This window comes from Lepisma saccharinum, chromosome 3, assembly GCF_977018435.1.
Source record: "Lepisma saccharinum chromosome 3, izLepSacc3.1, whole genome shotgun sequence".
NCBI lineage: Eukaryota > Metazoa > Arthropoda > Insecta > Zygentoma > Lepismatidae > Lepisma > Lepisma saccharinum.
The window spans coordinates 14,295,531-14,439,709 of record NC_139231.1 but is presented as its reverse complement, the minus strand read 5'-3'; the positions used below and the strand labels follow the sequence as shown (position 1 = coordinate 14,439,709).

The 144,179-nt window shown below is 38.5% G+C and overlaps 1 protein-coding gene across 1 annotated transcript; it reads right to left on the bottom strand.

Annotated features, from left to right (window-relative positions):
* Nucleotides 1-49,397: 49,397 nt before the first annotated feature.
* On the bottom strand, nt 49,398-138,162 carry LOC145984921 (propionyl-CoA carboxylase alpha chain, mitochondrial-like). Its single transcript, XM_083118319.1, has 15 exons — nt 138,017-138,162; nt 126,745-126,966; nt 125,959-126,126; nt 113,575-113,686; nt 109,861-109,996; nt 103,744-103,846; nt 96,073-96,167; nt 91,536-91,756; nt 87,824-87,972; nt 77,861-78,005; nt 71,534-71,850; nt 66,178-66,314; nt 63,103-63,184; nt 60,018-60,123; nt 49,398-55,052 (listed from the first exon to the last, which is right to left on the bottom strand). The coding sequence occupies exons 1-15, from the start codon at nt 138,083-138,085 to the stop codon at nt 54,937-54,939; spliced, it is 2,178 nt and encodes a 725-aa protein (XP_082974445.1). The 5' UTR covers nt 138,086-138,162; the 3' UTR covers nt 49,398-54,936.
* Between the last annotated feature and the right edge of the window lie 6,017 nt (nt 138,163-144,179).

Below are 144,179 nucleotides of genomic sequence, written 5' to 3'. Positions count from 1 at the left end.
GTTTCAGTCGCCTACTTGCGAAAGAGTTATGTGTTGTCTCGTTTGGAGTGTTGGTTATCGCGTCGGACTAGCATGCGGGCAACCCGAGTTCGAGCCCAGCGTAAGGAAGGTTTTTTTTTCTTTTTATCTAATTTCATCCAACCTTATTTATAAAACTGAGGTTTTTCTGCAAAACCTTTTGAATTGCATGCCACTTCGTATGTTGGTAATCTGAAAGCAGCAAAGATGAAAATTTGATGTTCCGAAGCGACGATGTTTTTGTGTATGTGTTGAAAAAACGCAGTTATTTATTAGCGAAAAACATGCAGCCACGTGATCATTGAGAACGCTTCCTAGTTGTCAGTGCTTTTTTAATTTAAAAAAAGGAAAGAGTACGAAAAAATAAAGATATATGACTCTGGAACCAGATTTGCTTCGTAACGTGAGTTCATAATGTGGCTCTTGTGTTTTACAGAGCTATTTCCTCAGAAACCTGTGAAGGAGAAAAGTGAGCTAATATTACTTTAACTTGGTATTCCATAAGTTATTATTAGGGCTGAGCCAAAACCGGTACCGGTTTTCACCGATACAGATTATTGAAAATTGTAACAATTAAAACTTTTTAAAATACTGATTAATATTTGTGAATGAGTATTAAACCTTAATTGTAATTGAAATAGAATACTCACACACTAATAGTAGTAATGCACCCCTTTTGAAGTCGATAAATCAATTGATTGGAAAAGATCGATCAAAGATCAATTGATGATGTAGTTGTGTGGGCAAGCAAGGGTTATTGTTGTTTGCGATGACGTCATAAAATGGGCGTGGCTTAATTTTGCGAGGAGCGTTTTGATTGGTTGGAAAAGTATTCGGGTTTTTCCCGCGGCGTCTGAAAACAGATGGCGTTGATGATTCTGAAATTCTGGGAATTTGGGTTGGGGAGATTCTTGGAATTTCCGGTGTCTGAAAACAGATGGCGTTGATGAGGCTTTTAAGTGGTGCGGTGAATGTTAAGTGCCTTTTCTTGGAAAATGGGGTTTGTCGAGTGTTGTTTCGAGGAAATGTTGTGAGAATTAATGGATGTGGTTTGGGTAATGGGTTTGGAATGGTAATTGCTTGTGACTGTTTGTGACGTCACAAAATGGAAGTCACGTGACCAGATTATATTATTAAAGTAGTATTAATTTAAAGATTATTTTTATTATTATGAATTGTTTTAATTTCTGTGACGCCATTTTGTTTTTGTTATGTTATTGTGGTGTGTGACGTGATATATAAATTGGAGTACGTGTTTCCGGTGTTTGAAAACAGATGGCGTTGATGAGTCTGAAATTCTCGGATTGGTTGGTGGGGAGGAGGAAAAGTATTCGGGGTTTTCCCGGTGACGGTTGGTCGGAGTTTCCGGCGTCTGAAAACAGATGGCGTTGATGAGCCAGAAATTCTAGGAATGTGACGGATTCTCGAAAGTTCCGGCGTCTGAAAACAGATGGCGCTGAGGAGGCTTTTAAGACGTGCGGTGAATATTTCGGAATTGGAGTACGTGTTTCCGGTGTCTGAGGAAAGATGGCGTTGATGAGTTTGAAAGTCTGGGAGAGATGGCGTTGATGAGTCATTCTAAGGGAGGAGGTAACTGTTTTGCTCAGAATAGGGATCTTTCCTGCTTGGCTGAGAGATATGGAATTCTTGGAACGGTTGAGTGATATCTGTGGCGTGTTTGTCGGGCTGAAGATATGGGTTTCCCGCTGTTAATGGGTCTGTGACGGTTGAAGAAGAGAAGGGAAACGTTTGGGCCTAATCTTCTAGGAATTGTGCCTGTTTGAAATATTTTTAACGGAAAACGTGATGTTGGAAAATAAAAGGTACAAATAGAAGGGATAAAAGATAATAGGATCTGGTAACGTTTCTTGTGTGGTGAAATGTTTGTTCGTTTGTTGTAGGTAAGAAATGTGGTGTCTGTTGAAAATAAGGAGGATAAAAGAGGAATAGGTGAAGATGGGGTTCGATAAAAGAGGAAAATAATATATTCAAAAACATGAATTATTTGGAGGAATCTCGAATGGGTTATGTAACACGCAGGATAAAAAGAATTGGTGGAATATTTACCATGACGATTATATAAATTGTGGGATAAAAGATAAGATGAATAAATGGGGGTGCGACAAGAAAAGAATATATGAGGGGTGTTCACAAATGGGGAAATTGCTGTCAATAGTATATAGTAGTGGAAGTAATTATTAAGGGACATACTACATTTTCGGAAAGGAGTTAAAGTTCAGGGGTATACCAAAAATATTGGAAAAGGGTAAGGGTGTTATTGGTTGGATTTAAAATAATGTGTGGCGGCGGAGAGTTTTGAAAATGTTATGTGATATTGAGAGGTGTATGGATATTAAACACCGCCAAGTTTTGAATTTGATGTTTTCAAAATTCTTCTAAATATAATCCAGCTGATATTCCCGTATTTCCATATATGTTTCTTACAAATGGAGAGTAATTACTTGTGCACACACGATTTCGTAAGAATTATGCAATTCAGTTAAGGATACAGCTATTTGATATATAAAAGGTGTCCTAATAGGGTTATAATAAATGTTTAAAGAGTCCCTGTTATATCCATACAATGCTACGAAAATTTCCATAATATGTTCCAAACAGGAAACATCTTTTGTACATTCCAATAACACCCAGAAAATGTTAAAAAAGAACAAGTTTTATTCATATCTAAATCGTGTCCAGATAAGATTCAAATGTAGTCTAAAATGTACTTTCTGTATCCACGCAATATCCAAAGTACGTACAAAATGTCTAACGAAAGTATATTGTCTAGATAACGTCCACTTGGTGTACAAAACATTCCAAATATGATCTCGAATTGCCCATAACACATCCAATTCTGGATATCCCCCTGGGTCCTGTCCCAATTACCCTATCTGTGCATAAACTGAAATTAAGCAGCAATCGAGCAAAAAACAGACCCCGGTCTCAATCACCCTAAATATGCATGAAGTGAAGGTGGACACATTGGTCAAGATATTCAGCTTCATTATTGAAAGGAAAAGAAATGCGTCAGTATTCGGTGATTTTGTAGAAAACATACAGAGAGCACAATATGTACCTTCGCATTTGTCGTTAAGAATGTGGTTCGCCTACCCACTTTTTGTCATTTGTGGCCCCGCACTATGCTAAAACTCACCTGCGAGGGAAAAGTAAACTGGCCTTGCCCCCCAGTTTTGTCACTTTGCTCCCCTAGTTTGGATGCTCCCTCCCCCCAGTTGTGACACTTTGCCCTCCTAGTTTTGGAACCCAATCGTCGCCACTGCGAAAAACCTAAACTAAAGGACCCGTATGTTAACAAAGAAACTGTACTATGAGTTGAAGTAATAAAACAATTTGTACATACAAGTAAATGTTAGTATTGTATCGAAATAAATGGATGTAATATACGTACAAAATTCTCTCCCTCCATCAATACAACACTGTACCAGTAAAGACGTTACTGAAGAATGAAAACTCTGCAGTGATGGTCACAACACATACATACCAGTTCTGTGTAAGGTTTAGTCATTAACAGAACAGATGCAACTTCTTTGCTGATTATGCATTCCAGAGATAACCAACCACAACTTCCTTTTTGAGTCTGCGGGCAAGAGATAATTTTAATTGCGGTGTAGGGTTTAGACATTATCGGAACGGATGCAACTTTTTTGCTGGCCATGTGCTGTTGAAGCGTCGCCAGAGAAGGAAAACTTTGTAATGGTTAGAACACACATGTTCGATGCAGGCTAAGTAGCAGCGGTTATCGTTATCATTTAACGATTTCCGTCTGGAATGCGAATTCGATAGAGGTCTATTCATGGAAGCACGACTTCCTTGTTACATCCTGCCACAGATTCACTGGTGTTAAAAATTAAACACTCACAACCGAAAAATGGAGAACGTGTCTGTCAAAACAATTTAGCTAACCGGGGGCTTTTAGTACAGGGCCTACAGTTTAAAAAACGTGGTACCGAACACGCCCAAATCTGTAATTAGTTTTAGGATAGACAGGACCGGGCTCCCTTATCTGCAATTAGTTTTACTCGGGGACAAACAGAGTCGGAACAGGGGTTCTTTGAAACTTGAGTACAGGGCCTACAGTTTTAGAAAGAGGTTCCAAACGCACAGACTCCGAATGTATAATTACTTTTGAGGCAAAGAGGATTGGAGCCGGGGCCCTTATCTGCAGTAAGTTTTACTGAGGGCCAAACAGGGTCGAAAATGGAGGTGCTTTGAAACATGAGTACAGGGCCTACAGTCTTAAAAGTGGGGTATGTGTAGATTCCGAATGTACAATTACTTTTCTCTGGGGCAGCCAGGACCGTAACTGAGGGCCCATTGAAACTTGAGGTCTGGGGAAAATAGGGTCCGTAACTAAGGGTCCTTTTAAAAACTTGAGGTCCAGGGTAAACAGGGCCGTAACTAAGGGACCCTTCGAAACTTGAGGTCCAGGGCAAACAGGGCTGTAACTGAGGGCCCTCTTATTTCACGTTATTTAAAAAATGTCAACTTTTTTTTAAAAAATTCAACTTTTCTCAAAAAGTTTTTTAACTTTTGTCCAAAAAAATCAACTTTTTTTAAAAAAAATCAGAAAAAATTAACTTTTAAAAAAATTCAACTTTTTTCAAAAAATCTGGAGGCTTTGCCGATTCCGGTCACGACGAACCGCGTTTTATTGTACGGTGATGTATAAGAGGAGACGGCTGCAACGGAGGAACGGAGAAGTCTATGGAACAAGGGGCATGGACGACAAGTGGAGAAACAGATTGCATGCTACGTAAATTGCTGTGAAGAGAATGATTTAGCCGAAGATCTACTGGAAAAACTGGAAGAAACGTGCAAGGACATGGAGATGCACTTGTAAAAATATTTACTTATATAACCGGAAAAAAAGAAATACACCTGTGTTCTGATTTTATAGAAAATGTACGTCTGTCGCTCAGAATATGTTTCGAACTGATGGAGGTATTTAAGAGTGTGAGAAATTAAAAAACAGAAAATAAAAAAGCGGGGGGAGAAAAATGGAGGGGCGAATGATGGAAATTCGGAAGAAAAGGTAAATAAACGAATAAACAACACTAACATCGCTAACAAACGAACACCATTTATTTGTTTATTTTTCTTTGATATACAGTGAGAGCCATGAGTATTACTCTTCAAATTGTCTATGACGATTTTAAGCAATAATGTTGATGTAGAAGCTGTTTTGAATTTATGAAGCTCTTATTTGGTCAAATAAAATACTGCATAATACTAATGGATCCCACTGTACAAGGTGTTCGGATGTTGGTAGTATGAACATAATACTTATGGATGCCACTGTACATGGTGTTCGGATGTTGGTAGTATGATTTGTAAATAGAGTAAAAATATATATATCCAAACCCTGTATCGAATATTGAGTCCGAGTAATGAACAGTGTATACATACAAATTAATGTTATTCTGTAGAACTATACTTACAAAATTCTCTCCGTCCATCGTTGTACTATAACAGCTGTACCGTTAAAGATGTTGAGGAAGAATGGAAATTTTGCAGTGATGGTCAAAACATATTTAAATATATCACTTCTGTGTAGGATAACGGAACGGATGCAACTTGCTTGTAGCATTCCTGAGATAACCACAACGTCCTCTTCGAGGCTGCATGAAAGAGATACCTTGATTCACACAACTTCCGTGTTACACTGTGCCCAGAATATCCAGCACGAATACAGCCTTCTAAATGAATATAATGCTAAACTGCACTTATTTCATTGTAAAAACATAAGGGAAACGGGAAGTGTTTATAAACATACGAGGGTATAATAGAAAAGGTGGTACCTTCTCGGGGTCCGATCGATTGATCAAGTGACGGATTGAACCGATATTGCAAATCCGTTTTATGCACTACGGCTAATCGAAACATAAATATATGAGGGCGTGGTAGAAAATGTGGTATTTTCTTGAAGGTCCGATCGAATGACAGGTTGAACCGATGTTTCAAATTTGTGTTATCCACAGAGACTAATCGGAACAGAAATATAGGAGGACATTGTAAAAAGGTGGTATTTTTTGAGGGGGCGACCGAATAACGGATTGAACCGTTGTTTCAAATCCGTTTTACACACTGAGGGTAAATGTAACAGAAATATACGAGGACATGGTAGAAAATGTGATACTTGTAATGAAGGGGTCCCGGGTTCGATACCCGGTGGAAGCACAAGTGGTTCGGATCCCACTTTAAACTGTAGGTCCAGTCCCAATTAGCGTTACTGTGCATAAAGTGGGCTTAAACACCAAATCAACCAGCCAACAGTCCCAATTAGCCTTACTGTGCATAAAGTGGACTTAAAACACCAAGTCAATCAATCTTTACCACTATTCCTTTACCTTCGCGATAATATAAAAGTGGTAAAACATAGATCACATGACATCACAGACTATACCTTATCTAAAAAAATTCATATACGTCCTTTTGCAATTTCTTTCCCAGTATGGCGTGCCAATACTCCATTTGTTATTTTGACCGTAGACCACCGTCCATATACTCTATGGAAAGGTCTTGACGTACAGATTCCGAATTTACAATTACCTTTCACTCTAGTTGAATTAGGGCCGGCTGGACAGCCCTTTAATATTTTCCGGACAGGTTTTTCAACTTTTCAAATTTACCTACAACAACGAGCTGACAATAAACATCATCCACGATTACTATGTAATATTATACAATTAATTGTCATCTCAGCTCGTTATGACAATGGGGGCCGCCATCTTGGTTTATGTTATTTTGACCGTAGACCACCGTCCATATACTCTATGGAAAGGTCTTGACGTACAGATCCCGAATCTACAATTGCCTTTCACTCTAGTTCAATTAGGGCCGGCTGGACAGCCCTTTAAAGTATTCCGGACAGGTTTTTCAACTTTTCAAATTTACCTACAACAACGAGCTGACAATAAACATCAAACACGATTATTATGTAATATTATACAATTAATTGTCATCTCAGCTCGTTATGGCAATGGGGGCCGCCATCTTGGCCGCCATCTTGGTTTTTGTTATTTTGACCGTAGACCACCGTCCATATACTCTATGGAAAGGTCTTGACGTACAGACTCAGAATCTACAATTGCCTTTCACTCTAGTTAAATTAGGGCCGGCTGGACAGCCCTTTAAAATTTTCCGGACAGGTGTTTCAACTTTTCAAATTTACCTATCTTATGCCTCTCAAAACACTGCTTCGATAAAAGTTGGAAACAACCGCCTACGCACCTAAAACATTCGCTTTCTCTTATCGCCTCGAACGCGTTTTGAGAGGCATAACATATAAGCTATTAGCGCTGTTGCATGTCACCATCGGGTATCGAAGAAGGGACCACCTTGATCATAACGTGACGAAAGTAACATTACCTATACTTATGTTCTTTACCACCATTCGCCTCCCCGATTGCGTAGTGGCAACAGCTTCGTCGTCTTGTAATAAAAGGGTCCCGGTTTCGATACCCGGTGGAAGCACATAGTGGTTCGGATCCCACTTTAAACTGTAAGTCCAGCCCCAATTAGCCTTACTGTGCATAAAGTGGACTTAAAACACCAAGTCAATCAACCTTTACCACTATTCCTTTACCTTCGCGATAATATAAAAGTGGTAAAACATAGATCACATGACATCACAGACTATACCTTATCTAAAAAAAAATTCATATGCGTCCTTTTGCAATTTCTTTCCCAGTATGGCGTGCCAATACTCCATTTGTTATTTTGACCGTAGACCACCGTCCATATACTCTATGGAAAGGTCTTGACGTACAGATTCCGAATCTACAATTGCCTTTCACTCTAGTTCAATTAGGGTCGGCTGGACAGCCCTTTAATATTTTCCGGACAGGTTTTTCAACTTTTCAAATTTACCTACAACAACGAGCTGACAATAAACATCACCCACGATTACTATGTAATGTTATACAATTAATTGTCAACTCAGCTCGTTATGACAATGGGGGCCGCCATCTTGGCCGCCATCTTGGTTTTTGTTACTTTGACCGTAGACCACCGTCCATATACTCTATGGAAAAGTCTTGACGTACAGATTCCGAATCTACAATTGCCTTTCACTCTAGTTCAATTAGGGTCGGCTGGACAGCCCTTTAAAGTTTTCCGGACAGGTTTTTCAACTTTTCAAATTTACCTACAACAACGAGCTGACAATAAACATCACCCACGATTACTATGTAATATTATACAATGAATTGTCATCTCAGCTCGTTATGGCAATGGGGGCCGCCATCTTGGTTTTTGTTATTTTGACCGTAGACCACCGTCCATATACTCTATGGAAAGGTCTTGACGTACAGATTCAGAATCTACAATTGCCTTTCACTCTAGTTCAATTAGGGCCGGCTGGACAGCCCTTTAATATTTTCCGGACAGGTTTTTCAACTTTTCAAATTTACCTATCTTATGCCTCTCAAAACACTACTTCGATAAAAATTGGAAACAACCGCCTACGCGCCTAAAACATTCGCTTTCTCTTATCGCCTCGAACGCGTTTCGAGAGGCATAAGATACAAGCTATTAGCACTGTTGGGTGTCACCATCGGGTATCGAAGAAGGGACCACCTTGATCATAACGTAACGAAAGTAACATTACCTATACTTATGTTCTTTACCACTATTCGCCCGCCCGATTGCGTAGTGGTAACAGCTTCGTCGTCTTGTAATAAAAGGGTCCCGGTTTCGATACCCGGTGGAAGCACTTAGTGGTTCGGATCCCACTTTAAACTGTAAGTCCAGTCCCAATTAGCCTCACTGTGCATAAAGTGGACTTAAAACATCAAGTCAATCAATCTTTACCACTATTCCTTTACCTTCGCGATAATATAAAAGTGGTAAAACATAGATCACATGGCATCACATACTATACCTTATCTAAAAAATTCATATGCGTCCTTTTGCAATTTCTTTCCCAGTATGGCGTGCCAATACTCCATATTTCACCAAATATCACTTAAGTGATAACAAATCCGTCTTGACACATTTTTCAATTACCAATCATCCGATTTGTAACAATATATCACACGACGTGTAGAAACTGTTCAATTTCCAAAAACATAATTCGCCCTCGAACATTTTCGGATAATAATTCATGCTCAATATTATAAAAAGTTTGTTCTCTGATCAAATTCAACACACGCCCATTTCTTACGTCCATTCATTCCCAACTGTTTTCCCTATTCACTATTAAGTCCTCCAGATTGTTCCAACGGTTTTTTTTATCAAGGTTCGAAAAATACATATAAGGGGAATATAAGATGTCCGTAGGCGAATGTCATCGAGTATCGAACCACGGATCCCTTTAATATTTTCAAACTTGTAGTCAAAAGTCAGTTTACTGTTCAGTTTTCTGCTAATCAAAGGTTTTGTGTTGTGTTTAATTGCTTTATCGCAGATCTGTGTGAATCGAATGGAAAATAAAACGCAAAAGTGCAGTAAAAAATATAATCTCTTTCATTCTCAACATTTTCCCACTACCACCATTGGCACGTACCTTCACATTTTAATCTGATAGCACATTCCTTACACAATATAAACATTTAAAAGTTGGAAACAACCGCCTACGCGCCTTTAAAATTCGTCTCTTATGCCTCGAACGCGTTCGAGGCAATAAGAGAAAGCTATCAGATTAAAATGTGAAGGTACGTGCCAATGGTGGTAGTGGGAAAATGTTGAGAATGAAAGAGATTATATTTTTTACTGCACTTTTGCGTTTTATTTTCCATTCGATTCACACAGATCTGCGATAAAGCAATTAAACACAACACAAAACCTTTGATTAGCAGAAAACTGAACAGTAAACTGACTTTTGACTACAAGTTTGAAAATATTAAAGGGATCCGTGGTTCGATACTCGATGACATTCGCCTACGGACATCTTATATTCCCCTTATATGTATTTTTCGAACCTTGATAAAAAAAACCGTTGGAACAATCTGGAGGACTTAATAGTGAATAGGGAAAACAGTTGGGAATGAATGGACGTAAGAAATGGGCGTGTGTTGAATTTGATCAGAGAACAAACTTTTTATAATATTGAGCATGAATTATTATCCGAAAATGTTCGAGGGCGAATTATGTTTTTGGAAATTGAACAGTTTCTACACGTCGTGTGATATATTGTTACAAATCGGATGATTGGTAATTGAAAAATGTGTCAAGACGGATTTGTTATCACTTAAGTGATATTTGGTGAAATATGGAGTATTGGCACGCCATACTGGGAAAGAAATTGCAAAAGGACGCATATGAATTTTTTAGATAAGGTATAGTATGTGATGCCATGTGATCTATGTTTTACCACTTCTATATTATCGCGAAGGTAAAGGAATAGTGGTAAAGATTGATTGACTTGGTGTTTTAAGTCCACTTTATGCACAGTGAGGCTAATTGGGACTGGACTTACAGTTTAAAGTGGGATCCGAACCACTAAGTGCTTCCACCGGGTATCGAAACCGGGACCCTTTTATTACAAGACGACGAAGCTGTTACCACTACGCAATCGGGCGGGCGAATAGTGGTAAAGAACATAAGTATAGGTAATGTTACTTTCGTTACGTTATGATCAAGGTGGTCCCTTCTTCGATACCCGATGGTGACACCCAACAGTGCTAATAGCTTGTATCTTATGCCTCTCGAAACGCGTTCGAGGCGATAAGAGAAAGCGAATGTTTTAGGCGCGTAGGCGGTTGTTTCCAATTTTTATCGAAGTAGTGTTTTGAGAGGCATAAGATAGGTAAATTTGAAAAGTTGAAAAACCTGTCCGGAAAATATTAAAGGGCTGTCCAGCCGGCCCTAATTGAACTAGAGTGAAAGGCAATTGTAGATTCTGAATCTGTACGTCAAGACCTTTCCATAGAGTATATGGACGGTGGTCTACGGTCAAAATAACAAAAACCAAGATGGCGGCCCCCATTGCCATAACGAGCTGAGATGACAATTCATTGTATAATATTACATAGTAATCGTGGGTGATGTTTATTGTCAGCTCGTTGTTGTAGGTAAATTTGAAAAGTTGAAAAACCTGTCCGGAAAACTTTAAAGGGCTGTCCAGCCGACCCTAATTGAACTAGAGTGAAAGGCAATTGTAGATTCGGAATCTGTACGTCAAGACTTTTCCATAGAGTATATGGACGGTGGTCTACGGTCAAAGTAACAAAAACCAAGATGGCGGCCAAGATGGCGGCCCCCAATGTCATAACGAGCTGAGATGACAATTAATTGTATAACATTACATAGTAATCGTGGGTGATGTTTATTGTCAGCTCGTTGTTGTAGGTAAATTTGAAAAGTTGAAAAACCTGTCCGGAAAACTTTAAAGGGCTGTCCAGCCGACCCTAATTGAACTAGAGTGAAAGGCAATTGTAGATTCGGAATCTGTACGTCAAGACCTTTCCATAGAGTATACGGACGGTGGTCTACGGTCAAAATAACAAATGGAGTATTGGCACGCCATACTGGGAAAGAAATTGCAAAAGGACGCATATGAATTTTTTTTAGATAAGGTATAGTCTGTGATGTCATGTGATCTATGTTTTACCACTTTTATATTATCGCGAAGGTAAAGGAATAGTGGTAAAGGTTGATTGACTTGGTGTTTTAAGTCCACTTTATGCACAGTAAGGCTAATTGGGGCTGGACTTACAGTTTAAAGTGGGATCCGAACCACTATGTGCTTCCACCGGGTATCGAAACCGGGACCCTTTTATTACAAGACGACGAAGCTGTTGCCACTACGCAATCGGGGAGGCGAATGGTGGTAAAGAACATAAGTATAGGTAATGTTACTTTCGTCACGTTATGATCAAGGTGGTCCCTTCTTCGATACCCGATGGTGACATGCAACAGCGCTAATAGCTTATATGTTATGCCTCTCAAAACGCGTTCGAGGCGATAAGAGAAAGCGAATGTTTTAGGTGCGTAGGCGGTTGTTTCCAACTTTTATCGAAGCAGTGTTTTGAGAGGCATAAGATAGGTAAATTTGAAAAGTTGAAACACCTGTCCGGAAAATTTTAAAGGGCTGTCCAGCCGGCCCTAATTTAACTAGAGTGAAAGGCAATTGTAGATTCGGGATCTGTACGTCAAGACCTTTCCATAGAGTATATGGACGGTGGTCTACGGTCAAAATAACATAAACCAAGATGGCGGCCCCCATTGTCATAACGAGCTGAGATGACAATTAATTGTATAATATTACATAGTAATCGTGGATGATGTTTATTGTCAGCTCGTTGTTGTAGGTAAATTTGAAAAGTTGAAAAACCTGTCCGGAAAATATTAAAGGGCTGTCCAGCCGACCCTAATTCAACTAGAGTGAAAGGTAATTGTAAATTCGGAATCTGTACGTCAAGACCTTTCCATAGAGTATATGGACGGTGGTCTACGGTCAAAATAACAAATGGAGTATTGGCACGCCATACTGGGAAAGAAATTGCAAAAGGACGTATATGAATTTTTTTAGATAAGGTATAGTCTGTGATGTCATGTGATCTATGTTTTACCACTTTTATATTATCGCGAAGGTAAAGGAATAGTGGTAAAGATTGATTGACTTGGTGTTTTAAGTCCACTTTATGCACAGTAAGGCTAATTGGGACTGTTGGCTGGTTGATTTGGTGTTTAAGCCCACTTTATGCACAGTAACGCTAATTGGGACTGGACCTACAGTTTAAAGTGGGATCCGAACCACTTGTGCTTCCACCGGGTATCGAACCCGGGACCCCTTCATTACAAGTATCACATTTTCTACCATGTCCTCGTATATTTCTGTTACATTTACCCTCAGTGTGTAAAACGGATTTGAAACAACGGTTCAATCCGTTATTCGGTCGCCCCCTCAAAAAATACCACCTTTTTACAATGTCCTCCTATATTTCTGTTCCGATTAGTCTCTGTGGATAACACAAATTTGAAACATCGGTTCAACCTGTCATTCGATCGGACCTTCAAGAAAATACCACATTTTCTACCACGCCCTCATATATTTATGTTTCGATTAGCCGTAGTGCATAAAACGGATTTGCAATATCGGTTCAATCCGTCACTTGATCAATCGATCGGACCCCGAGAAGGTACCACCTTTTCTATTATACCCTCGTATGTTTATAAACACTTCCCGTTTCCCTTATGTTTTTACAATGAAATAAGTGCAGTTTAGCATTATATTCATTTAGAAGGCTGTATTCGTGCTGGATATTCTGGGCACAGTGTAACACGGAAGTTGTGTGAATCAAGGTATCTCTTTCATGCAGCCTCGAAGAGGACGTTGTGGTTATCTCAGGAATGCTACAAGCAAGTTGCATCCGTTCCGTTATCCTACACAGAAGTGATATATTTAAATATGTTTTGACCATCACTGCAAAATTTCCATTCTTCCTCAACATCTTTAACGGTACAGCTGTTATAGTACAACGATGGACGGAGAGAATTTTGTAAGTATAGTTCTACAGAATAACATTAATTTGTATGTATACACTGTTCATTACTCGGACTCAATATTCGATACAGGGTTTGGATATATATATTTTTACTCTATTTACAAATCATACTACCAACATCCGAACACCATGTACAGTGGCATCCATAAGTATTATGTTCATACTACCAACATCCGAACACCTTGTACAGTGGGATCCATTAGTATTATGCAGTATTTTATTTGACCAAATAAGAGCTTCATAAATTCAAAACAGCTTCTACATCAACATTATTGCTTAAAATCGTCATAGACAATTTGAAGAGTAATACTCATGGCTCTCACTGTATATCAAAGAAAAATAAACAAATAAATGGTGTTCGTTTGTTAGCGATGTTAGTGTTGTTTATTCGTTTATTTACCTTTTCTTCCGAATTTCCATCATTCGCCCCTCCATTTTTCTCCCCCCGCTTTTTTATTTTCTGTTTTTTAATTTCTCACACTCTTAAATACCTCCATCAGTTCGAAACATATTCTGAGCGACAGACGTACATTTTCTATAAAATCAGAACACAGGTGTATTTCTTTTTTTCCGGTTATATAAGTAAATATTTTTACAAGTGCATCTCCATGTCCTTGCACGTTTCTTCCAGTTTTTCCAGTAGATCTTCGGCTAAATCATTCTCTTCACAGCAATTTACGTAGCATGCAATCTGTTTCTCCACTTGTCGTCCATGCCCCTTGTTCCATAGACTTCTCCGTTCCTCCGTTGCAGCCGTCTCCTCTTATACATCACCGTACAATAAAACGCGGTTCGTCGTGACCGGAATCGGCAAAGCCTCCAGATTTTTTGAAAAAAGTTGAATTTTTTTAAAAGTTAATTTTTTCTGATTTTTTTTAAAAAAAGTTGATTTTTTTGGACAAAAGTTAAAAAACTTTTTGAGAAAAGTTGAATTTTTTAAAAAAAAGTTGACATTTTTTAAATAACGTGAAATAAGAGGGCCCTCAGTTACAGCCCTGTTTGCCCTGGACCTCAAGTTTCGAAGGGTCCCTTAGTTACGGCCCTGTTTACCCTGGACCTCAAGTTTTTAAAAGGACCCTTAGTTACGGACCCTATTTTCCCCAGACCTCAAGTTTCAATGGGCCCTCAGTTACGGTCCTGGCTGCCCCAGAGAAAAGTAATTGTACATTCGGAATCTACACATACCCCACTTTTAAGACTGTAGGCCCTGTACTCATGTTTCAAAGCACCTCCATTTTCGACCCTGTTTGGCCCTCAGTAAAACTTACTGCAGATAAGGGCCCCGGCTCCAATCCTCTTTGCCTCAAAAGTAATTATACATTCGGAGTCTGTGCGTTTGGAACCTCTTTCTAAAACTGTAGGCCCTGTACTCAAGTTTCAAAGAACCCCTGTTCCGACTCTGTTTGTCCCCGAGTAAAACTAATTGCAGATAAGGGAGCCCGGTCCTGTCTATCCTAAAACTAATTACAGATTTGGGCGTGTTCGGTACCACGTTTTTTAAACTGTAGGCCCTGTACTAAAAGCCCCCGGTTAGCTAAATTGTTTTGACAGACACGTTCTCCATTTTTCGGTTGTGAGTGTTTAATTTTTAACACCAGTGAATCTGTGGCAGGATGTAACAAGGAAGTCGTGCTTCCATGAATAGACCTCTATCGAATTCGCATTCCAGACGGAAATCGTTAAATGATAACGATAACCGCTGCTACTTAGCCTGCATCGAACATGTGTGTTCTAACCATTACAAAGTTTTCCTTCTCTGGCGACGCTTCAACAGCACATGGCCAGCAAAAAAGTTGCATCCGTTCCGATAATGTCTAAACCCTACACCGCAATTAAAATTATCTCTTGCCCGCAGACTCAAAAAGGAAGTTGTGGTTGGTTATCTCTGGAATGCATAATCAGCAAAGAAGTTGCATCTGTTCTGTTAATGACTAAACCTTACACAGAACTGGTATGTATGTGTTGTGACCATCACTGCAGAGTTTTCATTCTTCAGTAACGTCTTTACTGGTACAGTGTTGTATTGATGGAGGGAGAGAATTTTGTACGTATATTACATCCATTTATTTCGATACAATACTAACATTTACTTGTATGTACAAATTGTTTTATTACTTCAACTCATAGTACAGTTTCTTTGTTAACATACGGGTCCTTTAGTTTAGGTTTTTCGCAGTGGCGACGATTGGGTTCCAAAACTAGGAGGGCAAAGTGTCACAACTGGGGGGAGGGAGCATCCAAACTAGGGGAGCAAAGTGACAAAACTGGGGGGCAAGGCCAGTTTACTTTTCCCTCGCAGGTGAGTTTTAGCATAGTGCGGGGCCACAAATGACAAAAAGTGGGTAGGCGAACCACATTCTTAACGACAAATGCGAAGGTACATATTGTGCTCTCTGTATGTTTTCTACAAAATCACCGAATACTGACGCATTTCTTTTCCTTTCAATAATGAAGCTGAATATCTTGACCAATGTGTCCACCTTCACTTCATGCATATTTAGGGTGATTGAGACCGGGGTCTGTTTTTTGCTCGATTGCTGCTTAATTTCAGTTTATGCACAGATAGGGTAATTGGGACAGGACCCAGGGGGATATCCAGAATTGGATGTGTTATGGGCAATTCGAGATCATATTTGGAATGTTTTGTACACCAAGTGGACGTTATCTAGACAATATACTTTCGTTAGACATTTTGTACGTACTTTGGATATTGCGTGGATACAGAAAGTACATTTTAGACTACATTTGAATCTTATCTGGACACGATTTAGATATGAATAAAACTTGTTCTTTTTTAACATTTTCTGGGTGTTATTGGAATGTACAAAAGATGTTTCCTGTTTGGAACATATTATGGAAATTTTCGTAGCATTGTATGGATATAACAGGGACTCTTTAAACATTTATTATAACCCTATTAGGACACCTTTTATATATCAAATAGCTGTATCCTTAACTGAATTGCATAATTCTTACGAAATCGTGTGTGCACAAGTAATTACTCTCCATTTGTAAGAAACATATATGGAAATACGGGAATATCAGCTGGATTATATTTAGAAGAATTTTGAAAACATCAAATTCAAAACTTGGCGGTGTTTAATATCCATACACCTCTCAATATCACATAACATTTTCAAAACTCTCCGCCGCCACACATTATTTTAAATCCAACCAATAACACCCTTACCCTTTTCCAATATTTTTGGTATACCCCTGAACTTTAACTCCTTTCCGAAAATGTAGTATGTCCCTTAATAATTACTTCCACTACTATATACTATTGACAGCAATTTCCCCATTTGTGAACACCCCTCATATATTCTTTTCTTGTCGCACCCCCATTTATTCATCTTATCTTTTATCCCACAATTTATATAATCGTCATGGTAAATATTCCACCAATTCTTTTTATCCTGCGTGTTACATAACCCATTCGAGATTCCTCCAAATAATTCATGTTTTTGAATATATTATTTTCCTCTTTTATCGAACCCCATCTTCACCTATTCCTCTTTTATCCTCCTTATTTTCAACAGACACCACATTTCTTACCTACAACAAACGAACAAACATTTCACCACACAAGAAACGTTACCAGATCCTATTATCTTTTATCCCTTCTATTTGTACCTTTTATTTTCCAACATCACGTTTTCCGTTAAAAATATTTCAAACAGGCACAATTCCTAGAAGATTAGGCCCAAACGTTTCCCTTCTCTTCTTCAACCGTCACAGACCCATTAACAGCGGGAAACCCATATCTTCAGCCCGACAAACACGCCACAGATATCACTCAACCGTTCCAAGAATTCCATATCTCTCAGCCAAGCAGGAAAGATCCCTATTCTGAGCAAAACAGTTACCTCCTCCCTTAGAATGACTCATCAACGCCATCTCTCCCAGACTTTCAAACTCATCAACGCCATCTTTCCTCAGACACCGGAAACACGTACTCCAATTCCGAAATATTCACCGCACGCCTTAAAAGCCTCCTCAGCGCCATCTGTTTTCAGACGCCGGAACTTTCGAGAATCCGTCACATTCCTAGAATTTCTGGCTCATCAACGCCATCTGTTTTCAGACGCCGGAAACTCCGACCAACCGTCACCGGGAAAACCCCGAATACTTTTCCTCCTCCCCACCAACCAATCCGAGAATTTCAGACCTGGACTTTTATAATCCCTCCAGGGAAAAAGAATCTGCGTACGCCAGTGATTATGAGTATCAGTACTAGAGTTTTGCTTTAAAATATTCAACAATTACATGAAAATGTAAAAAAAAATTTGTTATGTTATCACAAAATACAGTCTTTTCATATAATATTGGAACAAAATCAATGAAAACTTCGAATTTTGGATTACTTCCAGGCTACAAAGACTATTTCGCGTGGCATTTTTGCGTTCCACACGAGCATCGGCTGTAGACCTAGTTATTACGTATCGTGTAAAAATAGGCATTGGCCTAGAAACAGGGGGCACAAAATTTAGGAGCGTGTAGTCCTCAGGCTGCTGGCTTGTGTGCATAGGAGCAACACCTGTTCATAATTAGCATCTGTGGTGTTTACGTTGATCGCCGTCAAAATATCCTTCACTTGCAATATTTCTCTTCCAACCTGTTTAGGCGAAACGGGATATCCTATTTCGCCTAAAATGGCCGATATCTCTCTGATCTGATAAGACACGTGCTCATGAGCCATTAGGTGAAACGGGATTAGGCGAACTGATTTGCGATTTTTAGGAGAGGGTACAGTACAAACCCCGTAAAACCATCAATCACACACATTGTACCTCCTGAAAGTTTTCGGCAAAATGCAACAAAAGATCCATTGCTCTGCACAACTCCCAACTTTTATGCAAATTCTTTTACTGTTACCTCAGCAGACATTTGGAACACTTGCTACCTGATATTCATGTCTGTTCGTGAATTGTGACGTTCAAAAAACTGTTAAAATTACATCTATTAAATAATAAAAATTAAAAATTTTACTTCTCAAACTAAGTTGTCGGTGCAGAGAATGAGAGAAAATAGTGAAACACCATTTGCTTGTATGTACGCGCGTGTATGTACGTTTGTGTGTGTGAAAGAGTGAGCATGTGTCTTTGTGTGCCCTTTTGAGCTGTATTTTTTTCTCTTTTTGGTTTCACTCTTCTATATTATTCGTAAGCAGATGTAAGATAATATCGAAGCAAATGGTTAAGTGGAAGAAAATGCATTATTGCGTTTACGTCGCCATATACAAGGCCGAAAAAATAATTTAAATAATTAATAAATAAATTAGGGGAAAGCTGAATTTTGGCTGACGTTTATATCCTATTAGGGGGAGCATATTCACGAAAGTTTCCAAATATTCCCTCTTGCTTCCATCCCTGCACTCCCCTCCCCCCCCCCCCCGAGTCAAATTCCCACGTTCTCAGGCATTCGCTTAAACCTTCTGAACGAATTGGAGTATCCTAGCAATTATTATTTCCAACACTTCAATGAACGCGACGGTATATAGATCTATAATTTAAAGTTATTATGCTCCTTCAACACTCGTCCAATAATTAACATAAATTACTGAGACTGAAATGAAATTTTACGAGTATATGTGTAATATAAATTTTTGGGGGCATTTTCCAGAGGGAGCTGCGGCCTTCTCTTTTCCCCCCTTCCGGACGTCTATGATAACTGCACAAATAAACCAATAGAAAGGTTGAAGAACTCGCATGGATAAAAAGTGCCAAACATTTCTCTGATTAGTGAAAAGTTTCGCGTTGGAGAGCAAGCGTTTTCATTCTCCAAAATCAATACACGAAATTCAAGAAAGATTTTTTTTTATAAACTATCTATCTAACTTATTAATCCATTTAAACATCTGCATCGTGGAGAGATTTTAATTTAATACTCCCACGCATTTTTACAGAATTGAAATAGATTTACAACCTATGTGAAACTGTACCTCATCCGTCACCTTAAACTAATAAAGATAAATGAGAAAATACTGAAATTTCCATCTACACCTAGTCCGTAAGAGATAACGTTTTCCTCTTCCCATCAAAATAAATTCAAGGAGGAAGAGGTAATTCCAGAGAGAAAACAGTTACTTAATTAATGAAATATCGTACAAAGAAGCCGAAGTTATTTCCCTGTAAAATTACAAAAATAACTATCGGTATCAACTGCTCGTGATCCCGTGCACGGTGTTTGCAATTGCAAACACCTACTGTTATTCTTCCAAATGTATGTTGCTTACCTTTGATGTGTTCCTTAAACTGTTTGTAACGAAACGTTTTTTCCTCTTGGTTGAATAGTTATTGGCTTTTAAGAATGTGAAGTGATGCAATGGTTACTTCTGACTCGGCCACCATTACATCTACACTTGTAACGTAGAGCTCGCTTCTGATTGGCTATGCTAGTTCACTTTCAAGAGAGCCAATTGAAAAGCGAATCAGACACAGCTGAGCATTACGTAACTGAAGCTGACTACCTGATTGGCTCACGTGCGTCGTTACGTCAGGTGTTTTGGCGGGAAGAGTAAAGATTATGTCCCACAGACTATAACATTTGTTTAGAAGATAATGTATCTATTTTTAAGTAAATAACAGGTTTGGGTTTATAATATTAAGAAGTAAGAACACTTCCATCATTTGCTGGTGAATTCTTTCGTGGACGTAGCACGAGAGTGCCTCTGTGCTTTGTATCCCATTTCATCTTTTACACCATTAAATGAACACGGCAGTTTCCCAGAGGAAATTCGTTTGGTCCATTGCTATTAGTAATCCGTAGTGGCTGACATGGCAAATTAAAATATCATTTTTATTTTCCAACTTTTAGTTTCAGACTGCAATGACTGGAAGATAATTCAATTTACTTATATCCGGTTTAGTTTATAAAACCTGATGTGTGGGTTGCAGATTTAAAGTTGTTTGTGTTATTCTTGAAAGAGCTTACGATGAGAATAAATTTATGCAAATTAGGGACCGATATATGCTTTCCTGTGAAGATTAGATGGTTATCTCATTTTTCATATATTTTGTTAATCATAACTGTCCTTTACTCTCCAGGGACCTGTAGTCCTTTTAACATTATAATTCACACAATGGTGTATTAACGACCTTCCACCTCTTCCAGGGTACGGATGTTTTTTTCTTAATTGCCGCCCACAAGGTTCATCGTTAGTTTAGAAGTCGTATCCTAAGGGTGATCGCTTCAGATTAGACGTTTCTTTGTTGGAGTGGTGCGTAATTTTACACTTCACAATGTGTAACCCCCCTTTTAGGGAATTAAAGCAATACTACTTTCCAGATTGATTCATTTTGTTTTTAGGGTCAGTCAGGGGAAAACAGGTCACTCTGTATGACTATAAAACTACGTGCTCACCTTAAACATAATCCCCGTAGGCGTTGCGGCATTTCTCCCACCGTTCGGGCATTAGGTCAATGGCAGCCCTGTAAAAGGTGGACTGTTGCTGCAACAACCAGTCATTCACTGCATCCTTTACCTCAGCGTCGGAGTTGAACCAGCGTCCATGCAGTGCCCGTTTCAACTCACCAAGGATGGCGTAATCGCACGGGGACATGTGCTGGAGTGTTTACCACTAAACTCTGTGTAACAGGTCCCGGACAACAGTAGTGTAATCATGTTCCTTCTGCTCCATACTTGGTACGAGGCCTATTATTTTTATTAATTTTAGCACAATAGAAAACCTATTTTGATGATGTTTTTGTCGATTTTATACTATTGCAAATCTGTGTTTTTTCACCTCATACTTGGTACGAGTGGTACGAGGCCTATTATTTTTATTAATTTAACCACAATGGAAAACCTATTTTGATGATGTTTTTGTTGATTTTATACTATTGTAAATCTGTGTTTTTTCATCCCGTACTTCGTACGAATGTCATAATTTCTTACGAGTTAAAGTACACCTACACCCATCTACACCCACCCACACTCACCCACACCCACCTACACCTATTTACTTCCGGTCTACTTCCGATTTACTTCCGGTCTACGATGCATCGTTTACCGAAACGTTGAAACATTTATAAGAGGAACGATGGAACGTACTGTCATCCTCATCTTCACGATTAGTCAAAACGTAGCATTCATTCGTTGTTCATATTTTCCGTTCTTAAATTCTAATAATTATGTATTTTATCTAACAATGGATTAAATTAAATACCAAACATTATTGAGAAGCAATTCTCAAAACATTATACTAAAATATTAACATTATAATAAGTGTCCTTGCATAGCCATTTCAGTCTTCAAACTGCTTCCAACGGCTTCTGCTTGCTTTTCAATAAAATCTAAGTTATGTGCTGTTCAATTTACGATGCTAGCATGTCTCACTACTACACAAAAAATCCTACAGGAGTTTATTTTTCCTGGAGGTCTAAGACTCACCAAAACCCATATAATACTAACTATCCTCATCGTTGCGATGTAAAAAGAAACATGAGTGTCTGCGTTGTAAGTAGAAGAGCCAGAAAATCGCATGTCACAGCTTTTGATGTTATCTGTAAAAAGTATAACAAGAGCAAGGATCATGTCGAAAATAAACTTGTAGAAGGCGAGGCTTGCATCATGAGGTCTCGAGGATGGCAGTTTCTAATTAGCTCCGTATTAACCAACTAATTCTCTTGCCTTCTTAAACCCAAAGGTTTAGCAACAAAAGCCTTCCATCTCTCACTTTTGTATTTAATTCTGTGCAAATCACATGCCTGGAAGCATGCGTGTATCACCCTCACTGTTTATTCAGCTTTTGACCGTAACTATTAATCATCCATTTTTATTGCATGTTTCCCATGTCAACACAAAATATATATTTTTCACTTGGATTAATTTTAACTATGAGGATGAGAATTTAAGAAAGGGTAGAGAGAGAGAGAGAGAGAGAGAGAGAGAGAAAGAGAGAGAGAGAGAGAGAGAGAGAATACCATAACAAATAGCTTCTAAAATCTTAAGATAAATCCCACCATATTCTACATATTCAACGAATTCATTTGATTACAATGCAACAACGTTTTATTATTACATCATATGTTTCAATATTTTCATAGTCATCCAAACATTTGACAAAACATTTTTTTTAGTTACGAAGATAGGAAGAGAAAAAAAAGTGGTTGAATAATTTCGAGAAGAATTTCTTAATAGGGGACAGTGTTTTAATTTTTTTTATTTCTTTCTTTCGTGTAACCACTATGTTATCGATGGGAACAAGGCAAGATCAACATTACCACTATGTTATTGTGTTGAAGGGGATTTTTCCATTATCAATTGTGTCCACACACAAAACTTAGTACCTGTCTGCATCCATACCTAGATCAAAAGATTCGAACCATGTCTCAGCCCCTTGTAAGTCATTTAATTATTTACGCTTGTGCTTGTATTTGCTCTCTTCGGGTTTAAGAAGTCTAGAGAGTTAGTTAGTTGTTTCCCACTGCACTATTTGAATTTTGATTAATCACATGTTAGTTATAAACGCATCGTTGATATTCTGTCTGATCATATATGTGTGTGGGTTGAGTCTTCGTATCTGACCGAAACATTTCTTTTCTTCTTTTTCTTGTTATCTACTTTCTATATAGAATATTAGAAACAACACATTTCCATTAATGGTATTTCATGTTATGCAAAATATTTAAGTTTATACACCATCGGGGGTGGGATTGCAACAACGTTACCACTACGTCATCTGACAAAGGTCAGGATCGGTATTGTTATATTTTATTGCTCAGGTCATTTCTTTTTTTAATATGTACAGCTATAGGTAAACATAGTAACTTAAGCCCTCAGAGCCGTAAACCAACAAAAGTACACCTCTGTTAACTGCCTTGTATGGGGGTAGGGGGGGGGGACAATTGTAGCTGTTGGTGCGATACACTTTGAAGTTTTGTTTTCTAAGTGCCACACATCAATTTCATCATAATTATCATTATTCATCCTCATCGTTGCCATTAGTCAAAATTGCCTCTTCTTTTTTACAAATTTTCGTACTGATATCCGTACACCCTGGGCCTTAGCAGATTAACAGAAACCGTTGCAACCTTATTTGTGATTGTTCTCCTCAATTTTTCAAAGTACCTCACTTTCATATTCAAATACACACAAGTGAAGGGGGTTCATATCACATTAGTGATTTTTAAAGTGTATTCTTGGGGCCATGCACACACTTTCTAACATTGTTGTCTGATATTAAAATAAGCGAAAACATACTGCTATGCTTAATAAAAAGAAACATTCATTCATTGCCAGATTGTACACCTGTATAGGTCGAGGTTCATAAGCCTCATCCATCTCATTCTAGGGACTGCATATTTTGTATACAGTTTATAGTGGCATCACAACACAGGTTATAACTCATTATTAAGCCTGTTAAAAAATCGTCAGTAAATATGAGAATTCTTGCTGTGAAATTTTTATGCTGTTTAACCTAACAGGATTCGAATCCCTGACGGAGCCAAGTACTGAGCTTTTGCATTCCATATTAGCAAAACCTTTATATTTATAACCTCAATTTACTAATCGGGAAATTCTCCTTAGTCAACCAATCAGCACATTCACATAACCTCCTATAGAGAAAGGGGGTGGGGGCATAACATTCCTGAGCTAGTATTATTGATGTGACATTCTTAACAGGTTAATGCCCACACATAGCTGTAAGTGCATCAATCTTTACACTTAGGAATGTTTGGAATGCAAAGAATTCTTGTAACAAAACAAGTAATTAGGAAATTCCCCTTAGCCAACCATTCAGCTCAAATCACATGACCCTCTCTCTCTCTTTTGTATAAAGAAAAGGGAAGGGCATAACATTCCCAAGACAGTATTATCGATGCAACATTCTTAACAGGTCAATGCCTTAATGTTTACACACATACATAAGCGCATCAATCTCTACACACATACACTCACACACACACAGGAATGTTTAGAATGGAAAGAATTCTCAGGAAATTCCCCTTAGCCAAGCAAGTTACATGACCCTCTCTCTTTTTTTTAAAGAAAAAAGAAGGTCGTGACATTCCCAAGCTAGTATTATTGACGTGACATTCTTAACAAGTCAACGTCACGTCTACACACACGCACGCACACTCGGGGAATGTTTAGAATGCAAAACTATTGATTTTGTCTGAGTAAAAACAACTAGGTTACACGAGAATTCTTGCCACGAGAATTCTTGCCAACATTTCTGTGTTGCAGAAATTTCTTCGGAAAAATAATTGCAATTAAGAAATTATTAGCCCCGTCTAGTTCGCTACACTTTTAGACATATTGTAGAGTGCAGGTGCATCCCAGGGCCAGGAAAGTGCAGTAGAACTGTGTTTTTTGAACTTCTGCAACTATAAAATAATTTTTATACAATAAAATTGGAATTTAAGCTCTTGCGTAAAACAAATTTTCAGTTTTTTACACTTGGAAAATCAGCTAAAATCATGATTTTCAGTTAAATTACACTAACAGAGCTCACAATGAAATTGTTAGATTTGGGGGGGGGGTTGCTCGTACCCCCTCTCTGACTACTAAGCAGCACTGCAACAACACGTCCGCACTCTTCAAACACTCTCACGATACTAACTGATCTGTAATGCTTTCGCATTTAAATAACCTAAGCGCGGACCGCGTTGAAAACATCAGAAAAAGTGAGCCAATCAGAAAACAATACGTCATCGCATTAAGTCAAATTCCAACCAATCAGAAAACACCACGTCATCGCATTACGTCATAATCCAACCAAGTAGACCAGAAGAAAATTTGTGTGGGTGGGCGTGGGTGTATACTAAAAAAAAACTGGAAAAACTCACAGGTGTCTGTCAAGTGGACCGGAAGTAAACCGGATGTAGACCGGAAGTAAATAGGTGTAGGTGGGTGTGGGTGTGGGTGAGTGTAGATGGGTGTAGGTGTACTTTAACTCGTAAGAAATTATGACATTCGTACGAAGTACGAGATGAAATAACACAGATTTACAATAGTATAAAATCAACAAAAACATCATCAAAGTAGGTTTTCCATTGTGGTTAAATTAATAAAAATAATAGGCCTTGTACCACTCGTACCAAGTATGAGGTGAAAAAACACAGATTTGCAATAGTATAATATCGATAAAAACATCATCAAAATAGATTTTCTATTGTGCTAAAATTAATTAAAATAATAGGCCTCGTACCAAATATGGAGCAGAAGGAACATGATTACACTACTGACAACAATGACCGTATGCGGATGTGCATTATCATATAACAACACTACCCCGGACAACAGCGAACTTGGTCTCTTCGATTTGATGGCCTCACGTAGACGCGTCAATTTTTTTGTATACCGCACAGCAGTAACGGTAGCACCTTTCTCACAAAATTCGATAATCAGGGGCCCCTTGTGGTCGAAGAACAATGTGAGGAGCACGTGACCGCGGGAACTCTGCATATCCTTCGATTCCTTCAGGGGTGGTGAGTGAGGGTGCTTCCACTGCTGAATTTTCCGCTTGATTTTCGGTTCATACAGATGGCACACGGATTCATCTCTCGTGACAATTCGACAGAGGAAATCACTGCGTTTCTGGTTGTATGGGAGGAGAATCTCTAGTGCTATTCTCATGCGAAACAGATGTTGTTCTGCTGTGCGTACGCCTTCCAATACTGGAGGCGTTGTTTCATGATGTTTAACACTGTGCCGTGACTTGCCCCTGTGGTCTGTGCAACGTGCTTCACTGTACACCGTCGATCGTGTTGAATTATGTCATTCACATGTTGGACAGATGGTCCAGGTCGTGGATCGTCATGCAGTGACGTTCTATCTTCGCGAAACCTCTGACTCCATGGATAATGGATAATAAACCTTTTCGAGCAAGGCCTCATCTCCAGGAAGCTATCAACTCGCGGCAAGCCACGGCACCTAGCGACCTGTTGAGTGAGATGGGTCAAGGCAAAATGGATAATAAATCTTTTCCTGCTCCCACAAAAATAGGCGATAATTAGGCTGGAGAGTTCAATGATCTAACCGATCTTTAACTACGCACTGGTAATGATCAGGCTGAAGAGTTGATACGAACTAACCGATCACTTATAATATAATCCTCCGACTCCACTCCTTCATCCGCGAGAGAGATAAACAATGTTCCCCATACACTGCTGCCATTCGTCGGTGAATGTCTCACGTATTAGCGCCTTCTGCCACCAGCATATGCACGACTGCTCGCTGCTCTTCCTTACTGGGCTCCATTATAAGCCGGATGGCAAGTCCCTGCATGTCTGCAGTTCACACGGCTCACACTCGCACTGCTTCACACAAGCCTGTGACGTGACTGCCATCTACCCGGCGACAACGCTAGTAGTTTCGTGGGGCCGCGCGGCTTCTACACGTCGAGATATACGAGGTGGCTTGTTTTCCATTGACTGACCCTTATATTTACATGGAGTAGGTCCACTTTTCGTGGAATGTCCCTTAATGGATGGATGATATGTTTTTAAATACCGAGGCGTGCATTCGTAATACAGGGTGATTCTAAAGGTATAGTACAAACGAAAACCACAGATACCTCCCATGAAATAGAGACGAAAGTTCCACTTCCACTTTGCCGAGAGATGCCTCCGTGAGGAGCTAGACAACGCCGAAAACGTGTGAAAATGAACTTCACACCTCTGTACAGCCAGTACCAGTGAAGATAGAAAGGCGGAACAAACGAAGTCAAAAGGAACACCAAAGTCGCCCATCCGAAAAACACTAGGCGGCAGCTGCTCAACGCATGGGGTTCCACAAAGGAAATAGGAGTGTCCCGCAAGACAAGTGAAGGGAAAGGGTAGCGATCGACAACGGTAGGGACAAAAGAAGCAAAGAAGCATGAAGTAACAATTGCACAGCGGGAAACAAACACATCCAGCGCGTGGGGAGCCCCGAACACAGTGGGGAGACACCGCAGCAAGAACAAAGCACGGTTCAACAAAAAGAGAAAGAGGACCGGACGGGGAATGGTACCTGTCAAGGAGACAACAAATGCGGGACGAGGGATTCCCCGTAGCAGCACCGAGGGGATGTCACACAGAGGTCGTGCGCCAGCAGGACAAACACAGCAACTACGGGCACAGGAGGTTTATTGCCACGCAAAGGTGCACTTACAGATAGGAATAGTACGTAGTCGTACCCCGGACTGACGTTGTTACAAAAGTTGCTCAAATTGACGACCACCACATTCAATGCAGGCATTGCAGCGTCGCAGGAAATTCTGGTGAACCCTATCAAAAATCCCTGGCATGGTACACACCTCGGCCGATGCTGCAAGTATCCGCGCTACCAATGTTTCCTTGTCAGGCACCGGGGTCTCGTAGACGAGTGTTTTCACATGGCCCCACAAGAAGAAATCCATTGGTGTTAGGTCAGGCGAACGGGCGGGCCAGGGGACGGGGCCCTCTCTGCCGATCCAGCGGTGTGGGTAGGTATGGTGCAAAAGGGTTCGCACTGTGCCATCAAAATGTGCAGGCGCTCCATCCAATTGAAACCACATACGATGTCGCACGTTGAGGGGTACATCTTCTAGCAGCTCTTGAAGGACTGATGCAAGAAAGTTGCGATAGAGGCGGCCATTTAAACGTGGTGGCAGCAGGTATGGACCGATAATCTGTTCATCGATGATACCTGCCCAGATATTCACTGCAAACTGGGTCTGATGGTGCACCTCGACTGCTGCATGTGGATTTTCATAATCCCACACATGACTGTTTCGGCAATTGAAGATGCCCTCACGGGTGAATGTTGCCTCGTCCGTGAAAAGCACATGGCGCAAAAAACGGGGATCGTCGGTACAAAACTGCAACAGTCGTTGACAGAATTCCACACGTCGTGGGTAATCCCCAGCCTGCAACGCGTGGACTCGCTGTGGATGATAGGGATACAGCAGATCATCATGAAGGACACGCCACACTGTCGACTGTGATACTCCCACTGCACGTGCAATGCTACGGGTGCTAGTGGACGGTGTGTCGTCCACGCGAGCAACTACGTCCTCCTCGACCGCCGCGGTGCGCACATGTCTTGGGTGACCGACATGATGGCCTGCACGTAACACACCCGATTCACCAAGGGTACGGTGCACGTTCGAAAACAACCTGCTGTCGGGTTGTCGCCTCTCCGGATACAGTCCGCGATAAGGGCGTGCAGCTGCTCGGACATTGCCATCTGCAAGGCCGTAGACAAAATGCATGTCCCTCAGTTCTACAAATGTGTAGCGTTCCATGGTACGGTGAGGATAGTGCCAATTATGGAATACTGTACTGCAGTGCACAGGTGGCACACACACACACACTGGTCACAACGGCTTCGAAACAACGTACTCAATTGTCGTACGTCAAGCACACCACCACCGCACCGGCTCTTTCACTGACACGCTCCCTGACGCTGCACTTCCAATCAGCCCACACGTCCGCACGGCGCTGTGGTACAATCAGCTGACGTTCCTGAGCCACCCGTGCCTGTGCTCTTCACTACCTGACCACTGCCGTCAGGTGGGGCCATGTACTCTGGGGCCTTGTCATCGTGGAACACATGTAGCGTCCTTCATTCTTGCCCCATTCACCCACAACACGTACTTCGTCCTTCTTGCTCGAGCCGACGGGGAGCACTACGTACGATCGTGTGGTGTTTGTGTACAGCAATGTGGGGTATCCCAGCAGTTGAACAGACGTGCATACCCCCACGTAGCTTCATTACACGATTGTCCCACGCAGTTTATCTGTCCAGCCTTGCTCGGCCCGGTCTCACACCCACGCAGCAGTGTGCGGCTGCGGTGGTGTGAGGCCACGCTTGGTTTCGGAGCGGAAGGCTGCGGCCGAGGAGGGGCTCGAGTTGTTCGGCTGGGGTTGCGCTCGGAAGCAAGCAGCCGCGTCAGGTCTGGGAACGGTGGACCTGGTGATCGGGATGGAAACATTCCGACCTCGTCCATTAGTGTCGTCCACCGTACGGAGTGGTGGGGTCCGTACGACACTCCAGCAGCCTTTCGCCCGCTCCCACCCAGCGATGTGCGTCCGGCTTCATTTCTAAGAGGCTGATTGGGCCCCATCACGACGTTTGTTTCAACGTCAGTACGGGGTACGTGGTCCTATCTGTACGTGCACCTTTCATTAGCAATAACCTCCTGTGCCCGTAGTTGCTGTGTTTGTCCTGCTGGCGCACGACCTCTGTGTGACATCCCCTCGGTGCTGCTACGGGGAATCCCTCGTCCCGCATTTGTTGTCTCCTTGACAGGTACCATTCCCCGTCCGGTCCTCTTTCTCTTTTGTTGCACCGTGCTTTGTTCTTGCTGCCATGTCTCCCAACTGTGTTTGGGGACTCCCCTTGCGCTGCACCGCCAGCGCCGCCATTTCTGCCCCGAACCATATACGCGTCTGTTGCCTGTCGAGTGTCATGGACCACTTTGCTTGCATTCTCGGTGTGTTTCTTCGTCCTACGTCGTTCTCCCGTGGTTCTGCAACCCCGCACTACTTTTCTCGACTGCACTGCTTCAGTCATGGTGTTTGTTTCCCGCTGCGCAATTGTTACTTCATGCTTCAAAGCTTCTTTTCTCCGTACCGTTGTCGATCGCTACCCTTTCCCTTCACTTGTCTTGCGGGACACTCCTATTTCCTTTGTGGAACCCCATGCGCATGCGTTGCGCAGCTGCCGCCTAGTGTTTTTCGGATGGGCAACTTTGGTGTTCCTTTTGACTTCGTTTGTTCCGCCTTTCTATCTTCACTGGTACTGGCTGTACAGAGGTGTGAAGTTCATTTTCACACGTTTTCGGCGTTGTCTAGCTCCTCACGGAGGCATCTCTCTGCAAAGTGGAAGGGGAACTTTCGTCTCTATTTCATGGGAGGTATCTGTGGTTTTCGTTTGTACTATACCTTTAGAATCACCCTGTATATTCACAGGAGTAGTTTGTTAGCGCAACGGATTCGTAGTAAATCACTGGTGTGTCGTTGGTTCGATTTTCACCACGGCAAAACGGAAGTGTATTCACCTGAAGATGAAAGAGCGTGTTGTTAGAATTGCATGCAAATAAGGAATGATGCCACTAACAGCCAGAGAAGTACTTAATTGCCAACTCTTCACCCCTGAAATTGCATTTTTACAAACAAACGAGGCTATGGTTCGTGGACCCACAGTCAATATAATTCTCTATGGCGCTCATGTTTTGTCTTGTCCATCTCTGTGCTCAGATAAATTAGGGGATATGGGGGTAGGTTCCCACATATGATCTCAGCCATTTTCGAGGTGATGTGATCAGCACCACGCTCACAGTTCTACCTGAATGCAGACAATTACATTTGTTTTCTTTTTAGTAAGGGGTCTTTAGTAGAAGCCGGGTAGCTCAGTCGTTGGGACGTCTGACTACATTGCGAGAGACCCGGGTTTCCCACCTGTTCAAATGGCTCCGGTGTCCACCCAGCGTCGTAAAGTGAGTACCTGGAGGAAACTCTGGGGAATAAAGGCGGCCACGGGCGTGGTGCTGATCAGATCATTCACACACATCATTCAGGATATCCGATTGATTGATTTAGTTTATTTTACTTCTTGGTTAATTTGCGAAGATGGGGATGAGTGATGAAATGATGAAATTGATGAATGGACATTCACAAACAACCAAGCCCGAGCGGGATTCGAACCCGGGATCCTTGGCGTCGTAGCACGATGTGCTAACAACTCGGCTTCAGGGTCCGGCTTCAGGATATCCGAATTATCAGGATATTGGAATCAGGATTATCCGGATTATCTGTTGCGTCCGAAACGGATATCGGATAATTTGAAATCCGTTACAGAGATCTTGTGGCCATTCCTAGTTCAAAGAAAGGAAATCTAAACCGTTTGAAAAGTTTACATCTGGCACAGAATTAAATCAGCACTAAAAAGACAGTAAACAGCTCTAATTTATTTATGACTTCGACGTCAACACACTGAAATAAAGTTTTAGATACACTACTGCCGGACCCTGTGGCTGAGTGGTTAGCACATCGCGCTGCGACGCCAGGGGTCCCGGGTTGGAATCCCGCTCGGGCATGGTTGTTTGTGAATGTCCATTCATCAATTTCATCATATATCCCCCTCTTCGCAAATTAGCCAAGAGGCACAAAACGCGAAGTAAAATAAAATAAATAAATCAATCAATAGATACAGTACTGAACCACCATTTTATACTGGAAGTATACTGAAACTGTGACAGCAGGACAGTAAGACCAACAAAGCAAACATAACAAGACGACACAGTTAAAAATTGCTGGTAGCGATTGTTGGAACCCCGTATTTTAACAATCAAAATGTCAACATTTGGTAGTAGATTATTGTAAAAGTGGGGAAGCCTGTTCAAAAGATAAAGTCGGGGAAAGGAGAGCCTTTTGGGAATGTGGAAGTGTTTTTCATTGCGGGTTGTCGGGGAGCGAGCCCCGTTCCGATTTGTATCCAAAAACTTTCGGTGGTTGGGTAGGTGAATTTGCAAAAGACACTCACCTTATGTAAACTACATATTTAATGACACAAACATATGTTTACATACATTACACATTCCCTGTCACACAGATGACAAGAGATAAAACTGTAGACACAAAACGATGTCTTCCAGCCATACTTGCTGCGCACTCGAATACAAGTGTTGCCAACACCTACTTGGCAAATATAAAGAAAAATGTCTTGGCCGCCATGTTGGATCCAAGTACATAGTGGGGGCCAACATACCGCCCACCTTGAAATATATAATTTCAAAAAATAAAAAAAAAAATGGTACACTGGAGACAAAAAATATGAAAAACAATTTTACACATATTGTACACTATAACTGTTTGAAATTATTGAATGCAAATGTTCAATTTTTTAATTTTCACAATCATTATTAAATGGCAGAAGACATAGTTTTACAATTGGTCTTTTGTAACTGCCGGTATTGGTTTTCACTGTAGCAGTCCTTACGAGTCCATCAGTACCTGGATGAACCTCACATATTCTTCCAAGTTTCCATTGTTGTGGAGGAAGCTGATCATCTCTGATGAGAACCAAATCACCAACTTGAAGATTTTTCTGTTGTGTTCTCCACTTCGAACATTGTTGCAGCTGGGTGAGATAGTCTCGAGACCAACGTTTCCAGAAATGTTGCATCAAATTTTGTGTAAGTTGCCACCGTGAAAGTCTGTTAAGTTTATATGTGGTAAGATCTCTTTCTGGAGCTGACACCAATGCATCTCCTATCAGAAAGTGTCCTGGAGTAAGAGCTTGCATATCATTTGGGTCACTGGAAATGGCTGTGAGTGGTCTCGAATTTAAACACGCTTCAATCTGTGCTAACACAGTGCACAATTCTTCAAATGTGAGCAATGTATTTCCCACAATTCTTTTAAGATGGAATTTCACTGATTTTATTCCACTTTCCCATAATCCTCCTGCATGAGGATTTAGAGGTGTGTTGAAATGCCATTGTATTCCCAAACTGCTCAGATTATTAGCTATTTCTTCATTGTGCTTGCAATTGTTCACAGTTTTTAAGATGTCCTTTAGCTCTTTGTTTGCACCAACAAAAGTAGTACCACAGTCACTGTACATGTCACGTGGCTTTCCTCGTCGAGACACAAATCTTCTAAGAGCAGCTAAAAAAGCTGCAGTGGTTGCACTACTCACTACTTCAAGATGAATAGCCTTAGAGGAAAAGCAAATAAACAATGCGATGTAGCCTTTGTAACTTCGACGAGAACGACCACTCATTTCCTTAAGAATTACTGGTCCAGCGTAATCCACTCCACATTGTAAGAATGGCCTATTAACTGTTACTCTTGGTGATGGCAAGTTTCCCATTAGTTCTTTTGATATGGTGGGATTATATCTATGGCACGTCACATATTTTTTCACTAATTGACGCACTCTGTCACGACCATGAATTATCCAAAATTTCTGGCGTAGCGTTGCAAGAACCAGTTGTGGCCCTGCATGCAAAAGAATAATGTGCTCATATGCAATAATTAAGTCTGTTAATTTATGCTTCTTGGGCAGCAAAATAGGATGTTTGGCACTGTATGGAATGTTACTGTGTTTCAATCTGCTGCCCACCCTGAAAACACCTAGTTCATCAAAAAATGGATTTAAACTATGCAAGGTACTCCCTGAAGATATGGGTAAACCATTGTTAAGAGCATTAATTTCACTGGCAAATTCACTCTGTTGCACAATTTTCACTAACACCAGAAGTGTGTCCCACAACTCTTAATGCTCAATGGACCATGCAGTTTGTAAGTTTTGTTGCGGGCATTGAAAATGAACCGTTTACACTAGGCCACTACACGTTGCAGTTTATTTATAGAAGAATACCTCTCAAATAAGGAGTTGTCTTGTGTTGACACAAGGCTTACAACAGACTGCTTCTGTAACTGCTTCTGTTCTACACTCACTTCACTACATTCTTGTATGTCACACTTGTTTTCAAGCAATTGTAGCTCATGTAAAAATGGAGGCCCTTGCCACCATAAATAATGTGTCACTAAGCTGGAAGGGGGAATCCCACGACTAGCACAGTCAGCAGGATTGTCTTTACTGCTGACATGACACCACTTTATATCACCTTCCTCTTGTATTTTAGACACCCGATTCGCCACAAACGTTTTCCAACGACTAGGACATGAAGCTATCCAAGCTAAAACTATTTTGGAGTCCGAATAGGAGGTAACAGTTGTGAAGTTGACTGGCAATGCTTTTTGCACATAAGTAATGAGGCGAACCAACAATAATGCAGCACAAAGTTCCAGTCGTGGAAGTGTTATCTTTTTTCAGAGGAGCCACTCTTGTTTTTGAGGCAACAAGTTTAACCTGGACTTGTTCATCAGCACACACACACACCTAAGGTAAACAACCGCTGCATAGGATGCTTCAGATGCATCACAAAACCCAACTAAATGAAGCTCGATATAGTCTTTTGGAATGATGCAACGTTCAATTCTAATAGTTTGCAAATTTGGTAAATCACTGCAGTAACTAACCCACTTATCAACTACATTAGTTGGAAGTTCATCATCCCAGTCAAGTTCTAATTTCCACAGTTCTTGTATCAATAATTTGGCTTTCACTGTGGTAGGTGATAGCCAGCCCAAAGGATCAAACAACTTAGATATCTCTCAGAGGAGAAGTCGCTTGGTCAACACAGAATGCACAATTGGACTCACTACTTGAAAGGAGAAATGATCCAAGGAAGGACACCACTGAATCTCCAATGTTTTCTTACAGTCACTGTCATTAAATTGAAACGGCACGTTTCTTTCAAGCAATTCGCTTGGAATACTGTCCAACACCTTAGGATCATTTGAGGACCATTTGCGAAGTTCAAAACCACCTTTAAGCAGGAGTTGGGTTAGTTGATGGTACAGTTCTATAGCACCCTCCGTAGAATCACTCCCATTAAAGAAATCATCTATGTACACATGATTAAGTAACACATTTGAAGCAAGGGGGAAATTTGCACCTTCATCTTCACGTAATTGTTGCAGACACCTCGTAGCTAAGTACGGTGCACAAGCAGTACCATAAGTGACAGTCAATAATCTGAAGTTTTGAAATGGTTCACTAGAATCCTCTCTCCACACAATTCTCTGAAAGTCTGTATCCTTTCGATTAATTTTCACTTGTCTATACATTTTTGAGATGTCAGAAGTTAGGGCTACTTGATGTATTCTGAATTGTAATATCACACTAATGATATCACTTTGTAACTTAGGGCCAATCATTAAAGTGTCATTAAGAGAAACACCTGTAGACGTTTTACAACTGCCATCAAAAACTACACGAATAGGTGAAGTCGTACTGTCTTTAAATACAGGATGATGAGGAAAATAAAAGCTTTCACTAGGCACCTTATGTGTTTCTTCAAGGGGATAAGTTCCATATGCGCAAGTTCTCTATACTCAGTCATGAAAGCATTATACTGTTTACGAAGTTCAGGGGAGTGAGAAAGTCTGCGTTCTTGACTTTTAAGTCTCTTAACTGCTGTTTCTCTTGAAAACCCTAACACCATATCATCGTTCTTAAATGGTAAGCTAACTACATATCGACCATTCTCTCGTTGGTGAGTAGCTATGAAATGTGCTTCACACTTTTTCTCTTCTGACGTTAAATGATTAAGGGTTGGCAATGCTTCAAGTTCCCAGAAATTACGTACGTTAGTATTCATATCACATGACACATGGAAAGATGAGACTGAGTTGGTATTTGCATTATCAACACTACCATCAATTTGCCCTGATAACACCCAACCGAAGACTGTTTCTAATGCTGATGGAGTACCAGGAGGTCCCACGCAGCGTCCACTTCCTAACAATAAAGGGAAAATGTCACATCCCAGTAAAATATCCACAGGAGCACTCACGTTAAATGTAGGATCAGCCAAGGGTAGGCCCTGTATGTTGGACCAAGTGCACGCCCCTGGTACTTGCACCCTTGGCAAATTACCTGTAATTTTCTTCACTACCACAGCCCTGACACTGTACAGTTGTGTCTTGCACTTTGATAGAAACTGAACATTGGCTATAGCATTGGCTGTGTAAACACCCCTTTCAGTTATGCCAGAAACATTTATGTTTGTGCGTTGCTTAGGTAACTGCAACCTTTGTAAACACGTCTCAGACACAAAGGACACTTCCGATGCCGAGTCTAGAAGCACACGACAAGGCTGAAAGTAACCCTGTTTGTTTTTAACATTAACAATAGCAGTACATAACAATACTAGTGGTACACCAGAGGTTTTAACTAACTTGTTTTCTGCAACATGAGACGACACTTGTGGGGGAGAGGAACTGGTCGACTGCCCATTCTTGTTAGCCTTGTCAAAATGAATTAAAGTATGGTGATATTTTCCACAGAGGCGACACCCGTTTGATGTACATACTCTTAATTTGTGCTGTTGAAAACAATTAAGGCAAAGCGCCTTCTCTTTCACAAAACTGTGCCTTTGTTGCACGGACATCTGAAGAAACTCTTCACACTTGTGTAGCTTGTGTTGCTTGGTGCGGCATTTCGGGCAGAAGGAAACAGCTGATGTTACAAAGGAAGAGGTTGAAGGCTTATTATGACTCACCACCTTCCGCCGATTGTTGTTTTCACTTGCCATTGACGACAATGCACGCGCACGCTGATCTAGGAACTGGGTCAACTCGGAAAAACTAGGCACTTCTTGCGACGTAAGAGAGAGTTCCCATTGTTTTCTTGACTCAGAATCGAGCTTTTTTGTTGTATGATAAACAAGAATCGCGTCCCAAGATTCAACAGGTACACCGAGCACCTTTAAAACATGAATGCACTCATTTGTAGTGTCGATAAGACGATGTAAACTTGTGTGCGAGTTCTCATTCACCAGTCACTGGACAGTGTTGCTAACTAATTTGCTCTTGTTATAATAGCGGTTGTTGAGCAACTCCCACGCATGTTGATAGTTTTCATCTGTCACTGCTAACGATTGTATAAGCAAGGCAGCCTCGCCATTGAGAGAAGCTTTCAAATACTGAAGTTTTTGTGCACCACTTAAGTTGGCGTTTTTGTCGACACTTGCACTAAACAAATCAAAAACTTAGCCAGTCCTCTAGCGATCCACTGAAGGAAGGAATTTCCAATCTTGGTAGTTTAACTTCACCTATATGTTGGTGGCACGTGATGATGATGATGCCGCTAACTGTACTGACCGAAGCTTGTAGACAATCTGATCAAGTCTGTCTTCTTCCACACCTAATTCACCTTCATACCTTTCGAAGTCACTAGCGTCCCTTGCAGCAAGATCAATTAATAATTGATTGCAGTCACTTGATAGTTGCGTCGCTTTATCATCACACAAAGACATTGTGGCATTGTCTAAAGTCCCGGAATTGACACGATTCTCGAGACGCGTAATCTCACGTTTTAGCACTGTCTTTGCTGCGAGAATTTGCTCCATTTTGACGCGTTCACGAACCGCGAACCGACCGAAAATTGGCAAAGCGGATTGCAGTACAAGCTGGTAACGAAATATGCTTGTTTAGGCCAGCACCACGCCTAGATGACGTCAGTTTCTTTGTTCGCGTCTCGCGGGCGAGGAACTAACGAACGGAAAATACGAAAAGTGTGATAAGACGTTCTGTGTAGAGACTGTCTTTGTCACACAAATGCACACTCTCTGTCACAGTTCACAATTATGCATGTAGAAAAACACAAAGTCACTAGAATCACTTTCACAGAATGTCACAAATCCGGCTATGGAGGACCATGTCGGGGAGTGAGCCAAGACCACCTTGAGAGAAGGTAATGAGCGAGCCCTGTTCCGATTTGTATCCAAAAACTTTCGGTGGTTGGGTAGGTGTGAGTTTGAAAAGGACACTCACCTTACGTAAAATACAGGTTTAATAACGCACACACATGTTAGATACATAACCCATTCCATGTCGAGCAGATGACAAAGGATAATTCTGCATACACAAAACGGCGTCATGCAACCATGATTGTTGTGCACTCGAAGACAAGTGTTGCCAACACCTACTTGGCAAATATCAGAAAAATGTCTTGGGCACCTTGTTGGATCCAAGTACATGGTGGGGGCCAACAATCAGTGTGTGTGCAAACGTATTTAATTATTGTATAATGTCAAGTGAATTAAAGGACCTGTATGATATCCAAATTTGTTGCTGTATCCGTTGTTCCAGCTCTATGGTAAGGTCTTCAATATGGCGTCAGCCCCAGAGGTGTTAGTTTCTTTTCATGGTAGGCTACTACCTGGAAGGATTCTACAGACAATAATGAACACTAATTTTGGTTTATTTGGCTACAACAAATTACCTTTTGGTTTGCAGTGTAGTCCTTTGATATTTCAACATGTAATGGATCAGATATTGACAGGAATTCCATTTGCTAAATGTTACTTAGATGACATAATTACCTGTGGTAAAGGACTAGAACAGTGTTATAAAAACGTGAGGAATATACTAGATCATCTACAAAAGTATAATGTGAAGGTAAATGCTAAGAAATGTCAATTTTTTGCTACGGAAGTTGAGTATTTAGGATTTTGCATTTCTGGTGAACGAACCATCCACGAAGAACTTAGATGCAATATTAAAATGTGCTGTATCTTGTAATGTCAGTCAACTAAAGTCATTCTTGGGAGGTATTTCATTTTACCATAGGCATATACCCAATTTGTCAATGCGTATACCTCATTTGCATGAATTGCTGAAGAAAGAACATAAGTGGGAATGGACTGATATACATCAACAGGAATATGAGTTAGTAAAGAAAATGGTGCAGAAAGCAGATGTCCTTTTGATCAGAATTTGAAAGTTGTACTAATTACAGATGCAAGTCCTGTAGGAATAGGTTGTCACTTGTGTAATGTGTACAAAGGTAATTTACGTACAGTGGCTTGTTCATCAGCAAAGGGAAGCTTTAGCTCCTATACATGGCGGGAAGAAATTTCACAAATATTTGTATGGAAGAACTTTTACTGTACATAGTATACTTCCTATGAAGTATATTTTCGGGGAGAAAGCTAAAATTCCTTCTACGGGTAACTGTAGACTTCAAAGATGGGCTTTGCTTTTATCAGCCTATGATTTTAAAATTGAGTACACTAAAGATGTGAAAGTAGCAGATCTGTTATCAAGATTACCCTTAAAGGAAGTACCTGAAGATGATGTTCCTAGCGATGAGTATGTATTTCACTTAGAATGTGAACCAGTCTTGTTACAAAGTATTAAGGAAGGAACACCCAAAGACTTGTTGTTGCAGAAGATAAAGTTGTATGTTACTGAAGGATGATTGCCAGCAAAGCTAAATAAAGAACAACAAGCTTCACCATTTGCACATTTTTTCTGCAGAAGACACGAAATAGTGATTGTAAAAGAATGTTTGATATGGGGCAACAGGTTAATTATTCCACGATCGTTGCATGATACAGTCTTGAAAAAACTGCACGCAAATCATCTAAGTTTGTGGAAATTACAACAATTACCAAGATCTATGTATTGGTGGCCGCAAATTGATATTGACTTAGAAAGAGAAGTTATTAACTGTCCACAGTGTCAAGCACTTCAGAACAATGCTCTGCATGTATGTATCTTGGGAGCAAACAGACAAGCCATTTCAAAGAGCTCATTTGGATATCTTTTATTTCGCTGGTCGCACATGTTTATTGTTAGTTGGTTCACGCACACGATGGATAGAGGTTTGGGAAGTTAAGTCCACGTCTAGTGAAGAAATGATAAATTGTCTCAAAGAATGTTTTGAAAGATATGAATATCCTAGTGCAATCGCATGTGATAATGGACCTCCGTTTTCAGGAAGGAAGCTTAAAGAATTGTGCACTAAGTTGGGAATACGAATTATTCATTCACCACCATATTATCCACTTAGCAATGGTTTAGCCGAGAAGTGGGTACAAAACGTTAAAAGCACTCGGAAGAAGAGGTGGTTGGATGATTGCCATCTGGGAAGAAGTTTCAATTTCAGAGAAGCGGTGGAAGGTGTGTTACGAGTTGCCAGGTTTACACCTTGCCATGCTACGGGGAAAAGTCCGGCAGAATTGTAGTCATATCAACCTCGTAATATCTATAATTGGTCCTGATCGCAAATAATGGAAAAGGAAGTGGTGAGAAGCGAGACCAATAAGAACGAAGAATTACCATGTCTCGGAAGTACAGTGTGGACAAGAAATTATACATCCAGATTTCCAAAATACGTACGAGCCACAGTTACGGATCATTTAGGAAGATGCTTGTTATTGGTCAATGCCGGTGGAATAACGAGAAGGGTACACCTGGATCAAGTAAAGTTCAAATCTAACATGTCGGATACGGACAGTGGAGAAGATAACTTTTGGATCTTCAATGGTTCTGTAAAGAGAGACCGCAGACGTCACGAGAGGAAGCTGTTACTGCCTCAGCCGTGAACAGTCCACGATGATCTTCTAGAAGGAGGAAACCACCTGACAGGCTGCAGCTGTCATTTGGAAGAAGGGGAAAATTGCAGTAGCTAGATTGTGAAACATCTACGATATTATTATATCTTTGAATATAGATGTTCATTGTATTTTGGATTGTCAAGCATGGAGTAAGCCATTATATAATATTCTGAGTTATGGATTAAATTATTATTTTGTATAAAACGAACCCACATGAGTTGTTATATTACCGTGATTGGTAATGCAGCATCAGGGAGCAGAAAATTCACTTCTCGTTTCTTTAGATCAGATCACAACGAAGGTGCGGTTGTGTGAATCACTCAACTTAGAGCAGCAGTCTCAGCTTGAGAATTTTATAATAAGCTATCATAGGGTGTGTTTCGAAAGTCTTAACAAAACGAACGCATTCAATGAAAATAACTGGGCTCGTGAATCTGGTGAAACCAGTTATTTTACAGACTTATGGGACACACTAGGCGAAAGCGCAGGCTCAGCGTATTGTTTAGAGAAAGCTTGCACATGGTATCCAGTGGAAGGAATGTCATTACGGCAAAAATAAACTACTGTGGACACTCTTACTCATTTTCATCACATTCTAAGAACGGTCAAGGCATACTCATCTTGTGCATGTTGCTTTATATCGCTATCAGTTAAAATTATAATACATTTCCGAACTAGTGCAGTTTGAATCCAACAGCATGCGCAACGTCTGAAAGCAGCAGACGATTCTCACCGAACAAACCAGCCTCCTGCCCGTGCGTTTGGTGAATCTCGTTCTTACACGAAATGCACGGAATGCGGCTTTTGGGACAGCATAATGAAACTCACAAAATGCACGGAAGCACTTATGGGACAGCCAGTTACCATAACTCGTTTAACGCGTTCAACTTGTGCGACTTTCGGAACGAGCCAATAGTTTGTTTTCTGATCGACCCCTATCTGCATTCCTTATCAAATTGAACTAGACACAAAGGAACCAATTCAAGCACCTATATATACACAGTACCTTTCGCCAAAAGAGCAGCTTTAAAAAAGGAATTAGAGAAATCGAAAGCCTGGGGAATAATTAAGATGTCTTCGCCTTATTTGAACCCAGTACATATCGTCCCAAAATCTAATGGTGAGTGGATTTTCGTCGCCTAAACCAACATGTAATTTCACCGCTTACCCACAGTGAACAGATAAACGAGCTACTTCAGCATTTTAAGGGTGCAAGATATTTCTCTTCAATTGATCTCTCCTGTGGATATTTTCAAATACCCCTTACGCCCGACTCATATAAGTACACGGCCTTTTCGTATCGAGTACGACAGCATATGTTTTGTCACTTGCCACTTGGTATAAAATCAGCTGTTTCTGTTTTTGTTCAGAGAATGAATAAGGTGTTTGGACCAGAGACTTATTCATTCCTTATGATATATGTGGATGACATTTTAATATTTAGCCCAACAATAGACAACATTTTGAATATCTTGATTATGTTCTACAGACATTGCAGGAGACGAACGTGTCCATAAAATTTGCCAAGTGCAAATTTTTCCAAACGGAAATTAAATTTCTGGGTCACTTGGTGTCAGGTTCCAAAATTAAAGTCGATCATGAGAAGGACTCAGCCATTCTTCAGTTTCCTATTCCTCAAAACAAGAAGTCACTTCGCAAATTTTTGGGAATCGTTTTAAACAAATATTTTCAGATATCGCTAGTCCATTATATATCACCTTTTACACAAGAATGTGCCTTTTAACTGGATACCTCAGTGCCAAGAAGCTTTCTTGTTACTAAAGAACGCTCCAATTTCAGCACCAGCATTGAGCCAACCCGACTTTGAGTTGAGGTTCTGTGTTTCTGTTGATGCAAGCCAGAAAGGATTGAGTTGCGTACTTTGACAAGTTGTTAATGATGAAATTTGTGTAATACAAAACGGCAGTAGTGCTCTTAGGGGAGCAGAGATTACATATAGCACACACAAACTGGAATATTTAGCTATATTATTTGCTCTCGATAAATTTGCTATAAATCTTAAAGGAACTCATTTCAACTTATATTCGGATCATAAATCGTTGTCTTGGCTTAAAACAGCACAATCACTTAATTCTCGACTCACGACATGGGCTCTCAAACTGCAGTGTTTTGATTTTACGTTAGATCGTGTCCAAGGAGTTTCGACTAGAATCACTGATACGTTGAGCAGATTTCCACCTTGTGAGAGTTATTCTGCACTTGGTGATAGATTACACATCAATCAAGTAATCGTAGAAGATTCACAAGACGGTACTTCTTCTGTTTGGTTAAAAGCTCAACGAGCAGATGAGAATTGAAATAATAGAATTTCTCGCCTGGGAGATAGTACAATTGATAATGGCTTTTCAATGCATTTTCTGCTGTTCAATTTGTATATTGGACCATTCCTTGTCACGGAAATTAAGGACAATAATGCAATTCTTTACACAATGAACCAGCAATATTATGACAAGGTGAACTTTTAAAATCTTCGAGTGTTTAACTGTTCACAAGGAAGGAGGAATCAACCCTTGTCTGAGAATTAAATCAACTTTTCTGTTTATTATTTTGTACAATTGAACGTTGTATTATGTTCTATTATGTTATTACCTGTTAGGCACTAATCTGTTTGTTGTGTGTTGTCGAATGTCAGATAATATTATGCATTTGTAACTTTCTTTTACTTATGTTCATAAACAACTCAATCATTTGTAAATGAAAACTTCTCCTCAGTGTATCATAGTTTTCATTTTCCCGGAGGAGGGGAATGTTGTGACGGTTCTGTGGATCCACACAATATGATTATATGTTTATTGAAATTATTATGTTTATATTATACAAGTCGCTTTCTATTAACAGTTAAAAAAATGTATAACTACTACTTTGTACAACGTTAATTATGTTTTATGTTATTTATTGAGCTAAACGTTGTATAAATGATGTAATATTTGGAATTCTGATGTTGCTATAGCAACGAGAATCAATTGTCAGCAGGTGGCAATGAATGTAACAAAATGGAAATACAGGTAATAGTGAACTGCATATTGCTCAGTTATTTTACTAATACCCACAGAAGTTCTTCACCTTCGTGTTATATTTCAAAACATTTATGAACTAATTCTAATTGTGAAAAATTATTAACCTGTGATCATCACAGAGTTTAATGAACTAACCGATCTCTTAACTACTCACAGCTAATGGTTACGGTGGAAAGCTCGTGTGAACTAAGAAAAGAAGAGCCAGTCTACTTACAAATTATATGCAGGCAATTACATTACTCGCAAAATTATTATTTAGAAACTAAATAATAAATAAACTGGTCAATAAATTTTAGGTAACATATATATTAGGGTCAGTCAGTGGAAAAAAGGCCACCTTGTATAACTATGAAACTATATGTTCACCTTAAAAGTAATCCCTATAGATGTTGAGGCATTTGTCACACTATTCTGGCAGTAGGTCAATGACAGCCCTGTAGAAGGTGCATGGTTACTGCAACAACCAATCACTCACTGTATCTTTCACCTCAGAGTCCGAGATGAAACAGCGATCATGCAGTGCTCGTTTCAGCTCAACAAAGATGGCATAATCACATGGTGGCATGTTCGGGATATAATGTGGGTGCTGGAGTATTTCCCACCGAAATGTGTGTAACAGGTCTCGGACAACATTGGCCATATGTGGACCTGCATTATCGTGTAACACCACCACACCAAACGACAGCAAACCTGGTTTCTTCGATTTGATGGTCTGATGCAGGCACATCAAAGTTTCTGTTCACCGCATGCCAGTAACGGTTGCACCTTTCTCACAAAATTCGATAAGTGATTGTGGTCGAAGAACAATGTGAGGAGCACCTGACCGAGGGAACTTTGCATAGCATTTGATTTCTTTGGTGGTGGTGAGTGGGGGTGCTTCCACTGCTGACTTTGCTGCTTGGTTTCCGGTTCATACAGATGGCACATGGACAATTCGACAGAGGAAATCACTTCCTTCCTGGTCATATCGAAGGAGCATCTCTAGTGCCATTCCCATGTAAAAAAGCTTTTGTTCTGTGGTCAGATTGTGGGGTACTCATTGTGTGGATACCTTCCGATACTGGAGGCTGTGTATCATGATGTTAAACACCGTGCTGTGACTTGCCACTCTGGTCTGGTCTGTGCAACATGCTACACTGTACACCATTGATCCTGTTGAATGAGGTCATCATTTGCGACAGTAACAGATGGTCCAGGTCATGGATCATCCTGCAGTGATGTTCTTCCTTCGCGAAACCTCAGACTCCACTCCTTCACTCACGATAGAGATAAACAATGATCCCCACACACTGCCATAATTTGATGGTGAATGTCTCGCGTACTAGCACCTTCCGCCACCAGGAAATGCACAACTGCTCGCTGGTCTTCCTTACTGGCTTCCATAATATGCCGGAAGGCAACTCCCTGCACGTCTGCACTTCACAAGGCTCACTCTCTCACTGCTTCTCACAAGCCTGAGCTGCAACTGCCATCTACCAGGTGACAACGGAATCCAGTTCCAGTGGCAGGAGTTTCGTGGAGCCGTGGAATCTACATGTCGAGATATAAGAGGTGGTCTGTTCTCCACCGACTGACTGTTGTGTATATAAAACTAATTATTTAAATGAAAAAATAATTTTGGTAGTTAAGGGTGATAAACGTCTAGGGGTTAAGGTCCAGTGAAGGTGGAGGCCAAGTAATTGGACCATCCCACCCAATCCAACTATCAGAAAAGGTTTCATTAAGAAACTCACAAACCCAAACTTCCAAAGTGTGACCATGCTCCATGCTTTTGAGTACAATTGAAACTTTACAACTTGCTCTTACATGTACAAAGGCAGAATGGGTATTCTGATTTCGCTTAGGTATTATGGAGGGTCCAAGTTGCAAAGATAAATTTGGAAATCCTATATTTTCAGATTCATTATTTTCTTTCCTTTACCATGATTGTCATTCTGTGACGACGAGGATGAATGGTGAACCGATTATCAAGAGAAGAAACACACATACTTTTCCGGAATTCAAACCCATTCTTTTCATGTGAGCACAAAGTTGATTCTCCAGCACAAGGCCGTACAGTGTAAGTGGTTTTGTGTCCCCCTCTAACTGTTAACAAAAGAGGCCCCCACAGATGGTAGAGACGTTGATTGCGTTGTGGGGCTTTCCACCAACATCTACCTGCACAGCCTCTACCACGTTGGTACTTCTCCTATTCACAGATGATAGCGCTCCTAAATGAGGATGAAGCACTACGAGAAACAAAATGGAAGAAGTCCTCCACGGTGGGTATAAAATTGAAATAACAGTTCTTTATGGGGAGTAAGGGGATGACCCTCTGTAATGTCAACCCCTCTCTTCCACTGCTAGAGGCTAACCAGGCTTAGGTGCCTGCTCTGGCTGCCAGCATAATTTTCTGTGAGGTATGTTTTCTGTGTTTGTGATCGTCTTTTCATCAATTTCAACTTACCACCACCATTGGTGAAGATTGGTGTTTGGTGTGGAATTTCCCGGAGGCGTATAATTGGACCCATCTTCTTTGACACAACGATCACAACAGCAGCATACCTAGACTTTCTGAACCAACTGGATGATGAGGAATTATGCATTGGTTATTTCCAGCAGGATGGAGCAACACCGCACACCTTGTACGCAAGCATGGCTGAAATCTGGTCTTCTTTCGGCGACCGTGTAATTTCCAGGGGACTTCGGCCACCATGCTCGCCTGATTTTTTTTTTGTGGGGACATTTGAAGTCGCAGGTTTACGCCAACAAACCACGAACCATAGAGGCCTTGAAAGCAAACATCAGTGTGGCCATCCCAGCAGTGACACCTCACGTACTGAGATGGACTTTCCACAACATGGAACGCCGCGTCCAATGCTGCCTGGATGCCAATGGTGGCCATTTACAACACTTGTTATGATGTCACCCGACTTCGCATGAACGGAAGTAAGTCCACTTCAAATTTTGTTGAAATATCTTTATTAGTGTCCGAGTTATGAACGAAATAGAGGGTCCCCCCCCCCCCCCGAGTGAAACACCTGTTACAATAAACACACACACAGTCAAGTCTGGATGTAGTGAACTTGGCTGTAGTGAATATTCAGCTGTAATGAGCCTAATTCACAGTCCCAAACCAAATACATTACATTTCGGTTTAGTGAACCCACAACTTAGGTTTAAGTGAATCAAAGAAATGAAATATGAAATGTCCATAAATAATTATCATTGTTAACATCATAAATAAAGTAGGCTATTGTACTTCAAAGTTTACTTAAAGTAACGCGTTTCCTGCTTGGTTTTTATTGCTAGCACGCAAAGCGAGTGAAGTGGAAATGGGGGGAAGAGGTGAGTGTGTATTGTGGTTGTTACCATGATGATGATGAAACATATTGTATGTCTGATACTTTCCTGTCTTTCACAGTATGATTCGTTACTGGATTCTGTGTGAATGTAAGTACTTCTTCCTCAGTTCTTGTATTAGGGGAAGCATGTCAGTTTTGGTGTCCCACACCGTGGCCATGTAGTCAAAGGCATCATGCTTTTCGCTCACACTATGAGATGCACGCAGCTTCGAGTCTCCTGGGCGAAACTAACAAAACTTCTCTCCTGAGATTTCGGCCTGTGTATGGGACCGGTGGCCACCCACCATCATGAGGAAATTGGGGAGCTAAGAATGAATAGCGTAACCTGGTCATGAAAACCTACAATGACTGGGGGTTATTATATTTACATTATTATATACTCTATGTGATCAAAAGTATCCACACACACTGCGAAATGTGTATTTATCATAGGGGGCGACACAGTACTGACATCTACCGCGTAGTCAGCAGACACCGTGAGGCAGCAGTATGGGACAGTCTGAGAAACTCGCAGACTTTCAAAGTGATCAGGTGTGACCACTTGTCACTTGTGTTAAGACGTCTGTGTGCAAGATTTCCATCCCCTTAAACATCCCTAGGTCCGTTCACTGTCTCCCATGTTATAATGAAGTGGAAATGTGTAGGGACGTGTACAACCCAAAAACGTGCAGGTCGACCTCCAATGACAGTCGAGTGTTGAAGAGGGTTGTACAGTGTAATCGTCAATCATCTATCGCCACCATCACACAGAAATTCCAAACTGCAACAGGATCTACTACTCCAAGCACCATGATTGTTTGGCACGAGGTGCAGCAACCTGGTTTCCATGGCTGAGCAGTTGCCATAAGCCAAACATCACACAGGCAAATGCCACCTTGCATTGTGCAAGGAGCATCGTGATTGGACCATATAACAGTGGAAAACTGTTGTGTGGAGTGATGAATCATGTTACACAATGTGGTGATCTGATGGTAGGGCATGGGTGTGGTGAATGGCTGGTGAATGACATCTACCAGCCTGTATAGTGGCGACAGTGAAATTCGGGGATGGCGTGGTTAGTGTGGCCATGTTTCTCCTGGAGGGGGTCTGGCCCCCTTGTTGCTTTACATGGCAATGTCATGGCACAAGTTTACATTGACATTTTAACTGCTTTCATGCTGCCTACGGTCAAAGACCAGTTCAGGGATGACCATTGTATCTTTCAACACGACCAAGCACCCTCCATACTGCACGGCTTGTGGGGGGAGGGGTTTGACATCACCACCCCACTAATGGACAGGCCTGCCCAGTGTCCTGATTTGAATCCCATAGAGCATCTTTGGGATGTTTTGGAACGCTGACTTCCTGCTAGACCACACCGACCCACATCATACCTCTTCTCATTTCTGCTCTCCGCGAGAAATGGGCTACCATTCCCCAGGAAACCTTCCGCCACCCGAATGAAAGTATGCCTGTGGGAGCGAAGGCTGTCATCAAGGCTAAGGGTGGACCAACACTGTATTGACTGCCAGTGTTCCTGATGGATGGTGGCCCAAACTTGTACTTCATTTTCCGGTAGGTGTCAGGATAATTCTGATCACATAAGAGTATAAACTGTATACTTGAAAAAATATAAATTTGATAATTGCAAAATTATCTTGGAAGGGGTGTTATGCGAGAATCAATTGTACGTTACACATGTTCTTCTTAACTTCCACTTTAAAAGCACATATAACAATTACTGTAACAATTACCAAAATAGCAAATCCAAAATTCTTGACTTTTTCCTTGACCTCTTTTCTGTATTTCTTAACCTTTGTTTCTACGACCCCTACTTAGGTAAAGTTGGAAATTATTTATTTAATGAAAACCCCCTACCAGAACTTCATATGAAAACTGAAACTGTATTTAACAAGAGAATTGCACTTGCTTTGTCTATTAATACAACCTGGACTACATTTGGCAGACTAGCGAGGCTCTGGCATTTGGACTCGCAGCCAGTATAATCTTATGCGTAGCTTGTGTTGTACAGTCACAGACAGTTCTGGGTTGCAATGATCTCATTGAAAGTCAATAGAGTTGTTAGAACCCAGATGAGTGTACATTCCTTGATGTTTAATCTCTAGCACAACACACGCATCTAAATATTCATCATGTGCCCAGATCTGATGGATAATATTATATCTATTAGTTTTCATTAAAAAAAGGGGGGGTATGCTCAACAATGGAAATGACTAAGGTTGTTAAGGATCGAAAGTTTTTGGATGGGATGATAAGTGTAAAAATCCAGATGTTTAGTATGGAATTCAGCCATTTCCAAACACTGTGAAAATCTCCAATTTTAAACATTATTTCTCCCTGATGTGATTGCTATTCAGGAGTGAAAACTGGCTTTTCCAATAATTTTCAACAAGTATAGCGGAGAAAACTTCAAGAATTAAGCACTTTTAAAACATTTCCAACAGATTTCCCAACTGTTTAGGATCCTGAAAATCAGAAAGTAATTTCCAAAAGTCGGGATTGGGGTGAGACTTTCTTTCCTTCTGAACCTGGCACCACCATTTCGGAATACCACATGTCCCTAGAAATTACAAACGAACAAGGAAAATAACAAAGTAATTTTTCTTGAAAAGAAGAAAAAGCATGATGCCCTGGTAACATTTATTTGTAACATCATAAAATGTAGTAAAAACAGGATACATACAAAACTAATACAGTGTTCGACTGGTTAGCATGTTAAGCAACATTCAGGTTCACTTATGCACAATCATGTATTCATAAAAATATATTCACTTGTATAAAATAAAACACTTCATTGTAACTCTCTGAATCATAAAAAAAGTATGATTTTTGTATAAAAATATTCTCATCTGAATATAATACATTACAATGTAACAAGCATGTAGAAAATTAAAAATACAATATTTCATATTGGAGTTAAACAATATTGTCTACAAATATCATAGTGCAAGTGTAATTTTCCTATGCCTGTCATTTCAACAGAAAGAACTGTTTGGAAAGTGGCATGGAAAATAGACTAGCAAAATAGTACATCATTTCTGTAACATAAATTACATACATTTCTGATTGTATTTTCATACTGTTGGCTAAATACTTTCTGCCTTGTCCTGGAGCTTACTTTGTAGTCCAAGGAAAATTACCACAAAGATAATTTATTTCAACAAACTCATTATTCATTCATTACATTAAGCATTTGATCTAAACTTCAAGATAGGTAGTCAATATGTGTTAATTATTCAATGATAATTCTAGAAGTAAAGATGGCCAGCACCTTTATTTCATATGTAACCAAACAGATGGGTTGACATGCAAAGCTAAACAAGTGCACAAGTTCATAAGCAATTAATTTAATTTCTTTGAGATTATTTACAGTTTGTTAAGAAGTCTGTAGAAATGGCACAAAATCAGATGTGTAGTTTTCAAAATAGTAATTAGTTCATAGATGTCATTAACATTGATGTTTAATACACTATGTTTATACATTATTGGTTGATTTCGTAAGAATACATTTTCACAATTAATGAACAGAAATACCACTATTTGAAAGAGGAATATTTGAAGCTTCACAGAAGACCTTAAATGCATTTGATGTGCACCTACTGTGTGGCAGGGCAGATGTCCAGGCGGTACTCCCATTCTCATCAAACCTTCTCAAGCATGTTTTGTGCGATATCTCGGGTGGCAGTTTCCCCAGTCACCAGACCTCACAGGGTGTGATTTCTTCCCGTGGGGTTTCATTAAGATAATGTTTGTGTTTCTCAATGTCCATAGACACTACCAGAATTGCGAAGGTGCATTGACACTGTCTATTCATTATTGGTGAAAATATAGTCTTACAAAATCGAGTAATAATCATTGAACACACTGTATAATGCAACAGCTGGTTTGGAAGTACCGTAATTTATACATTTTCATTACATAAAATAAAATGCTGTGTCTGTTTCAGAATCATAAGTGGGCACCTTCACTCCCTTCTTTAGGAGGGCATCAGAAAACAATGACCTTATTTATTGAAATATAACATCAGGAGAAAGTGCCACAGTTTGCTGTACAGTCGTGGAAAGTCGGGGGAAGTATTTTTTTTCCATGATTGTACAGAAGCAGGGTTTTATCCAGATTTTTCATCTGGGAGGGGAGGGGAGGGGGTGTAAGTTCATATTTAAGGGAGTGTAAGGGTAAATTTAGATTCAGAGAGACCATAAATTGGAACTGTGAAAAATTTTAAGTGAGTATGGAATTCTCTCAACAATGCTGCATGCCAGGGATTTAATTGAACTGATTTCCTTTAAATAATTTCAATTTCAAACAAAGGCTTGATAGATTCACATTCAACAGATTTGACATCGTGAAACATCCAGTCATTTATCTACTTTCTATTCCCAGTTCCATATTCATGTTTTAAGTGTTGACCAGCATTGCGAGCACTTGAACTATTTCAGAACAAACTTACTTCAATAAAAAACATTTTTTAAAAAATGTAAATGGGAACTTATATTTAGCTTGTACAGTTATGAAGGCATAAAACATGTTAAAAAGGACTAGGAATAGGGATCTCATTTATATATTTCATGATCTCATATATTTCGTTGTCTAATAGGGCATAGACATGCAAATGAGATCTGTGGGATTATGACACCTATCATCATCTTAGGGTAGCCTAGGTGAACCTGCTGCATTTGTGGAACAACACTCTTGTATGCAACATGGACTGCAGAGAGAGAGCAGCTATAGTGGAGCATTGTAAGAGGGGCAGAACGGAGACAGCGAGCAGGGAAGAAGCTTTGAGGTGTAATGTATAGGTGGGAAGCTTCTGTTGCATGGAGTGGTTGTTGATCTGCACAAGTGCGAGTTGGCCAATCCTATCTACGAGTGTCTGGTCTCCCCACCAACTTTCCTCCTCATAGTCAATTTCATTCATGAGCTTGTAGTCAATGTCAGAATTGAAGAAAACAAAACATCAGGTTTAACATTAAAATCCATGCAGTTAGGAAAGTTATTATAATCATAGATATGTTGGTGCAATGATGTCATAATCAGATACTTGAGCAGACACACATTTGAGCAAGTATAACATGATTAAAATCAGGAACAGCACTTTCAAACTAAAAGCACACATCACAGAAATCAAATGCCATTCTAGAGACAAAGCTATATTAGTAGTTTTTTTTAACATTAATAAGAAACAAATGATACAAAAAAAAACATGAAATAAATCCCTACATTTTTTTCCTTACAGTAAAACCACTTTAGACTGAGCAAAAATGTGTTACAGCATGAAATGTGACTAGGTGTATTTTGCATTTTTGTACAGAATTAATAACAAATGACAATAAACCTTCCATAAGCAGAATAAGCAATTGTATTAACTTTTTATTACCACTCTATTTCCTTCCAGAAAGTGCTTTGGTCCACTTGTTAATTTGTACAAGACTTTGTGCTATAGTTATTTTCTCTTCCATATTTTTAACTACAAAGGCTGTCGCAGAGAAGGTGAGACAGAATTTTTCCTGGCTTGCAACACTGCCTATGGTTTCGGCACTAGTCGTGTCATGTAGGATGACTTATTCTGTTTCCGTAGCACGTTGTCACATGTTGCGAAACCACGTTAGTGAGCAGCTGTGTTGATTTACGTGGAACGTGTTTCGTTTACCCCTCCAGGTTTTTGTGTATAACATTGCTTTTCGCGATGAGTATTCATGATGAACAGCGACATGCCATAAAATGTTGTTGGCGTTTAGGGAAAAGTGCTGCAGAAACACAGGCATATGCCGATCAAGACAGACTGAGACTCTGCGCCAGCCCGTAGGAAAAAAGAGGTTGCATTTGAAGAACTCCTTCATATTGCACCCCGATAACACATGCCCGCATAACGCACGAGCTTTTCAGGATTACGCGACGAAGAGAAAAATAGAAATTTTCCCGCATCCAGCATACAGCCTGGACCTTGCACCCTGCGACTTTTGGCTATTTCCACTTTTAAAGGCTGCTTTACGTGGTCGTCATTTCATGATGAACAAAGAAGTGATCACCACACCACAAGTTTTCTTCAGTTCGCTACCTGACGACAAATTTTCAAAGACATTCACAAAGTGGCAGGAGCGTATGGACACTTGCTTAGCTGTCAATGGTGCCTATTTTGAAAAAGATGTACGTCTACTCGATATGGCTGATTCTGAATAAAAATTTTGTTTGTAATTTTTTTGCTTCATTTTAATGATTCTTGGAGGGGTCCATGTACATGTTTGTCTTTTAACTGCTACGCAGTCACGACTTTTTGACCTATTGTGCTCATTTTGGTCTCAATCAGCAGCTAATGAACCAAATTTTCACCCTAGTACATTTGCTAGCCAATGGAGGTTGATGTTTTCCTATACAGGAATTACTCTCACCTTCTCTGCGACAGCCTTTGTACTTTTCTGCAACCCCTTGCTGTTGACACACAACCATCTGGTTGATATGTGTGTGAGAAACAAGCATTCTAAGCATCAACTAACCATTTGAAATACCCACAAGAGGAAAACAACTAAAAATTTATTCAAGAAGAGTTGAATCTACAAGTTTAAAAAAGTAATTCCATTTCTTGTACGTCAAAATTGAAAACTAATATTAGATGCTATAACAACTGTAAAAATATACTTTCTGCAACCAACATACAGTACAAAGCATGAAAGCAACAATCTACATTAGAGCTGAGAATCTAATATTAACATTTTGTTTCCAACCCTGTTAATATTCCTGAAAAATCCATTTCTGTTACACAATCAATGCAATAAATATTTCAGCAATGACTGACAATTTTTGAACAAGTCACTTCTACATTTTGATTCCCTTCAGGGAAGGGGATCTGTCTGATTCTTCAGGTTGATCTATAGAAGTTTTGGAGTTCTATTATCATCACTATTTGAGTTGGGTAAAAGTCAATACAGATAATGATGTACTAGACACAACTAAATCCAATATATTGGATGTCAATATTAGAGCAGGTACCAATATGAGGAAAAACTTGTGCCAGCAAGTACTTCTGCACAGTTCAAATGTAATGGAACTACTCTGTAATCATTAATTTTACTTGAAAGTGAATATTTTTGGCCAAATTGCACCCATTTTAATACTCTTTCTCACAAGCATGGATGAAACATTAATCAGTATTGTCCAATACAGGCATATCGCTCATGAAGTACCTATTAATAAGACTGTAATTTAGTGCAAAATTATGCCATTTTGTTCTTTTTTTTATTAATATAGAGATGTAATTCACATAGCCTTCTTTTGTAAAGTAAATGTCTAAATATGCAGTTTCATTTTCTAAGACAAAAACCTATTGCAGTCACATGGTTATACATACATTAAATAAATTAATGAGGCATTCATGCTTCTCAGAGAACACTTGCAATTTTACACCAGATAGTTTACATGCATCGATTAAATTTTCATATCAGTCGATCCTTACTCAACATATGCGAAAAACTCTGATATACTGATATTGTATAGTTGCATTTTAAAATTTATAACTAGTTAGAAAAGTTTTCCATTTACAATCTTCTGTTATTGGTGGAGATATTGTCAGGTATCTGTAATATGATTGCCATCATTATGGGTACGGGTGTAGAATATTAAAACTTATTCCGGATTACAGGTATCCTAACTCATAAAACTGAAATTTTAATATTTTATGATTTTGAGGAAGTCTTTTTCAATCTTCATTGGATTTTGTAAAGTATTTCTAGTTACAACATCTAGAGGACACAAGAAAATAAATGTTAACATTGTGAAGACTTGTACTGAATCATAACACTCTACTCAACAACTAGTGTCGTATGTAATAACTGAGCATGGGAACACTCACCAAATGTGACTGTATTTGTGATTGGTTTTCAGTTACATAACAAAAAAAATATAGCCCTATGGAACTGTAGCAATATTTTCAATAAGAACCCCAACAATACCCAGAGAAACAGACCCTGGAATCAATAATTCAGATGGTTTCTTATATTAATTAAACCCTCCGAAATATATAAACCCACAACTGATAGAATTCTACTAACATAATTCCTGCAAGCATACTTCTGACAACAAGTAACATAAAGCAGAGTGAAATTTACATGTTTTCCTTGCATTTTCAGGAATTCCCATACAGTATTCGTTGCAGTAGCCACCTTCAGCAAAATAACTTATTCAAATTCAATCAGGACATCCTCTTCATTAACAGTGTTCCCAACTTTAAAATTTACAGTTTTCACTTTACCTGTCGCTGCTGCTGCAAGTGAATTCTGCATTTTCATGGCCTCTGTAAAAGAAAAATGATCTTAATAAATATGAAAATCAGATGTATTAGAGGTCTCACTTTCACTACTGAAATTTACAATTTGCTGCATCTTGCATGCATATTTTTTTTGGAAAATAAATGGAATGATTAATACAAAATCTAGTTAAGACTAGGGATGAACAATATCGGAAATTTGATATCATGGTACGTATATCATCAAGAAAATATCGTCACAGATGATACGATGCGATATTTTTTCCATATTGCGATATCAGCAATATATCATCTCCACGACACGATATATATAACTAAAATATTGTAATGATATTTCGGCAACATGATATATATATATACTTGATATAACCTGGATAATATTTTTTTCAATATCACAATCAACAGAGTTACAAGGTAAAGCAGCCTAAGGCTGAATCTCGCTCTGTAGCAAATAAAAAGACTTTTCAATTCAATATATCACCCATCACTAGTTAAGACAGCTGAAGAGTTAACAAATACGTCACTTCCATCAGACAATATGAAATATTTCATATTCTGTGCTGAAGATGTGGCCAGATTGAAATACCAAAAGTACACATTTCTACTCCAGTAATGGTCCCATACCTCTACTTCCCCCTAGCTTTCACCACATCATGTGGTTTCATAAGGTAGGCTGGACAAGACTTGAACTTAAAACATGTTGCAAGGTGAAGCCCACCTGACATGGATGAGTGCACAACAGGACAATATCTTTCTTGTTTTTAAATTTACCTACCTGTGGTGCAAGTTATGCACCATCTCGAAACTGTATGTGTGTGTGTGTAGTGTATGTATAAATTTAAGCATAACATACAGGCTCAACCAGGACTCAGATCTAGGTCTCTGGCATACTGTGTCAGTCAGGCCTGGTTTCATCTGATTTTTCATCCATCTCTGCTGTTTTATCTGTGTGCAATTGTTTCTCACTGATATCACAATGAGTTGTATTGCTTTTGAAACGTGGTGTTTCGTTAGTGGTCTTCATGACGTAACGGACAACAATAAACTCAGCTGCATATTGTCTGACCTTGAAGAAACTGCAGCATGCAATCCAGAATAAATGTCACAACCTACCTACCGGGGTTTTTGCTGCTTCATGACAATGCACGGCCTCACAGCACTCTTCAAATGCAAGATCAAATCACATTGTTTGGCTCAGAACAATTGGCTCATCCTCCTTACCGCCAGAAACTTGCACAGATTAACTATCACCTCTTCTGGAATCTAAAGAAGTTCCTCGGTGGCAAGAGTTTCAGCAGCGACGAAGAAGTGAAAATGGGAGTTGGGAAACAGTTTGCCTCGCAGTGGACTTCTTTGAGAAAGGTCTACAAAACCTTATTGTACGTTATGACAAACGTTTAAATAACCACGAAAACTATGTGGAAAAATATATCAAGGTATGTATAATCTGATAGAAAATAAATTTTCACTAAAAATTCGGCAGTGCAGTTTTTTTTGCCAAATGGACCTTACTTAAAAAATATCCCTTGTATTATCACTCATCCCCATCTTTACGGTTAGCCAGAAGTGACAGAAATGTGAAGTAAAATAAACCAAATCAATAACAACTATGCAACTCACAATTTGTTTCATATAACTTGGTAATGCATTTGCCATGCCAAAATTATATATTCGGCATCATTTGAAGGCCCACGATAACTGTCATGATGTCAAGAAAGATTCTGTAACTTGCGATATAGCCAGTAAAAGGCTATACAGGCAATCAAGGCATGAAAAAATATGGCAAAGCTATATCTGCGGTATAATTAAATACAAGATTATAGGGATGTCAAATTCATTATCCATGTGTAATACAGTGAAATCGCAATTATACGTTTTGCGATAGTACGTTTTTCTCGTTACTACGTTTTCTCTAGTGGTCCCTACCAATTCCCCTAAGGATGCATGCTATTATATTTCAGTTATACGATTTTCAGATATACGATATTTCCAGTTATACATTCAACGAGTTCAGTCCCTAAAAGAAAAAGACTTCAGTTATAAGTTTTAAACTCTACTTGCTGGAAACAATGATGCTCTTGGAGTTCCAGATTTCTGTGATGATAACACCTGCTACCCATTCCCATACAGGTTTTCTTATCAGCTGCAAAACATGGGACGCATCGGAGGGCATGGAATGTAAATGCACCCTTGCACAAGACTGGCCTGTGCTCAATAATAATGCTTTTGTTCTTTGCATTGCGGTGGCCAAGTCGTATCTGCCTAAAGCAGATCGGAAACTGATATCTTTCAAGCTGTCAGACAAGTCACTGGTTTCACACTTCCCGTCTGTCGTAAACATTACAAACAAGCTAAAGAAAGGGAGGGGGAGTTCCGCTGTGTCTTATTACCATCATATTTAAAGACAATACGGTTGTTGATTTGATTTGATTTGATTTAGTTTATTTTACTTCGCGTTTTGTGCCTCTTGGCTAATTTGCGAAGATGAGGATGAGTGATGAAATGATGAAATTGATGAATGGACATTCACAAACAACCAAGCCCGACCGGGATTCGAACCCGGGACCCTTGGTGTCGCAGCACGATGTGCTAACCACGCGGCCACAGGGTCGGGCAATACGGTTGTTGAAGACAGAGAAGTTGCAGAACTTTTATTTTTGTGTAAAACAAAATCGCAGATAAAGGAATTCTTGAACACTGTGAGTTATTTTTACCGTGTGATTGGTTCTGAAGAAAAGCAGCGACTATACAAAACACTGTGTGCATTTTCTTTCTGCAAGCGCCATTTGAAAAAAGCACTTTGTTTCCCTTTTGTTAGTATGGGATAAATTGAAGATAAAAGGCTATAACTGCTTAACCATTGCATCTTTTTGAAAAATTAAAATTGTAAATGTAAGAATGAACAAAAAGCAACATTTTAAGAAACATCCAAGAATTAAGGGTCCAGGGGGGAAGGGGGTGCAAAAGCCCAAAGTTAGAATTTTTCCGTTAATTCTCGAAATATCTGAAAGCCGTAATTTCAATTTTTTTAAAAAGTTGTGGTACGAGCATTACATATCCTCATAGAGCAGTCTTTTGTCATTCTTCCCTCAAACTTGGGTCCATCCAGTGTCCATAGGGCCGACAGTAGAAGCAAAATTCCTTAATTACTCGAAATTTCTGAACGCCATAATTTAAGTAGTTGGTTTTTTGGTTTTTTTAACGAGCATTACCTATCCTCATAGAGCGATCTTTTGTCATTCTTCCCTCAAAATTTGGTTGACCCTAATTATTGGGAGGTACAATGTATAAATTTTACCTCCGCTAAAAGCCCAGTCTTGAAGAAAGAAAACAAAACCAATTTACTTCCCTCTATGACAATTAGATCTCGAGTTACGATGTTTTTGTACTTGCGGCAAGTTTGGAAAGTACATGCTTGAAAAGGTACCGGCTTCAACGGGAATACAGGCACGAGAAGCTCCGTCCGCTAAAGCTTTTAAGTCCACTTTAAGCACAGAAGGCTGATCAGAACTGGGCCTACAGTTTAAAGTTGGATCCGAACCACTATTTGTCTCCATTTGAACACCTTGATTACAAGGCAACAACGTTACCACGATGCCATTGGGGAGGTAAAGAAAAAGTGTATACGTAAACCACCTCTTGAAAATCCTGGGCACTTCACTGGCTCTAGTGTTCAAAAGGAATAATCTTGTGTTATCCGCAAGATAAGAGTTAGGGTTTTGTTTAACAGAAGGCAGCACAAGAACGAAACGATGTATCCTTTATGTTGGATGAGTCATTGCCGTCAAAAGCAATATCGGCAAGGGACTGCTTTGCAAGAGCTAGACGTAACACTGGCGCCGATAGCAGCCTCCCTCCAGACAGATTGGCACCAACGTGCAAATGGCGGAATAGAAGGTCCTGCACGTTTTACCTTTTAAAGATAAAGCACTTGTTGAAGACGAGAAAAGCTGGACTACAGCATTATTTTTTTGAGGGGGAGGGGGTCAGCAGCATGCTAATTCCCGAACCAAGATGCAATCGAAAGGGGGAATGATTGTTGTATTGTAAGGGACATACGAGCAATATTTCCTCTGCAGATAGCTACATTAAAAGAAGGCTTCTTCATGAAATTATTTCATAGCCTGCACAGCAGTTGTAGATTAATTATCTCTTGTGAGAGGAGATTAGAAACTTTCATTTACTCGTTCCTAAACCAATATTGGATAACTGGGATTGGCAAATTCTCCTTACTTCTTTCCCGGCAAACAAAAAAGGAAAGTTTTCCATGCACTAGGAAGGATTACGTAAAAGCGTGAATACTGATTGAGCCATGTTTTCAGTTGTCCACATACGTTGTTGTGGAGGAAGAGAGAACAAAGACACCTTGGTCACATTTTTAAAATATGTTAAAACCCTAGAGAAAGCAGCATTTAATGACTATCATTTTCGCAATTGAGAGTTTGTTCCCCGATCGTAAGGCAGGAGTTCAAGGTCACATGGTATATGAATGAGACTGCTGCAAAAGCAATAGAGAGAGAGGAGGGAGAGGTCGCCTGGCATACGGAGCAAGCTTCTGGCATATTTTGTCATTGGTAGGGTTTGGAAAACGTATGAAGTGGGAAAAGAGAGTTACAGTAAACATAAGATCGAGATAAACGTCCTAATGTTCAACATGTTTTCTGCAGAGAATTGGCTGAATGGATTAAGCGGGTAAACCTTGCTTGCACCCCTTCCACCCCCAGGCACCTTCACTGTCTATTTCTCGTGATTTTGTGAATTTACAATAACGATTTAGAACAGATCAGTGCAATACAGCAAACATTGGTGCATATATAGTACTCCTTTTCTATCTTTGTGTACTTAATTTTATCATTTTAATTATTTTTCTTTCAATAATATGTTTTTCTCAGTTATAAGTTGTTTTTTTCCTTCTGTCCCACATACAACGTATAACTGAAATTTCACCTTACTAAATTAACAAACATGGACATATCACAAGTTTTAACTCACCTATAATGCACACTTCTTGCCCTTCAATGACTGTGTCACCAACTTCACAAGATATGGATTTGACAAGCCCTGGCATGGGGGAAATTACCACTTTGCTTGTGTTAACCTGGAATCACACAATAGTAGCAATATAAATATACTGACACAATTATCCACATTTACAGATTATTACAAAAAATATAACCTCCAATATAATGCTCTTAATGAAAAAAGAATGCACTAGCAACCAGTTTTGTACAAACACCCAACAGGCACCCAGGACTAATGCCACGAAGTCTTACAATGTATTTATGAGTCATCTAATATAAAGTGGTGCAGAATAACAATAAATGTAACTCACAATTTGTTTCTTCGCACCTCACAACAAACAATGAATGGTTAACTACTTTGTCTTCTGTCTTCCTCACAATGTAATGCTCATTGGGGTTTAGTTCTAATGCTATGAGCCCTCAAAAAAAAAAAAAAATTCTTTCCTATGTATACGCAACAACACTGTGGATATTCGCAGTTGCCACTGACATATACAGTGCTCTTCGCGGTCAAAAGTTGCCTGTGGAGCAGCCGGCCTTCATGCCCACAGCTTTATGATGACCTTGGAATACCCTCATTCTCTCTCGAAACGTCAGTGCTTCAATATCCAAATAGCTGGTGTTTGTGAAGTGTCAATAAGTGTTTTGTTTTAGTTTATGTATTACCAGTTTCTTTCTGCAGTCTAATAATGCCACGCTTTGTGTACAATTTAAAACAATGAATTTTTATGTACGACTCTTACATCATTACGAATTCTTGTAGGGAAGTTACAACGCAGCAGCAGAATTCCCAGATGTTCCTGTTCCACACACAGACAGTGTTCGAAAATGTGTGAACACATATAGGGGAACATGGTCTGCTCTTGATAAGAACCGAAGGGTGGAACAGCGTGTGCTTACTGAGGAGAAAGTACACGATGTTGGAGCTCGATTGGAACATACTCCTCACAAATCCCTCTGGTACCTTGCACAAGAAACAGACATTTCCATGACATCTGTGTGGCAAGCTACCAAGCTTTTCAACACCAGGAGAGTATTTGAAGCAATTTGAGAAGAGGAACTGATGTGCTAGTGAACATTTCCTAAAAAGATGATGTAAATTTGTGGAAGCAGGAGGACAACATTTCCAACACCTCTTGTAAATCTTGTAACAAGGTACGTGCTCATTTGAATTGAAACTGTCAATCTAATTGTACGAGCTTATTTCATTACATGCGCAACAAAACACTGTATTTTTCCTCATGGAGAAGTGCAATATCATTCCTACAACATGGATTGGCATGCTACTAATTTATCAAAGTACTGCCACCCTCTGGACCAGGTGTGAGCAACTTGCTTGCACCTTGTGCACACCTACAATCACTCCATGCAGTGCAAGCTTTCTGCCTGCACACTAAACAAGGCCAGTAAGCAGTGGAGTCATTTGCATTGAGAGGTAAGAATATTGTAGGGAAACGCACACTCTTTTACAGGGAACCACTTTACCATTTCATCTGCCATGATTACAATACCATACTGCATGTTACTCACAAATCAGATGACGAGAGGTTTCCCACTGCACGAACACGAGCCTCCTGCCTTGTTCACTCCCTCCTTTCCGCCCCTCTTGCAATGCTACAACACTGGTGATAACTCTGTAATTCACACGTGCGTTCGAGAGCAATCTTTCACAAATAAGGCAGAGTGAACAGGTCTTCTCTGGAGAGAACCTACCAAAGTATTTTTTAATGCAACATACACGTGAATTGTTGGTAAATGTATAATCTCAGGGAAAAGGATAAGATCAGTGATTTCATCCTGACATCGCATCTGTTGTATAGTTTTGTTTGCATGGTGTACTATTGCTTACAGTATACAAGGGTCGTTCAAGGTTGATAGAAATTTTTATTTCTAGGGGAAAAAATGGAAAGTCCTACAAGCAGCAAACTAGTCCAGTTTTTGAAAGTATTCCCTCCAAATATCCAAGCACTGCTGGCATCATTGTATCAGTTTGTTAATCACTGAAAGCTAAGTCCGGAGTGAAAGGACTCGGAGCAAAACCTCCCAGTGCATTTCGGCGAGAAATGAGAAAATATCCGAATGGCATTATGTACGACAACTGTCATCAATGTGCAGTAATAGCAGGCATTAATTCTGACTCCTTGTCAAAAGAATCCACATGAGTAATACCTTGCATGTCCTAATAGGATGAACATGTCCACGCAGTTCATTCGTCAGCTATTATCGTTCCTTGCCAAATTGTTTACATCATTCATACACTCTTGCCCATCACACTATTTGTTTTCCATTCTGTGCTTCAAAATTTCAGCTGAAATAATTTTCTCCTTCACAATGAATTTAATTATAAACCAATGTTCCACACTTACAGACCCATTACTTGCCACCATTTTTTCTGACACTGCTGCACATTTGCCAACTACGTTGGGGTGAATGCATGATACTCAAAAAGGATGAAGATACATCCTCCAGCTATTCACCACTTTATGCTCAAATATCTCGGTCGACATTGAAAGAGCCTTGTATTATTCAACAGAAAATATAAATATTTGAGGAATGAATGAATCTGTAAAGCACCGTTGCATTCCTATTGATACAGAATAGAAAATAGTTTCTTTATGACTTCGTATGTAGCAAATAGACTTCAATGAGCAATATGTTAAGAAAAATTCTTCACTTATACTGACATCTATGTGCTGTGCAAGGTTATAATCTAATCCCATATTATGACATTATGGACTTAGATGATAATGAAATTCTCCTAAACTCGATAGTGCAACAACTCTGTGAGGGCCGAGCCAAGCCAAGTAACTTTTCATCATGTAACACGTGATAAGCACATCGTGTCCCATTGGAGCTGTTCTCTGGCTTTCGAGACTCGAATCTTCAACTACTGTACATTTTTCAAATAACTTCCCCAGCTCTCCTCATGAATTACTAGTTCTTAATAGCTAATAACTGAACTAAAACAACAGTTCACTTTATTGAAGGAAAATGAACATAAGCATACATTTCCACCACAGTCTAATATAAAAGTAGCAATTAATCATTGAAATTACCTTTTCAATGACTGGCATGTAGCGAAGTAATTCCGCAGCCTTTGAAGTTGTAACACCAACATTAAATGTTGTTCCCAGATACCTGGAAAATAATGAGAAATTTGCATTACTTTTACCATCAGCAATCCCAATGTTCCTGGATAATTATAGTAACCAATACACATGTGACAAAAGCCATTTACTCTTGTGTAATTTCCACCATTCTTACACACAGGGTGGGGCAGAAACAATAAGACAATTTACTGTAACGGTTTTCAAACCGAAGTGACAAGCAACTTGATTTCAAAATGCACACACACACACTGAAATACGTAGTCACTTTCCCCTTCCGTTTGTAAAAAAATATTCTCCGAGTATGCACAACCAACGTACCAAGCTAACGCGACACATGCTATTCCACGAAGTAGTCCTACTCTATGTAAATAACTAGGGATGGGATTGATTAATCGGTACTCTATCGGTATCGGCCGATATAAGCATATCGGTGTATCGGTAAAATTACCGATTATTTTATCGATCCGATATATCGATAAATATCTTATAATTTAGTGCAAAATTCTGCCATTTTGTTGTAATTTTTATGTATAATTTCCATGCTCTTCTTTCTAAAAAGTAAATGTCTAAATATTTAGCTTCTTTTGCACTGCAGTCACCTCAAAACACACATTTATTAAGGAGATCAATGAACATTTCAGGTTCTTCAATAACCATTTCTAATTTTATATCGGATCGGTAGAATATCGGTTATCGGTATCGGTAAATTTTATATCGGTACTTTATCGGTATCGGCTAAAAATTTCATATCGGCCCATCCCTATAAATAACAAAATGAATTAATCTGAAAATTATTAGTATTTTTAATTGCGTTAAGGTTTGAATGTTTGTGAATGCATATATTTTGCATATTTATCCAACAAAAATTATTAGCATCTGTAGCCTATATGCTTCACAGACAAATGAAGTCAAATTTTGCCACATTACTAAAGCATCACACACGTAACACATTTTCGTTAATGCTTTTCATGCATTTAGGGCTATGTCATCATACTCAAGTTTTTTAAAAATTTATTAGCAAACACCACAAAGTACTTCATCATTCTACGAAATCAGTTCATTATGAATATTCTGATCCAATCTCATGTTTAGAACCTCAAATTTTGTGTGTGCAATGTTACACACGTAATGCTGGAATGCCCTTATTAAGAAAAGAGCCCAGTCTGAGCGAGAAGTGAAGCTTGTCATTGGAGTTTGCTACAAGTCAACTTTATGCACAGATACGCTAATCGGGACTGGACCTACAGTTTTTAAGAGGTACTATATGCCTTTAGTAGGTATCAAATCCGAGACCCTTGACAAGACCCTAAAAGTGACATGTCATTGATCATTCTTACAGACTCTCTTAAATGATATACGTGGAGTTCCAACAAATTCTTCCATGGCGACTACGGCATGTTCTACAAGTTACTCCTGATGGCATTCAGGTGCAATTTCTCACAGTGTTATACCAGCCTGACAAAACTATCAAACCTTTGCACCCTGCCCTACATCATGCAGATATGTGTGTAGTATATTGAACCATATAATGGTAAATGTTCCTAACATTCTGTATCATTAGCACACACTGCTATGATGCCAGGGGTCATGGGTTCAAATCCCAGCCTGGGGATGGGCACTCTTTGTGTCATCATCTTCATGATTAGCCAAAAGTGGCAGAAAAGTGAATAAATATACCAAATCAACCAATCCCAATATTCTATATGTAGAACACCATCATTTTAGAACATACTAGAACAATAATGCATAACATTTTCCTTACATCTGCATTTTACTCCATGCCACATGTACAGTGCAACCTCGATTTTACGTTTTTTAGGGGACAGAGCTGTAAAAACTTAAAATGCAGGAAAATTTATAACTGAGGAAAATTTTATAATGTTTTGCTGTGTTGGGACCATCAAGATTAAATGTATAATGCAGGAAAATGTAAAATCCAGGTTCCACTGTACATATTTCAAAATAATCCAAACATTACAACCAACACAATGCTCACCTTTCAGATTCTCTACCACTAAAAACATGATTCAACAAATATTCTCCCCCCAATTTGCAGCCAGGTAAAAGTCAACAAGCAACAGTTAAAAATAATGTCAATGTTTCTGCTCCACCCTGTATATGCTGATTTATGAAAAAACACATTTTCATTGAAGCAAAACATTCTCGAAGCTAATTATACACTCACCGACATCACTCTAGCAAAAGAAGCACAACACCGAGATCTAGGTATCCTCATAGATTCTGAACTAACTTTCGATAATCACATATCAACCATCACAAAAAAGGCATGCGTATGCTAGGCTTACTTTACAGATTCACCGAAATCCATAACCCGAAACACTTTCCATTTACTTCAAAACATTTGTGTCCCCCATTCTAGAATACTGTTCATCCATCTGGAACATGGCTGCCCCTTCTCATACCTTCAAGATCGACAATATTCTCAGCTTTTTCCTCTCCATCGTTCGATATAGAGTGCCGGCCCTGAGACACCTACCTAAGAGAGATCTGCTTGTAAACTTAAACATAAATACTCCAGAATTACGTAGATATGTTGCAGATATGAAATTACTACATAAGATCATTAATGGAAACCTAAGATGCAGCATCCCACTCCACGAACTCTCCCTCAGTGTGCCCAGACACAAAACACGGAGCAAGGAAACTTTCGACACTGCAACTCCAAGACTCTCACTCATTCAACGTTCACTATTTCATAGGCTACCAAATCAGATCAATGTCATCTCAAACCAAACCGATATATTCATTTCATATCCATCTTTTATCACCAACATAGAAAAAATTGTATACAAGTAATGCTTTTGTGAAACACATCTGTTTACCTTGGAACTGTCTTAACTTGTTTATGTTTATATTTATATTTTGTTTATTTTATTTTATCTTGTTTTGTGTGTTCATTTTAACACTAGTGTACTGTTTTACTGTTGTTTCTTTCCGGTTTAAAATGGCTTCTGCTGTACTGGAAATTTCAATAAATAAATAAATCTAGTGAGTACTTACGTGAGACACATATTTCCACTCGCATCTTTCTTCAAAAGTTGCATGGTGCAATTCTTTCCAGACACATCAGTGTCGATGACTGCGGAGGACAAACTGAAAGTATCAGCTACTTCCAGAGATTCATTTCCTACCTTTACCTATTAAAAAGTAAAAACTGTTATTAGTATGACACAATATGAATAACACCATGTAACAAAAAAAAAAAAAAAAAATGTTTAAGTGAATTTTTTTTTGTTTATGATAAATTAGGTAAAAACTAATATGTATGTGGTATTGCTATCTTCATGTCATTATTTTTCTTGTAATGGTGGTCAATTATATGAAATGTATTGGTTAACATGAATTCATGGTAAGATAAAACTGTGCAACCTAGTATTCTAAAATCTGTTTTGGAGGGTCGCAGTGTGTAAGGATGGCATCTTCCCGTCGTTGTAAGCATGATACAGACAGTTTTTGCTATGTGTGTGGCATCTTCCTTAGTTCAAAGGCACTAAAGCATAGGATAAAGGAGGGCAACAACTTCTGCTCAGCATTCAAATCTTATTTCGGTATGTCTGTGGAAGACCAAGACAAAAAATGGGCACCACATGTTGTGTGTGGGTGCTGTAGATCCACTCTCGAAGCCTGGTATAGAGGACAAAACAGGAAAATGAAATTTGGCGTACCTAGAATTTGGCGAGAATCTACGGATCACCTATCCAACTGCTATTTCTGTGTCGTAGACTTGTTCCATCACAAGAGAGGTAAGAAAACCTGTGTTTTTGAATATCCTAACCTGCCATCATCTCTCCGTCCCATTTCACACAGTGAGGAGTTTCCTGTTCCTCCTCCTTCCCCAGTACGGGATGAACGTGTAGATACCAGTATTGAATCGGATACCGACATCTACCACGAAGAAGGCCTCTCAGGGGATGCAAATGGTACACCTCACTTCCCCACACAAACTGAGTTAAATGACTTAATCGGTGATCTAGGATTAACAAAATCCAATGCAGAAATTTTAAGATCGCGATTAAAGCAGTGGAACCTATTGGATAAAACCTGCAAGATATCCCTCCAGAGGAAGCGTCATGAAACTTTCTCACAATACTTCACTCTTACAGAAACAATATGCTATTGCCAGTGTGTGGATGGCCTTTTCAAAGAAATAGGGTTTGAATATAACTCAAGGGACTGGCGGCTCTTCATTGACAGCTCCTGCAGGAGTCATAAAGCTGTTCTCCTTCACAATGGAAATGAGTGATGATCAATTCCAATCGTTCTTCCGACTCATCTAAAGGAAGATTACTCCAGTGTTCAACATCTTCGGCAGGTGGTAAGCTATGCTGAACACCAGTGGGAGGTAATCGGTGACTTTAAAATGATTGCATTTTTGATGGGCTCACAAGGGGGAAACACAAAGTATCCTTGTTTTCTCTGCCTTTGGGATAGCAGGGATACAGGTAGACATTTTGAGACTGTTGAGTGGCCATTAAGGACGGAGTTAGAGATTGGACAGAAAAACATGAAGTGGAAACGAAACCCTTTTCAAGCAGGAAAAGATCCTAATGCCTCCCCTGCATATTAAGCTTGGTCTCATCAAGCAATTTGTGAAAAGATTATTCCATACAAATGTGGAAGCTTCCAAGTACCTCCAGACTGTTTTCCCCAAACTATCCGAGGCTAAGATAAAGGGTGGAATTTTTGTGGGCCCTCAAGTGAAGAAACTTCTTAATGCTGACAACTTCATCAGCTTTGACCTGTTGAAAGAAATGCCTGGAATAGTTTCAGGGACATAGTGAATGGTTTCCTGGGTAATCACAGGGTGGAAAATTACAGAGATTTAGTACAGGGTCTTCTGAATAACTACAAAGCAATGGGATGCAGAATGTCTCTAAAGGTGCATGTACTCCACTCACATCTAGATGTCTACAAATCCCGTATGGGTGCATACTCAGAGGAACAGCACGAAAGGTTCAATCAAGACTTACAATTGTTTGAACGAAGGTACCAGGGACAGTATAATGAGTGGATGCTAGGCAATTACATCTGGGGACTGATCAGAGAAGCTGATGGACATCTCAATAGGAAAAGTAGGAAAACAACACATTTTTAGAGACCTTATATCTTTACATGGAATGTACAGGTCTTCATGTACTGTAGCCCTTTTTTTATATTTCTTCACTCCATTTTGACATGTGTTCAAACTTGTTTATCAGTGTAAACCAGCTCTCATTGTCCCAAATACATGCATTTACTAAAAAATCAGAAAATCTTTGTCATTTCATTAAAAACAATTTCCCACATGTAAAATTGTGTTTTTCTAGTGTTTTGATGTAAACTGCATCGGAAACACGAAAAAATTTCACTTAAACAAATTTTTGTTACATAGTGTAATGCAACACAATTTCAACTTTGATATTCATGAACGTGTGACCTCGTTCTGGCTGTATCCTGTTACACAATACAGTTTCCACATTATACAGTAGGATGCATAAACATTACCAGATAAATTTTCCATTGCTGTGTTCACTCACTTTGTTTTTAGCAAAACAAGGTTGAAAAATGATAACAAAATGCCAACTTGCCAGCACAATTTCTTTCCACAAACTAAAATAATGCACAATTTTCCTGGTAGCACTTATGCACCTCTCTGTACATTTTTCCTCTGCTGAGAAGTGAAATAGGTAATATTGAAATAATATTAAGAGAGGGCTGTGCAATGGAAACTCACTGAACTGCACTTGCATATATTTTTATGGAATGATGAAAACGGAAAAACTGTGTCGAGTGGCTACAAAGTGGACGTATACCATTTTCTTTTACCCTATGATGGTTATGGTTGAATGCTTGATATGGACACATACTTTATGGGTTAAGAATCCAGAACATCGGTATGAACATTGTCATTATTGTAGCACAGTCAAATTTTGAGTTCTGGTAGATATTTTTGCTGAGATTAATACAGGATCATGTATGTGAAGACCTTCCACATTGCCATATTTCTGCAGAAACCACTACTAAACTTGGGCATTGGACAAGCACCCTATCTGGCACTCTCTACTCCAGAAGAGGCAAGAGGAAATGCAGTTCCATCACAAAACTTCTTTCTTCCAGCTGAGCCAAGGTGGTCTAGTCAGTAAGGCATCTGACTGCCACGGGGAGACCCGGTGGGTGATCTAAGGTCAGATTCTTTCGGTCCTTGTCCCTGCATAAAGCAACTCTGGAGCTCACACAGAATCAAATTAATGGGTATCTGGGGGCAACCATGGGGGGGAGGGGTAAAGGTGGCCGGAGCATGGTGCTGATCACATCACCTCCACAATGGCTGATAGTGAGAGAATGTTAGAAGAAATGAAGGCACATCCCCTAAATGTGCCTTCATGGCACGGTGCAATATTCACGGGGAACTTTACCTTTCCCAGGTGAATAGGCACACAGCGCAATGCATGGGCATAGAAGATGACACTGGTCATTCCACAATCTCTCTCTCGGGGGGGGGGGGGGAGCAAATGCCAACATGATGAAGGCAGTGGACTCTCGACAATCACGCCACTAGAATAGAACAACATGAAAATATGAAACTTTTCCCACACAATGTAATGCATGAAAAAAATATTTTAAACGGTTTCAATTAAAATTTCTCTGAAAAAATGAACTTGTGTTACCCATTGTGCTGATTTCGCACAAATGTTTACGAACAATAGACAATACTGGATGTTTGAAAGAAAAAAAATGTTCCAATCCCAGCTCAGAAGTTACTTCCCAATTTTCTAGATCCCGAAAAGTCCGGATATATGTATCGAAATGCTTACTTTGTGAAGTAACTTCAAATATGGAGGGAAGCACAACAAAAGACAACTCTATGAGGAAATGTAATGCTTGTGCCGCAACTTTGAAAAAAAATGGAAATTACGGCGTTCAAAAATTTTACATAATTATGAAAAATTTTGAATTTGGGCCTTTGCCCGTTTCCCCCACCCCGTGCAACTTCTTTTGCACTGCAAACACCTGGTAACAAACATTTATTACGAAGGTCAATGAACTATTCAGGTTCTTCAAGGAACATTTGGAATTTTATATCGGATTGGTGTTGGTGGTTATCAGTTATCGGTAAATTTTATATTGGTGCTTTATCGGTATGGGCCAAAATTTCATATCGACCCATCCATATTTTTTTTTTAATACTATTTGCAAATTAACAATGAGGTACCACATACAGTTATTAATGGTATCTGTTTGCGGATACGGGGAGAGGTGTAACTCGTTCTAATAAGCTCTGTATATTTTTCACCCAGTTTATCTGTTACCAATTTTGCCACTTGTATGGTAGCTTCTTCATCAGGCATGTACTGTCTTGCTGTGAGTGAAAGAAAAAGGGACTACACCACCCACAACAAGACAGTACATGCCTGAAGAAATGACCACACAGATGGCAAAATTGATCGCGAACAAAAATTGTGCGGAAAAATGAACAGTAAGCTTATTAGATTAGACTGAGTTACTAATGGATATCTTTAGACCCAACTAACATGGAATATTTTCCTTTATCTTTACACATTTCAAGTTTTGGTTAATTCAGGTACCCATGGCTGCAAGTGGGAAAACTTATGTTTTATGTCCACTTTATGCACAGAACGGTTAATCAGGACTTGACCTACAGTTTGAAGTGGGATCCAACCCACTACGTGCCTCCTCCAGGTATTGAACATGGGATCCTTTGAGGTATATGTGGAAATATAAATCCAGGAAAACAATGAAAATGACCAAAAGCAGCAGAAAAGCAATGTAAAATAAGAGTGAAAAATTAAATCTGTGTGAAAATATAACACCCAGGAATATAAATTGAGTGTTTCTCTGTGTATGAATAAAAAAAAATCCGAGTATTTCCCATTTTTGTCCCACATTGTGGTCGTGCAGTCTAAGGCGTCATGCTTTAAGATCCAACTATGGAACGCATGCAGGTTCGAGCCTCTGGGTGGGGAAGTATAATGACTTTTTCTCCTGAGATTTTGGCCTGTGTATGCGATCACCCACTATTGTGAGAAAATTGGGGAGCTACGAATAATTAAGATTACCATAAATTTGACAATGCAAATACTTGTTTCATTACTGTGCATCTTATTATTTTTCATCGCTGATATCCTGATATAAAGTGGATTCACTCTGCAGACAGGGTTATCAAAGAAATGAAAGAAATCTGATATTAAATAATTAAAAAATGAACAAGTTACTAAAGGAATTAAGGAAAAAGAAAAATAAATTACACTTTGTCCACTCACGGAGAAAAATGATCAAATATAGGATGTTCAAGGGGTCTTAATGACATATCATGTTAAATGCTACACTATTTCCTATCTAACAATTCACTACTAACCGTGTAGCCACAAGATGATTTTGCAACAGAGCACGGGACAACTTCGTCAAAAGCTGACACACAAAGATTCCATTCTGTGGTAGGTTTCAGATTTTGCTTTGTATCACTTGTGTTCAAGAAGATTCCAGATCTCACATCCTCCTTCGCAAATATCACACTTGCAATCGACATAAGTTGGTGCTTCTCTAGTTGACTTAACTGTTTCCCTTTGAAGCCCTCAGGATATGTTTTTGGCAAATATGAGGTGCTTATGTTTCCACTTAGGAAGTTCTCTTCAGTCATAATGTCTCGTAATAATGGAATGTTGTGTTGTACACCTGTTGTCAACGAAAAGAGAAAAGTATATAGAAAAAGAGCATTAAAAGATGAGAATGCATAATTTAAAGAAAAGCACAAAAATTAATGGTTTCAACAGTTAACTCAACAGCACAAAATTGTCCTTCCTTGCAAAGTCTATCTTCAGTACAAAATTCAAATTAATCACTAGTTGTGTAGCTAAAAAAAATACACAAAATCATGACTATAATTTAGGCTTTGTTGTGCAAGCTAGAGTTTTCCACGGTGGTCTAGTTGGTAGGGTGTCTAACTGCCATGCGGGAGATCTGGGTTCGATTTCCAGGTTGAGAGATCTAAGTTTGGAATTTTCTCAGCTTGTCCCTGCATAAAGTGGCTCTGGAGCTCACCCAGCCAGCTAGAAATATCTCCTTCAAATTTACTCACACTGAAGTTGAGTAGAGCTTTCAGACCAAAGCAACAAGGGACAGGTGACAAGCAAACATTCACCATGCATGCATGAACAACAGACCATTGCAACAGGATGCACAAAGTTGAGAAAACGGTCCAGTCCAAGTTACATGCAAGCAACATATTCAACTTGTCATGCTGATTCCATTTGGAAAGTTCCATTTATTTCTGATAGTTGTAGGACACATACCTCTTGTCGCTTTGGTCTTAGGAAGATAAGAATTCAAAATAGCAATAATATTCTTTTAAAATGATAAGATATTAAATGTACATAATTTAAAGTACATGGGCAATTTCATAAATAATGCACAGTGTGGCAACACTGCAGAGTGGATGATGCAACCAAAGTAAGACTGGTGTCATTTTACATTGAAGGCATGACGCAGCCAGCCGTGTGTTTGTGAGCTCTCTACTTTGCATAGCGTCACTGTGAGACGGAGTGGAAATGGAGGCTGCAGGTGTCTTGGGTACCATTACATTTGACGATCAGAGGTCGTACATTAAAATTGAAACTCTACGTGGCAAAAACCCGACAAAAATCCACAGTGTGTTACTGGAAGTGTGCAGCGAGTCAACACTGAACCGTAGTACACTGTCTTGTTGGTCAAATTGTTTTCGTAGTGGTCGTGTGAGTATACAGGATGATGCAAAAACCAGAAAGGCCGAAAACAACAATTGATGAACGATGTGTGGAACTAGTGGCAGCAGCTCTAGAAGAAGATCATCGTGCAACTTGTGAAGAACTTTCCGACACCACATGGATCCCACAAACGTCTGTATACAGCATTTTGATCAATGATTTAGAGAAGAGAAAAATTTTGGCACGCTGGGTCCCCCACTTCTTGACAGCTGCACAGAAGAAGACACGCCTGAACAATGCAACCACGCTGAAACAAAGATTCAATGTTGAAGGAGAGGCATTCTTGCATCGGATTGTTGCTATTGATGAAAAGTGGATCAGGGACTTTGAACCGGAAAATGCAGTCAAACGAGTGGAGAGCTCCATCTTTCCCATGACCCAAATAAATTCAGCGTGCACAATCAAAATTCAAACAAATGAAGATTTTTGGTTATGATCGTCAGGGAGTAATTCTCCCAGACAAGAGTTCGATGTGGCACACGTGTCACAGCAGCGTATTACCGTGATTTCTTGCAAAATCTGCAAATAAAAATTCACAAAACATGCCCTCAGCTACTCGAGGCTGATCCACTCATTCTTCAAGACAACGCTCGGCCGCATATCGGGCATGTTGTCAATGAAAAACTAGGCGATTACGGTTGGGATGTGATAACCCATGCTCCGTATAGTCCAAACATGAGTTTCCCTGACTTCGACCTCTTCCCCAGGTTGAAACTACCTTTGCATGGATGTCGTTTTTCATCTCTGGAAGAGCTTTCTACTGCTGTTACCCGAGCCATTTGACAGATGAACAAAATGGTGTATTGGATGGCATACAGAAGCTTCCTTGACTTTCGGATTCGGTCACTGCCAAGAAGGGAGACTACATTGAAGGACTGCGAAAAGACATCGCCGCCACAGCAACATACAGGTGAGTAATAAATTAGTGTGCATTATTTATGAAATGATCCATGTATATTGGGAAATTTTCCAATTACTTATTTATTTGAGAAAATTTTAGATACAGGGCAAGTGTAACTTTTTATCTTGAAATCACCAACAGCAAAAAAAATAATAATAAAAAAAACACAACACAAAAAGATTAACAAAAATAAATGAAAAATGGCACTATTTGATATTATTTGCCAGCATTACTTCTAATGAAAGACCAAAAGGCATACTCTGAGGAAAATATACCAACACTTGATGGGAGGTCATTGTATTGGGTGGGAAGTCTGTACAAGATATCTTTTTCGAATTTCCAGTGTAATTTTTGTGTAAAATAGGTTTCTGTTACGTGCTGAGTGCATAGGCACTCGAAAGTAGAAATCCTGAAGGAGTGTGTTGCAGTGAATTTTGCCACTGACAATTTTGTATAAAGATAAAGGTAAAGTTCCCTGTGCACATAGCACTGTGCCATGTAGGCACATTTAGGGAATATGGGGGTAGGGGCCCACACATTCTTGATCACAACCATTTTAGGGTTATGTGATCAATACCATGCTCCGGCAGCCTTTATCTCCTAAGGGTTGCCCCCAGGTACCCATTGATCTAAGGCTGGATGAGCCTTAGAGCCACTTTATGCAGGGACAAGGCTGGAAAAATTCCGACCTTAGATCACCCACCCAGGGAATTGAACACGGGTCTCCCACGTGGCAGTCAGATGCCCCATAGACTAGACCACCGGGGGGGGGGGGGGGTTCTCTGACAATTTTGTACAAATAATTAAAATAATTCAGTCCCGTGGCCATGTTGTCTAAGGCATCATGCTTTGGGCTCCAGCTATGGGATGCATGCAGGTTGGAGTCTCCTGGGGGAAGCATTACAACTTTTCTCCTGAGATTTCAGCCTGTGTATGGGACCGGTAGCCAACGACAATCATGAGGAAATTAGGGAGCTTGTCACACTGATCACATGGCACCCTGTTACTGGTTGAATGATCTCCCACCTCGAGTGAGTGCGTGACTAGGTTCAGGTGGGAGTGAAGCAGGTAGTCAATAGGTAGGCCCAGGCCCTCAATGGGCTATTGTGCCATGGGTTATTATTTTATTATTAATTGAAATCATAGTTTTTCTTGTATGTACGCATTGCTTGCATTATAGAATTATTTTCCTGTAGTTTACGGTTATTACAAGCATAAGAAAACAGTTTTTCTTTGTGACGTTTCAGGAGAACACACGCTCCTTTTATCAGACATTTATTTTCATTTTGACTAAAGATACAGTTATAACAATGGTTAGTAATTTTTTAAACAAAAAGAATCTCTTATATAATGGATATTGTCAATGTTACATTGTTGTAATATAGCAACTTAACTGTGAAAAAAGCAGTCTGTTTTATTTTTATTTCAGATTTTTTTTTTTTAAATTATGAATCCCAAATATCATCAGGTAATTCAAATTCATCATTGTTTTCACAAAGTCTCTTGATGTTTTCTGTTACATTAAATTTTAAAGATGGTGGCTTACTCCATTTGTGAAAAAGAAAACTCCATACTGGATCTATGTTACCATTTTCATTATTTAATTTATTCCAGTGTTCTTCTGCAATAAAAATAAAACAGACTGCATCTTTTCACAGTTAAGTTGCTATATTACAACAATGTAACATTGACAGCATCCATTATATAAGGGATTCTTTTTGTTTAAAAAATTACTAACCATTGTTATAACTGTATCTTTAGTCAAAATGAAAATAAATGTCTGATGAAAGGAGCATGTGTCACAAAGAAAAACTGTTTTCTTATGCTTGTAATAACAGTAAACTACAGGAAAATAATTGAAATCATTCAGCAAACAGTGTGTCTGTAAATTTAGAAAGGACAAGAGATGTACTTTACAAAAATTGCAAAAGGTAACTTTGTAATGTACTATAACTAGTTAAAGTGGGAAGCGGAAATAATTGTAGACAGATTGGTGGGACATGCCATGGACCACACTGGAGAGTAATATCCTATTATTGGGGAAATGAATGACCTGAAGTAAGGTTTCAGCTGAGATATCACTAATTTCAGTGTAACGATACAGTAAACTGAAGAGACAAATGGCCTTTTCTCTTTTTTTGAGTGCCAACAATATGTTCCTCAAATGTAAGCTTTTGTTCAAACACAATGCCTAAGTCTTTGTGAGAGGATGCTACTTTCATGTTATTATCCGAGATGGAGTAAGATGTAACTGGTATATATTGAGAGAGAAAGTGAGGGTAGTGCATTTGTGAGGATTTAATGTTCATGCCAAACATCAGGAATTGAATGATGTTATTACATTGCAAAAATTATCTCCAATCTAGAATTATGCAGGTTGAAAAAAAAAAAACTAAAATATTACCTTAAGTTTATATTTGCTCCAAATAATGTTTTTTATCTATAGTTCCTATAGATAAAAATATTGTGAGACTGATTTATATGAATAATAATAAATAAGATGAAAAAATAAGTCAATTAAATCTTATCCATAAGTGTCATGAGTTTATGATTATATAAGTGTATTTATTATAATCCAATTCAGAGTTAAAGTTCATTTTGTGCAAAAGAATATTTTCTCCAACTAGATATTTTAGAAAATAAAATCCCGAGGAATACCCATTCGAAATCTTTTACCACAATGTTTACAACATAATGCATTGCACAATTTGAGATCTTCTTCAAATTTAGAATTTTAACAACAATAATTAAGACTGAAACAATACTGATGCCAATGTATTGTATCACAAATTATAAGAATTTGTTTGCCAACACCAGCTGATATTTTGGCACTTTGGTCTTTAGCAGGGTGCACAAAATAGTTGCCAGACACTTTTGCAGTTAAATTATCCTGGAAAGTATGCAAAATTCATATTTTTTTTATTTCACACCAGTTTTAGGTGGAAAACAAAATTGTGATTACATAACAGTTTAAAAATCTGATGTAATTCTTGAATATTTTAAAGCGAAACACTGATAAATTGGTACATATAACTGGAGTGAAATAGTTCCACAATTACATTAATATGTTGAACAACTTTTAATTGTTACAATTTTTAAAGATCAGTATACATATTGACTGATTGATTGGGTTGGTGTTTTAAGTCCACTTTATGCACATTAAAACTAACCGGGACTAGGCCTACAATTTAAAGTGGGATCCAAACCACTGTGTGCCTCCATTGGGTATCAAACCAGAGACCCCTTGATTACAAGGCGATGATGCAGTATCCATATTGGTGGGAATCATTATGGATATACGTTCAGTGATATTGGCTCAGCACTAATAAGAATAACAACACAATGGGGCCACTCCTTTTCAATCTCTACATTGCAGACTTAAATAAAGTTATACACACTTCTATGCAGATGATAAACAACTGTATTTTTCGACTAGACTTACAGTGCTCGAAAGTAGTATTTCCTCACTCAACACTGATTTAAATAATATTAACACATGGTGCACATCAAATGTACTTAAAATAAACTCAGAAAAATCGCTTTGTATGCTAATTGGAACGAAACAATTGCAAAAAATAGCTATTGATGTACCAATTGAACTAAAAATTAATAGTGAAACTATTCCATGTAAGAATTTTTCTTTTGTAATTGTAGGTATATGTGAAATTCTTTCTATCCATATTCAAGTATTATTATATTATATATAATTGTATTATCTTATGTAGCTCATGACAAGGGTTAGGTGGTAGGCAGCCTGCGGTTGAACTTCGTCCACTAAATAAAAAATATTAGGATATTATTATTATTATAATGGAACCATGACTTTAAATTCCTGGATTTTACACTTTTCGACTTTATATACATATTACCTTCTTGGCCCGCATTATACATCTTGTTATAAAATATTCAGAAATTTTACATTTTCCTGCATGATAAGTTCTTTAGCCACAATCCCCTCAAAAGTGCATAATTAGAAGTTACACTGTAGTAATAATAATCATAAAATAATAATAATTCAGTTTTAGTTGTGAAGTCACATTACCTCGAATAACATAGGAATCCAATGCCTTTACTGTGGTATTTACAGCATCTGCTCTGGTTTGACCAAAACATACTAATTTGCATATCATAGGATCATAATATATGCTAATTTCACTGCCTTCTTCTATACCACTATCACAACGAACCTAAGGAAAAATAGAATAGTATAAAATGTCAACTAGAAGTAAGTAAGAATAGTGTACACATAAAAACTTACTTGTTCGAATTTGATGGGAATGCATGTGTTATTGACAAACTAAATTTCAAATAATCCAAAAAAAATATTTAAACATGGATGATCATAAATGAAGTATGACGACTCAGTACAGTCATGGTCCCCAGTGAAGTTTACACAACAACACACACTGTGATTCATACATCCGTGAAGAAATTTAGAAATTCTCCACAGATAAACAACAAACTATCAAAATTTTTTAAGGAAACTACATGGCATAGTTACCATGGTTTGCCACTAGGATGCAGTAGGAGCAAATATAGTAAAAGTATTAAATGTGAGAAGGCATTCTGTGTGTTGGAATATACAAGAACTTTTTCTGTTGTGACTGTGCAGTGACCATTTCCAGGAACTTCACAACCATATCACCATGGCTCTGCAGCTGATCAACCATGATATGCTAACACATGTGAAGCGACGAAATGCAGTACCAGTTAGATATTTGCCACATCAGCAAAGGCAGACACATGGCATTTGTGAGGTGTGTACAAACAACTTTTAAGAGTTGTTGTTCTATTGGCATCAGAATTATCACTGTCAGTTGTACCCGTTCTCTGTATTACATTTCTAAAATGTTTCCTCCTGTACAGTTACTGTTGTAAAGATTCCTTTTTAACACTTTTAAATACTGTTACTCTGTACTAAATTATTTATATATTTATTTATTCTGCTGCGCACAACAGGCATCTGCCCTTTTACAGTGCACAGTAAATTTCTTACATTTGGGGATTTATATACATAAAAATAATATTTACACACATTTTCTAATATATAAAAGAAATACATATAGAAGTTACATATATCATCCTTATACATTACCGTGGATAAAAAATTAATCAAATTTTACACAATTACATTCATATATGTGTTTGTGTGTATATACACAAAGTAAGTTAAGAAGAAGAAAAAATATATTAAGAATGTTGTCCATTAAATTGTATTTGAACTCAGGAAATGTAGCAAATATGTCCAAGTGTATGCTCTTCTATAACCATTCATTATACAAGCTACACATTCTTTGCAGGGGAGCCATTTCTGCAGATTTTGTACGGGTGCGGGAAATTGCAAAGAATTGCTTTCTTGATCGTAACTTTTTATGAGGGACATAAAAAACTATTTTTGAAAGCAGAGAGGAAGAATCCAATTTGTCGTTAAGAACTTTGAAAAGAAAAAGGAGCTGATGTATCGTTTTTGTGTTTACATGGGAGGTAATGTGTAATTTAATTAGTAATTTGTTATAAGGTGTTATCTTTGGATATGCACCCTCTATCCTAAAAACTACGTAACTGGTGATTTACATTGAACTTGTTCAATAAGATCTATTTGCTTACTGGTTTGTGGAATCCACACTATAGATGCTTACTCTAATTTGAACCTGACATACAGGTTGCCCTGTCTATTTGTGTGTGTGTGCTATTTCGTAATTATCATGTATTGGGGATTTCAATTGGGTAAATGTTATGGCCCTGCATTTCTTATGGTTTAGATTAACTTTATTTGCTTTACACCATGCATTAAGATTTTAGATATCCTCTTGTAATTTAGTGGAATCTTCTTCATATAAAATTTTAAATCGTCAGTGAATAAGAGTTTCTCAGAATTTCTAAGCTGTTTTGGTAGGTCGTTAATTAATATTAAATACAACAAGGGACCAAGATTAGAACCTTGAGGTTTGCCTGAGCCAGCTACAAATTCTTGGGAGCAGCAACCTTGATAATTTACGTATTGTTTTCTATTTTTGAGATACAAGTACATTAAATCTATGAGGGAAGAGGACAAGTTATAAAATGCTATTTTTTTTTTCAAGAGAATATCATGGTTTACGGTGTCGAACGCTTTGCAGAAATCTGTGTATATGACGTCTACCTGATCTCTGTCTATGGAAATGAAGTTCATAACTACTTCTCTCTTTGGTACGAATCCATGTTGGTGCATAAAGAGAGTAGGTTTTACGTGAGCAAAAAAGTGTTTGTGAAGAATTCGTTCTAATAGTTTATAACCAGTCCATTCAAATGCACTGTTATATGGACATTAAATTTTGCTAAGATTGGAAATTTAAATCTTCATTTTTCAGTGGGGGCTTTTATTTCATTGCATTCCCCATAATTAATAAGCACTGATTCTGAAATTTCATCATTATTGGAGTTATATTTAAAATGTTATTCAAAATTAAAATATTGACTCGTATTTGATTTATTTTCATGCTCCATTGCAGCATTGCAAAGAACGGGAAATTTTGTAGCTGTAATTCTTGTATTTTGCTATCTTTCTTTGCTAATTAGTACTCACACACAGTTGTTTCACAATGTTTTCCATACATTTGCAATGAAAACAGCCACAATTTGAAGTTAACTTAACATTTCGATGAAATTCGTCAAAGAAAAATGCATAATTATGGTTGATCTTAGTTCATGGCTATTTTCCAGTGTTGCCAAATCACTTTGTTCAAAGATCGGAAATATCGCAATAACATAGGGACAATAAACATACAAAATGTATTCTTTTAGGTTAGTAAATGATAGAAAATGTCTTAAAATTGTATGAAACATAATTTTATTACATATTTGAACTTGTAAAATAAGTTTACAGCATTAAAAAGTATATTCGTGATGTAGAAAAAAGTAATGATTCGATGGTCTGTGTCTCCATATCACAACTTGAAAGTGAAGGATACCTGGATTGAGGCTTCATGATAAAAAATGGCTTCCAAAATTACACCAAGATAAGCGTTGGGGCCACAAATTAGTTTACATCATGGACAAAAACTGAAATAGTTGTTCTTGAACAAACAGTGAAACCATTTTATACTCAGGAATCTACATAACAGAAGTGGTGAAGTATAAGTGATCTTTAGACTTAGAAACCAGACATACATGTGTTTAAAAGCCAGCTCCATGTAAGGGAGGCTCTGGTACCATACTGTATACTTTAACAGTAACTATAAAGTAAAGAACAAGTTTGATATGAAGATAGAACTTTTCGAAAATACAAATATGGCCACCTAAGAGTGCCAACAATATTGTTAAATCTTATAATATTGGTACATTTGTGACGTACTTGTAACAGCATGGTAAAATTACACGTAGGCATGATCATGCATTCAAAATATATATTAGATAATTTGTGAAGAATATAATTTTGTTTAAAAGTTACATTACTGTCTTATTTGAGAATGCACAATTTATGAAGTATTGTTTGATTGTATATATTGGCGGATTAATTTTTCTCTTAAGAAATTGCAAGCTGCACAGATTTGGGTACATGTTTTAATATTAAGTTTATGTTTGCAACACACTTTGACATTGGGGTCGCAATCTGCTAGTTATTGCGCAAAATTTTATCTATAACAGAGGCAAGGAATACATTTTGGTAAGGATTTAATACTCAATTAATTGTATATCCAACCAACCTCATACATCACAGGGTTTCCCCCTGCGGTTGTTGTAATAAGTTTAGCTAGCGCAGAGAGTATCCCAATAGGTCTGTAGTTGAACTTTTAGATTTCTCTGATGTTTTTGGTATGGGACAAATTTGTGACAATTTCCATTATATAGCGGATATTTTACACTTTCACCACACCCCTTGATTATATAGGGTGGTATAAGATCAGGCCCTGCTGTTTTTTTAGGCTTAAGGTTATTTATTGCTTCTTCTACTTCAGTGATTGATATATCCTGTAAATTTAGAGAAGATAGAAGGGTGTCACTTTCAGACAGAGAGGTTGGTGGTTCGTAAGAAGATGGTTCCTGTACGTAAACAGAGTGGAAGTGTTTCACAAACGCTTCAGCAATCGAGTTGTTACTGTCGAGTTCTAGATTTTCATTACAGATAAGTTGTGTGTATGATGGTCATTTCTTATTTCTTATCAAGTACCAGAATTGCTTCATGTCCTGTTTTAACACTAGCTTTAATGCTTTTTAAGTAGTTTGAGTACACATCCTGAATATTCTTTTTTTACTCTGGTTCGTATATTTTTGAATTTTGCTGCATGCATTTGAGTATTCCATACAATGATGTTCTGCTTTGGATGCCAGATCCCTTATAATCTGTCGTGTGAACCAACAAGGGTAGTGGCGGAAAGAGGGTGTTGAAAGAGGAATGCAATCATCGAGGAACGCACGCTGCTCATCATTGGAGGCAAAACCGGGTCCAGACTCTGAGAAGATGACTATCGAGAATCTGTATAAGCTGAAGGAAGGTCAGGACCAGTTATCGTCCCAAGTGAACGAGATAAATAAGAATGTGCTGTGTTTCCAGGAAGAACTGTCGTCACTCAAGAAAGATGTGAAGGCCATTAAGCAAGAAATGGACTTCTTAAAAGAAGAGAATGCCTGGTTAAATGATCAAGTATCCTACCTGGAGTCCCAATCTAAAAGGAACAACCTTGTTTTTTACAACGTCCAGGAAGAAGAACGGGAAACGTGGGAGAGGACGGAGGAAATACTATGCCAGGTGATAGAAAAGAATACAGGCATCGCGCTATGAGGAGATTCTAATTCAAGAGGGTCCATCGCTTCGGTTCAAGAAGAGGCTGCTGTCCGATTGTAGCCAAGTTTCTCTCGTTCAAAGACAGGATGAGAATACTGACGAAGGCCAAAAGTTTCAAACAGTGCGGTGTAGCGGTTTCGGAGCATTACTCTGATCATGTGCGTCAGATTAGAAACGAACTAAAACCTCATCTTGAAGAAGCCAGAAAGTGTGGTGATAGTGCGTTCCTTCGTTACGATCATCTCGTTGTTGATGGTGTGCGTTATTCCATGCAACAGTGCGAAGAAATGCAAAATTGCGTTCCGTGCAAAGAAATGTGGCAACGCAGGAAATTCCTAGAAATACATCTGTGAATGAAAATGTTAGTATTGAGAATGAATCACGAGTGTCTGCTGCTACTCCCACCCTACGTCACCCCCGGCTATCGAACTCCGAAGATTCCAGGATGCAGCTGAGGAACCGAAACAAGTATGTTCTGTGGAGTGGGAGATCGGGACCAAGGGGAGGTAAGAATCCATCGAGCAGTGACCTTGCATTAGAAACTATCATTATATTCCATAGCAACATTCAAGGGTTGATATCAAAAGCATCAGAGATAGATATATTTTTCGAGAAAGAAAAAGAAAACAATAATGAAATTAGTATTTTTGTTGCACTGAACACTGGTTAGTAAAAGATTAAACAAAGTTCAATTATATTGATAATTTATGTATTACATCTAGTTACAGTAGGCCAAATATAATAAGAGACGGGTCTTTAATTTTCACTCAGAATAAACTTAAAAGTAATGTAGTTGAAATAAAGCAAGCTGTTGAGTTGTCTGTAGAACAAGACTTTGAATGTGCAGCAATTGAAATAGCTAATTACAACTTATGTGTAATATCAATATATAGAATGCCTAATGGAAATATGGATGTCTTCTTAAACAAGTTAACATTAGTGCTAGATCTCGTAACAAAAAGTTCCAAAAAGAATATTGTTGTTTGTGAATATTTTAACATTGATGTATCTAAAGACACAGCAGAAAAAATTAGCTTTCTGGATGTAATGAACTCTTTGGTCTGTTTCATACAATTACAACTCCAACTAGAATCAGCAACAAAACAAAAAAGTACAATTGACAATATTTTCACCAATATAAACGTTAAAATATATTCCGTACAAACTTGCATAGGTTTTTTCTGACAATGATTCTCAGCTTATTAAGGTAAAAGTAATAGAAGACAACCAAAAAAATAAACCACGTGAAAAATTCAGATTTGTTAGACCCACAAACAATGATAAGAATATTTCAAAATTCAGAAACGTGCTAAAATCAGAAACATGGGATTTTATAAACAATATGGCTTGATACTGTAACATACCATTTTAATAAACGTTTTCCCATTAAAAGAGCACCAGTTCACAACAAAACCAATTGCCTATGGATAACCAAGGAAATTGAACGTCTTAGCAAATTAAAACGATCACTACATAAACAGTGTAAATATCCAAACAGCCCTACACTTAAAGATCATTACAAACAGTTCAACAAAAATTACGAGAAAACACTAAAACATTGCAAACAGTCGTATAAAAAGTTGATTTGTGCAGAAAATAAAGCTGCAGAACTCTGGAAAATAGTTAATTATATAACAGGTAAAACACCGGATCCGAATCAAGATATTGTATTAGAATCAGGAAATGTAATAGAGACAGATCTGCAAAAAATAGCTAATACTTTTAATAATTATTTTGTTAATGTGCACTAAACCTGCAACGAAGCATCAGCATAATAGATACATAGAAAAGTTAAATAATAAATATTTGACCCCTACTACAGACGAAGAAATTTCCAACATAATTCGCAATATGAAAAACAAAAAGTCAATGGGACTAGATTCAATGCCAATTAACGTGATCAGAGAGATTTGCATATACATATATTAGCAAGCCTTTGGCTAAATTAATTAACGAGTGTATGGAAAATGGCAGCTTTCCAGACTGTCTAAAAATATCAAAAGTAATACCTTTACATAAAAAAGGAAATAGAACAATAATTGAAAACTACAGACCAATTTCCTTATTATCAATTTTTTCAAAAATTTTCGAAAAATTAATTTATAATAGGATAATAAAGTATGTAGAAGATAAAAAAATACTCATAAAGCAACAAAATGGGTTTGTGAAATCGAAAACAACAAAAATGCCATATTTGATGTAATAGATGATATTCTTTCCGCCATAAACAAAATGTATTCTGTTGTTGGAATATTTTGTGATTTATCGAAAGCGTTTGACTGTGTGAATCATCACATACTACTAGAGAAATTAAAATACTACGGAATTCGTGGGCTATCAAACAAATTAATAGAAAACCTATCTACGGAATAGAAAACAGAGCGTTGCAATAAATAGCTTATCCAATAATGGGACACAAACAACATATTACTCGGAATTGAAAGATGGGGTTATTGGAATCCCCCAAGGATCGATACTATGACCTCTACGTTTTTATTGTTCATAAATAACCTTCCAGCAAACGTTAAAACTGCCCAAGTTACTCTTTTCGCTGGTGATACAACGGCTTTAGTAGATTTTGTTAATGAGGTAACCTTAATTAAAAAAAAACGAAAAAGCTCTTACTGAATTACAAAGCTGGTTTTCAGCAAACAAACTTTCTATGAACAACGAAAAACTAATGTAATAAAATTTGGTGTATCTAGAGCCAAAAACTTTTGTATTAAGCAAGATAATTTCGTTATAACAGCTACTTGCAATACAAAATTTCTTGGAATATTTATAGACAAGTGTCTAAACTGGGAAGTTCACATAGATCATTTATGCAAGAGGCTCAACACTATATGTTACCAATTAAGAACTCTAAAAAATAGTTTCAATACTATGTGTATGCTAAATATCAATTTATCAAACTTCGAAAGTATTTTGAGATATGGTATCCAATTTTGGGGGAACTCTGCACAATCACAGATGATTTTTAAAATTCAAAATAGAGCATTGCGTATTTTGGCAAATGCACACAAAACTGATACATGTAAACCTTATTTTAAAAATTTTTGCATATTAAAACTTCCAAGTTTGTACATACTTGAAACACTTACTTTCATACACGAAACAAAATCGAACTATCCAAAGAACATAGACACTCACAATTACATTACCAGACAAAAAATAACTTCCACATTCCCAAAGTGCGGCTAACTGCATACCAAACACGATCTTTTTACACAGGCATCCAGTTATACAATGTGTTACCACATAGTTACAAAAATTTTGAAAGAACCACAGACTTTAAAAGTAAGGTGAAAAAATTGCTATTGGAATATACAAATTCAGTTAAAGAATTTCAGGAATTAAATAACTTTATAAAATAAATTTCAATTGTATACACTATATAATATTGTACTTTTACAGCATTAGTCCACTTAAAGATATAATTTGTCACTGTATGAATTTACTATTATATTATGTTATACTATTATAAAAACATACTGCTCAATTGATGTATCGATATATATTATGTGTGATGTCAACATGATGTATTTTATAATGTACATGCACCATTGCCCCTCAGGGGTACTTTCGGTGTGAAAACTTCTCAATAAGCTCACAATCGAACACAGACGTGATGACCTGATAATTTTTTTTCTTTTCAATTCTTCCCAATCTATCAAACTAAATTTTTTAAAATCCGCTTTCCTAAAATTGTAGCGTTTCTAGTATTAATAAGTTACATTATGTATATTATATTTACAATTCTGCATCATGTGGAAGTGCTTGTGTATACTACTAATATAGATTAGAGAGACAAAATTGTTTTTTGTTATTTTTACATTATAAAGATCATTTCGTGAAAACATATTTCAATTTTAAAAAATATGTTTAAAATATTGTAATGAAATAAAAAAAACAGCAATGATTGAATATACATAATATAATTATCTGACATAACTTGGCTTCAATGTGCATAAGGTGGCCTCAATTTAGGCCCCAGACCTCAACACATGCCAGATGCATTAACTGTTATGAATAGAAGAGACAACCTTTCCAGAAACTGACTAGGTGTTTTAGACACACACATTCACACATGTGCCTGTATATCGTCAGGTCAATAGCCAGCCTCTTGTAGCAGTAACGTCAGCTTGTAATCAAGGTGCCCTGGGTTTGAAACATGGTGTGGGCACATAGTGGTTCAGATTTCACTTTAAACTACAGGGTGGGTGAAAAGTAACTAGGCATTGAAAATTTGTTGCACTTTGTAATATTTACGCAATCTCAATGAAATTTTCTGTACATGTATATTACAGAATAGGATTACATATGTGCCAGTTCAGAATTCAATGTAGGCACCAGTGACATCCACCAGCTTCAACCAACGAACGGGGATGGAACCCATGATCTTCTGTAGGAATTCCTTTGGGACGTTTGTGATAACATCCCAAATACGTGCCTCCAATTGTTCCACAGTGTGGGGTTTTGTCTTGTACACTGCTTCCTTTGCCCAGCCCCACAGGAAAAGTCACAGCGTGTGACTTCTGGCAGGCCATTCGTGAGGTCTTCATCGTCCCAGCCAACATCCCGGAAAATTGTGGTCCAACCAGGCCTGTATGTTAAGTGCAAGGTGTGGTGGTGCACCGTCTTGCATGAAAACAAGCTCACCAATGTTTCTCCAGCGAGATAAGATGGGCCAAACTTACCCTTGCAACATTGTCAGGTAGCGTTCGCCATTCATGGTGTCATGCAGAAAATATGGACCTACGACTCGCATCATAATATTGTAAAATTCGTATGCACAATCCTATCCCATAATGTATATGTACAAAGAGTTTCAATGAGATTGCTTAAATAATACAAAAACTGCAACAAATATTCAATGCCCCCACTCTGTATATGTCTAGTCCTGTTTATCCCATCCGTGCATAAAAGTGGGCTTAAAATAAACTTCAAGCTTTGAAGAAAAGCCAATAAGTACAGTATGTAAGGAAGGACTTTCTTCATATAAATTTTTTTATTAACGTGACCCTCCCCCTCCCAAGTATCCACAACTTGGTTTTCTACATATCCTTGCCGTGTTTACTGCAACTTTCCATATACATGCAATGGGCAAATTATACACAGGGATCTAAGCTATACCAATTCTGGTAAAACCAGATGGAATTTTGGCAGAGAATTGGCACACGAGCACGTGCAAAGCAAGCATTTAAAAGTATGTAATTACTTTTACTTATTCTGCATACTTACATTTGGAATGTGTGTTGGCTCACTGTATTTGTACAATCTGCCCACTGAGGGAAGACCAAAATTTTTGTACGGATCTTCAGCATACACTCGACTCTCAATTGCCCATCCATGAATTTTAACATCATTTTGTTTAAACTTCAAAGAATGACCTTCATGGCAGAAAGAGGAAAAAATAAATTATATACCACACACACTTAAAAAAAATGAGTGGAATTTCAATTGCCACTAATATAATATTTACCAATACTTTTTAACAGATATTCCACTGATCTGATATTACAGTGAAACCCCAATTTTACAATCCTTGATTTTACACTTTCCTGCATAATACATTCAATGTTCATGGTCCCAATAGAGCAAAATGCTATAAAATTTTCCCATATTTAACATTTTCCTGCATTTTAAGTTCTTTAAACTTGGTCCCATAAGAAACGTAAAATTCATGTTTCACTGTAAATGCCCAATGATGCAGAGTCCTCTGGATGGTTTATCCACTCCTTTATACATTGTATGTCAGCATGTGATTACTTTACAAAAACAACTTTGCATTAAAAAATATGCTTTACAAAACCATGGTGAATAATTATACAGATATTGCAGGAAATAATGAGATGGTACCGATTAATTTTCTCCTATTTTTAGTTTTCCATAATATAAAGTATGGAGTCATTAAGTGGTATTCGATTGGTACTGGAGTACAAAATTCTGCAGCCACTTAATTATTATTTTTGTGGATATAAACATGTAAGTCATAAGGCTTAGTACGAAAAAATGAATATCTACGTATATCTGGTTCCATGCAGTAAGTGGATTAATGATCCGTTTATGTTCTTCAAGGCATATTTGCAATTTTGTATCAGAGATGTAAATTTTTATATAATTTCTTATCAGCATTGGCAAAAATTTCATGTTAGACCATCCTCAATACACACACCTATCGTATAATTTATTTTAGACATTATACACATTAACCACTTGCCTGATTAACCCGAGTTAACTCGGAATTTGTTTTTGCTTTACATATTACTTACCCGAGTTATCTCGTTAAAATCGTACAACTGCAGTGCACTTTTCTGCCTACCCGAACAATCTCGTTTGAGCTTAAATAAGTGTTAATTCCCATTTTGGCCACTAGTTGGAAGGTGTAGATAGCTTGTCGAGGTACTGCTGCCATCTATTGGATTCCTGTGACACTACATACTTGTCGCCTTTCCAGTGGTAATTTTGGTCGTTTTGCGAGTCTCGCGCCAAAACGTACTGGGCGTCTTTGTGTTGTGAATACATTCCGTTCATGTTTTAGTGTTTGCATCGTGCGAAGAACGTCAAGATGAGTGACGACGAGCTAACAGACAACAGTATAGAGGGGGTGGAGGAAATGGACATGAGTGGAAGTGATACAACTGTGGACAGTGTGTGTACTGACGAGACTGATACAGATACAGATAGTTGCGGTAGTGTAAGTGACGCACGAGTGTGGTGTAAAGTTGACCCTCACAACCCACCCCTTGCCCCTCCTCCATTTCCTTTTACTGGTCAGGCAGCTGTACACTGCAACGTTAGTGCAGATACAAGTAAGTTACAGATATGGGAGCAGTTTTTTGATGAGAATCTGATAGATCTAATTACAACCGAGACAAATAAGTATGCCTCACAAGAACGTCCTGCTGGTCAAAAACCATTTCTTGTGACGTCTAATGAAATACGAGTTTTTCTAGCACTAGTTATAATGCAAAGCATCTGTAAGAAGCCAGATTTACAGCACTACTGGTCCAAAAATCCCCTGTTGATAACCCCATTCTTTCTGAAAACAATGCGTTATCGTCGTTTTTTGGAAATAAAAAAGTATTTGCATTTTTACGATAATGAGATATATGACGCTGCTGTTCATCCCCATCCAAAATTAAATAAAATATGGCCCGTGGTGGAACACATGACACAGAAGTTTCAAGCAATGGTCACACCGGAAAAATCGATTACCATTGATGAAAGTCTACTAATGTACAAGGGTAGATTGGGTTCGGTGCAGTTTTGAAAAGGGCAAGATTTGGAGTCAAATTCTATATGCTCTGTGAATCCAAAAGTGGGTACGTGTGGAACTTTATAACGTACACTGGTAAGGGTACAACAGTAGGCGGTGAGTACAGTCGCCTTCCAAAATCTTCGCAAGTCGTGATGGCTTTGGTACATGATTTGTTGGGAAAGGGGTATTGTTTGACAATGGACAATTATTATAACTCACCACAACTTGCAGATCTGTTGATTTCTAAAAAGACTGATGTATTTGGAACACTGAAATGTAGTAGGAAAGATCTACCACAGGCTCTCAGAACAGCCAAATTGAAGAAAGGTGAAGTAGTAGGGTTGCAACGCGGCAAAGTGACAGTCATGAAATGGAAAGATAAGAAGGATGTGACATTGTTGTCAACCATCCATTCTGTTCAAATGGTAAATGTAACACAACGTCACGAAGAAAAAATGAAACCAAGACTGGTTGTCGATTACAATGACAAAATGGGTGGTGTTGATCGTGTTGATCAGCATCTTGCTTCATACGCCACACCAAGGAAGCGTGGGAAAAAGTATTATAAGAAGATTTTCTTTCATCTGTTGGATCTGTCTCTTTGGAATTCATACGTGGTTTACACCAAGACAGGTGGAACAAAATCGCACCTCCAGTTCCGAATGGAAATTGTGAGTGACATTATCAAGCAGTACCATTCAGATGGTATGCTTCCATCAAGTGGTAGACCTAGCACCATCCCAACACCCCACCGCCTGTCTGGACGACACTTCCCTGAATACCTTCCCTCCACGGATAAGAAGCAAAACCCAACGAAACAGTGCACCGTGTGTTGCAGAGTTCGGGATGCGAGAGGAAAGAAGATTCGTCGCGAGTCAAGATACTATTGCCCAGATTGCAATGTTGCACTCTGTGTTAGCCCATGCTTTCGGGTTTATCACACTGTGGGTAGCATTTGAAGGGAGACAGTATATGTGATAGTCTGAAAATTGGGACAGCATTAATATGTGAGGTGATTTTATTTTCGACAGTTTATATCCTATTTTCAAACAGTTGTAGTACTTTCCATGTATGTACGAGTTAACTCGGGTTAATAATTATGGAGGTTTTTTGAAAAGTTTTGTGACCTTATTTGACCCCAAAAATGAAATTTCATTACTGTTTCTTAATTGACGATATCGGGACATTACAAACACACAATAAAAAAATGTGTAAAATAGGGGCTATTTTTGGGAAAATAATGTGTCAGGCAAGTGGTTAATATATAAACAAGATTGATGGAATTAAGTTATTTTAAGTTGCTTTTCTGCCACTTTTGGCTAATCACAACGATGAAATTGAGTGACGATATGATGAAACTCACAAAGAACACCCATGACTAAGCTAAGATTTGATGTGCTAACTATTCTGCCACAGAGGTCAGCTATAAACAAGATTAATTAACACAAAAATAATGTAAATATGATCCCCACCCCCCAAATTTCAGATTTCTGTAATCACAAACGATGATCTCGCAGATAAAAGGGGGATGACTTCTCTTGTTATTGATTCTCTAACACACTCCCCTGCTTTCCTATCTTATTGGTAACTTCATGATTCAAGTTTCTTTCTTTATTGAGAAACTTTTAGTGAAACTAAGCATAGGCAATCGCTGCATAAATAACCACTGACAAAACAAGAACTCCTTCCTACCTTTTGCTACTCGCAGCATCTGATGCACCAGATCGATTCCGGTGATGCACTCAGTAATTGGGTGTTCCACCTGCAAACGAGTATTCATTTCCAGGAAGTAAAATTTCTTGTTAGTATCCACCAGGAATTCCACTGTACCAGCAGAGGAATAGCCTAATGTTTTGCACAGGGAGACTGCCTGCTCACCCATAGCTTCCCTTGTGGACTGGTCGATGTACACACTTGAGGGAAAAAAATTGCAGCAAATCAGTATCATGTAAAAATTACTGTAGATATTATAGATATTGTAGATGGCTATTTTCAGAGATACACGTTTCGGTTATTTCAACGATATGTGTGTCACTGTAAATCAAAGTGTGTGTGTGCACACTGAAGTCTCCATTGTGCATTGTTTTTATAAAGATTGGTAGAGCTCATGAAATCTTATAAACAACAGGCGCTACTCAAAATATTGATTTTTGAGGTACATCTTCTGGTTATTCCAATGGTGATATTGAATATGGAATGCAATAGGTATCACACAGAAGTGGGGGGGAGCTGTTGTCCCTCTTAATACTCTCACTTAGAAATTTAAGAGTACAGAAATCTTATTACCGTTATTAAACAATATTACTCTCTTTAAAAAATAAAGTATATTCAAGCCAACAAAAGTTCCCAGCATCTATGGTGGGTTTATTCTTATGCAATTGGACTATCTCACTTTGTTTCCAGCAAATTACTTGTTATTGAGACTCACACATTTGTTAGCCTAGTTGTGTCACACCTATGAGTTGCAGAATAAATTGATCACACACAGGAAATGAATAAATTATGTGTAATTGTTTTGAATCTGCCATATGAAATCATGTTTATATGTGAATTAGTCCGAACCACGGAGAAGGAAAATAAAGGGGGAAAGGATCAGAGAACTTTTGTGCCACGGAAACTGGAATTCTTCTAAAAGAGTAATTTTCAGTGGGTCGGACACACACTATAGTACCCATCAATACAATAAAACAGTGAGATGGAATGAGGGTTTTCTTTCTGTGACTGAATTTTCAAGGCTCCCTCTCCCCCTTAATAAGAGGGTCTGAGCATGCCTACTGGAAAATGCCCCAACATTTCTTACCAGAGCATAACTTAAGATACATACATTAAATCAAAATTTTCAAACAAGTTAGGTTCTTCATCAGGAAGAAAAAGAACATCAGCAATTCATTAGGGTTGAGTCACATCGGCATCAGAAAGTATAGGTTGGATTTTATTTACCGTTAACAGGCAATACTTTTCCAGCATTTCGATCATTCACAGTCGACACAAAAATGCTATGCAACACTTACATAGTTTAATTATCCTGGAAGTTATGCAAAAATTTGAAGTTTCCATTGATTTTGTACCAATATTATGAGAACAAACTGTATTTTGTAATTACATACAAGGTGGACTGATTTAAATCAGATGATTTTTTCAATCACGAATTTAAACCACTTTAAATAAATAATTTACAGAACAATGTACATATGGATTTTGTAGATATCAGAAACAGTTTTGGTAAAAGTACATTAATCTTGTAATCATTTAATGGTGTTTATTAGGCTCTAAGAAAGAAAAAGAAAGGAAACAAAATATATGTACTGATGGTATGAAGCTCATATCAAAGCAAATGTAATATGTAATCTGTAAACACACGTACATTTCTCTTGAAATAAATTTTAATAATTTTTATGGGTGAAAAGAGCAAACATTTTGTGCAGAAAATGTACAAAATACTAATCATGTTAAACTGTAAATAGTGTCATTATCATTATTGATTGATTGATTGATTTAGTTTATTTTACTTCGCGTTTTGTGCCTCTTGGCTAATTTGCGAAGATGGGGATGAGGGATGAAATTATGAAATTGATGAATGGACATTCACAAACAACCAAGCCCGAGCATTTTCGAACCATTTTCAAAACTGCTAAAGAGATAGGTTTGGAAGTTAACAAGGAGAAAACTAAATATATGCTTACAGGCCGAAACCAAGTCTTAGGTAATAATCAAAATCTAATTTTTGATAACAACTCGTTTGAAACAGTTTCCAAATTCAAATACTTAGGAGTAATATTAACAAATGAAAATTATATTAAAGAGGAAATAAAAAGTAGGCTTAATTCAGGAAATACATGTTACTTCTCTCTTCATAAACTTTTGTCTTCTCGTTTAATATCTAAGAAACTAAAAGTTAAAATATACAAAACAGTAATTTTGCCTGTAGTATTATATGGGTGTGAAACTTGGTCCCTTACATTGAAAGAGGAACATAAATTGAGAGTATTTGAAAATAAGATCCTTAGGAAAATATTTGGACCTAAAAGGGAAGAGGAGACAGGTGAGTGGAGAAGGTTACATAATTTAGAACTACATAATTTGTATTCATGTCCAGATATTATTTGAATGATTAAATCAAGAAGACTTAGGTGGGCAGGCCATGTGGCACGAATAGGAGAGGAAAGAGGAGTTTACAGGATTCTTGTTGGGAAACCTGATGGTAAGAGACCTGTAGGAAGACCAAGACGAAGATGAAGGGACAACGTTGAGATGGACGTAATGGAAATCGGTAGAGATGGAAAAGAGTATATAGATCTTGCTCAAGATAGGGACAGATGGAAGACCTGTGTTGCTGCAGCCATGAATCTTCGGGTTTAAGAAGGCTAGAGAGTTAGTTAGTTAGTTAGGATGCGGTACCACCTCTGCTTCAAACACCGTACCCTTTTGTGAATGAAGACAGGATTAATAGGATTTAACCATTAAATTGTGCAACATAGAAGTGCAAAATTTTCTAAATTTCATGTAAGAAAAATTTATGTTTACATAAATTTATGTAAATTTATGTTTACATAAATTTTTATTTACGATAATCAAACTGTTCAAATATTTTACAGGGCCGTTTACTAGAAGAAGCTTTTCTATAAAAAAACGTATGGTGCCAAAAAACATATGCTAGCAATTTTAAGCATTTTTTTTAAAAAATTAAAAAAATCGATTTAAATAAAAAAAAATCATCAAAAATGACTTTTTAAATAAAAATCATGATTTTTATCCACCCTGATTACATAACAGGTATTTTATTCTATCTATTTTATGTCACCTTTTAATATTTTAAAACTAAACTCTGGCAAATTGATGCTTATAAATTGGAGTGGAATACTCGCCCACTAATATTAATCAATACTTTGAACAACTTTGAATTGTTGCAATTTTCAAGCATCGGTATCGTTGGGAATCTGTAACAGTATCAGAATTGGTTTGGGTATCGGTTCAGCCCTAATTTAAGACACTGGGGGCAAAATACAAAAACTCCTCTTCATCATTAAGTAGCTGCCAGTCACGCCTCAGTTTACAGTTATTTGATGTCCCTTTCCTACATCATTAAGCTAATCACAACAATAAGAAAGGATGATCAGGGTTGCTACGATTTTTTTATGAAATTCCCTAACATTTCCAGGTTTTCCAGTCCAAAAATGAATTTTTTCCAGACATGTTATCATCATGATTTTTGCTTTTGAACCTTGTGTTTTTCTATTAAATATATAATCCATTAATTATTATGAATATTCACTTTCACAACTTTTTTATTAGCAAATTTCATTCTACACACACAAGAACATGTGAAACTTTGCAGAGTAAAATGTAAAATTACAAACGGACGTCTGTACGCGAGGATCGGATTATCGCGAGACTTGTCACAAGTCAGCAGCAACAATGGCTTGGATTCAAGCGAGGGAAATCCCATTGTTGCCTTGGCCAGCATGAAGTCTGGACCTGAATCCTATAGAAAACCTATGGAATACCATTGGTCTTCCTGTAGCAAGACGCCAGCCAAGGAATGTCTTCGTGAACAGATCTCCGAAGTATGGAATGATATTACGCCCCAAGAATGCCAGAAATTGGTCCGCAGCATGAGAAAACGTGTGCAAATGTGCTTGAAACTTAAACGTGGACCTATTGACTATTAAAATTTCACACTTTATTTATCTAATTTCAGGAGAAATGTTAGTTTCCAAGTATATTTTCAAAGTTCAGATTTAATGATTTTACAAATTGTACCTTTAGTTGCATCTATTAGTTATAAGTGCATTAATATGACCTTGCACTTTCTTGATCTTGATGTACCTTTCAATAACATTACATAATAATCCCAATTTTGTATTAAAGTATTTCTTACATGAAAAACACTCGCATATGTACTTTTTCTGTTTGTCTGAAAAACACATGACAAGGTGGTCTTAAACGTTTGGTAGGGACTGTAATATCCAATATTATACAAGTGAAAATTTATTACAGAAATTCGAAGGAACCATAATTTTGCGCAAGACTGAGAATCATAAGAACGAAAGATTTGCAAAATTCCCTGACAAGCCAAATTCCCCGACATTTCCCTGTTTTCCAGGTTTTCCAGACGTGTAACTACCCTGATGATAATTACATGAAATCAATGAATGGACAAACACAATGAAACACCATTCCCTATACAGGATCTGAAGCCCCTCCACCCTCCAAAAATAGTTCTACCTACCTGGGTGCTTCTTCAATTACTTTCTGGTTTCGCCTTTGTATACTACACTCTCTCTCATTTAAAAATATTGCATTTCCATGTTTATCACCTAAAACCTAGAGAAGAGAAAAACAAGTTATTAGAAATGAATCAACACTTTACATGCAGTATGTGCAATTCAATTTTTTTCTCCATTAAACAACAAGTCTTGGCCGATTTATTGTGCAGTAACAATCATAATAAAAATATCACTAACAACTACATTGATTTTTCATTTTTCAGGGGACGAAGCTGTAAGAACTTAAAATGCAGGGAAAATGTAAAATCTAGGAAAATTTTACAGCATTTTGCTATGTTGAATATATATTGCGGGGAAATGTAAAATCGAGGTTCCACTGTATATCTGTACTGTATAAACTCCTCTATTTACTCCCCACATCAAGGCATTCAAGAGCACAGAGCAATTTGTAATGTTTGTTACAGAAGTCAATAAAATAAAAAAATAAAAAAGTGTACATAATTATGTTCAAAATATTCAATCCGTATGCATAGATATAATGCAAACATATATCAATCATGTGAGGGATTCTCTCTGCATAACACTGTATCAGATATAACTGCATGTGTATTTTTATTTTGAGAACTCGATACTGGTAGGGATTAAATCACAAGTACAGTGAAGATACATTAATGACATTAGTAATACAGGGTAGCTACAGACAAGCAGAAATGAAATTCCCTGACTTTTCCAAGTTTTCCAGGACAAATTTTGCATTTCTTCCCTGAATTTTGAACTAAATCCACGGAAAAAAATTTCATACATCTTTCAGGTATGGACTGTATTAAGTATCTATATTGGTTTACAATAAATTGACTTAATTTCTCTGTGATTTATATATTCGTTCTGAAAAATAGTGAATTTGAAAAATTATTACAATTCACAAGCTAGGGAGGAATTTTACAGGGCTTGTCTCATATGCAAACAGGCTTAAATAAAATATTTGATTATTTTTCAAGTTATGACTAAATGAGATTAAAGTAAATTAGTTATTTATAATGAAGACATTTTGTAATTTCTCATTCTTCTAATTCTTTCTTATTATCACATGTTGATATTTTGCCTGTTGAATGCAAAAATGATTTTTGAAGCAGTAACACTTCTATCCAGTGTCTTGTTTCTATATAAAGCAAACAAACAATTTCATCCGTGCACACATGAGAGAGATATTGGTATGGTGAATTTGCATCTTGTTTGATGTGAACACGGCAACACATGGCATCCGCTTGGCACCCAAAACCCTAATATATCTTAACCTTTTGCCGCCCAAGCATCTCGAACGAGATACCCAAATGTAACCCTCACTGTCCCAAGCATCTCGATCGAGATGCTGTGTCAAGGTCGTAGTTTTTACGTTATAACTTTTCTATTTTTAGCTAGAATTTCGATTTTATTTTTTTAAATTGTTCCTAACACATGTATTTAACAGAAATGGTTTTTTGCATTTTTTTTTGTCTTCATGAAAATGGAGGGGAAAAGGCGGGAAAAGGTACTTCTCTTTTGCTGCTCTTTTCAACGTCAAATTTTTGCCGATAAAGGAAGACGGGCTTTGTTGTTCTAAAGCAATGCTTTTCACTCCCGTCTGTTAACTGCATTCGAAGGAAACTTGTTTATCAGTATCCGATGTCAAAATGAAAGTTTTCCGTGAGGGTGCATGCAGGGGGTGCAGGGTTGGGGAGGGGGAAGACTGGTTGTTGAATCTGCGTTGTGAGAATGGAATTTCGAAGCACGCTGAAGGAAACCTTTGTTTTTTAGCACAAGTGTCCACAAGTTGTGACAGAGGTTACCCTGCATTGTCTAAAAATAGAATTTCAAGCAGCTGCAAGAATCGCCGCTCATTTTTCACTGCGTTCTAGCTTTTCGTCCATGAATGTTGTGCGTAGGTGTCGTTTTGTGCCCAAGTGCGAGGACACTTTTTGGGTGAAGTGACAATTTTTTAAAATAATTTTTGGGGGTTTTCTACCTTCCCCCTCCATATATACGCCAAATTTGCATAAATTTTGCATTTTGTGCATTTTGACCTTTTTTCGGGGGGGGCAGGGGGGAAACACCATTTTTATTAAGAAAAGTATTTTTGAGGGGATTTCCCCCCTTTCCCCCTCCATATGTACGCCGAATGTGCATAAATTATACATCGTCTGAATCTGTGATTCATTCTGCGTACAACGGTATATCTTTCATATCTCTAGGGCATTTAGTTTCTGAGCTATAGTCATTTCAAGGTACCGCTGCATGTTGAAGCTTGAATCAGTGGCGTGCCCACCATTCCTTTTGGGGGTACAACTCAAGTAACATTGGTCATACGACAATGATGAAAATATTTTTCTGTTTCTTACATTCCAGCGATAATTTCTATGTGCATTTTGAACTTTTCATATCCTTTTTTTCGGGGGGGGGGGGCGAAACCACATTTTTTAAAAGAAAAAGTATTTTCAGGAGATTTCCCCCCTTTTCCCCTCCATATATACACCGAATGTGCATAAATTATATATCGTCTGAATCTGTGATTCATTCTGCGTACAACGGTATATCGTTCATATCTCCAGGGCAAATAGTCTCTGAGCTAAAGTCATTTCAAGGTACCGCTGCATTTTGAAGCTTGAATCAGTGGCATGCCGACCATTCCTTTTGGGGGTACAACTCAAGTTACATTGGTCATATGATAATAATGCAAATATTTTTGTGTTCCTTACATGTCAGCGATCATTTCCATGTACATGTCCACACTGTTATGTACTTTTTTCTTGGGGAGGGTGGGGGAACGAAATTTTTTTTTCCGAAGTTTTGGAATTTTGAGAGTTAGCCACCTCCCCCCATCACATATACGCCGAATTTGCATAAATTTCATATAGTCTGAATCTCTGGTTCATTACGCGTACAACGGTATATCACTCATCTCTCTAGGGCAATTAGTCTCCGATCTACACTCATTTAATTGAAACTTTGCATTTTGCTCAAAATCGGCTCGGTACCGAGAGGCTTACATGTGAAAATGGCCTTGGGTGCAAAAAGGTTAAACCTACTTCTTGGGATTAAACATTCTGAAAGTGAAGCAATGAAATTGTACAAAACAAAGTGCCATATTACCTTACATTATTATTATGACTCTCTTTCAGTGCAAACATTCACAGTATATCCAGTTGCGAAGCGTGACATCTTCACGTAGTCATCGTAAGTTTGCCAAACGTCAGGGTTGATCTTTCAACGGGGGAGGGGGTGACAATATTTCTATGCGATAAACGCCAAGGTGATTGCCAATTAAATGTAAATGCTCATACCACAGATCTTACGACTACAAAATGCATAATTGTATCCCATACGATGAGAATTATTAAATATGATATATCATTCAATATATGTTTTTTCTCTTAAGAAGTGCAAATAGCAGACATTCGCAGTAGCGTGCCCAGGATTTTCGAAAGGGAGGATTACGTGTACTTTTTTTAGTAATCATTCCTCATTTTGCCATTTTTTCTACCTTTGACGATCTTATTTTTATATTGAGCCTAAGCAGGGATATTGACCCTCACCAACCCCTCCAACAGCATGCCACCGGGCACTCGGAAGAGAAACCCTGCCATAGCTGTAAACATGGGGATGGGGGCTGAAAAAAGGCCTGTTATGACCAAGACCTTCAAGAGTGTGGGGGAAAGGGGGGGGAGTAGAGGTTGTTGGACCATGTTGTAGGGTCTACCTGTTCGGAAGCGTTTGACTGTTCTCGGCACCGGCAAAGACCAGAGAGATTCGCACCATTCTGCGATGAGCTGAGCCATCCAACACCATTGCCTTTAATAGGAAACTTGGCGGGAGGGTTCGGTGCGAGGGGTAATACTGTGCCCTCATTTCAATGCGCTAAACTTTAGCGAATCTCTTGCGTATTTTGAGCTGTTTCATGCTGTCATTTGGCTTATTTTGCATAAATATGTTCATATCCTGGCTTTTTTTTAGTTCTTCTCTAAAATTTTTAAAATGAAATATTTTTAATATTTTGCTTGGTCATCGCCGAATCTCCCGATGACCAGATGCCTCCTCGCCTCTGAGTATATCCAAGTACTATGAAAGAGACAACACACTGTTACCTATATTGCCGGCAAAAAATGTGTATATAAATATATATATTAAAACCTAACGCGAGCAATTTATAGGAGGGGAATCTACTGCACTGCACAGGCATCTGATTTTGCTAATCAGACAGGATAAGATAGGAACATGCTGTTAATAACAGGAGTAAGTTGTGAAATCGTTGGAACACTGCGCTAGTGGTTGGATAACGATGTGCACATACAGATAGGAAGAGGTGGCATGTGTCTGTTATGTGGTGCAGTCTCATTGTTGTGAAGGAGTCGATTTAAGAACAGCGTTATACCAGGGCCAAGCTATTCACAGTGCAGAACGGTTATTTTGGCAAAATCTTGTTTCCCTACTGGCAGCTGCAGGGAGGAGGGATTCTAATGTTAGCGATTGTTGCTCAAAGAGGGGGTGGGGGGGCAGCAGGAGGTCTATATGGCTGTTTCACCACACGTTTATTCATAGATAATAGTAGTAACAGCGGGTCACTGCCATAAAAATGGGTCCTGCACCAGGAGTTAGCTTGGTTGATTGATTGATTGATTTGCTTTATTTTACTTCGCTTTTTGTGCCACTTTTGGCTAATTTACGAAGATGGGGATGAGTGATGCCATGATGAAATTGATGAATGGACACTCACAAACATCCATGCCCAGGCTTGGATTCGAACCCGGGACCCCTTGTGTTGTAGCATGATGTATTCACCACGGGGGCCGGCAGGTTAACTTGGCTCAACACTATGAGAAAGATGGCAGTTCTCATATACTGACTGCGTGCTATAATGAGATTTTTTCAGGCTCAGAAGCAGATGCCAGCAGAGATCCACCGGAACTTGTGACAGGTGTAAGGACTGGATGCCATTAGTGACAGTATGGTCAGACGATGATGCAGACCATTCATGGAAGGCAGATCCATCATGCACGACCCCACACACCTGCCCATAAGTGGGCTCTTTTGCATCACTTAAGGTGGGAGCCCTGACCTCACGTGCTACGACTTTCATCTCTTCCTCCAGCTGAAGCAGTTTCTGGCAGGACATACATTTTGACAGTAACGCTGATGTAAAGATGGTTCTGGTCTTTGGAGGCAGACACATGACATGGGCATAAGAAATTTAGTGCCATACTACAACAAATATCTGAAGAACGGTGGTGAATATGTCAAAAAGTAAGTTATAGATCACTGTAATTAAGACAATAAAATGCCAATTATTACCAAAGTTTGTCTTTTAATTTATGGATACTTGGAATGTACTTTCTGGACCGTCCTCCAAATAAGCTTCAGCCTTTTAAATTGAATAACAGTAGACGAAAAGTGAAAATGCAGTAGAGCTGGCAGAGGAACATTGAATACCGACGAAAATGATATGTGTGAGCTCATCAGACAAAAAAATTGGATGCATGTATTTTTATGCCGCAGTGAAACATTTTGTCGCAATTCAACATTAGTCAGATATAAGTAAGTCTTTAAGCTTTCCTGGCGACGAATGATGAAATGATTCTCTCAGGCTATCAACCAAGTGAGTTGTGAAAAAGATTCCAAGCTTTCGAAAGCTAACATCACTCTCATTTTCAGGGTAGACATCTGTCAGATGGTGCCAGAGTGGGTGTACTCTACTGGTCGACAGGTACAACCCCTTATAGCTCCCATAGACAAGAAAACAAATATGCCAATACATTTAAACGTGACATTTAGAGGTTCATCAATTGTGTCTGCCTCACTGGAAATTTCTCCTCCTTCATTTGTTTCTGGCACCGTGGTTGTGTCCAATAAATAATAGACACCTAAAAGTTTACGCCAAAAGCTGGCAAGATGATTTCCCGTTTAAGTGCAGCGCTTATTACAACTTCTTCAAAATCAAATGTCTGGTAGGTTCATTGCATCACATCGCATCTACAATTGAACAAAAAAACATTTTTCAATCAAGACAAAATTCCCTGACTTTTTTTGACCTCTCCAATTCCCTGACTTTTCCCAGGTTTTCCAGGATTTCCAGGTCTGTCACCACCCTGTAATAGGTAAAATGGGACGAACCACTTTCGTAGTTTTATGAACATAAGCAAAATGACAGCTCTAAAGATGATTTAATGCCTCATTGGATTACAAAATGTTTATCAGGTAATATCACATGATATAAACTATCATATCAGTATTCTCTGTCTGCTGTAAGAATGAAGTCAACATAAACAAATACACATGGCCTGTGAAGAATCCTATTGGTTGTTAAGAGGGGTAGCTGTTCAGGAATTTTGCTTGTAGGAATATAGTGCATGTACTTGTAATAAAGCTATACCACTCAACGCAGCTGCTATATATTGAAGTTCTGCTATATTGAAGTTATGGAACCTTATATTATGAGTTAGCAGCTATGACCAATACAAAGGAGAGTCAAAATGATTTGTTTCCTATTTAGTACATTTCTGTATTTACAGTTGCACAAGTTTGCTGCATTTTAGCACAGACCTATTGCTCATCTACATATATTTTCAACTTTGAGTTAGTGCCTGTATACCTCAAGTAGAATAAGCCTTTGGGGTTCACGTGCAGTTACTTATGCGCCACTGCGAAGGCCTTTCCACCCATCTACCTGCAAACTGAGGCCATTGTCCAACTTTCTCCTCCATTAGTAAACTTGCTGGTGTGGTAAGCATGCACAGAGATATTGAATTTTCATTTGCCAAGAAATTTCTGTAAGTTTTAGACTGATAGAGGGCAAGAAACCACTCCTCTTCACTGGTGCAGGTGTGTATAGGAGGTGTCATCTTTAAAATAACAAAAATTGGATTTTGAAGCTCACTTGATCAGTGGTGCAGTCTTGAGGTCATTTTGAAGTAACAGTTGATACCTGATGTAAATTTGAGCGGTTTACATTTATTGGACTTTTAAGGTTTTCATTTGACTCTCCTTGAATTTGAATTTGAATTAAAATTTTCTGAGGCTATTTTGCACCCGTCACACTATACGGGGTCCAGTCCCTTATCATAACAAAAATAAAAGCGTGTCTGAAAATTAAAATTTCCTTACCTTGGTTAAAAGCTGAGGCTAAAAAGGGTGCTCAGCACAAATAAGGACAAAACACAGGACGACACACAATTATACTGGGGGCCAGTCACCAGAGCCTCGTTCGTTTGCAGTCCAGGGTGCACCATGTGGAAGTGAGGTTGACTATTGGGTGCACTACGTGGAAGGAGCACCCCTTACACCCCTCATTTGACTCTTGTAATATTTATGAACAAGATAAGATCTGATCTATCATAAAGGAAAGGAATCATTTCTCAAAAGTCACGTGGCTGTTTGCATGAACTTCATCTTACAGTGGATGGAAAATAACAACTACCTTGCTCTAATCTTAATTTCTATTCCACATTAACTTTGAAACATGCAAACTATGTTTAAAAAAAAAGTAAAAAAAAAAGGAACCATTAGATGCATAGACTACTGAATGGTTCTATCACAGAACAAATAGTAAGTAAAATGATATGTATTTTTAAAAATTACTTACAGTTCACAAAATAAATCAACTGTATGTAAAACACAAAATGTATGTCCTATGCTTACAATTATACCTGAATTTCTATATGTCGTGGGTTTTCCAAATATTTCTCCACCAGCATTCTATCATCCCCAAAACTTGAGGCAGCTTCCTGAGTGGACAACTTAAATCCTTCCCTTAAAAAAAAAAAAAAAAAAAAAAAAGTATCTTTTAGAAAGAGACAAATGCTAGACATACCAAAGATTGAAAAAGTTTACGTATACTAAGTACATACCAGTGGTCGGAAGGAGCATGCTACTGTAGCTAGCTACAAAATTCGTAGCTGTAGCGGCACTACATTTTTAAAATTTTAGTTGTTGCTGTAGCTGTAGCGAAAGCTACAAAATTCTTGTAGTTGTAGCAAAAATTTTGCTACAGCTACATTTCTTCCCGGTGTTTTGAGGTAATTTTAGTATGCACATGACAACAGTGTCAAAAGATTGTCAATAGTGACGCTTACGAAAGAGTATGCTTGCTTGTGCAGGATATTCATAATGAACAAGGCTAATGTAAGATAATGGCAATGTGGATAATCCAGGTGATAGTATCCTGATATCCAAGATTATTAGAATCTCATTAATTCTGATATCCAGTGGCAGTATGTGGAAAATCTAAATGTCAGATAATCAGATAAATTATACCAAGATATCTAGATATTCAAAATTAAAATATCCAGCATACAGATTTCCAGTCTTCCAACGAGCATTTCCATTACGAAACAAATAGGCAATGTGTTTTAAATCCAATCATTTTACGGATAATGATAGAGAAATGAGATGTGCAACGTATTTCGGCAAAAATTAAATATTTGTTTTGGTTCTTGGGAAACTGAAATTCAGACCATGCATCACTGAAATAGAAATGTCTTATGATTGGCCTGACATTACCAGAGATGAAGTGAGCAAATCTTTCAGCTTGATGAGCAGTGTAAGCCATGGACATCCCCCTTCCCAGACAAATATTCGTCGTTGCGCCTCTGTCCTCTGTTACCAGTCTGGATAGCTTCCTTTCAGACTACTGCAGCTGATATAGAACCCTTCTTGTTAGGTTTCAGTCTGATTCACCAATGGTGCCTTTCCTTTATGAACATTTGCTCAAGCTCAGGTTTATAAAGAAGTCCATTCTGCTTGAAGCTGTAAGTTCTGAAGATGGTGTGAAACTAAATCCCATGGGAATGCAAGGAGATTATAATTAGAAGTGCAAGAACGAGCAATCAATTTCTATTAGATCCATTACATCACCAATTAATTTCTCTTAATGGCAGATATCTAAACAATTTGGATATCTGGATATCAGTTATAATTATGTGAATATTCAGAAATTCTGGATATCCATCATCCTCAAGAAAGTTCTTTTCCTAGAAGAAGTCAGTGAGAAACAAAATTTCATTGATAATTTTTTTGTTTCAAAACAATGCCTTCATATTTGTCTACAATTATTCTCAAGAAAAATATTTTGACATGCAAACATAAATACTTTTACCTAATTATATTTATGCATAGTTGCAGCATTCCTTATTATTTAGAAAGTACAATTTATTTTGAACATCAATATGGTTGTTTATTTTCTTGTGCAAAGTAGTGCAAAAGTAGAGAGTAGTGAACAAGAGTAGCTTAGCAACCTACTTTTTGGTAAATGTACATAGCTGCAGCAAAGCTACTTTTTTGGATGAGTAGTGGTAGCTGTTGCGAAGTTACTTTTAAAATGTAGCATTTTGATCACTTGTGTATACATACATATAACCTTTGTCAGGTTGCTTGACCATTTTTAAAAAAGTTTATTTTTTGTGTGGTGTAAGCCTCATATGTTGACAGTTCAAAACCACTGTTATTTTATTTTTACTATCGCTGATTAGAAGATGGCGGGCATATTTTTATCATGGCGTGCGTCATTTTCTTCATTCGTAAGCATCAGCGGCAACTTTTTTATCTCAGCTCTGGTACGTACCAATAATAAAATAATAATAATGTTAATAAAAATAATGTTACTAATAATGTTGTTATAATTATTATTGTTGTTGTTATTGATTTTCGTTATTTTACATCGCTTCTTGTGCCACTTTTGGCTAATTAGCAAAGATGGGGATGTGTGATGGTATGATGAAAATGATGAATGTATACTCGCAAACATCCATGCCCAAGCTGGGATTTAAACCCAGGACCAACATTATTATTACTATTAGTAGTGGTAATATTAAATACGTTATCATCCTCGTAAATTACGCAAAAAGGGGGTAGAAGTTTGTGCTAAAGCATTTGTATTCGAACAAACAATTTCAATTATTTTTTTAACACGTTCAATTTTATATTAATAACGGAAAACAAGCACATAAACTATTTTTGAAAGACAGAAAATGCTTGATATATGCATTCCAAATACAATTATTTTTTACATTAACATAATTTTCATGCACGATATATGTTTCACATATATGCAACGTAGAGTGATGTGGACACTAAATTGTGTATGTATTCAAGCTGTTCACGGCAGTATAAACACATTTAAATAAATAAATTAATAATTATTATACAGGGTGTCATTTTAATGGTGCCCACGGACCACAGATTCGTATAGAGGACATAAAAACAAACAACTTTTCTCAGTAACATTTTTCTCGTTGGTGTGTCGATTCGACGCTACAGTCTTTCAAAAAAGGCCATTTTGCCGCCTGGATGCTGGCAACCCAACACAACATTTGATCGTATCTGTGACGTCATTTCCTACGGCGAAACAGCACAGGGAAGGGTTGCAAGGAACACACAAATTTTGGGAAAAATACAAACTACCAACCACATTATTAGCTGTAAAACGAATCTAGAAACGCGTCCAGTAGACCGAACATCATAGCCTACCAGCCAAAAGATCAGTAGTCATCTCAGGGGAAGGGGGAAGTGAACCAACGATATGAGAAATGGTAAAAACGTACCTATTCAAAATTATGTATCAATATCGCATTTTGTCTCAGCCTACATGTCAAATATCAACAACAATAAATTTTATTGAACTTACAGCTTACATGTGGCTGTTTATGCCCAGCTACATGTCAAATATTTGAAAATCTCGTTGCAAGGTTGATATCTACAGGTTTATGTCCAGATGCCTAGTGGTACTTTTGTGCTGATAACGGAAGTATCCGAGATTTACATTGTTACATTGCAGCTTAAACGCGTACAACCACAGTAACAATCTAATTATGAATCAGTAGCGAATATACTGACCTGTTCACAGTTGCAAACTATTACATGTGTATCCGGTGCATAGATAAACACAGTCGTCGGAGAGCTTGTATTACTACTACTTATATCCCTGTATTTTCAACCATTTTTGTCACTTGTCTCATAATGCCCTGAATATACATTATATTATGTGTTGCTTACGTTTGGAATTTTGAGTGCCTTCATGGCGTGGTGCTATGCACAGGGGAGCACTTTCCTTTTTTTTTTTACTTTCGTTTCTATTTTGTCATCTGTTCAATTTGTCACAGACAACTAGTATCAGAAGGACGAAGTGGATAGACTAAATTGTAGATGCAGACTTGGTAACTAGTTTTGCAATTATTTGACATGTACGCTGAGACAAAATTCGGTATGACCACTTCCACATGAATTCTATTTTCTTTCTACCATTTTTCGTATCGTTTGTTTACTGCCTGTTAGGTTAGAGAACGTGTTTTCTCGTTTTGTTTCACGGTACATAATGTGGCTGATTGTAGCTATGTCATTTTTCACCGAATGTGTGTCTTTCTGGCAACCCTGGAACGCATCGTTTCACAACGGGATATGACGTCACAAATGCAATCAAATGTTGTGTGTGGTTGCCAGCATGCAGATGGCAAAACGGGCTTTTTTGAAAGACTGTAGCGCCGAAACGATGAACTAACGAGAAAAATGTTACTGAGAAAAGTTATTTGTTTTGATGTCCTTTATACGTTTCCGTGGTCCGTGGGCGCCATTAAAATGACACCCTGTATACAGCATATATTATTAAAATACATTACACAACCAATTCATCCACCTCACAATAAACCAACAATAAAAATTACATAAATTGTCTCTCAAATGTGCATGCTCCCTTTCCTCAAAAAAATTGTTCATGCATTTAAAACAAAATCAATTAAGACAAGTCTTATTTCTCTGTCTGGTGATTTACAATGCATTACAGCGAACAAAGATAAATTGCGAGCGAAGTGAACAAGAACTTTTTTGGATCCAATTTTTTTGCAGGCTGAAATCAATATAAATTGAATAGGGCACAAATAATTTCACAGAATGCCATGGCATTATATCATTTAAAACTTTTATGCCTTCCTTATGGTGTAGTGGTAACATCGTTGCCTTGTGATCAAGGGGTTCTGGGTTCGATACCACCCGGTGGAGGCACATAGTGGTTAGGAACCCACTTTAAGCTCTAGGCCCAGTCTCAATTAGCCTTTCTGTGCATAAAGTAGACTTAAAAAAACAAAAATCAATGAATAAATTTTACAAGTTCTTATCATTAAGATCGTTCGGTGCCCACGCCCGCCCCCTAGCTACGGTTCTGAACTTGATAAGACTAAGAAATGCAGGAATTGCGAGCAAAGCGAGCAAGTGAATTTTACGAAAAGTATTTTTATTTGCATAAAATTTAAAGTTGTGGGCGGTAATTGCCGCCTGCAGGTACACTTGATCATCAATGTTTGCCCCTCTTGCCCCCGTACAACTCATTTCCAACCAAGGTTGCCCCCCCCCCCCCCCCCCCCCGTGGTTACGCCACTGACAGAGGATTGCTCACTTGTGACTTAATAGTTTCAAAGCTTTCACACCTTGGCTGTTCCTTGGTACCAGAAACTCTGTCAGCATAGGTTTTCAGAAATGGTAAAAGGTACTGTGCTTTTTCCACCACACTTCCATTGTCTAATAACCGAATTGAATAAAACTTTTTTCGGAAAAAAAAATTGATCCTGTAATTCTTGTGAAATCTGCTCTACGAGCTGGAACATTTTTAAATAAATTGTACACTGCTCTTAAGAATACCACTACGTTCCAACCAGAACTCTGAAAAGATGCTTTGAAAGCACCATGAAGAACATGAAGTCCGCAGCTTCCTATTTCCAGCAATGTTGTACTTTCTGGCTCATTAATAGCCATGTTTTCCTTGAAAAAGGTGAGAAATTTCCAGTTAACTGCTGGTCCATCAATGGATATTTGTAATATGGTATTCAAATTGATACATTTTACACCTTCTTGAAATGCCAGTAGCAAGTCACTAGCTTTGGTATGGCCCAGAAACAAAAATACATTTTTTTCCAGAAAACTAGTAAATTTCCTTGACTTTTCCAGAAAAATAAAATTCCCCGACTTTTCCAGGTTTTCCAAACTGGTAGACACCCTGAAGACACCCCTGGTACCTCTAGGGGGTGGGGGTGGGAAGGGGACATAAAATAGCATTCTGTCATGTTCATTCTCGTGTCATATCCTGCAAGTTATGCTTCCCGCAACACAGTACGGCAAAGTTGGTTGCCTACACAGAAGGTGCGATATTGCTATCCTGGAGCAATTTCAACCAAACTTGGTACACATATCACTTACAATCTGGCAAGAAATACTGTGGGGTAAGACACCCCTGCCACCCCTAGGGGTGGGGGTGGGAAGGGGTGACATGTAAAAATAATCAAAAACTACAGATATTAGTGTGGAATCCACAGTTTTCGGGGTCGCTAGGATGAATAGTGACACTGCCAATGCCATTCAACTCCAAGACAGCTCTGGCACCCCTAGGGGTGGGCGTGGAAAGGGGGTGACATGTAAAAATAATTTAAAACGACTGATATTAGTGTGGAATCCATAGTTTTCGGGGTCGCTAAGATGAATAGTTACACTCCCAATGCAGTTCAACGCCAAGGGGAAGACCAAGATGTCGGTGGAAAGAGATAGTCGATAGTGTTAGGAGAAGAGGACAAGGTTGAAACACCGTGGAAAGAGAGGAGTGGTGGAAGACCAGGAAAAATTGTGACTTCTATGCCGACCCAGCCAGAGGCAGGAAACGGCGAAGGATGAGGATGATGACATAAAAAAATGCAGTAACAACATGCTAAATTTGTATATTCAATTACAATCGATTTGTAGAAATCTGTAAAATAGGCAATTTTATCAATAATATATTTTGCACACACCTGGCATCTTCATCATTCCATGCAATTCTCATGCCTTTGCCACCTCCACCAGCAGAAGCCTTGATCATCACTGGGTATCCAATTTCCCTTGATATCTGAACGCAGTGATCAGCATCCTTTATTATTCCATCAAACCCTGAAATATATAAAGCATTAAGAGTCTGCAATATAGAAAATGGTGACGAAAGCACTTGATTGAATTGCAGTCAAACACAAACTTAAAAAATATATAACAAACCATTTTGTTAATGCAGTGAGAATCAACACCATGAAAACAGACCAGTTTTGTATCAGTGGAGAGATTATTGAATAAGTGAATAGATTTAGGTACCTGGGTAGTGTGGGTACCAAGAGGGTGGGGGGGTTTGAACAGAATGTTTTGTAGTGCATTCAAAAGAGAAATTGTGCTTTGTTCAGCTTTATACTGTGTGGAAAAACTGTGAAATATTTATGAAGTACAAATTTCATATATTTTTGAAGTAATGTTAAGTTCGTGCTGTGTCAAAAACATGGAAAATAACAAAAAATGATCACCTGACAACTAGATATTTTCATTAACTGCCGCTTGACTAAGATTTTTAACATATATTGGCCAGAGGTGATTGAAAAAAAAAAACTTTGGAGGGGGAGAGGGAGGAAGGGAGAGAGCTCAGATGAAGTAAACAGAGTAGTCATAAAGAGGACCAAGTGGTGTTTTGTTGATGCCCTATGTTCCATATGGGTCAACAGCAATTAACTCAAATAAGTCCTTTTGTTAATTTTAGTAACAATTTAATATGAAAAGCTAGTTTTAGAAACGTATTATACAAAAATGTAATCTGTAAATGGTTTCTAGTCATAACATAAGCATGTAATTCTATTTTGCAAAGACCCTTTCAAACATTATCAAAGTTAACTGAACTTGTAGCTTCATTGCAATATTTTTAACTGTCTTGTGTAGTTAACTTTAAATTCTTAAAGGTTTGCATTCACCACAGCTTGCAAATATTAAACAAAGCATAAGTCTATGCTTATGTGTGGCTTACAAGAAACGTTGTAAAATCCTTCCTCAGAGGTATCCACAAGTCACATTAAGGATAAAGAATGGAATAAGAAGTGGTTAAAAAGGATAAAGAAAACCTTGGAATTTAAGAAAATGTACTTTCATTGTTGATATTGGCTGTTTTCCATCAAAAGCACTATCTACCGTGCAGCACAGGGCCTGCTTTACTTTGAGGAAGGATATGGCAATGAGTTCAAAATGTCGGAGTTAGGAAGGACCTGTAAAGCACATGTTAGGTAGATACTTATACCTTGTTTATTATTTGCAAACTGTGGTTATATAAACTTTAGGAATTAACGTTATCTACAAAGGACAGTTAAAAATATTGCAATGAAGTAACTAGTTCAGCTTTGGAAAAATGTTGGAATATAAGGGAGCTTTTACACCAGTGGCAAGCAATGCAACCACAAAGGAATAGGTTCTTTCACATTGTCTGTACAAGAGCACATTCATGACTAGGGAGCGGAAGTTGACCTAAAAATATAGGTATATGACCTATAGAATGTCCTAAAAAATGGGAAAAAATGACCATTAAATTTGTTGGTTTCAGATTAAAAATTGAAATGAAAAGGAAATTAGACAAAATGCAATCTTGCTTTTAAAAAAGGTGCCAAACGATACCACATGCATGTCAATTAAAATATGCAACGAGGATTTCCAATAGAATCAACTGAATCATTTTAAAACAATTTAATGAAAAAGTCGTATACACTGAATGAATTGGTGTAAAATGCATTAATTTCCCGCATTTTTGCCTGGTGATGTAGAGTGGTGTGTTTCTGTGGCACTATAACGAAAAAGAAATTATCACGATCCACGTAAGACAACTTTTGTTTAGAAATTTAACAAATTGTATAAAAAATAGGGAAACTAAAATCAGGGACGCATCCGGGAAAGGGTTCATAGACACCTCACCCCCCCCCCCCCCAAAAAAGTGCATCGCAAAAGTAATTTTTAACATCAGAAATTGTTTGAAATATCCGAGTTTACGAGCATTTCTTTTGCTTGTAAACTGCAATCCTGCGAAATATATATACGCCTATGTTCAACTTGGTGAAAAGACTCAACAAATTTACCAAAATGAAAGAAGTGACCAAATATCACGAAACTATACACTGAAAAATTGCGAAAAATTACTGAACAATGCCAAAAATCTGGGAAAATGACCTAAAACCTGAAAATTGGCAAAATATGTAAAAATGCACTAAAATTATTTTTTTTGGTTCTAGATGAAGTGTAATATTGTGTAAATTTAATGGGCATCGTGTCCGAGATGTCAGAAAAAAGATGACATTTCATCAACTTCCGCTCCACTTCCGCTCCCTATTCATGACTAATAGACTCAAGGCAACATGGTGCATGCTATTGAGAAAACAGCACAGTCCAAGTGACAAGTAACATGCTAAGGTTGCCATATCTGTCCTGTACAAAACGTTTGCATGTATTTCTGATTGTTTCCAAGTGACAAGTGGTGCTTGTCGAACATCACTTTAGTCTGAAAGATCCCTGAGGACTAGAAACTACATATAACTGAGAATTGTTGATAATGTGAGGTGGACATTTGAGAACACTGATAATAATTAATTTTGGAGAATATTTAATCACCACAGTGAGGCAAGCTAAAAAAGGTAAAGTTCCCCATGCACATTGCACCCATGTCATGAAGGTACATATTATAGTGCAGGAGGCCTTAGAAAGAGCATTTCGCAGACGTCGCTCACACACTATTGCCGATACTCTCATGTCGTCTGCTCCTCAGCCGAACAAACAGGCCGAGGTAGCAAGAGGGAGAGGTCACTCACCCTTCCAGAAGGGTGCAGCCAGCTAGCTGTGGCAACCGGGCTCGCTCATTCGCGGACCTGATTGGTTCTCGCAGACACACCCCCATATTGTCGTCTGCTGCAAGCCCGCGAAACGATCTTTATAAGGCCTCCTGCACTATAGTGTGATGAGCAAGTAAGGCCTCACACATTCTCGATCTAGGCCATTTGTGGAGGTGATGTGGTCAGCAGCATGCTCTGGCCACCTTTAGCCTCCAGGTAGTCATTTATTTGAGGCTGGGTAAAGCCCTGGGCAACTCTATGCAGGGATAAGGCCTGAAAAATTTCAGCATTAGATCACCCACCCCAGGAATCAAACCTGGGTGTCTTGAGTGACAGTCAGATGCCTTTCTGACTAGACCACTGTGATTCCACAGTGCGGTAAGTACAAGTCATTAATTTCCATTGTGGCAACAAACATTAGACAGGAAGTTTAGAAGTTTGCAGATGTGTTACTTAGCACAACTTTTTTACCACATACACAGACAATGAATGCAAGCATCTATTCTAAACAACTTAGTTGTTGTCCATATATAAAGTTTCTTCCCCAACAGTGAGATTGGCGACTCTAGAACCACATTACCTGTAATCAAGCAGTACATGCCTGAGCAAGCTGCCTAAAGTGAAATTTACTGTGGTTCAAAACTTTACATCACAAAATGAGTGCATTCTTTAGCATAGCAACCAAACTGTTATTTCACATGCAAGCAAATTCTACATACGAATACCACCACCATGCAGGATCCTATTATGAAACACGAAAACAAGAGAAGTGCAGTGCAGTGAAACCAGCCCAACCCTGTGTTACAAACAGGATTGTTGAGAGTCACAATGTGGAGAAGAATGAGTTACCTGGTATGGTATTCACATTAGCTGCCATTGCTAATCGTTTTGATTCTAGTTTGTCTCCCATTCCTGTAATGGCCTTTGCTGAAGGGCCAATGAATGCAACACCTTGATCTTCCTGCATTGCAATGGAAAAATCACAATATTTGAAGTAGTTTTATGAAATACAATATTAGAGTGGATTATATGCAAATGAAACCTAAGGTATCATGCCTTATATCCATACATTCAAACTTTTGATAACATGTGCAAACATAAATACATATCTCTAGTGAGAGCTTTGTTAAATATTTTTTTAAGTTTTCTAGTAATAGACAAAGAAGAGATTTCTTCACTATATTGACCAAGTGAGCTCTGGGATGTTTTCCAAGCTTTTGAGACATTAGCTCCTACAAGAACCAACTATCCCTGGCATCAGGCGTATTTCCATCTCTGTCATGGATGATTTTTATCCCCCTATAAGAATATCAGTGTAATATTTGTAACATGACTAATTCCTTTAAATGTAGTGATTCATGTCGCAATTATCATTTCATGCTTTCAAACAGGGTGGCCACTGAAAGACCATGATAAAATTCAAGTACAATTCCCAGTTTTCAAAAATTCAAGGGTACAAGCAGATGTTTTCTCTATTTCAACCTTATGTATTACCGCCTCTTACCACCCACACACATACAAACATATATTATTAATAATAATATAAAGGGTGTGTGTGAGTCCAATGTGTTCAAAAATTATAATTCAATTCAATTAAATGGTATATACATTAAAACCTCTATAATCCGGACTAATGGGGGGAAAAGTGCATTAAAAATCCGTTTATAGCAACAAAACACGTTTATTATTGTGTATGTAAAGGGCATAGGCCTAAATACACTGTACAGTACGGTACAAAGTCTGCGGGAAACAGAATTTCATCAGTGGTTGACTGCCTCTTCTTTGGGAAGTTCTCTTGTTGACTTCTAGCCACATTTAAGACCTTGTACAGAAGGTCGTTTCACGTCCATGGTAACAAAGTTAGAACCCACCTCACCTTAAGAAAAACCGTGATGCCACCAGTGGTGGTGCTCTACGTGATAACAGTCTTGCAGCAATGGCCCTGCAGCGGAATTTACATTGGAGAAGACTGCGTTAAAGAACACATTGGTTCAAACGATCCCATTCCTCCTGACAAGCTTTCCAAAGACCCTCAATTGTGCGGGGCCGTCTGCTTCCCCAGGCTCGTTTCAACAACGGAAACCCACAAAAATCCATGGGAGAGGCTTCGGGGGATTTCACAGGGATGTCTGTAAAGGGGATTGCATGAATGCCCATTTCACGTGCCATCCGATCCATGTATGCCTGCGTGGGCTTTGCCGTATGACTGGATGCCTTGTCCTGGTGGATGACAAAGTTAGATGTGTCGCTGCCATAGAGAGAAGGAATATCATGTCTGTAAAGTGGCTCCAAAATATTCGTCTGGTAATAGGCTGCATTTATTTTAGCGTTTTTGTCTACTCTGTGCAGTGGAAGTTTGTCGTTATAGCAGTAACCACCAACAAACATGAACCCATGTGGAAAACTTTCAGCACATTCACGTACCCACAAAGATCGACCTCTTGCATCACGTGGATGATAGTACATGGCCCTTTTTTTTATCACATCCTGACAGATACACCCATGCTTCATCCAGGGACACCAGATACTTCCAGGGGTCCCCAGCTAGATGGCGTTCGTAGAGCTTCCGACTGTTGGTCTTCCTCTCCTGGACATGTGAGGCACACAGCTTCTGAACTTGACTATTGTACTTCCGCACAAGTTGTAAATCTTGGGCTATGATGTGATTTATAGTTGCACTGCCTGTGCAATCGCTCTTTGAGTTGCAGGGTTTTCACGTCGCACCAAGGATCTCACTTTCCGCACAACATCGGGGGAATGCTTGGGTTTCCGATATGTCCAAGGTCCACCTTCACTGGTTCCATCAACAGGTACGGTGCAAGCTTTATGGCGATTCAACACTGCGTTGATGCCCTTCTTTGACACATGGAAGGTTTTCACCGGGCACTGTTTAATTATCTGGCTATAACTATAACCAACGTCGGAAAGGGCACAGATGTACCCCTCCCAAAAGACTGGAATTTTCGGTGCCACATAAACACTCACTCACACACCAACCGTCTTCTTTGCAAGTCAACACACAGTACTCTCGTACTACCGGCTCTGGCTGCTCTGTGCTGTGCCTACATACTGCTCCCTGGAGATCGAAATCGTTACAATCGACATGAAACAACCTTCTGTATTCTCACTCATATTTACACTCAAGGGTACAAGCAGATTTATTCTGTTTATTTTCTTTTTTCATTTTGTCTGTCCGGATTAAGCGAAGTCCAGCTTATTGGAGTCCAGATTAACGAGGTTTTACTGTATGTGTACAATATTTAATTTAACCCCTTCCCTGTGTTCGGCGTAATATTACGCCCACGGTCACTATAGTTTATTCTGTGTTGGGCGTAATATTACGCCTGCAAACATCTCTGACTGAAGTAACCTTTGTTGAACGGAATAATATGTTTTTTGTTGGTAAAACATATGTTTTGCTATTGAAGAAACAACGACCTTTTACTTAGTCACGATTTTCAGTGCCGACAAAGAAGAAGAAGAAAAAGAAAAAGTAGTAGTTCAGAGGAAAGTAAACTGTTTTTGTGTTATGCTGACAAAGTGCAAATGTGAGTTCATTTGTGTGCGGCGTTTAGTCAGTTGCTTTAAATACATTTTTTTGGTGTTGCGTTATTTGAACTGTTGGTGGTTTATTTTTGGTTTTTTAGTTTGTGAGTTTCTAATAGTATTGTCAAACAGGATTGCGAAACATTTTTTCCCTCATCCCTATTGAAGATTTTGCAATGAAACTTGGCGGACGCATTACGTATAGACCATAGTATTTCTTAAGGTAGATTATAATCGGGTACCTATATCCAGGGCCAGTCCAGAGGACCTCAAAGTTACCAAAAGGGATTTTTCAGAGGGAAATTTCCCAAATTACCCCAGATTAGTATCTAATAGTATTGTCGAACAGGATTGCGAAACATTTTTTCCCTCATCCCTATTGAAGATATTGCAATGAAAGTTGGTGGACGCATTACGTATAGACCATAATATTTTTCAAGGTAGATTATAATCGGGTACCTATATCCAGGGTCGGTCCAGAGGGCCCCAAAGTTACCAAAAGCGATTTTTCAGAGGGTAATTTCCCGAAATATCCCCAATTTCCCTTTCCTCATACTTGATGTACACATGTGCGTGGTACCATTTGAAAGCCTGTTCTATTCTGAAGAGAAAGACGTATGAACCATGATACTGGGATGAATTGTGCTGAAGCAGTAGTTACTTAAAAATATTACTACGCAAACTCAGAAAAAAAAATATACAGAACGGGAAACAATTTTGTCAGAAAATTTCACAGGGAAGGGATTAAGTTGCGGAGTTCGCATTTGCCATTTCACGTACTCAGACTCAAAATACATTCACAAACACAAGTCACAAATGTTACGGGTTACATAAATTTATGAAATACTTAATTGTATATATATGATACATCTATAAGAATTTCAAACTCAAATTTACCTAATCAACTTTAAAATATCTTATCTGGTGATAATCTTCCGTCTGTCAGACAGATTCTTCTGCAAAGGACACTAACAAAGTAAACAGACAGATAATTTTGTTATATTTTCCACTCAGCTTTCATTTCCTTCCTCGATAAAAATAAAAGTTAAACTGTGAAAAACTTTAATCAGGGCATTTATAAATACAGTCGAACTCTCAATATAACAATCTTTCCCAGTTCCCGGGAAAAGTGTAGTTATTTCGAAAGGGTCGTTTTTGGAATTTGCACCAATTTTCACCTTAAACGGAGGTCAAACGGAAACAAAGATGCCTAGGAGACAGTAACACCATTTATCCTGGTAGTTATACAACCTGTTATGCACATGATGCTTGTTGAGAGAAGGAAAATAGAACATGAAAACGATTTCACAAAAAAGGATTTAAAATAATGTTACTTTCTTTCAGTTGTGCACAGTCGTGCTCTTCCTTGAAATTCTTACAATTCTAGTTCATGAAAAACCCGTTTGCACTGAGACCTATGGAAAGGAAAATAATATCTCGCTTATTGCAAGCAAAACTCGAAGAATCTTGACACCAGTCACACTGGCGCCAGCAAAATTCGGAAGATAATTGGGCAAAATGAATGTTGGAATTTATACGGGTCTACTGGAGCATTGTCTGTTACAAGTAGGGGTGTGCGGGATCCCGAAAAGTCGGGAGCGGGATCGGGAAAAAAAATTCCGATTGGTCATTTTAAAAAGTTGTTAATTCTCGAAGTTTTTTGCATTGCAAGTGTCTGAAACTAATCAGAAATTGTTTGTTTTTATTCCAGAAATGCAAAAACAATCACATTAAGTTAAAAATGACGTGTAGAATTTGAGATTTTCAGAGCTTCGGGAAATTTCGAACACTTTCCTTCCCGAAAATTTCCCAGACTTTGTTGGGAAATGGCAAAATTTTTCCCATCCCGATCCAGTCCCGACCAAAAAAATTCTGTCCTGCACACCCCTAGTTACAAGATTAACTGGTAAGATAAGATCTCTCAGGAGAAACAACACAACCTTTCTAGGCACCAGACAAAAAAAAAGGCGGGGCTGTAAATTTCGTTCTGGTTTGGCTGTGTAAAATACATCACAAAAAAAAAAGGTCACATTTTCTTTGCTTCAACAAACTTCATAGTCACCCCCCTCCCCTATTCAAGGGAGCAGTCCAAACTCCTTCCTCGACTTGCATTGTAATCCAGCGTGAATAAGGAAACATGCAACTTGCGATCTGTTTTCACCCAATGCGTATTCTAGTACACGTCATTAAACAGCGTCCCAGTCGATAATCATTCAGGTTTGGAATTGGATTTCACTTTAAACTGTATATTTAGTCCCGATTAGCCCATCAGCATAAAATGAACTCAAAACAAGCTTTATGAAACCTGCGCATTTTTAGATATCAAAATGGGAGATAGTTATTTACTCTCATGTTAATTGATGGATTTAGGAGTATTCTCGATGTCAAACATCCGCTCCTCCAAATGTTTTCCCCTTGAATAATGTTTCTTTAAATCCTCAGCTTCCATTCCTACATTGAGCACTTTTTTTTTTCTCCCACATGAATGGTTCTGAAGAAAAGTGGCTATTATATTGTGCGCTTTGAGTGTTGAGGAAGTTTATTCTTGTCAGATGCATAATAAAATTGACAGTTTTGCTAATTAGAAGGTGCAGAACATGAGGTTGTTTTAACTCTTGTTTTTCTTTCTGGAGATCGAATTTAGTTATTTTCAAATCAAAACAGCTTTGCGAGATTCAAAAAAATGACTTTTTGCTTCCCGCTGAGTCACTGCTGTTATTGGCAAGTGACAGCTTTGCAGACGCTAGACAAAACACTGGTGCCAGAACGCAACTGTCGAAGACGAAACTTTTATCAGTAATGTGAAGAAGAAATAAATTACCCTTGCTTTACGTTTTACTATGCAACAGACAATAATACAGGCAATATTTTCTATGCAGTAAATAGCATTAAAAGAAAAAATAGCACCTGAATTCTGCAATAATCACATTGCCATGCACACCAGTGGCGGAGATTGAGCTGGGATGGGGCGATTTTTTTTTTTTACTTGTCCTATGGTTTTTGTTCGTTTTCAAGAGTGTTTCCAGAACAGGTTGCCTGCTCCATTTTAGATGCCAAAGGAAAGGAAGAGGGGTCCACTTCTACCCTCGCCTGAAATCACCCCATGTGCACATACGAGCAAGAAAATAACAAGTCAAGGTCTATTAAAAATAACATCCAAGAACATTCGATCTTCTCTTCTCGCGTATCCAAGAGCAAGCGAAATCAGAATAGCAAAACAAGCCTAGCATGTTGGGTAGCGGCCCTCGGGTGAGGGGTAACATTGGCATGCTTGGGGGAGCAGAGGGTCGAGGTCAAGTGTTATTGGATATCACTCAAGCTTGGTGTGGTGGTGTCTATGTTTAGATCAGACCCACTTGCGAACGGTAGAGAGTGAAGGGAATAACTGGGAATAAAACGAGTGCAAAAAACCTATTTTTCGGCCAATTTCCTTCAATTTTTCAACATTTTTCCGAATTTTTCACGGTTCCTGGAAAAAGGGTCATAGAATCGAGAGTTGACTGTATGCACAAATTCAATGGGATTTGAATTAATAAAAGTTACAATTTTTCACATCTATGGAGAGAAATTCACACAGAATTCACGCATCATTCCCGGTGAGTAGCCACCCTGTCAAAGATCATAGGTGCAATTTCTGACAATACATTGACCACTTAGAATCAAGAAATACTAAGCTATAGTTTAGCAATTTTCTCTTGGAACCCCATTTTAACATTTTCCTGTAGAATACAATCTAGATGGTCCTAATAGAGCAATAATTTTTCTTATAAGATCTTTCCCCTTGGTCCCCTGAAGAACATAAATTGAGGTTCCATGAGGTTTTGACTCCATTCGAAAGTGGAGTTCATTAACTGTGTACAGCAGTTCACATGTAAATATGGGCATGCATATTTCATTTTTGGTGAAAACCTGAAATGTGAAATAACACACTGTAATGTTAATTTTTCATGTTTTTGAAAGGTGTGAGGTTCATTTTGCCACCATGTTTTGTCACGAAATGATGCAAAATAAACTGCCAAATGAGAAATAAACTCAAAAACGAAATTTTGAGGGTTTATTTACTGACACGACACCTTCTAAAGTCTGAATTATCCTGTGAGTTATGCAAATCACAGAAAATTGATTAATCCTGCTGATCATTTTTGAGAAGCAAAAATGAACTTCACACAGGAATAAACTTAATACTCTGATAACTATATAAAATGTGCTATTAGAAGTGAAATATTAAGTTTGTGTAATAAGTATAGTGATTATATAAAACTAAGGTTTCTATTCAACATTTTAACACTGAAAGGCCATTTTATGCCCAGTTTTTGTACCAAAATCTTGATTTTTTATTCACCATAAATATGTGGTTCAACATGTAAATTAATTTGACTCCAATATTAGTTCTAAAAAAAAGCTAAACTGGCTCAAGCTTTGATACTTTAATTCAAAACGGAGCATAGTACACGGGCATTTTTCACATGGTTCGATTTCTATCTATGTCCATTAACAAATACTTCAGAGGCTTTGTGATACTAATGCCCGTTTTCTGAAAGATGATTACCATTTCCTTCTACATAAGCCTGTGTGTGTTTCCTAGCAGACACTTGTTTACTGTCGTCTGGGACATGGGATTGCTGCTACTCATACATCGTGCAATGTGACATGTGAAGGGGTATTACATAACTAAATGCTCTTGTTGTTAGGTTAGGAAGTCAGGTTTAGGGCTCTTAGCATTAAAATAACATTATTAAATGCTTCCAACACCTGATCGTGTAATACCGTATTTACTCATGTATAATGTGCACTTTTTTCCAAAATTTTTGCTCCCAAAAACTGTAGTGCATATTATGCATGTAATATTTCAGACAGCCAACATGAAACCGTACAGGGTCATTCCATGATTTTGGTACACTTGAATTGATTTTTCATGTTTACGGAACCCTATCATGTTATATATCATTGTAAAGCTTAAATCCTGCAGATTCTAAATATGGCAACAGTATTCCATTCAAGTTAACGACACTAATGTGAAATGCGATTGAAATAAGTTCATCACCAAATGAAGGAACATTCTGATTTCTATGGTGCTTTGGATGAAAGAAAAGATAGGAAAAAGAAAATAATAATTAAAATGTATTACTGGACAAATAATAATATACTGCGTGAGGCACCTAAAAGTACCACCTGAATTAGCGAAGAAACCAGAAACAGTAGCGATGTGAGGTTTGCGGGAAACAATAATATCAAATGGGGCTCGTAAATCGCAGGTATGGGGTGGGTTGAAAAATATCGACAAATGGGGCATCTGGAGCAAAGTCATATTTTTTTTAAATGGAACGATATACAATAACATGCATAATATAAAAGAGCACACACAGAGAAACACAACGCCGTTGGTCTCATGCATCTACTGCACATAGGACCGAAGATATGGCCATGTGAAAATATGTACACAAACTAACAAGTGGCCCACTTGACCGTCAGTACCACGGCATGTACAAGTATTAGATGTCGGAAGCCATTGGACAAGATGAAGACAGAACGTGTTAAAGGAAAAAAAAATACAGTAGACATTGTCAGCACCATGTATTTGACAGTGTTACAGCATAATGAAAATGACCATGACAGTATGTCGAAGAACCACTGCGTAAGAAGCGAAAACCTGTCAAAGTGTGTGTTCAAAGTGGTGGCCGTCAGCTGCGATACAGGCAACGAGGTGCCCACGCAAAGATTGTTGCACAGAATGTAGCATCTCGTAGGGAATGTCCCTACAGGCCGCAGTAATGCGGTGTTGCATATCCTCTGGAGTTGTTGGCACATCCCGGTAGACAATGTCCTTCAGCTTTCCCCACAGAAAAAAGTCTAACGGTGTCAAATCTGGGGAACGAGCCGGCCATTTGACAGGCCCTCCACGTCCAATCCAACGATTTGGAAATGTATTTTCCACACATGCTGTAGCGTGTCTTGCACTGTGAGCTGGGCACCCGTCATGTTGGTACCACATTTCCCTCCTTGTCTGAAGTGGTATGTCCTCCAATAGTACAGGCAATTCATGTTGTAAAAACTGTATGTATCGGTCAGCATTCAGTGTCCCTTGTATAAAAAAAGGGCCAATGAGATGTTCACCCACTATACCACACCACACGTTCACACTCCATGGGCGCTGGCGTTCCACTTGCCGAAGCCAATGTGGATTTGTCACCGACCAATAGTGCATGTTCCTTAGAATGACATTTCCATGATTGGTAAAAGTTGCCTCGTCAGTGAAGAGGATACGTGACAAATCGGGTGTGTCGTGTCGTAACATCCATGTGCAAAACCGAACACGGTCCACAAAATCATTCCCGTGAAGTTCCTGATGGAGGGAGATATGATATGTTGAAACTTGTGTGTGTGCAGAATGCGCAATACACTTCGCTGACTCATCCCAGCATCCCTGGCAATTTCACGGGAGTTAACGTGCGGATTCACAGCAACAGCGGCGAGAACATTTGTTGCACCTGCCTCACCTGTAGTTGGCTTGTTCCGCACACGTGCTCGTGGTGTTACACGTCCGGTGTCTCTTAATTTAATAAATAACTTACCAAACAGACGTCGAGATGGCTGTCGTCTGTCCGGATATCTCTCTGCGTACACACGGTAGGCTTCTGAGGCATTCTTTCGGCATTCCCCATAAATCAGGATCATGTCCGCTTTTTCTATGTTTGTGAACACCATAATCTTCGCTCTTACCACTACGACTGCTTGCTATGAACTAACACGATCTCGTGGACCTGCTATCAAAACTTGCTCTGCGTAAAGGCAGTTCTGTCAGGCACCTGAGAAGTCTTACATGCCGTGGTACTGACGGTCAAGTGGGTCACTTGTTAGTTTATTTACATATTTTCACATGGCCATATCTTCGTTCCTATGTGCAGTAGATGCATGAGACCAACGGTGTTGTGTTTCTCTGCGTGTGCTCTTTTATATTATGCATGTTATTGTATATCGTTCCATTTAAAAAAATATGACTTTGCTCCAGATGCCCCATTTGTCGATATTTTTCGACCCACCCCATAACCTCCGATTTACGAGCCCCATTTGATATTATTGTTTCCCACAAATCTCACATCGCTACTGTTTCTGGTTTCTTCGCTATTTCAGGTGGTACTTTTAGGTGCCTCACGCGGTATATATATGGAGTGTGTAAATTCCTTAATGGAAGAAATCTTGTGCTGCTAACTGCTAGTTTGAAGGTCCTGAATGTGCCTCGTATAAATGTTACATTAGTCACGGAAAAAGTATATATTTTGAAGTTCTTTTAGACAAAGTAAATAAGGAATGAGCAAAACCACGTATAAAAGTTTGAAGGCCATTTTACACGATTTTTCACTTTGTAATGTAATGTTCTGTGATACCAAGAAAAGCCAGGCAACTCTGGCGGAATTCGAGCATGCACTTTCCATCACATGGGATGCATATCAGCAGTATTTGTTGGGTGAGAAATAATAGAGAATAAATTCCCGAGCTCTGCAAATCCAAAACATAATTTTGATCTTGCTTTCTACTTTACAGAATGAATAAGCTCATTAAAGAGTGAAAGCTTTGGGATGCTAAACACAGTGGAGGGAGAGGGGGAAGGTGGCATGGGTTGGAGACTTATTGTTTACACAAGAGGATATTCTCCTCTTGGTCCACATAGCAACAGGTGACTCATTGAATAGGTATTGTCATTCACTCTTCATCAGCATAGCAACAGCTTTATAACCTACAACTAAGAAAGCCATTTCTTGAAACTGGATTGTTCTGTGCATTATATATGAGATATAATTTTTTATATCTTTTACCCATCAAAAACCAGGGTGCGCATTATACATGTACGCGCACTATACACGCGTAAATACGGTATCTGATCTTAAGCATGGAACCCCCTTCGAGCCTTGCATGAAAATCTCCCAGTACTCCAACCATAAATCAAGACGGACTGCTCGCTGGAAAGTGTGGATGCTTGGGTAAGCTACTTTTCAAATTATAATTTCGGGTAAATAATACTTAGTCAAGCCATTTAATTGTGGCAGTTAGTCTCACCAAACTTCCACAATCATTTTCGGTATTCTTAAGCAGTTCCTATAAAACACATTTGGAGCGACTACTGTCATAGACCAAGAAAAGACTAATGCATGTGAAACTTGATAATTCAACAGAACCAATTGCGGTAAAATATATTTACTTATTCACAATTTATTACAAAGTTCGTATATTATTTTAATATCTTCCAGTTATCTGCAGCATCCTCTCAATGTAAAAGAATTAAATTCCTCCACTGGAGATGGCATCACTATGACCTTGACTTCGACAGTGAATGATATTATTGTTAGCCCTCAAGAGCTCAGAAACAATCCACAAATCTTGGTCAACAACCTGAGAATTTTTTTTTCTTAAACATATTTGTTAAAGTCTTCTTGTGCCTAGTGAAATGGAAGAAATATTCTTACCTGAGACAAAATAAAGAGACATAAATATTAACAATCTTTGAAAGTATGTGTTATATGCATATTTTTCTCTTCTCTTATATCTTGCTGCAGATACAAACCATTTTCCAAGAGAGATATTTCATTAATTGTAATTCCAAACCATTGCAAGTACCTGCGCAAAGATACATGCATGAAGTACCCTGTGGTTCATATCGCACTTTAAACTGTAGGTCCAGTCCCAATTAGCCTGTGCATAATGCTGACTTAATAACTCAAACAAATATGCCCCCTAAACACCACAAGGATCCATTTTTAGCCCCCTTATCATGATGTCCAACCTTATTTCTACAAGGACTTCCCCTTCATTAAGAAATTTGAAAGAAACTTTGTGTACATAACAGGGCTGAGGTAATATCAGTAGTATGTGTATCAGAAAGTATTGATGGTATTTAATCACTGATTTCATGTTTTTGGGAATGAAAAATGTGGTGGTATAGTAAATACACAGAAGTAAATTACGAACTCTTTCTGTGCAAGATACTTATAATTTTGTATTCTCAACAACATTGATTGTTGCAATTTTCAAGTCTTGGCATCAATAGGAATTAAAGTGGTATATTATTTCAGCATTGATCGACACCAAGGACACCCTTTCTAGGAATGAAATAAAGATCTCCAACTTACCACTGCAGTTCACCAAGATGGACAGTTCTTGATGAACACTTTTCCCCAAATGAAAATCTGAGGTGCTGAGTAAGCTCTCTTATTTGTTTTCATCAGCTACTTGCATAAAGCAAGAATATCTCTTAACAATACTAGCATAATGTTATTATCTACTTTCAAGCTTATTACTATTTAGTTAACACACTCTGTACACGTAAGGCTTACTCAATAAAACACTACAACTATGAATATCATAGAAACTGAAAGCAGCTTGAAGAAAGGACAAAGAAGTTGAAACTTATAACAAAAATTATACTGGCAATAATCATACAGAAATGAATATAAGATGAAACAGAAGAAATAAGTAGCACGAAAATTTAAAAAACAAAAAATCATTGCATGCAATCAAACTATTAATATTTTCTGAAGGCAATTCAGCATTAGCAACTAACACTATAGTCTATGACTGAACATTCAACTATGTTGCACATGATCTTGTTTTAACTAAAACAAATGTTAAAAAATGCTGCTTTACTAAACTCTGCTAATACTGCAAAGCATCAAGATACAAAATTAACCCTACCAGTTGTTTAACAAATGTTGCATTTTCTGATAAAAATCCGTAACCGGGATGAACAGCTTCTGCTTTCGTTGTGTCCACTACTTCCAAAATTTTCTCCATATTAAGATAAGACTCACGAGAAGCTGCAGGACCAATACAAACAGCTTCATCTGCCATCCGAACATGAGGCTGAAAAAAAAATAATCAAATCATGAACAAAACTTTATAGATGTATACGATATAAATCACATGTGCATTGTAGTCTTCATTTTGTTATTGCTAAAAGAAACATCAAGATTTTGCACAGAAGTGAGAGTTGAGATTCCTTTCTTACATATCTACTGAAGGTAACCCTTACAGTACAACATAAACACAACGAGTGCATAGTTAGCATAATTTAAATTACATATTATTCCATTTGCACATACAAATAGTTTCTCTACCTGGATTCCTTTAACGTTAGGCTGGAAGTTATCAAGACACAATTTTTGAATATGTGATGCAATACTTATTTATGCTCACGTTAGACACCTATATTCACAACTTACATATTACAATCTTACAAACTTTACAGCAAAAACAATACCATCTGAAATAGGGCAGCAGTTTTGTGAAAAGAGTATCTCACCCTACATCATCCAAAAAAGCTAATTTATTGCACATCTACCACTCGTCTCTAATGGATTAAAACTAGTTTCACTGAAGATAAGGTGTACAGAGCCATGAACAATAACAAGAACAAGTTGCAATTTACAAAAATGCATATTACATATTAAAAATATTATTATACACAAACTTGTCACTTACAGAGTTTGAATCTGGCAGCGAATACACAGCCACTGTTTTTATTCCCATTGCTTCAGCTGTTTTGATAACTCTGCATGCTATCTCCCCTCTGTTTGCAATAAGGATCTTTCCAAATGTTGATTCTGAGGGATCAATTGGATCTGCAAAATATCCGGCTGGACTACATGATGATGAGTAGGAATGAGAGTAATAGCTATGCGCAATCCTTCCATGTTTGTATCTCTGTAATATTGAAAGAAAAGGGTAAATTTGCAGAAAAATACAATGCACTATACAGTTCAACTATCGAATATGTTGCATAATTACAGTAGGTTAGAAAAGCTGAATTTGAATGTCTTAGTCTTTCTCCATTTCTTTCTGGTCCAAGTTCTGATTGACGAATGATTTTTACGCATTTAGATGCCATTTAGAACACTGCACTAAGTTCAATCTTTGGAAATTTAATTCGTGCCAGCACTGTTACAGAATGAAATAACTTGTCATGGAAAGTAGGTTTAGCAAGAATTGGGCTTGTACGTGGCCACTATCTAAAATGATTTTCCGCATAGAAAAAGTGTTGTATACACGTGCAATAGATAAGAAAGGTGCGGACATAATACAAAATCAAACTTATCATTCCTGACTCACTTAAAAAGGGCTTGGTGGGGGGCACATCCAGCTGCTAACGCTTCACGGAAATCGGTTTCTCGGACATGCTTTGATAGCATAAAAATGAACACCCCTAAAACACTTGCATGCATTATTTTCACAATTACAATTCTAATAATGCCTACGTTGTTAGGTGAGGAGGCCACATTTAGGGCTGTTGGACAGCTGGATGTGACACTCACCAAAATCTCCCCCCCCCCCCCACACACACACACAGCGTGGATAAAAATAATGATTTTTATTTTAAAAATTATTTTTTTTATTTTTTTTATATTTAAATGGATTTTATTGATTTTCTTTTAAAAAACACGCTTAAACTTGCTTGTATGGTTTTTTTGGCACCATATATACAGGGTGTTTCAGAGCAACCCAGACACTACCTTTTTCTTGAGAACGGGAGATCGAATCAAGTTGAAACAAAAAAAATGCACCACTAAGTTGGGCCCAAAGAATCCATAGAAAGTATTTGCAACAGCCTGAAAGCCACCCTTTGTGGTTTTAGTGGGGGCACATGCCCCGTTCATGCGATTTTTAAATGGGAAGGGTATGTTTGGAATGCAGATTCGGAAAGGTGGGGAAAAAATATTATTGTCATATGAAACATTTGTCTGTACCACCTACCGTTTTCCGTCTAGAATTTTTTTTTTTTTTTTTTTTTTTTCAAAAAAAGGAAGGTTAGCCAGATTGAGTATACTAAGCTTAACAATTAAGATAAGTGCAGTATCATAACAGTTTTGGAAAGTGCAGGACACAAGCTTTCCAACGATATGCCACATGATGACTGCGGGACTAAAAAAGGATGAAACCACGTGACCCAAAAAAGGGGGTCTAAAGTTAGGGAAAAACTCAAAAATTTCAAATGGCAAGGGGGGTTGAGTAATACCTCGTTTTAAAGGTCACAGAAAACGTGAAAAGGATGCGAACATGATTTTGTAATCCACTGACCGGTTTCAAAATGGCGACCAAAACAATTCCGACCCCTGAGTTGGTGTTCCAAAGTGAGGAATTACATACGCAAATAGCAAAACACAAACACTGGACAGAGTACATAAGATCCTGTACAAGGAATGCCAGCGGAACAGCTGTTTATTCGTGACAAGGTTTCTAAATGGTTACTGGTTTGCTACCATAGTCAGACCATGCCACCCGTCACATGTAATGTCAGTGTACTGAACGTCCAGGTGAGAGGTTTGTGGTTTCGTAGTAGTACATGCCTCTGTGAGTGTACAACATGCAGTGAGTAGAACTTCAGGTCCATTGTGTACGAGTAGGAATAAGCATAAGCCCACATGTTGGGTAGGCTGCAGTACAAAACACAGCATGCTGGCCCCGTCAACAAATTACAAAGTACGCCAATTGCCAGCACGTCCAGTTCCATTTGACTGCACGTACACTGTTCCCACTGCCTGGTTCAACAAAGGCAATCAGAAAGTACCACGGGTCGAGGTGTGACGAGCTCTCCTGCATAGCAGTCTGGTCCAGTCTACTTCCACTGATAACGTGAATACGTCCCTCCAATCTTGGTCTCATTCACCGTTGTCTGTTACAAGTGGTTGCATCGTCGAAGGCATTGTGTGGTACCTCAGGACGTTCTACAGTGCATTCCTCGCGGGTAGTGTGCATTCCTGTCCTTAATTCGCAGTAGCAAATTGTTGAATGTGAACTAATAATGCCTTTCACGAACGAAGAAGCATTTGATATGCTCATAGTGTTGGGTGAGTGCCAACAAAATAGTTCTGCTGCTGCTTGTGTGTATGCTGCAAGGTATCCCGATTGGGAACATTGTTCAAGACGTTTTTCGCACCCTTGCTGATCGTGAACGCAGAAGGGGCAATGTTCAGCCTTCTAGCAGTCACAAACATGAACGCATTGCTCGCCTGTTCGAGATGAGAGGTCTGCTGGTGTACTTGCAGCCTTCCATCTCAATCCTCACGAGAGTATCAGGCAAGTTGCTTGTGATTCTGGTGTCAGCGCAAGTACAGTGAGGATTTTAAAGGATCACAGATTTCATCCATACCACGTGTCCTTGCATCAAGAGATACACGGAACTGATTTTCAAAGCAGGCTAGACTTTTACATGTGGTCTCAAGTTCAAGTGAATGCAAATGTTCGATTCTTTGACGAAATGTTGTGGTCTGACGAGGCTACATTTAAAAGTGATGGTCAGGTAAATCGGCACAACATGCATTACTGGGCCGCCGAAAACCCACGGTGGATGCAGGAGGTTGACCATCAACGTAGATGGTCTGTGAATGTGTGGTGTGGAATCATCAGCGGACGAATACTTGGACCTCATTTCTTTCAAGCGAGGGCTTACGGGTGTTGTGTACCGCACATTTCTTCAAGAACAATTGCCCAGTCTTCTCGAAGACGTCCCCTTACACATCAGAACACACATGTGGCTACAAAAAGCTGGCTGCCCAGCACAGTTTGAGCTGACAGAAAGGAATCAGGTGAATGCAATGTTTCGTGGTCGCTGGGTAGGTAGAGGTGGGCCTGTGCCCTGGCCTCCTAGGTCACCAGACTTAACATGTTTAGATTATTAACTCTGGGGACGACTGAAAGAAATTGTTTACCAAAATCGCCCTACAATGAGGGACGACATGATCGAGCGCATAGTTGCTGCATGCAGGCAGATTAGTGAGGCAGAAGTTATTGCAGCACAGAATGATTTCAGTGTCGGTGTTGCAGAAATGCATTGAGACCGAGGGAAGACATTTCGAACATCTACAAAAGTTGGTAAATGTGCATCACACTGGGTGCTTTACCTATTCTTCTCATTTTTCTTGTTCATTGGTTTCTGATTAATCTTCCGTTTCTCTTATCATCATTTCAGTTAGGTCTATTGCTCTTGTCAAACAATGGTTTGGCAATCAATTGTGAGAAAAGGACCTTTTTCGTTGGCGAAGCAGCCGTTAAACACGCCAACGAATTCCTTATTGTGCGTGACAATAAACTATTCGTTGCAGTCCTAAGCCTGGAGAAAGTGTGATGGCGGTCAAAGTTGCAGCTCAAACAAAGCTTACAGTAGTACGGTTTTTCAAGAGCAGACCCATTACCATAATTGTTTGTACAGGATCTTATGTACTCTGTCCAGTGTTTGTGTTTTGCTATTTACGTACATAATTCCTCACTTTGTAACACCAACTTCAGGGGTCAGAATTGTTTTGGTCGCCATTTTGAAACCGGTCAGTGGATTACAAAATCATGTTCGCATCCTTTTCACGTTTTCTGTGACCTTTAAAACGAGGTATTACTCGACCCCCCTTGCCATTTGAAATTTTCGAGTTCTTCCCTAACTTTAGACCCCCTTTTTTGGGTCACGTGGTTTCATCCTTTTTTAGTCCCGCAGTCATCATGTGGCATATCGTTGGAAAGCTTGTGTCCTGCACTTTCTGAAACTGTTATGATGCTGCACTTATCTTAATTGTTAAGCTCGGTATACTCGATTTGGCTCACCTTCCTTTTTTGCAAAACCATTTTCTACATGGAAAATGGTAGGTGGTACAGACAAATGTTTCATATAACAATCATATTTTTTCCCCGCCTTTCCGAATCTGCATTCCAAACATACCCTTCCCATTTGAAAATCGCACAAACGGGGCATGTGCCCCCACTAAAACCACAAAGGTTTCCTTTCGGGCTGTTGCAAAAACTTTCTACGGATTCTTTGAGCCGAACTAAGTGGTGCATTTTCCTTGTTTCAACTCGATACGATCTCCCGTTTTCGAGAAAAATGTAGTGTCTGGGTCGCTCTGAAACACCCTGCATATACAGGGTCATCCGCTTGGGATGTCAGAAAAGTAAAATGCTATTAACTAGAAACTATGAACATTTATTGGTTGTAAACAGTACAGACATGTGTAGGAGAGTCGGGAGTTTATGTCACAGCACATTAGCACTCAACATGTCCACCATCGCGCATGCGGCACAAATCATACCGGGAATCCATAGCACGCCACGGGGCACACAGCATTTCTGGAGTGATTTGCTGAAAGGCAGCTGTAATCATCCTCCGTAGGTCAGCAAGATTCTGTGGTCTTTGTGCATACACGATTGACTTGACGTAGCCCCATACAAAAAAATCTGGAGGGGTTAGGTCAGGGCTATTGGGAGGCCACGGGATAGGTCCACCATGGCCGCACCAGCGATCATTGAATATCAGGTTCAATCGTTCCCTCACTGTGAGAGCCCAATGCGGTGGAGCACCGTCCTGTTGACAGATAATGGTGTCCAGTATCCCATCTTGCTGTAATTGAGGGAGCACATACTGCTCGAACATGTCAAGATAATTGCGTCTATACATGCCATCTGCTGATTGCACTATGAACTACTGCTGCGTTGTCTCGCGGAAGTCATTGTTGCAAACTCCCATCTTTGCCATGTACATTACCGCAAGCATCGATACATATACAGTAACATAAAAGCTACAGCGTTATACTTTTCTGACATCCCAAACGGATGACCCTGTACTTTTTCTACTTAACAGCCATGTAAAATATTTGACCACTTTGATTAAAGCAAATAAAAAATTAATGTAAATATACATTTTTCTGTTTCTGATACTGTATATATGAACTTACTATGGAAATGTTTGTTCATTGTGTTAATGAAACTATAATTATTTCAGTAACTTTTCTTCTAGTGAAAATAAAACAATCTGGATATATGCTACAATTTTAACTTAACTTAAAATATTTTTATAGTGTTTGTAGCTGAATTCTGGTGATTATTTCATGATAGTTTTCAAAATATTAGCTGTCATGTCCATTTGCAGGTTATACACTATTTACGGTTTAACATGATTAGAATTTTTTGTTATTTTCTACATAAAAAGTTTGCCATTTTTGCCTATAAAATTATTGAATTTTAAATCAAGAGAAATTTTAGTGTGTTTACAGTTTACATATTACATTTCCTTTCGTATGAGGTTCACCCCTATTAGTACATGTACATGTTTCCATTCTCAGATCCTAATAAACACTTTTAAATGATTACACAAGCTTCATGTACTTTCACAAAAAGTGATTCTGATATCTACAAAATCCTTATGTACATTATTCTATAAATTATTTATTTAAACCAATCCAATTTGCTCCCACACACACACACACACACTCACAACTGTTGCCAATTGCAAGGGCTACATGATTATCATAAAATATGGAATCAAATAAACCATTTGTTAAAATATATAGAAATATTCTTTGGGACAGTGTTTGACAAACTTTGATGCTCCTATCTAATGAGAAACAACCGCCAGAAACCTTAGAGTTTATGAACCAGCCACAAAGCAGGACTGCTTCTGAGATACAAGATTCTTACTCTTCACACACTGGACAGGAGGAGGGTGGCGTTGGTAAACATTTTTACTGTTCTCCACAATAATAATTGTTTTTACTCAAGAATTTCTTTGCTTCCTCGTAAGCTGAACGTATCTTATAACGGAATTTTAACAAAAGAGTTCGCAGTTTTCTCAGGAGTCCCCCAAAGCTCGAATCTCAGACCTCTGTTGTTTTCAATTCTAATCAATGACTTACCGAAGTACCTGTGTGACTCATTCAGACTCTTATACGTGGATGAGTTAAAATTCGGTAGGACTATATGTAATATTGACGACTGCAAATCGTTACGAAATGAAATCAATACAGTAACAAAATTGTGCAGAATAAATTATCTTAATCTGAACATAGGAAAATGCTGTGCAATGACAAACTCGTTCAACAGAAAGCAAATTGAATTTAATTACAAATAAATAACACAAACATTAAAAGGCTTAACAAGATGAAAGATCCAGGAGTTACATTTGATTCAAAACTATCACTTTCAACACATATTGAAAGGCTCGTAAATGAGGCACACCGAAACATAGGGCACGCAATTAGAATGAGTAAAGAGTTTATGAACAAGGAAATAATGAAAATAATATTTAATGCCTTAGTCCGAAGCAAAGTAGAATATGTAGCAGAAATATGGGCTCCTCAGCACAAAAATTACGCTACATGCATAAAATAGAATACAACCGGCCCTTCCTGGTTGTATCGGAGTAGCCATTCCCCATGCGAAACAGCGGTACCCTTGATCCTCTGCACCCCCTAGAGAAAGTGAAATATCTTCCATGGTTTATGAAGATATTGTTGTTTATGAACATTTTCAGTTTATTTTAGCTCTCGGAAATGTGTTATTGTGAAGTAAAGTAAGTCTGTTACCTTAATGTGTTACTTTACCATGTAGCAGAACAGCCTAACAGCCCTGAAGGCTTCATGCAAGTGAATATAGCACCCAAAATTACTTTCCACAACAGTAGCTATATAATTTTACGTAGTTAGGTTAGGATTGTTAGGTTTGGTACTGATAGTTATTTTCGATAAATACGATAACCTACACAATCCCTATTCCCTCTAGAAAGTTAAATATTTTGCATGGTTTATGAATTGTTCTTAGCTCGCAGAGATGTGTTATGGTGAAAAAAGGAAGTATGTTGCCTTAGCGTGTTACGTACTGTGGAGCAGAACAGCTTGAAGGCTTCGGGAAATTGAATATAGAACCCCAATTTCCGAAGTATACTTTCACTATATAAGTGTGCATATAAAAGGTTTTCACTAATAAGAGCACAAGTTCCGATTGCTTAATTCCGAATATATCATGATGCACAAGCAATTTTTACATGGTTCAATTTCTAATTATGTCTTAACACATACTTCAAAGTTTTAGTGATTATTTACTGTGTGTTTCTGGAGAACAATTTTTTCCCTCCATATACTCCTACATGATTGATTGTGTTCAGCGTTTATTGTCATCTTGGATTCAGAGTAATTCACATGCATGGGGTGTGAAGTTGTATTTTGTTGCTAAATGCTGTGGTTAGATTAGGTAGGTCAGGTTTAAGGATCTAAGCATTAATAACATATCCCTAAATCCTTTCGTTGTTAGGTTAGGTGGGTCAGATTTAGAGCTCTTAGCACAAAAGTAACGCACCTGAAAATGTATTATCTGCTCTCAAGCCCAAAATACCATTCAAGTTGCGCAAGCAAATATGCAAAAACTTGTGTCCGAGTTGATAGTAAACCAAAAATGCCTACTTGCGCAAGTTACATTTCAAACCATAAATGTTTCCAGAAACTAATACTTAATGAACATTTAACTGTGCTCATTGGTTTCTCCAAGAACCAAACTTACTCCCAATTGTTTCCAATATTCCAAAGCACATTCTAATACTCCTATAAAACTTGCGAAAAATAATTAAATATTCAGAACCATTACCGGCAAAAGTACTGAAAGATAGCAGGTTTTTACTTATGCGGGCCATACGTTCGGATCAAATATGTCAGTTATTTGTTTTTTTCCGGGCACTGGAACCAACTTTACATTACATAAAACATCGACTTATGTTGATTAAAAAATATTCAACATAATTCTCAAGGGGGTAAATTGGGTTAATGGTCCCATAAATACATATCCTATCTGCAATAAACATGTTCCTTAATAGTAACACTTAAAAGTATTTAAGGTAAAAGTTCGGTATATCGGAGACACATTTCTTCATTTTTACACAAGAAACTACTTACGGAAATGAGTTTCTGCAAGCTTTCCAACATTCGTCGAGGTATTTTCTTTCATCGTGGAATATATTTGACCGGGAAATAATGTATTGTTCAAGAGAAATAACTCGCCGACGCACAATTGCCATTGCTTTCACTACATGAACTGCATGCTGTGTACGTTTGATGATGTAAGCCCCTGTTAGTGTTTCCAACCCCTTTTTTTTTTCACTATGCTTGCCTAACCGAACCAAACCTAACTTAACCTTATCGGAAATGGTTTGTGGGGCTATCCGTGAATGGTTCGTGGGGCTATGCGTGAATGGTCGTGGGGTTATCCATCAGCTACCTGTGCATAATGTATAATTTCCACCAGTGACGAACACAATAGTACATATTTTTCGGTGAAGAAGGTTGAAAACACTGCATACCAACAACATGAGTTAAAATTTGCCTGCCATAATGTGTGTTACGGAAGCAAAGAAAGGAATAAAAAAAATCACTATGTATGTGAAAAATTGTTTTTGTTTTCATGTAAAAAGCATAACGGCACCTTGAACTAAGTTCCGCAATACACAATTGGTAAATACGAACCATGCGAAACACAAAATATCCGATTTTAATGTGTCTCCGATATACCGAACTTTTACCGTATTTAAAAAATAAGGCCAATATCAGTCATAATTAAATCCCTAAATATATAACACGATCAAGATTCATATTGGTTGATGGTGGATAGTAGGGAGGGGGAGTGCCAAAAATCAAACTTACCTGGGGAAAATTTTATCTTGAGCTGCTGCTGTTAATACAGAGGTAACAGTTCGTTATATCGGAGACACATTTAAATCGGATATTTTGTATTTCGCATGGTTCGTACTTACCAATTGTGTATTGCGGAACATAGTTCAAGGTGCCATTATGCTTTTTACATGAAAACAAAAACAATTTTTCACATACAGAGTGATTTTTTTTATTCCTTTCTTCACTTCCCGAACACACACTATGGTGGGCACATCTTGACTCACGTTGTGAGTATGCAGTGTTTCAACCTTCTTCAACAAAACATACCTACTATTGTGTTCGTCACCGGTGGAAATTATACATTATGCACGGGTAGCTGACGATAGCCTGGGTAGCTGACCGATAGCCCCACGAACATTGACGGATAGCCCCATGAACCATTCACAGATAGCCCCATGAACCATTTCCATAAGGTTAGGTTAGGTTTGGTTAGGCAAGCATAGTAAAAAAAAAAAAAAAAAAAAAAAGGAGTTTGAAACACTGACAGTGGGTTACGTCATCGAATGTGCGGAGCCTGCAGTTCACGTACGGGAAGCATGGCAATTGTGCGTCTGAGGGATATTTCTCTTGAAAAATATATGATTTGCTGGTAAAATAGATTCCACGATGAAAGAAAATACCTCCACGAACGTTGGAAAGCTTGGAGAAACTCATTTCCGTAAGTAGCTTCGGAACGACTTGAGATGACCGGACTCCTCTATGATTTTCTTCATATTTGCCATATTCACTAATTGCGGCCTCCTAATCACGAATCTGAAGTTAAAATTTGTCGGAAATGTCTAGAAATTGTAAAATAAGCAAAAATAAGGCGTTAGTTTTCGGAATGGAAACTGTCGATTGTCACGAATTTTTTTGTTTCACAACCAAATATATATATTCCTCATACTACCACGACACCAAATTTTAACTATGTTTGCCTAACCTAACCAAAACTAACCTAACCACGCGCCAATGGTTCGTGAGGCACCGACAAATTTTAACTTCAGATTCGTGATTAGGAGGCCTCAATTAGTGAGTATGTCAAATATGAAGAAAGAGTGGTCCGGTCAGTAAGACTTTACTATACCGGAGACAGATTTCTTCAAATTTACCGTAGAAAGTACTTACGCAAATAATTTTCTGTAGCGTTGTTGATGTTCGGGAATGTAGTTTTGATCCATTTTAATGCGAATGCATCTGGTTTTCTACGAAAATCTATTTCCGTCGCGCTATTGCTGCTGTCGCCATTTGCTTTCTGCACGAGAGCACAATATGCTCTCGTATTGTCCGTATATGCTAAATTGAATGAAAGGAGTGCTAATGGAACCTAACCTAACAGGCCTAACCTAACCTAGTAGGCATACCTCGTCCCCGTGATGGTTCGTGGGGCTATCGTGAATTTTTGGGCTAATGTCAATGGTTTTTGGGGCTACCCATGGATGGTTTGTGGAAAATAAGGAACAACATTATTTCACCTAAAGAAATGTTCCGCAATGCACAATAGTACGTTAGCAATGTAAAAAATTGTGAAATAAATCATTGATAGGTGTCTCCGGTATAGTAAAGTAGTACCGTCCGGTCATCTCAAATCATACCGTAGTTTCTTCTGTAAAAATGAAGAACTGTGTCTCCGATATAACGAAATGTTACCAATACAGATTAATATTTTGAGAATTTCCGCATGCATTTTGTATTTGTGTGTAAGCATAGAACGATATTTTGTTACAGAGAAACTAAAACTGCTATGCCCATAATACGAGGAATTGATCGAACGCTGGCCATGCCTTGGGACTAAATCTCCAATATTGATGCTTTCCACATCTTGATATAAATTTTGTCACGTTTAAATACTGAAATCTGTCAACTAAAGTTTTAATTTACAAATTATTAATTTTCGAGGTTGTACGACCCATTTCTTGCATTAGCTTTTCATGCATCATCTATGCAAGAACTAATCCAATATACTTGGAATTGCAGTGTACAATTTTTTCTCTCGCGGTGAAATGTATCTTTACTGAAAATTAAAGCTATAATTCTGTAAAATATTAATGTTCAATTGTGCATGTAGACCTATATCAAAGTACCGGTCTGGAGTTTTCTTAAGACACTGTTCGTATAAATCAGCTTATTGTTGAAGAGTGAACGTTGAAGGGTTAAAACAGGTGAATTGTATTTGTCGAATTTTACATTTACATGATAGATGAATATTCAATTATGCTCTTGTATGTAAATGGGATTCCCAGCACACCTGCGGGACAACAAACCCGTAACAATTTTATCTCCATTTGTAGAAACATACTTACATAACTTGCGATCGAATCTCTAAAAATTTTCGCTACACTGATTAATCTCTTCAAAACATGTGCTGCCATTATTGTAATTATGTTAATCTCTTATCTGTTCTTCCGACCTTGATCAAAACATTATTCTACTTCTCTACTCAATGGAAACGAAAAGTGGGAGTAGTGTTGCCACAATCTGTAAGCACAATTTCCCTTTGCAAGGGGTAAAATTTCCCTTTTTCGCCCATTTTTTCCCTTCATCTAAAGAATTAATAATAATAATAATTATCATCGTTGATCCATGTTCGTATGTATGTATAAAATGTTAAATAATTTAACTTTGAAATGGTACGACGCCAGTGGTCCCGGGTTCGAATCCCGGCCTGGAATGGCTGTGTGTGAGTGTCCATTCATAAATTTCATCATATCATCACTCATCCCCATCTTTGCAATTAGCCACCCACTCCCAAAGCCGGGACATAAGGGTGAATGGTCAATAACCTCCAGCCCCAAACGGTAGCCAGATGTGGACCAACCCAAATTCCACCCTTCCTCTCAGAACCAGTGACGTGCTGTGATGTCGACACTTGGGGTAGCAATCAGTGGTGTGCCCAAGGGAGGTTGGTGTGGGTCATAATCCCCCCTCCTTCCTTTAGGGCCCAGTATTCCTAAAAATAGAACGTCAAAGAAAGGAAAGGATTGCAAAATGAGGAAGGACTACTGAAAAGAAGCACACGTTAATCCCACCCAATTTCGAAAATCCAAAACATGTTGATTTGACTATTAAGCCAGAGATCCCGGGTTCGAACCCCGACATGTGCATGGGTGTTATATATGTTTGTCCCTTCATCAATTTTATCGTATCATCTTGACGATTAGCCAAAAGTGTAGGAAAAGCGAAGTAAAACAAACCAAATCAAACAATGAATCAATGATTTGGTTTGATTTATGCTACTTAGCGTCGCTGACACATTTCGTTAATCGCGAAGGTGATACAATACAATTAATGAAGAGACAAACACAAATAACACCCATGCCGAGGTTGGGGTTCGAACCCAGAACTCCTGGTGTCATAGCATGCAGTGATAACCACTCCCTCGGTTGGTTGATTTGGTGCTTAAGTCCACTTTATGTACATACAAACTAATCGGGACTGGACCTACAGTTTAAAGTGGGATCCGAACCACTATGTGCCTCCACCTTGTACCGATCCGGGACCACTTGCACTCCTCCACGGAGGTCGGCCGACAACAAAGATGAGTGGAAAGCTCTAACTATTCGGATACGTGGGTATCGGTAAAGCAAACTGCGTATTTAGCCTACTCAGTAGAACGTAAATTTCAATTGGATTTTTGAAACACCATATTCGAATATGATTAACGTTTTCCCAAAAAATTTGCATTGCTTGATTTCCCTAATTTCTCCATCTCACGATCTCGTTACTGAAGGATCCGGGCTCGAGCCCTGGCCTGTGCATGAGTGTTCCTTTGTAACCACTCTTCATCCGTTTAATTTAATCAACGTTCATGGTCATGGCAGAATTTAGGTAAAGTGATGGAAAAGCAACGCTAAAGAAAGGGGGGATACAAATAATTTCCTCCTAGTGCATCTGCAGGGCACTGTGAAATCAGGAGTCCAGAGTTCTCTGTTTATGATTGTCCCTCGTGACTTCCATAAGCGCATTAGCTACTTATCGCGATTAAATCTATACAGCTAGAAAAAGCGATGGGAGGAGGCAAAAATTCAATATATTAGAGAAGATAAAGAGGTAACAAAACACACTTTTTTCTACTTTCTTCAATGATATTCATTTGGCTTTTTCAGTTCTCGGATACATGTTTCATTCCAAATTATTTCATTATTCAATGCAGAGTACAACACATAGGAACAAGAATGCGCGCTCGTCACGGGTTCGAATCCCAGCCTGAATTGTTCTTTGTGAGGTCCCTTCATCAATTTCATTATATCATCACTCATCCTCATTTTCGCTATAACCAAATGTGGCAGAAAGGCGGAGTAAAAGAAACCAAACCAACAACAACAAATAGAACACGCGTTTTCTTGCCTAAATTAATACATCCGTATTTATGACTGTTTAGCTTACCCATTTTTTTTTATTAGAAGACAAATTATTAGTATGTTTAAATAAAACACTTCTAAAACGAGAGCCAGAGAGAGTGTGAGCAAATATTTGTTATTTAATCATTATATATTCCATATTTGAAAAAAAAGAAACCATAACAATTTTGTCTGCACATAATGCAAGTACGTTCTCATTCATATACAAATAAAACTACATCCCATATTATACATACATATTGTACAACGTTTAAAAGGTTGTGTAAATACAGAGAACACAAGTACTGCAGAAAATTTTCCCCTGAGTTCTGTAGAGGATTTACAAAGGAATCGAACGGAAACCAATCCCCTATCTGTCCTATAGGAGATAGACTGGGGGACCTGAAAGCACGGTCTTTCAACCATTAGAGCGGGGGGCGAGGGGGCAAGAGAGATACAGGCAGAAATCTTCCCTTTCTCTTCGGGCGGTTGTTTATACCTGGATCTGGTAAGGCGGAAGAAGAGTCAGCTAGGGTATTCAGCCTTGCCAGCTGATCACATCGAGGGACGAGAAGCGCGTGGAAAGAAATGTTGCATATGAACTGAGGCTTCAAGACAATTAATATCGTGATTTGAAAATAATTAGAGACGTGATATTGATTGATCTATCTCTGCTAGACTAGCTACTCCTCAGTGCACGTCACTGCTCAGAACAAAGTGCCCGACCCTGCGGCCGAGCGGCACATCGCGCTGCGACGCCAAGGGTCCCGGGTTCGAATCCCGGTCGGGCTTGGTTGTTTGTGAATGTCCATTCATCAATTTCATCCTTTCATCACTCATCCTCATCTTCGCAAATTAGCCAAGAGGCACAAAACGCGAAGTAAAATAAACTAAATCAATCAATCAATCAATCAACCTGTGGCCGAGTAGTTAGCACATCGCGCTGCGACGCCAAGGGTCCCGGGTTCGAATCCCGGTCAGGCTTGGTTGTTTGTCAATGTCCATTCATCAATTTCATCATTTCATCACTCATCCCCATCTTCGCAAATTAGCCAAGAGGCACAAAACGCGAAGTAAAATAAACGAAATCAAATCAAAAAATCTCAGAACAAAGTATACTACGACAATTTTTTTTAAAAAAATCTAATTTTCAAAACTGGAATCTCTTATAATGTTTAATATAATTAATATTGATTTCCCTGAAAATTCGCTACTTTTCATAGAATTTCCCTTTTCCCTTTTCACTTAAAATTAGCTCAAAATTTCCCTTCATGTGGCAACACTGAGTGGGAGTAGTGCGGTATTCTTTACCGCACAACGCGACAACAACTTCGTGTTCTGACGTCAGATGTACAACCGTATGTTGGTCCGATAAGTTTGGTTACCTTAGCATAAATACACAGCAAATGTATTATTTATGCTAAGAGAACTAAACCTAATAAGCCTAACCTAACAACTTAGGCATTTAGCGTAACAATCAAAGAGTTCGACGATGACGTCACAACGAAAGGTTGTTCCCTCATTGTGCAATAAGGGAGACCGCTAGAAGTGTTGGGCATTACCAGCGTTGCCAACCCTCAAATAAGAAATAGTTCTGTTTAATCTGTGAAATTATGTTAATATGGGTACAGCGCCTTGAATAACGTAGTGTGGAAAATGACCCAAGAAACTGGTTCCCCAGACGGATGAGAAACATCTTATGAAAGTAATGCGGCTTTGTTAGTTTTTGGAATATATTATGTAGATTTGTTTGTCTTGAAAGGCGGTACGTGAATTGATGGAAACAGTTATATTTGTGGAGTGATTTGCAGTCACGAAATGACATTAATTTGGAAAGAAAAGTAAAATAAAATTAATAAATAAATAGCATGCGTAACACAAGAAGAAACATCGCAAAGTGATTCCGGACGTCAGGTGTTGGATTGTGTACTAGAGTTTTATTTTTCTATGCTATTAGAATATAAATAGTATCCTGAGAGATATTTCATACCGAAGCGACAAACCACAAGTGTCGCTTGGAAGCGAGAAGTCCGTAATCAATGCAGCCTTTCGAACCGTAGGGACACAAGATCTGACTGCACCGTTTCCTCAAGGAGATTTTACAGCAAAGCGACACGCGACAAGCGATACGAGGATTTCACACCAAAGCGACACGGGTCCTTCGGTCCAAGGCAACTTTCACACCGAAGCGACACATGTTGCTTGGAAACGAGTCAATCAAGAGCAACATTTCACATCGTAGCGGCATGACGGGAAGCACAGCCCAGCGTTCGGTTGGTGAAATCCTCAAGCGACAAGTGTCGCGTGACCCTTGTCGCTTTGGTGCTCAATCTCCCTAAAGCAAGGCACTCATTGCATCGCGCATGCACGAACAAGAAACCACGGCAACATGTTGCAAGCTATTGAGGAAATGGTCCAGTTTGAGCGACGTACAAGCGACAAAGCGACACGTGTGACTTATCGTATCGCCTAGATCTGTTGTTGTAATGTGCGGCTTATCGTGTCGCCTAGATCTGTTGTTGTAATGTGCGGCTTATCGTGTCGCCTAGATCTGTTGTTCGCACAATTAGCAGCAGACACTTGCTAATAGACTGAAGGCACCATGTCACTTCTCACTTAGTTGGGAACTCCCCCTGTAGCGTGTCGCTTCGGTCTGAGCACCCTTTCTTTAAGGAGCTTTCTGACCGAAGTAACAAGTAGCACGCGAATACGCCATATGAACGTGTCGTTTGCTGTTTGGACCCTCATGTGCTATTTACAGTCTGGAAGTGTGTGTCGACAGTGTGAACATCCCGTGTCGCTTGTCCCATTGGTTTGAAAGTTTCCTTACACTCATGTCGATGGCACTAAGAAAGTTTTGTGGGATTCCCCTTGTTGTTTCATAGAATCATCATTATCATCATGGCCGCGATTAGTTTAAAGCGGAAGAAAAGAGTCAGTAAATATCAAAAATACAAATGCTTCAGTGTGTATATCTTTAAAAGAAATGATGATGATGATAATAATAATGAACCTAATTCATACACAAAAATTTAGTTGCCAAGAGCATTCCACGCGAATTTTTTCTCCTGTATTATTAACGAGAAATGACGATAACAGGACGTGGTCGACTGTCTAGAATGTTCGTTAATATCTTCGCGACCACTGTACCAAATATCATAGCAATTATCACATTCATAGAAATGCTTCATGTAAAAGAATCAGACGTTGCAGCGAAAACTCCATTTACTTCCATTATAAGCAGACGATTGCCAAGCACCGGGTTCAACACCAGCGCCTCTAGCGGATCATTTTCGAGTGGAACCAGCCAGAGCGCGCATAACTGTGCCGTTTTCCACACTACGTTATTCAAGGCGCTGTAATATGGGGCTGTTGTTCATTGCCAAACTGTTCCGGTGGCGGCGCCACCCCTGTTGTGTTCCTAAAGAATTTCGTTCGTCATTTGGTTGCCCTAAGCTTTGCATTGTAGCTAAATGGGATGGCTGTTTAAACGTCAGAGTTCAACTGGAACCTTGACAGGATCAAGACGTACGTACGTAGATCCTCGCACAGTGGTTACACATTCAACTAGTCCTCGCGATCTTGCTACGAAGTGATTGTGTAGTGAACAGGTATTGTATAGGAACACATACCGCGTGGTTTAATAGAACAGTGATACGTATACCTTCACCCGGGTAGCCGGCCCGAACGGCCATGGACGGGAACGAATCCCCGGACACCGACATGAACACAATAGATCAATCCTCATCGCCACCCAAGACTAACCACATAACACCCTCTCAGATAAGTGCGGACAAAAACACCCAAAAACGTCACCGGGATGAAATGGAGGAATCGATCCAGCCCGACAAAGTCCCCCGCGGAGACACTATTTCCGAAATTCAACCCACTCTTCCCGAATACTGGTACGACAAAGACATGCCGGGACCATATGTCGTCCTCCTGGACGGCATTGAGAAAAACGCGAAAAGACTTGCCGCAGGTAGCGTCGGAAACATTCTCAGGAAAAAAAATGTGACCGTCAACTTGGTAGAACAATGTGGTATCAACCGGGTCCGGGTAACATTCAAAACAGCAAGGGCTGCTAATAATTTCATGCTGCAGACTGCTTTACATCGGGAAATGC

What these genes read in the sequence shown, in the direction of transcription:
- LOC145984921 (XM_083118319.1), bottom strand. Translation starts at nt 138,085, where the DNA reads ATGGCAGCACATGTTTTGAAGAGATTAATCAGTGTAGCGAAAATTTTT. An exon ending in CGCTGCCAGATTCAAACTCT is followed by an intron (nt 126,127 to 126,744) that starts GTAAGTGACAAG and finishes TTTTTTTTTCAG; the next exon opens with CCTCATGTTCGGATGGCAGA. An exon ending in GGATTCCTATGTTATTCGAG is followed by an intron (nt 71,851 to 77,860) that starts GTAATGTGACTT and finishes CGTTGACAACAG; the next exon opens with GTGTACAACACAACATTCCA.